General features: G+C 34.3%; 12 protein-coding genes and 1 long non-coding RNA gene across 29 annotated transcripts; 9 read left to right on the top strand and 4 right to left on the bottom strand.

Annotated features, from left to right (window-relative positions):
* Positions 1-8,136: 8,136 nt before the first annotated feature.
* Positions 8,137-15,294, top strand: CAX6 (vacuolar cation/proton exchanger 5-like). Of its 9 annotated transcripts, none has more exons than XM_031886488.1 (14): positions 8,137-8,501; positions 8,686-8,763; positions 9,076-9,121; positions 9,306-9,569; positions 9,662-9,729; positions 10,280-10,308; positions 10,526-10,722; positions 10,827-11,039; positions 11,917-12,045; positions 12,196-12,312; positions 12,384-12,437; positions 12,549-12,665; positions 13,323-13,419; positions 13,534-13,663. In XM_031886488.1, exons 1-14 carry the CDS (start codon positions 8,482-8,484, stop codon positions 13,587-13,589), a joined length of 1,485 nt encoding a protein of 494 aa, XP_031742348.1. In that variant the 5' UTR covers positions 8,137-8,481; the 3' UTR covers positions 13,590-13,663. The 9 variants fall into 9 exon arrangements, with proteins under 9 accessions (XP_031742348.1, XP_031742350.1, XP_031742354.1 ...); XM_031886493.1 differs by having other exon boundaries at positions 8,144-8,512; positions 13,534-13,660; XM_031886491.1 differs by having other exon boundaries at positions 8,144-8,510; positions 8,937-9,121; positions 13,534-13,660.
* Positions 15,295-25,557: 10,263 nt separating this feature from the next.
* LOC101216073 (flowering time control protein FPA) lies at positions 25,558-34,480 on the top strand. Of its 2 annotated transcripts, none has more exons than XM_004140018.3 (4): positions 25,558-25,865; positions 25,951-26,274; positions 30,996-32,131; positions 32,879-34,480. In XM_004140018.3, the coding sequence occupies exons 1-4, from the start codon at positions 25,863-25,865 to the stop codon at positions 34,110-34,112; spliced, it is 2,697 nt and encodes an 898-aa protein (XP_004140066.1). In that variant the 5' UTR covers positions 25,558-25,862; the 3' UTR covers positions 34,113-34,480. The 2 variants fall into 2 exon arrangements, with proteins under 2 accessions (XP_004140066.1, XP_031742603.1); XM_031886743.1 differs by having other exon boundaries at positions 25,577-25,742.
* A 701-nt stretch (positions 34,481-35,181) lies between these two features.
* LOC101215831 lies at positions 35,182-42,514 on the bottom strand. Its single transcript, XM_011658594.2, has 22 exons — positions 42,354-42,514; positions 41,697-42,245; positions 41,358-41,614; positions 41,181-41,261; positions 40,908-41,042; positions 40,664-40,788; positions 40,198-40,362; positions 39,704-39,809; positions 39,494-39,599; positions 39,312-39,422; positions 39,021-39,184; positions 38,802-38,919; positions 38,116-38,340; positions 37,842-38,032; positions 37,535-37,702; positions 37,351-37,456; positions 37,067-37,204; positions 36,738-36,896; positions 36,273-36,479; positions 35,861-36,055; positions 35,657-35,728; positions 35,182-35,543 (listed from the first exon to the last, which is right to left on the bottom strand). The coding sequence occupies exons 1-22, from the start codon at positions 42,399-42,401 to the stop codon at positions 35,385-35,387; spliced, it is 3,585 nt and encodes a 1,194-aa protein (XP_011656896.1). The 5' UTR covers positions 42,402-42,514; the 3' UTR covers positions 35,182-35,384.
* A 5,740-nt stretch (positions 42,515-48,254) lies between these two features.
* Positions 48,255-51,295, bottom strand: LOC101214959 (transmembrane 9 superfamily member 12). The gene is made up of 2 exons (XM_004139935.3): positions 51,153-51,295; positions 48,255-50,733 (listed from the first exon to the last, which is right to left on the bottom strand). The coding sequence occupies exon 2, from the start codon at positions 50,725-50,727 to the stop codon at positions 48,748-48,750; it is 1,980 nt and encodes a 659-aa protein (XP_004139983.1). The 5' UTR covers positions 50,728-50,733; positions 51,153-51,295; the 3' UTR covers positions 48,255-48,747.
* A 6,289-nt stretch (positions 51,296-57,584) lies between these two features.
* Positions 57,585-63,401, top strand: ANK (ankyrin repeat domain-containing protein 2). 2 transcript variants are annotated; one of them, XM_004139936.3, is made up of 9 exons: positions 57,585-57,763; positions 57,918-57,956; positions 58,792-58,979; positions 60,433-60,645; positions 60,750-60,898; positions 61,007-61,172; positions 62,110-62,202; positions 62,762-62,901; positions 62,996-63,401. In XM_004139936.3, exons 2-9 carry the CDS (start codon positions 57,926-57,928, stop codon positions 63,093-63,095), a joined length of 1,080 nt encoding a protein of 359 aa, XP_004139984.1. In that variant the 5' UTR covers positions 57,585-57,763; positions 57,918-57,925; the 3' UTR covers positions 63,096-63,401.
* Positions 63,402-64,905: 1,504 nt separating this feature from the next.
* On the top strand, positions 64,906-67,958 carry LOC101215671 (UDP-rhamnose/UDP-galactose transporter 3). 2 transcript variants are annotated; one of them, XM_031887174.1, is made up of 7 exons: positions 64,906-65,159; positions 65,337-65,444; positions 65,576-65,812; positions 66,579-66,763; positions 66,841-67,041; positions 67,149-67,310; positions 67,430-67,789. In XM_031887174.1, the coding sequence occupies exons 3-7, from the start codon at positions 65,587-65,589 to the stop codon at positions 67,787-67,789; spliced, it is 1,134 nt and encodes a 377-aa protein (XP_031743034.1). In that variant the 5' UTR covers positions 64,906-65,159; positions 65,337-65,444; positions 65,576-65,586. The 2 variants fall into 2 exon arrangements, with proteins under 2 accessions (XP_031743034.1, XP_004139986.1); XM_004139938.3 differs by having other exon boundaries at positions 65,156-65,444; positions 67,430-67,958.
* A 14,716-nt stretch (positions 67,959-82,674) lies between these two features.
* Positions 82,675-87,639, bottom strand: LOC101214717 (histone deacetylase 19). The gene is made up of 8 exons (XM_011658595.2): positions 87,510-87,639; positions 86,588-87,198; positions 85,782-86,222; positions 84,954-85,184; positions 83,806-83,876; positions 83,660-83,717; positions 83,471-83,533; positions 82,675-83,212 (listed from the first exon to the last, which is right to left on the bottom strand). Exons 2-8 carry the CDS (start codon positions 87,113-87,115, stop codon positions 83,126-83,128), a joined length of 1,479 nt encoding a protein of 492 aa, XP_011656897.1. The 5' UTR covers positions 87,116-87,198; positions 87,510-87,639; the 3' UTR covers positions 82,675-83,125.
* A 9,554-nt stretch (positions 87,640-97,193) lies between these two features.
* LOC101215440 (tetraketide alpha-pyrone reductase 1) lies at positions 97,194-101,654 on the top strand. Its single transcript, XM_004139937.3, has 6 exons — positions 97,194-97,523; positions 97,613-97,779; positions 99,803-99,991; positions 100,411-100,573; positions 100,659-100,851; positions 101,386-101,654. The coding sequence occupies exons 1-6, from the start codon at positions 97,391-97,393 to the stop codon at positions 101,525-101,527; spliced, it is 987 nt and encodes a 328-aa protein (XP_004139985.1). The 5' UTR covers positions 97,194-97,390; the 3' UTR covers positions 101,528-101,654.
* Positions 101,655-104,861: 3,207 nt separating this feature from the next.
* On the top strand, positions 104,862-107,654 carry LOC116404363. The gene is made up of 3 exons (XR_004217203.1): positions 104,862-105,795; positions 106,662-106,769; positions 106,988-107,654. It is a non-coding gene; the product is annotated as an uncharacterized LOC116404363 (long non-coding RNA).
* Positions 107,655-109,023: 1,369 nt separating this feature from the next.
* Positions 109,024-114,300, top strand: LOC101215595 (chloride channel protein CLC-e). 4 transcript variants are annotated; one of them, XR_004217670.1, is made up of 7 exons: positions 109,024-110,418; positions 110,579-111,011; positions 111,579-111,779; positions 111,903-112,369; positions 112,793-113,353; positions 113,583-113,769; positions 113,904-114,300. XR_004217670.1 is itself a non-coding variant. In XM_031887928.1 (7 exons), the coding sequence occupies exons 1-7, from the start codon at positions 109,903-109,905 to the stop codon at positions 113,935-113,937; spliced, it is 2,409 nt and encodes an 802-aa protein (XP_031743788.1). In that variant the 5' UTR covers positions 109,037-109,902; the 3' UTR covers positions 113,938-114,300. The 4 variants fall into 4 exon arrangements, 3 of the variants coding, with proteins under 3 accessions (XP_031743788.1, XP_031743789.1, XP_011656899.1); XM_031887928.1 differs by having other exon boundaries at positions 109,037-110,418; positions 113,573-113,769; XM_031887929.1 differs by having other exon boundaries at positions 110,185-110,326; positions 113,573-113,769.
* Positions 114,301-119,823: 5,523 nt separating this feature from the next.
* LOC101215355 (phototropin-2) lies at positions 119,824-133,072 on the top strand. Of its 3 annotated transcripts, none has more exons than XM_011658599.2 (23): positions 119,832-120,124; positions 120,333-120,921; positions 121,780-121,962; positions 122,366-122,457; positions 122,529-122,787; positions 122,983-123,196; positions 123,725-123,795; positions 124,117-124,223; positions 124,451-124,500; positions 124,600-124,704; positions 124,839-124,898; positions 126,123-126,212; positions 126,658-126,734; positions 127,312-127,396; positions 127,767-127,847; positions 128,144-128,247; positions 128,698-128,747; positions 129,748-129,854; positions 130,354-130,476; positions 130,803-130,854; positions 131,317-131,429; positions 132,229-132,369; positions 132,550-133,072. In XM_011658599.2, exons 2-23 carry the CDS (start codon positions 120,434-120,436, stop codon positions 132,661-132,663), a joined length of 2,766 nt encoding a protein of 921 aa, XP_011656901.1. In that variant the 5' UTR covers positions 119,832-120,124; positions 120,333-120,433; the 3' UTR covers positions 132,664-133,072. The 3 variants fall into 3 exon arrangements, 2 of the variants coding, with proteins under 2 accessions (XP_011656901.1, XP_004140063.1); XM_004140015.3 differs by having other exon boundaries at positions 120,398-120,921; XR_969732.2 differs by lacking the exon at positions 132,550-133,072 and having other exon boundaries at positions 119,824-120,124; positions 120,398-120,921; positions 130,354-130,481; positions 132,229-132,375.
* A 3,509-nt stretch (positions 133,073-136,581) lies between these two features.
* LOC101215111 (transcription termination factor MTERF6, chloroplastic/mitochondrial) lies at positions 136,582-142,624 on the top strand. Its single transcript, XM_031888311.1, is given in 6 exon segments — positions 136,582-137,018; positions 137,279-137,367; positions 138,984-139,027; positions 139,029-139,758; positions 139,761-141,922; positions 142,340-142,624. Coding segments are annotated over 5 exon segments (1,542 nt in total). The 3' UTR covers positions 140,003-141,922; positions 142,340-142,624.
* On the bottom strand, positions 140,520-141,744 carry LOC101214474 (hypothetical protein). Its single transcript, XM_004139933.3, has 2 exons — positions 140,969-141,744; positions 140,520-140,780 (listed from the first exon to the last, which is right to left on the bottom strand). The coding sequence occupies exons 1-2, from the start codon at positions 141,682-141,684 to the stop codon at positions 140,777-140,779; spliced, it is 720 nt and encodes a 239-aa protein (XP_004139981.1). The 5' UTR covers positions 141,685-141,744; the 3' UTR covers positions 140,520-140,776.
* Positions 142,625-143,115: the final 491 nt, after the last annotated feature.

A 143,115-nucleotide genomic window follows, 5' to 3' on the forward strand; every position in this document is an offset into this window, starting at 1 on the left:
ATTGTACTCAATGAGGATTTAATAACTACGCAAGGATTAGAGACATAGTGAGCATCTCGCATTCAGTGACCATGACTCACCATAGTAGAGAAGTTTGCAATATGAATTTAACTTACATATATTAATCTCACGAACCCATGCATTAAATCTATAAATGGAACACACTGAATCCCTAAAACTAAATGTAAAATTCATTACCAGTGGTGTGGGGCATGACAGTTTATGTCAAAATGAACGATTGTTTTGAAAAGCCTAATAATAATCATAATAATGCTTTAAACAGTCTTGTTCACCATGGTAAACAATTGTATTACTCACGTTAAACGATCATGTTAGTTATGGTAAGTGATCGTGTTGGTTGTGGTTAGTGATCATGTAGTTCAACTTAAATGATCGTGAAAAACTTCAAGATTAAAACTCAGTTTGGTGGATGGTTGGGTAATTGGTGTTAGTGGACTTGAAATTAATGGACATTGGTTATAAAAATCATGCTATGTTTGGGATAAATCTTTCCTTTTTTTTTCTCATACACGAATTTCCTTAATTTAGGAAATATAAAAAATAAAGAATCAATAAAATATTTGCACTAATTAATTGTGCATTGACACGTGGCCGGACTTAATTGGAGGATAAGTAATTCATCAAAACAAATTTGTAACCGAAAGAAAATTTGTGGAACTTTAATGCAAGCCAGACTTGCTTTGATGAGTCACTTCTAAGTTGGCATAATTTGCTAATTCGTGTGTCTTGTCATCACTGTAATATTCTATAACAAAAGCTTGGTTTGAAGACAATTTTATATCTGGCAACGATCCGAAAGTATTTATAATAATTCTATTTTTAGCAAAAATAAAATTTAATTTTTTATTCAAAGTTTAAAATTTAATTGAAATTCGAAACTAAATTTAAGCTGTAATTTTGTTTGGAAAACTATAATATTAATTTGAAGTTTAAAAAAATAACACATCACAAAGCTTTAATTTGAAAGTCATTTATCTAAAAGTTTTGAGAATATTTACAAAATTCTAATTTTAGCAAAATTAAAAGCAAATTCAAATCGTGAAATTTATTAAGGATTCAAATTCAAACATGTTGAGATGTTATCAAAATTTTCAAAATGAAAATTAAATAGATTATATTTAGCAGTTCTAAAAGTAAATCTATATAACTCCAAAGTAAAAGTTTCATTAAATGTTTTAAAGGAAATCTTCAACGAACATTCATTTAGATTTTAGAGAGGAAAGGAAAAAAAAATCGAAACCATTTAATAAAAATTTGTTGTATAAAAAATTATAATACATATTGAGTACCTCCCATGATTAAAATAAATAAAATCAGATATAAGGTGGAACTAAAACAAAAATTGAAAAAAAAATGATAAGTTTTTTTAAGAAATTATAAAATCTACGTTATTGGAAAGCCAACAAAATTAGGTGAAATTAATAATGAAAGATAAAAGAAATAATAATGATAATAATAACAACATCAATGACCAAGTTCGAGTATATAGCTCAAACGGTCTGTAGTGTATGCATAAGGTTGGGCACCTTATTTTGGGGACACTATTGATTCGACCCACTTTGTAGTTAGTACTAATGATGTGACATTGAATCGTTCATGTAAAGACATTGAAGTGGAGGCATCCTATGTAAAGAGTTTACATAAGATTGAAACTATGAAATAGTCACTTTTAAGTTATAACACCATTGACTTTATAAAACTGACTATTTTGATTATTGGTGATTTAGGTAACTTAATTTTAACTCTGAGCTAATTATGAACTTTTGTTCACACGAAATTTTTATTTTTAGATCTGCATAGGTGAGAACAGCTCAACAGCGCTGTCCAAATAAGTCTTTCCTTTCAAGGGTAAGACTGGGTGAATGACTAAGAACATAAGGTGCAAGACAAAATTAATTCACTCCTACCTGTTTTAGGGTTAATAGATAGGTTGTATCCTTAAAGATTAAATTCAAGTCTTGAACAAGGGACCCACCCTCTCATTGGTCTGAAAGGGATTCGGTTTATAGGTTGAATCTTAAACCAATTATTCAATGGTGGATTAGTGAGACTTAAGGAGCAAGATGTAATCTTGGGGGTAAAATTGTATTTTGACCCAGCCAAGATTACGAACAACCTGTGAAGGATTAATACTAATCATGGTTATATCAGATGGACACAAATATATACCTATAGAGAGAAAAATGCAACTATAAGACTTTAGTGGAATGACTCATTAGTTAACGAATGTTGATTAGCTCGGTATAAAAGGGTTTAACCAGACACCTAGTCCATTAAGTTCTAGTAATGGTTAGTGGAATGTTAGGTGTTGATATTTGGTCAAATAATTACACACAATTTTGCATGTAATTAGATTATTTAAAGCATTTTTTTCAAATATTGAAAGTTTTTTTTGCAAATTTGGTTTTTTTTTTTTTTTTTTTACAAAAATTTATACCAATTTCATTTTTCTCTTTGAAGTCTTAACCTAATTTCCACCTCCAAATTCCATCTCTCTCTCAATTTTCTTCATCTTATGGTTCCCACAACCTGGTTCTAGGTTTGGAAACTAGCGGGTAAACTTTAGTGGTGGTCCCAGCTTCGAGTTTGTGAGGAGATTACGAGGATCATAAAATCTTCAAATGTATGTATTCTTTTACTCTAATTCAGTTTAATTAGAGTAGTTTTTAATTATGTTAATCTCTAAATTGTTTAGATGCATCTAGGGTAAAATTTGATTCGTTATTCCACTGCACATGTCTCGTTTTCCATCGATAATAATAAAGATAAAATGTAACAAAATCCAAAATCATTTACGGCCTGTGTAACAATTTATTAAAGTTGATCAAACCACCATTGTTTTTTCATAAATTCTATATTTTCCTTTGTGTGAGCAATTAAAATATATGACCATTTAAATTAAAAGCTTTTCGCCCATGTGTGTGGTCGATTAATTGTGGGGTATTTTTGTTAATTCACGTTCTGTATTTGAGGGTCTTTTCCTTTTTCAAAATTGTTCTATAAGTTGTAAATATTTTTTAATTTTTCTATTTTTTATATAAAAAACCTTTTATTATTGTTGTAACTATTTTTACTAATGTTGTTGTATTTATTACTGCTTTTATATTTGTTATTATTATGATAATTTACATGTTTTTATATTTGTTATTATTATGATAATTTACATAAATGTAACAAAACTCAAAAATATTTATGTAATTAAAGCTCATGAAGTCACCATTTGTTGTTTTTAATATTTTTCAAATTCCAGATTTGTCATTTGTTGTTTTTAATATTTTGGGACCATTCTGTTCACTTCATTTCACTTGTTTTTCTTTTTTCTTCTTCTTTACAATTTATTTTTCTCCTCTTTATATTATTAATTTCTTCATGTTATTACTTCTTCTTCTTCAAATTCTTACCTCTTCTTGTTTGTGATTTCTTCATTTTCTTTTCAAGAATTTCTTCTTTTTTCTTCATCTCTCATCTTCTCTTTTCTTCTTGGTACAAGATCTAAATGATACTAATATCTAAACGATCAGTTATCTATCCTAGATAGACAGAGATAAACCACTATCACTACAAACATTGTAGTACACGCAACAAACATCTAAATCATTTTGTCATTCACAAAAAATACTTAGCATCGACTTTCTTCTTCTCGGCTTCCGACTTCCTCTTTACATTTGACGGTTGGAGGAACCGTCCTTTTAACATTCAGAACTTTCTCCTCTTACTTCCATGAGAAAATATAGCAGTTTTCTCTCTTTAGGAAAAACTTATCTTTTCTTTTGGCTTTTCAGCCCTATTTATAGAGACATTTCACATCCAAATGTTACTTTTGTGCTTTACACATGTGGTCTTAGCATGCACCATATTAAACTACCAATCCAAACTTGACATGTTGCTAGTTCGTTAGTGACAATTTGACTTCTTCCTTGAGAGCACACCTTATCTCACTGGGAAGCCAAACTCTTAATTGTTTGACTGTGTCTATTCTCTTCCTAAAGAAGCTACAGTCGTTTCTTTTCCTACAGCAAGTTGTCATGTCACTCGACAAGACGTTTACTTCCTCGCTTCAATCTCTAAGGTACCGATACGTCTCTCGGTATCCTAGTTGTTGTATCTTTTCGTTTAGACTTAGTAGTTACACGTTCATATGGTGCAATTCTAATATAGGTAATACATCACGATTTATCCAATAAGTCATGGGTCATGATCATAGCATGCAAGAAGCTCACTATGTACTCTTTATCGCGTAATACCAAAGTCCTTGTCGAGTACAATTTTTTCTATTGCTTGCCCAAGTGCAAGCGAAACGGTAGGTTTACCTGGATGATCCAGGGTCGAACATAGAGAATTGACTTAAGACATTAGTTCTATGAATTATTTATCATTTAGGCGGTATAAAATAAATAATTAAATGAAGCATAAAAGAATCAGAACCAAGATTAAAACTACTTATGTACGCCTAGAGAATCTGTAAAGGGGAATAAATGGATGCGAGATGGAATTGCAGACTAACTTGTATGCGAGAAAAAAGTCAATGAAGTTGTACGCATTATTAGGCACAAATAAATATGAAAGTTATCTTGCAAAGTAGAGTTTGTTTCCAAAGTACTCCTCTTTGTGCATGTTAGCCTTATCTTTGCTACTTGCCCTCTTGAGTAATTGACGATATACATTGGCCAAGCAATAAACATAGCTCAACTAATGCGACAAGAATTATAAGTTAAACTTCTTATCAACAACTTATCACAAACCTAACTACTAATAACACATTGACGAGAGAGAAGTCAAGAAATGATGGATTAAAAAGGTATAAACATGTAATATATATAAAGAATGTAGGCCTTAGGCCATTGTACAATATGAACAACATATATTACAAAGAAGTATAAAAATGGAGAAAAAAATAATAAAAAGTATTACAAGTTAGGGGACAACGGGAGTGTGGATTCTTCCCTACTTAGGAGCCAAGCTCTCACTTTTACAATTGATCGAAGAAAAAGAAATCGTCTAGAGACGGCAAAAAAACTATTCCTTTCTGCTACTCTCTAGGGATTGACCTATTTAAGCCTTTGGCACATACAGACGTTCAGTTGGCCCATCGAGGCTTCTCTCTCTTGGTGAGAATGAGGTATTTTTTATAGGCAACTTTTGGTAGAAAATTTTTGTTCTTCTAAAATTGTTAGCGCCGACTTCGACCCTATAAAGTCACATCACTTCAACTACCATTTTGTTTTCTAGTGTTTGTTAAATTTTGGAAAGTAAGAAAAGTAGATAAGAATTGAAAATTATGTGGATATCAGTTCTCATACCGAATGAAATTGTATAAGAAAACTTAAAATAATTGATTAGAAGAAAATGTTAGTTTTTTTTAATTAAATCTAGGTGGTCGATCTCAACAAAATAAACTTAAGAAAATCTAGTTTAAGGAACAGTGAAAAAATGTGTTCGTTGAAAAGTGAAACTTAAAAACGATTATTTATGACAATTTTTTAAAATTTATAACACAAGATAGTATATCTTAGTAATATGATGCATTTTCTAAAAAACAAAGAAAAATGAATAATAATAAACAAGAAAAATTTTCAAAAATAGAAAAATGAACAAAATATTTATCCTTCGTAGAAAAATCAATTGCAATGATTTATGTCTTTTAGCGATTTTTTTTCTTTCTATAGAGCGTAAATAGTTTGTCAATATTTCTATTAGAAAATTGTATCAAATGACAAAAAAAAAAAAAGAAAAAAAAAAGAAGAAGCTCATAGTACCTCCTTTTTTTTGCATATTGCAAACATATGACAAGTATTTGAATATATTAGAGAATTATGAGAGAGCTATCAAATGACTAATTCACTTCTAAATTTGTTATTTTTGTAATTTAGAAAATGTAGTCACATGAGCTTTATTATCATACTTTTTTTTTTTGCTATTTTTGTAAACGTCTCATTTCTATTTTTGAGAAAATCCTAATAAATAATAAAAATAGAAATTTTCATAAATATAACAAAACACCCAAATATTGATGGTGTGTAACAAAATAAAAAAACCCATGAAACCGACTAATTTTTTAAATATTCCAAGTTTGTCATTCCTTTCCATCTTTTTCTTCTGCAATTTTTATTTTCTTTCCATCGTTTTTTTCTCCTTCTTCTTCTATAAATTATTTTCAAATTACTATTTGGTTCAAGATCGTATACCAAATATAAGAGATTTGTTTTTTCAAACGTTGTTCAAAATCGTGTGCTAAATATAAAATATTGTAAAAAAAAAACGTCTAAATATTGGGTAACCAAATCTAAACGAACGTGTGTCCCAAAAATAGTGAAATCTAAATCATCGTATAGAAAGAATCTTAAAAAAAAACCATTTAGTTTTAGGTAGTCAAATCTAAACGATCGTCTACCAAATCTAAACAAAACAATCTTGAAAAAAGATCGTTTTGATTTGGATAACCAAATTTAAACTATCAAATCTAAATGGCCGTGTATACCAAAACTAAACGATCATACACCAAACATGGTTTCAATTTGAATAGCCAAATTTAAACTATTAAATCTAAACGATAGTTTGTCAAATATATCACACGCGTGTCAATTAATTTTTGGTATTTTTGTATTGTAGGCATGTGAATTTTTTTGTTGCTGAAATTATTCTTCCGTGCAAATATTTTGTCACTTTTTTATATTTTTAAAAAGCCCTCTAATAAGAATGCTCATTCTCTTAAAAGGTTCAATCATTGGAATCAGAATATAGATGCTGAATAAGAAATTTTGAGACCAATCACAAATTGTCACATCATTTATTAAGTTAATGAGGAAAAGTACAAATAATTAAATTGACATGTGCCCCAAATTAAAGAATTGAAAAACATAAATTGATCATTCTAATAATGTCACATGTTTTCATCTTAATCATTGGATTAAGTTAATCATTTTGGTTCAATTAAATATTATTTACTTGGATTAATACAATTAAGCCCAAAAATAAGTTTAATTGAGCTCAAATACTAAATATAGCCTAGATCCATGTTGTTGAGCCTATGGATCTTGTCCATAGACCAACTAGGCTCAAGCCCATAAAGTCCACCAGTGAACTCTATAAATAGAGGAGTTCTCCACACATTTGAAGAGGTTGGAAATTTTTTACTTTAGAAGGTTCAGAGAGATAAATAGTCGACCATTCTCGAAAATTAAAACTCATTTGAAGATACAAACTTTCTTAAACTCATTTGAAGATACAAACTTTCTTCCAAGGCTTCAACTTCAAGAACATCACGTGTTCCGCTTCTCCAAATCAAGCATAGACGTTCAACAAAGCTCTGCTTCTCCAAATCAAGCGTAAACATCCAGTTGAGAGAGAATCAAATGATCAAATTCTAGAGATTGAACGCATCACATCAAATCAACAAAAATACAACATCAACTCAAATTCAAATCCACGAATTAAATTTCTCCGAAAATCTCGTGTGAACAATAGGATATAAAAATTATTTTAAAGAAAAAATCATATTTTTATATAATAAATCTATAAATTTTAATTAATCAAAGTAATCGATTAAAAATAATTGACATATACTCCAAATCCAAATCAGTGGGGAAAGTTATTGCTTAGATTTGCAACCAATGTAGTAAAAGTTTAATAATTACGAGTGTGTATGATATATGTTGTGTAGTAATTAATTTAAATCTATGGAAATGGTAACTCCAAACTAGGACTACCTTTATATATGCTGTCCTCAAAACGAGAAAACAGTGCCTTAAAAGTGGAAAATTTTCTCTTAAATTTTATGGTAAAATATATACCAAAAAGAAAAGAAAAAAAAATCTCAATCTGATTGAAGTTATTGTGGAAAATATGTTTTCTTTTAACATAAAAAATAAAAAATGTGATGGTAGATGTTGTGTAAGTATAAAAAAGCATAATTGAATTTTACAGTTGAACTGTGAAGTCAATTTAGGAGTTGTAAATAATGATACATATAGTTTATTAAATTAAGAGGAATAACTAAAACTTAACCTAAGGTTGTAGCTTATTTTTTCTGCTATCTAACCTAAAATCTAATACTAAGAAATGATGGAAGAACGTGGGTTCCATTCAAAGGGAGATTTGTGTGTATGATCTGTGAAAGAGAATTTCAAATTTCAAAGTGTAATGTAAAATGGGAAAGTCAGTTGTTCCGGTGGGAGTGGGGCTGTTGCCTGTTATTGCTGCTCAACCAAAGTCTTCTGCGATTGAAACGGACGAAAGCCAACAGAAAGTGACAACTTTTCTGACTCTTTAACCTTAGATATTTATTCATCTCTAAAATTAAAATAATAAATAAAAAAACCCCATTTCCCAATTACCAAAATTTCCAAAACCATCTGTTTTTCTCTTTCATTTTCTTTGCTTTAATGGCGTTTCTATGTCAAATTTTAGAAACCCATTTTTCTCTTCCCACGAAATAGGAATAAAAATAGCGACAATGGTGGGATGCGTTGCGATGTGGCCGTGTAAGGAACGTGTGTGTTTTTCAACCTTCATTATTTCTTTTATTTTTTTTATTTTTTTTTCTATCAATCATCAATTCATAACCAACATATTCAACTTTCCTCCACCGTCCCTCTTTCGATTATGAAACCAGAATATCTCGAGCATTGACCCAATCTTCTCTCTCTTTCTTTTACATTTTGCAAGAAATTTTGCCTTGTTTTCTTCAATTTATTCAACTCTTTCAAGATTGAGGAACCATTGTTTCAACCCATCTCTCCAAAGGTCTGTTCTGTTTCTCTTTTTGGGATTGTGTGTTTTTTTTTTTCCTTTCGAGATTTGTTAAGATTTCAATGCCATTGATGTTTCTGTTGAGAAAATGTATGTGGGTCACCATGATTTTGCAATTCCTTTTGCTTAAGAAATACCCTTCTGAATTTGAGTTCATGGCTGAGCAGATATGAATTGACAGTGATTTGAAAAAAAAAAAAAAAAACAACTTACTGTGGGAAGAAATTTGTTGCGCTGTATTCTCATGTCTGGTGATGGAAATTTGGCTGCCGTTGTGCCCTAACGTTATTTCATGGATGGATTTAGGAGTAACGACAACAAACAAGGCGTTGAAAGGCATTCCCGCACCGAGGTCTTTGTTCCTTTTCCCTTGGTTTTTCCTATTTGTTTGTCTACTTCTAATGGAAAATCATCCTTCAGCCTTCTTGTTTAGGCCCTTAAATGTTGTTTTCAAGGGGTGCTTTTTTAATGATTTCTTTTCTTTTCTACTTTTTTGGTTTTAATTATTAAATGAAGATGTTGGTTTGGTGTAACAGATGGGGTCGTTAGGCGAGAAAACTATACTGGAATTTGAAGATGAGAGCCTTGTTAGTCCAGTATCATTAACTAGAAAGAACTTTTCGATTGAGGGATCTATCCATAGTTCTTCATTGGGTGGTGGTTCGCAGAAACTTAGTTGCAGTAACATGAAGAACAGGGTATTTGGCAGCATTAAGATTGTCGTCTTCTCGGCTAAAATAAACCTTCTGATGCCTTTTGGCCCTCTAGCAATAATAGTCAGCACCTTGTCTGGTCACCATGTGAGTTTATCTTTCCACACATTTGTATCAATTCAACTGGGGTTGTTTTCTTATACCATTTTGGATCCATTGCTTATATATGTGCATTTCAGGGTTGGGTCTTCCTCTTAAGCTTGTTGGGGATCATACCTCTTGCTGAGCGTTTGGGCTATGCAACTGAGTAATGTTTCTTCAATTTTAGATACTTGTTCTAGTTATGAATTTTTAGAATTCTTTGCTTTTGAATTTGGATGGTATGGTTTGGACTTTGGAATCAATAGTTTTTTGGACTCTCGAATCTGATTTCATGTCCTAAATAGAGCGTAATACTATTTGAGAATCCTCTTAGTTGTTGGCACTTTTTTAAATACTCAAAACATGGCTGGTTTATAAGTTGTAGGTCATATCTTTCTTTCCACCTCATTCTTTTTTAAAGAGCCTCTATGCTTTACAAACACTTGGTTGGGTACGATTTGCTAACCAATGGTGCATCCGTGCAACCAACTGTCTATTAGATTTAACTAGTCAGTGATCCAACAACTGGTTTGGTATATCGAAGTTTTATAATGATCAACTATGTAACAATTAATCCCCCCAATTCTTTACCAAGTAAAATTAGAATGATCTTTTCATTTTTGGGTTATTGGATATTCAAATAACATGAACCTGTATCACTTTTTCCTTTTAAGTTGTAGATGTCTTATATAACATTTGGTCTCTCTTTGATGCAGACAACTGGCATGCTATACTGGAGCCACAGGTAATACAATTTGAAGTTGGATTTTAATTTATGTATGGAGTAGGAATCATCTTTTTATAGCTCCTTACTTTGAGACATATTGGCTAAGAAGAATGCTGTTGTGCTGGCTTCATTGGCAAAGTCTTTTTGTAATTACCCTGGAGAGAAGTTTCCTCTTGTAATGTTTTATTTCTACTTCTCCAATATAACATGAGTACTTCCATTTTTAATCTTGCAGTTGGAGGTCTTCTGAATGCTACTTTTGGAAATGCCACAGAATTGATAATATCAATATATGCATTGCGAAGAGGAATGATACGTGTTGTTCAACAGTCATTATTAGGTTCAATTTTGTCTAATATGTTATTAGTACTTGGATGTGCATTCTTTGCTGGTGGAATTGTGGTTTCTAAGAGAGAGCAGGTCTTTAGTAAGGTTTGTTTTTACAAAGATAGGAGTCTTCTTGGATACTGATTACTTGTTATTCTGTGCTTGATTTCTCAAGTATGCTTATCAGTATGATGTTTTCTTATTTTTAGGCAGCTGCTACCGTGAATTCTGGATTGCTGTTAATGGCGGTAATGGGCCTTCTATTTCCTGCTGTCCTTCGTTCCACACACACAGAGTTGCACTCTGGAAAGTCAGAGCTGGCTCTTTCAAGATTTAGTAGCGGCATTATGTTGGTGGCATATGCTGCCTATCTTGTTTTTCAGTTGAAAAGTGATAAGAACTTATATCTCCCGGTTGATGAGGTTGATAGTTCTGCCTTCATACTTGTTCTCAACACCATAAAGTATCTTACATTCTATTTAATAGTCTTTTTATGCAAACGCCATTACATAATTGTTATAACACCTGAACTCTTAATGACATAATCTGTGTTGAAAGTCTGTAAATAAGGTTTAATAGCCATTTGTTCGTAGCATTTTACTGAAGGTTTATTTTGCCACATGCTTTGTTTTGTGGGATATAGATGGCCTTAACGATGTGAATTTTGCTAGATATTATAGTTTTCTGTTTCATATAGGATTTGAGAATCCTTTTAATTAACATACTTATTTTGGAAATTTTTTCTTGAAACTTCCTTACCCTCTCAGTTCCTAGTCTGTTGGAGTTCTTCCATTAATGGGTTGCCATGGTACAGTTATATCTTGTGTTCTCCTCTTTCGTTTCTCTTGCTTCCTAAGTACCCAAGATAGAGTTAGTCAATCAGGGATGATGCAAAGATAAACCTTGAATTAATTTTCTTCTCATGTTGGCTGTTCTATTTCTCCTTGTCTACAACATGGGAGGAGGTTGCCAAAGTCTTTCTTCTGCTGTTTATACAAGATGTTTCTATCTTTGCTTGTTGACATGCCCTATGCACGTGGAGAGTATTGATGCTGAGAAACTTAAAACAAAGTTTTGTAGACATTTTTCAGAAACAACTTTTACCATGAATGAACTTTTTATATAAGCAACTTTTGTTTCTGGAAATGTTACTGTGGCTGAATATTTACTACTCAATATATTGTTTATTGTTGGATGTATAATATAATCCATCCATACATGATTTATTTCAACTGTTTTTTACCATTTTTTTAAGAAACTATTTTTAGTGGTTTGATAAGAATAATTGCCATAAAATAGGTGGATAATGAAGGGAGTTCTGATGATGAAGAAGCTCCTGAGATTTCTATGTGGGAATCAATTGTTTGGCTGTCTATATTGACCATATGGATCTCCGTCCTCTCCGAATACTTGGTTAATGCAATCGAGGTATTGTTGACTTGTTAATACATCCTATTACGAATCTTCTTTTTACTCTGGGTTGTGGCTTATTTCTTTTTTTCCTTCACTGTGGAAGATAGTATTCATATTAATGCAACAGTCTGTAAAATTATATGGTATATCTAATGACAATTTCAGGGGGCGTCGGTTGCAATGAACATACCTGTAGCATTCATCAGTGTTATTCTGTTACCTATTGTTGGGAATGCTGCAGAGCATGCAGGTGCCATCATGTTTGCCATGAAAGATAAGCTTGTAAGTGCTTGCCTTTTTATGTGTCTAACAAAAGTGACTTGTGAGGTCCTCTCTAACCATGTGTTGTATAGGACATTTCTTTGGGTGTCGCGATAGGATCATCGACACAGATATCTATGTTTGGGGTGAGTTCCACACAAGATATTGATTATAGTTTCCTCAATAAATTATGGTATATTGGTATGTTTGGGTTGTGGTCCATAGCCTATTGCTCATTAACTTTTATATTACTGCAGATTCCCTTTTGTGTGGTCATTGGTTGGATCATGGGATGTCCTATGGACTTGAATTTTCAACTTTTTGAAACCGCCACGCTTTTCATCACGGTCATCGTCGTGGCCTTCATGTTGCAGGTTAACTACTTAGCCTTCTCTTATTTTGTTTAAGGTGTTTATATAGTTTATTTTAAGACGAAACAATTTCACCAATCCAATGAAACATCTAAGGATGTCCATAGTTACAAAAGGGCCCATATTATAGGGACTACAAATGATGTTTCTAATTTGCAGTGAGGAAGAAAACATCATCTTTTTAAAGCAGGTATATCTTTACAAAAAAACAAAAACAAAAAGAAAGAAAACAAAACATTAAGGAAGACAGAATTGTTGATGTCGTCAGTAGACTTGGTTTTTTTGTGATAGATTCTTGCATTTCTTTTATCCCATATCTTCCACAAAAATGCATTATTAATGCAAACCGACAGTCGCTTTTCAGTGTCTTTGAATGTCAGATCGATGAATATCAAACGAAGCCAACTCTGAGTGTCTTTAGGGAGAATCACAGACCAATAGTTAGGATCCTTGGAATAGTTTTGATTTTGCAGCCATCATTTAAACCCAAATTCAAATGGTCAACAGCCCCCTTCCCTTTTCCATTTTGCACACGAACCCCTGCGTAGGCTACACTTATCCTTCTTGAGTTGAAAGATCACCAATGATATCTGTAGTACTCTTGAACTAATTATGATTTTGAAACATTTTTTTAACGGAACTTTAACATTGAACCTGCAGGATGGAACTTCAAATTACCTCAAAGGACTAATGCTTATTCTCTGCTACCTGATAGTAGCTGCAAGTTTCTTTGTACATATTGATCCAGCATCAGTTGGTAAGTTTTCACTCCTCTGGCATGTCGTGTCCTATACTTTTAAAATATGTTGTGCTGTTGTATCCGTGTCGCGTTGTGTCTCTATCTTGTATTTGTATTTGTGCTTCTTAGCAGTTCTCTTGCTACAAATGGGAAACTGGAAACAGAATGGAAGTCATTCGATCAACTAGAGAACTGACAGTCTAACCATGAAAATCAAAACTTTTATGTAGGAGACAAGACCCGAAAACCTGGTGTATGAAAGGCAAGGGATGACTCAAGGTAGTGAATCTGCCTGCACTAGTACTCTCCAAAAGATGGGATCGACCAAAGCTCGAGGTTCACTCCATTGCTGTATAGTTCTGAATTCATTTCAGAAATCATTTTTCCATGTTTCGTGACAACCAATGGCAATAGATGTTTCCTTGATTCTTCTAGTCATTGGGGCTGATCTTGTTTTATCATTGAAAGCTTTGGCAAATACTCAGAATTTAGCAACTAGGAATGCTAGATATATATATATAAAAAAAAAAAAGTATTACCGTATTGATTTATTATTCATAGGGTAATTTGTTGTTTTACCTTTTTGTTTCCTTTAATTTGAATATTCATGGGTTCCATTCAGTTGAAAGTAGTGGAAGGTATGATAAAACGAGAGTTAGAATGTGACAGAATATTTTGAAGTTGATGATGTTAATGTTACAATTATTTTGTTTTTGATAGGGAGGCAAATGTTCATTCCATAGGGGGAAAATGGCATATGGTGGTAGCTAGTCAATTCTTTTGTATTTCATAATCATTGTGAAGTTACTTTGGTTTTGGTGTGGTTGTGGGTAGATGTGGTTCTAATTCAGGTAATTAATTATTGATTAAGAAGGATGTTTCATCGACTTGTTTCCTTTGCTATATGGGATGGGAGGATGTAGGATTTACTTGATTAGAAAAGTATTTTTATGATGCATTTGAAATGAAATAGGTCTGGAGAATTCTCATTAAAATTAGTTCCAACTAAGAACAAAAATAAATGCGAGGTACGACTTGTATCATGGGGTCCAAGAAATTAAGCACTCGAACTCTTTCCTCTGGATGAACACCTCCCTCAGTTCTCATTATCAATGCATTATTCCATATTTATGCTCTGATTTTCTTCTATTAAAAAACTTTTGATAAATAATGTCAATTGGTTTTACTAATTTTGAAAAGTTATTTATTATGATTTCATAAATATTTTTTTTTAATTTTTTATTAAAAAAAACATAAACAATTATACTATTTAACTATCTGATCAGTAACATTGCAATATAAATAACTCCTCTAGATATATCTCACTTGAGCTGTTGTCATAAAGCTCGTAGATTGAAAATATAATTCATTGATCGTTATTAATAAAGTGTTATTATTGTAATTTTAAAAAATGTTATTGATTATATTATTAGTTGTTTTAATAACCAAAATCCAATAAATTAATATTCTAAGTTGTTTGATGAGAATTGAATATTATGTAGAGACATACAATGATCATTGTTCGAGATCAGCTTAAAGGGTCCATAGTAAACATAAGGTTGGGTACCTTATCCTGGTAACACTATGAATACAACTCACTTTGTATTTGATGCAAATGCAATGATCTAACGTGTTGGTGTAAGTGATATGCGAGTGAGGGTATCCTATGCAATGATTTTGCATAAGACCGGACCACGAAATAGTAACCATTAGATGTAACTCCATTAACTAGTTTGGTTTTCTATTAAATTATGATGACCTAGGTAACTTAGTCATAATTCTGTGTGTATTATGAACTTCTGTTTGTCAGAAATTGTCCTTTGATTTGTACGAGTGAGAGTGATCAGATCGTCGACTCAAAATGCTTATCATTTTGGGGACAAGACCGAGTGAGCAGCTAGGAACAAAATTACACAAGATGAAATTCACTCTTTCCCGACTTTAAGGTAAGTAGATAAATGTTCCCTTAAATGGTGTCTACGGGACTTGAACAAAGGGTCTACCCTCTCTAAGGCACAAGAGAGATTTTTGTTTATTGGTTGGATCATAAACATGTTGTTCATTAGAGGAGCACTTGTAATTATGGACTAGAGGTAACCTAGAAGTAAGAAGATAATTTGACCCAACTGGTGTTACAAACACTCGTGAACGACTAACTTACTGTTATTGGTCTATATCGGTGGACATAGAAATATATCTACAATGAGAATAGTTCAGATGTGAGTCTTTAGTGAAGTGTACACACAATTAATGAATATTAATTAATGTGGTTAATGAGTTTAGCCAATTAATCTCATATCATTGTACCTTCTAATCTATAGGTTCATTAGGCCTCCTTCCTAGCTCGTAAAGGGTAATAAGATTTATTTATATTGGTTGTAATTTGAAATGTTTAAATTTACTTTGAGAATTAGTATAATTTACGGTGATACATTATAATATAAAGTTTAATCAAACTTTATTATATAAATTTAATTTTGGATATGATTCAAAATTAACTTATGAGAGATAAAATGTTTGAATGAGTTCAAATATTAATTTAATGTGAATTGAATTCATATTAAAATTATTGGTTATGAGAGAAATTTATATTTGATTATGATGCAAATTTAATTTAAGTTAAATATAAGATATTTAATTTAACTATTAATTAATTGGAGAATTAATTAATAGTTTAGTTTTAGGGGAATTTTAAAAAATAGTAGATTTTACAAAATATTTACGACCTATAGCAAATTCTATCACTGATAGTAATTGATATGCTATAATGATAGAAAAAAATATCAATCCAAAATTTTGCTATGCCTTGTAAATATTTTAATTTATTTTGCTATTTTTAAAAATGCCCCTTAGTTTTATTTAATTACATTTGATTTAATTAAATTAATAAGATATTGGAGAGATATTTATTAAATAAGATTTAAATGAAATATTAATTAAATATGATTTAATTAATTAGTTGATTTGAAATTTCTATTAATTTAATATTTTAAAATTAATAGAATCTCATAACTCTCCTCTACTCCCTTTCCTACCCATGAAGGAAATAGAGTTATAAATATACACAAGAAAAACAACTTTTCTTGAATCAATCAATTGAACTAATGATTTTGCTTTTATACAAAATAGTTTCTCTATAAATCATTTCTCATTCCAATTGGTTTCCACAAACCAATCTCATCCTAGAGGATAGAAAGGTCTGCGACAGATGGTGTCCCCAATTTGGTGGATTATAGATTCAGAGACGTTGACAAGAGTAAGTTTTTTGTATCTTTTAATTTAAAAGTATGCTTAGTTTTTTATTTAGAACTTTGATTCTAAATATTGACAATGTACTAGTATTTTGGGATTCTCAAATTAAATTGAAGAATGGTTCTGTAAAAACTTCCGCTACCAAGGGCTTTTATCCCTTCATGAGCATGCTTTAGACATATGGAACCTGAAAGGTGACCATATGTGATGCATAGTAACTTTGAGAGAGATATGCCTTCATTGTAAGCATGATTGGGTGAGTTGTATCACATCAAGGCCACCGTATTACTTCATTGCGTGATAATGCATACACATTCATTCCTACAGTTTTTTTATACACGTCAGTTGGTATTTACCATTCCACTTTTTCATTCCATTTTTATAGACTCTCGATGTTCTGTTTTGTAGTTTAGCGTATTCTTACATTTTTTATTCTTTAATTCTTTTATATTGCTTAAATGATAAGTAATCCTTAGAACTAATGTCTGGAATCAATTTTTTGTATTCGACTCTAGATCGCCTAGGTAAACCTACTGTTTTGCTTGCACATGGTCAAGCAGTAGGAAAACTTGTGCTCTACAAGGACTTGGTAGTTGTACAATAAAGAGGTACATAGTGAGTATCTCCTATACAGTGATCATGACCTATGACTTGTCACATATAAGTAATTATAGAACAAACAACTAAGTTTTCCAACATCATAAACGAAATAACAACTACCTCACACAAAACACATACAACCAAAGTTCTTATCAACCTCGAGATCATCTTTTGAAAGATTGAAGATTTGGAAGATTAAACTTTCCTTGAATTCCAAAAGATTGAACCTCAAATAAACTTGCAACCACAACTTTTTGAAGATCGAAGATCAAAAAGTTCTAAGCCTTAATTTGTATTTGAGAGAAAACATCAAAAGAGTAAATATTAGAGATTGTATCCATAGCACCATATAAATTAATATACAAAGTTCAATTCCACGAATTACATTTCTTGATAAATCTCTTGTGAACAGTCTTATTAATCAATTGTTGATTTGTGCTATGAGTGAGCAATGATATTGTGCTTCCTTGATGTGTTCGTGTGGTTGTGTTTGTAATGTGGCTTAATCTATCACACTATGTTGGACAAAATCCCAAGAAACTCACATGACATTGGCGAGAGCGAATCCCAGGTTTAAGCAAGGGGTGAATTCTTAGGTTGGGGTGAGTTGTGATGAAATTCTGAGGTAGAGTCTGGTGAAAGTCCCAAGAAAACTCACATGATGCTGGTTGAGAGTAACTCCCAAATTTTAACGGAGGGAAGAATCCCAATTCTTTGAGCCAAGTTTGTTGTGAGATGATTCCAACGTATGGAGTTGTAGCGCTTGCTATGGAAACCTTGAAAAGTATGATGATGAGACTCTGGTGGAATGTAACTCTCAAGTCTAAGAATGTGAATGTGATGAAACATTATTGGTATTCTAGGTAACTTGCTTGACACTAGCGAGAGCGAATCCCAGGTCTAAGCGAGGGAAGATTTCCAGGCCTCAAATATGCTTGTTGCGATATAACTTTAGTGTATGGCGTTGTAGTGCACGTCGTGTGGTTGTTGAACTATTGTGGTTGCGTGTTGTATGTTAACTGTTCATTACGATGAACCTATTATGTTATAGCTTGATGTTTATTGATTTGTGGATCTTACGTGATTTTTCAAAAGGTTTTCTTGAAACTCGTCATTCACTAAGTTTGTTTGACTTATGCTTTAAGTGTTTTCCCTTTCCAGGTTGTCAGGTGTTCATACCATGTGAATTAGGTTGGTTCTGGGAGGTGTAGCCAAGTTAAGGAGATAAGATAAAGTATTTTTGTAGTCTTACATGACATACTAGCGATGACATTTCATCATGCGTTCAAGGAGTCGATTGGTAAGGTTGCCGCTCCTTAACACCCAAACCTCAACTATGTAGAAAAGAGAGACGTAGGAATTCTGAGAATTTGAGATAGCGAAAGGAAGCCTTGAAGATTGTCTTCTATCCCGAGCCGGTCGGGTGAATGAGGCAAGGAAGAGAAATAGAAGCTTCACACCTTTAAACAATATCCTTGAAGGAGTATTGAAGTGGCAAAGGAGGAAAAGGGACAACAGTTAAAGTGGATATTGAATATCAGTGTGGAGAGAGTTCTGCTAAGTCTTATCCACTACAGCATAAAAAGTTGCAACTTGGTGGAAAGAAGGACGTGAAAAGACTAGAATTGGTTTATTTTATGTAATACAAGTGTAATTTGTAATTCATACTTCTGACAGCATTAAGTTAATAAAGTGAAAGAACTTAAGTTATTCCACTGTGATAATTGTTCTTGAGTTGTTTTCGCTGTAAAGGAGGTGGAGGTCTCTAAGGCTCAAGTGGAAGAGCTTCGAGTAAATATGAGAGAGAGTTATTCCGCTTACTCGGAGTTTGACACGTTATCTCATAAGAGGTAGGTGTTGAATGTCCTAGGCAGCATACCCTCCATTTTGTTGCATGGTGTGACATCTGGGGTGGGGCGTAATACAAGTTCATGAAGTCCACCAAATAACTCTATATAGAGAAGTTCTCCTTATTTGTGGGGGTTCATAAATTTTTACTCCAGAGAGCCTAGAGAGAATTCTCCCAACAATAAGAAGACTAGTAATCCCCGACGATTGAACCGCTTTTTGAAGCTTAAGATCTTTGAACATACAAAACAAATATTCTTCCAAGACTTAAACTTCAAGAACATACTTCAAGAGAGAATCAGAGGATCAAGTACTAGAGATAAAACATATCATATTAAATCAACACAAACACAAGTTTAACTCCATAAAACATGTTTCTTGACAAATCTTGTGCCAATTGACCTAAACTCGGCGTGACCAGACTTAAATGTCCTAGTAATCGAGTTATTTGAAGAGGAAAACACGACTGAGATAGATAGCCCACACAACTTGAAAAAGCAGTTGATTGTTTATGACTCACTCATCAAAGAAAAACAACATGCCTTTAATGAAGCAAGCGAGACAAGTTCAACGAGAAGAGCCCCTCCTAAATATGAAGCTCATGCCGATAAAGAAGGGGATTTTTGGGATTTCATCAAAACCAAATCATGGAGCCCATGGATGAGAATTTTCAAGGAGTACTTAAGCATCAAAGCTTGATCTACGAGGATCATCATGACATGCTACTCAAGATCCTCAAGCTCTTCAAATTGTTGGACTCAATGCCACAATATCCCAACTTTCCTCCATGGTTACATAACTATCTTTCACAATGTCCAATCTCACCAATCGGGAAATTGCATACTCTGAGCAATCATGACAGATGGTGAAAAGGTATGATAGGCTGTTTTCAGCTCAAATGAAATACACTTATGCAATTTTCGTACAGCGTGTCTCGCATCCAGTCGTCTTACCTGGCTTGGTAGCACCTTTTTCATCCATTCATCTAGCTCCTGAGAGACCTAAATCCCGCCAGGAAGATTAAATTTAGGGGTGTTATCTCGTATTTTAAAAGGTTTGCTTCGAATTTCTTTCGTTCTTTTGTATCTCGCATTGGACTGGTTGTGTATGTGAACTTATTAGTTTTAATTTGTATAGTGCAATCGCAGTACGTCATATCTTTCTGTATTGCGTGCTTAATTCTATGTGATAGGTCATGGGTCATGATCATAGCATGCAGAATGCTCACTATGTACCTCTTCATCGTGTAATAGTTAAGTTCTCGTTGAGTACAAGTTTTTCTACTGCTTGTCCAATTGCAAGCAAAACAATAGGTTTACTTGGGTGATCCAGGTTCGAATACAAGAAATTGTTTCAAGACATTAGTTCTAGGGACTACTTGTCGGCTAGGCGTTATGACGATCGAGTTAAAAGAATATATATAAAAAGAACTAAAACTACTTACTTACACCTAGAGACTCATGCACATGAGAATAAATTATGGCAAGATGGAAGAATGAACAAACTAACTCGAGTAAGGAAGGTGACGAAGGAAGGTCTCATGTTATCAGCCGAATAAGCTATATGACCATCTTGAAGTGATATAACTCACCAAGCTATCTTATGATTAAGGCGTGCTCCTCTCGAAGTCAATAAATGCTACACTTGGTCTCCTTTCGAGATCCAAATGATTAAGACAAGCTAAGTGGTTTATATCTAGAAATACTTATTTATTCTACTTAGATTGCTTTATGTTTAAGGACAACAACCTCTTGGTGTCTATAGTCTACACTTGTTCGCCTTTCGGGATACAAATGATGGAAGTTCTCTGACAAGGTTGAGAAAACTCTTCTTTATATGTGTTAGTCACATCCTCGCTGCTCACCATCTCGGGTAGTTGGCGAAATACATTGGCTAAGTGTAGTGTAGCTCAGCTAACATACTAAGCGGTATAAATAAATATTACTTATCGCAAACAAATCATAAACTTAAACTATAAATAACACAAAGACAGATGAATAGTAGAGACATGAATAGATTGAAGTGTATAAAGATACATTGTATTAAAGAATGAAGGCCTTTGGCCATTATACAGTATAACTTAATACAATGTAGAGAGGAAGAAAGTGAAATACAAGTTAGGGGGAATGGGGGATGAACTCTTCTCCTTTCAAAGTATAAGCTTTCGCATTACAATCTGGTCGGAGAAGTTGAATGAGTATTGTACACACACTGGTGAGGCTAATCCTTGCACTAACTCTCTAGGTTTTGGTCTATTAAGACCTTCACTGGCCGATGTAGGTCCCTTTTCTCTTGGTGGAGGTGAAGTACTTTTATAGGCAACTTTAGACGGTAAACTTTTATTCCTCTGAGTTTGTCAGCGCCAACTTCGGCCCTATGAGGTCACATCACTCCAACTACTATTGTTGTCCTCTAGTGAGTCTTCCTACAGTTGAAGATGTTCCTCGCCTGAATATGTTAATCGTCTGGTGAGTTTCCATCGTGTAGCCCTTGCACGAGATGTTTCTTGCAATTCACTAGTTTCTTTCTTTGTTCATTATCCTGCGTTTAGACATGACAACCGTGTAAAACAGGCATGATACTTATGTAAGATGTATTTCTAAATACTTATGTATTTACAACATAAGTTACGCATTCTGATCATCTTCTTATGCGTTTTGACCTCATTATTCTAATAAAAGAGGTTATAATAACGAGTATTTCTACATGTTATCATGCATATCCATGTCGTTAATCAAGTTTTTTATACATCCACGTTTCTCTTCTCTAACACGTAATACTTTTCTTAACACTTGTTTTATTTTTGTTTTCTTCGTGTGTTTTCTTTTGTTTCTCGCAAGGATAACCTTCACAATGAACCTTATGTTGACTTTAATTTAACTTGTACTTAACATGACACTTTTCTTGACAAAATGAACTTAGTACGTATTTATGATAATCTCTAGGCGAGCAAGTTTTACCTCAAATCTCCTTTGTAAGATTTTTTTAGGCTAAATCTTATCGTTCTTTTTAGTAATGAGAACATTGCCACGTTCTAAATTTGGGAGTATGCGAGGTTCGAGCTAAAGCTTTTGAAACTTTTGAAATAAGTCAAAAATGTGAAAATTTTAAAAAAAATCTCCCATTCTTTTATTCAATTGAAATAACAACTCCAATGTTGCCTCCTCTTACCAAAAATAAGTATATATATATATATTATATATATATATATATATATATATACATAAGAGTGAGTAATAAGTGGTGATAAGAGATATAGTTGAGGAGAGGAATGGACTGATGGAGTACCTATGATTTCTCACTCAACGCCAAGTACTAAGCCAATAAATAAAAAGGTTTTATTCACCAAAAAGGATTCAGAACTCTTCGAAAATTTTACCCATTTCTAAAAATTGAAAATAAGATTTTTCTAGGGAATGAACAAGGATATTTTGAGTATTAATAGTCGTATTCAAAATCTAGAAATATTTTCAAGTTAAAAGTAGGAGAGGAAATAATGAAATTATGAGATGCGAGATGAAAAAAAAAGTGTTCTAAGAGGTTTGGTGGTGTGTACAAAAGAAATCATTCTTAGAAGCTTAAGTTGGATGCTTGAGAACAAGCATTATTTTAAATTTGATGATGTGATAACTTGTAGAAATACAAGTTATTATATCATTCTATATAAAATAATGAAGTCTTATTGCATAAGTTTAGAAGAAAATAGAGGAAAAAAGTATATAATTTGACTAACTTGAATATCGCATCTTACAGAAGAACCTCATCCTTGTTTTATCGCGCTTCTAGTGTTTTACTGCAGGAATTAAGCAAAAAGTAGAGCTAGACGATAAGAAGGTCATGTAAGAAGACACGTACAACCACCACAACAACAAGCAATTGCGCTAGGCGAAATGATGCCTTAGCAGATAAATTAGGGTGGCATGCACGTATAGAAAAAAAGGACGAAATGATGTATGGGTAACACTAATACATCTGTACAAGTGAGCATTAATGGAGCATGGTTGTCTTGTCACATCAGTCCTTGCATATAAATAAAGGTCTCTGCTTCAAAGCTAGATGTGTAAATTTTGGTGAGAGAGCAAGTTCATATCGTCCATCCTTTCTCCCGCCTCCCTCGAGTTTGAGGTAAAAGCTTAGAACAAAAAGAAAGAGAAAGCTCCCCTATTTTCCCATTCTTCCCTCTCAAGAACATGCAAAAAGCATAGCCAAGGAACGTGAGACATCACACTCTAATACTTGAGGCATTTCTTTGTATCCCACTTTCTCTTTATATTTATTGCTACATAAAATGTACTCTATGGTTGAGAGGCCTAAAGTTTTATCTAGCACTGCATTTCTTCTTCCGCATTCTTCCATTTCTTCTTCCGCATTCTTCCATTTCTCTTCTATTATCCTTACCTACGATGTTTGGTTAGATTTTAAGCAATAATATGTGCCTTTAATATCAAAGAATTAAGGGTGTATGTTGTATAAATATTGTTTAGTTAAATACGAATATCAAAGCATTGTATATTCAAAAGAAGAAGTACTGGTGTTGATTGCTTGCACCTGACAACTGAAGGCACATAGTTAACTAAACAAGCGGTAGGAAAGTGATCACAATTCTATCTCATTGTCGTATTCATCCTTTGCATTCGTTACAGAGCTGTTAACGTTTGTGGAAGCTGATTAGATGCAAATCATAGTTTAACTTCAAGTATTTGGGTCCCGAGAGGTGAGCAATTATGACGAAGGCATCGAGACGTTGCTTGTCTTAATTTTGAAGTTAAGAAATGCTTTGTGTCGTCTTGAGTTATTAAACCGCTACTCATTTCAATAAGTTAACTAAACTTTTCTTCATCCCAAGTCTGAAATGCAGTTCATTTTCCACCATGCTCACCTTGCAGCACCAAAGGCACCAAAGTGTAAATAGTTAGGATTACTTAGCTGTGTATATTCCTTTACTGTATAGAGTATATCGTACAAGGTTAGCTATTTGCTAAGTTCATCCGGAATATTAATTCCCTATACGACCTTAGTCTTACCAGAAACCTATCGTTTTGCTTACACTTGGGCAAACAATATGAAAACTTGTTTTACATGCACATCCTTGGAAGTTTTAACATATGAATAGAAATGTACCTTTTATCGCATAACCCTATTCATTCTCTTGATAGTCATTCAAATAGAGCTTAATATGCTATATCTACGAGTTAAAGCTTTAACATATGAATAGAAATGTACCTTTTATCGCATAACCCTATTCATTCTCTTGATAGTCATTCAAATAGAGCTTAATATGCTATATCTACGAGTTAAAGCATATGCACACAAACATAAACAACGAAAACACGAGCCAATAATCAATGTTATAACCTAAAAGTGACTATTTCATGGCTTCAGTCTTATGTAATCTCTTTACATAAGATGCTCTCAGTTCCATGTCTCTACATAGACGATTCATGATCACATCGTTTGTACTAACTACAAAGCGGGTCGCATTCATAGTGACTTCAGAACAAGGCGTCCAACCTTATTCATACACTAGACCATTTGGGCTATATACTCAAACTTTATCCACATCTATGTCTCTGCATAAAGTTCAAGTCTACACTAGATAGCCTCGAGGTTTTAGTTTATTGGATTCAAGATTATAGTATTCTATTTTCACTAACAACTACTTTATTGAATATAATATAATTTAACTACAAACTACAAGTTTTATGACATAAATTCCAACAAGTTGTTGTGCACATAAATAAAATGTATGCTTAATAAGAATACGGATGATCAAAATTAAATAGTATTCCCACTTGTTCCCATAATTAGATCTTCCAATGTCGAGTTATATTTTCCCTCTATCTTTACTTTTCGTATTTTGGTTTTCACACTTTATCCCTATGTGACACACAAATCCCTATTCCCATAGCTATAACTAGAAAATTAATTTGACGAAATAGTATTGACGGTTTCATGTAGATCAACTTGTCACTATTACTAGTTGTACAATTTGGTATTATAAATTGTGTTTGATTGGTTCTTTTGGAAATAAAATGTCACCCAAAAGGAAGACTTATCAATTTACCAAAACAATTATTAAATTCAAAGAAAATAAAAATCTCCATAAATTAAGCCCTTCCAAATTATAGAGTAGTTAGTTCCCAATGTTTAGTGTTTTGAAAATACAAAAAAAAAAAGGTATTTCTTTTTAAGGGAAATTGTAAAAAATATAGCATTTATAAAATATTTACAATTTTTAGAAAAATCAAGTATAATTTTCCTTTTTTCTTTTTACTTTAGTAGATTTTGGATGTAAATAATTTGTCAAAAATCTATCTTAATAACCATAAAAAAGAGAGCAAAGAGTGAGATTAAATTAACAAAATTAACGAATAAGGAAAGAAAACATTTCATAGGCCATTTAGAATCCGTTAACGTGTGGCTGAGCTGGCACGAGGGTTGGACGATAAATTTTCGTTTTCCAATCGACCGAAAAAAAGAAGAAAGGATTTTAATTAATTAAAAGAATTTGAAAATTCTGAAGCCTAAGACGGGGAAGATGTGATTTTGGTGGAGCAAAGGGTTGATGAAGAAACTCAGTCTACAACAGTTTTTGAAGCTGCTTTTTTCTCTCTTAATCCAATGGAGATTCACTTCCACTAGTGTGTTCCTTCGTATTACTACTTTCAAGTTTCAAAAACTTCTTCCTTGAATTTTCCGGAGTAGCTTTCGGCTTATTATTATTATTATTATTATTATTTTCTTTTCCTTCTTTGCTTGAAATGGTGAGTTCTTTTCGCTTCATTGTATTTTGAACTTCATTTCCATGCTGGGTTCGTCCCTCTGATTCGATTTCTTGTTTTTGATTAGTCGGGTCGGGTTGATGGAGGAAGGGATCGTTATCGAAAAGATTATACGTCGAGGTTTGACGAGAAGCCACAGTCTGGCCATAGCAATAGCAGCAATCCTCCCTCGAGACATCTTTGGGTTGGAAATTTGGCTCATGTTGTAGTTGAGCGTGATCTTAGCCGCTACTTTTCACAGTTTGGAGAGCTTGACAGTATTGCTTTCCAGCCCAGTAGGAGCTATGCTTTCGTCAATTTCAAAAGGGATGAAGATGCAATGGCTGCCATGAGAGAGCTTCAAGGTTTTTCTCTTGGAGGGAATCCCATTAAAATTGAGTTTACCAAGGCGGTTAGTCTTGCCCCAACTTATATAATCTATCTGTTACTTCAAATTCTTTTTTATGTTTCCTTATTGTATATCTTTGATAAATATATAACTATTTGTTGGAAAACTTCAGTATGAGAAATTATGACATGACACCACTTCAACTTGTGTACCTCGTTACTAATCCAAATGCTCTCTCTCATAATTCCATTCAAGACAGTGCTGACCTCCACTCAATTTCTTGGCTCTAACTCTAAGCCACCCCCAAACTCACTGAACTACGTGACTTTGATCACTTCTCCAGAGTATCATTGTAACAAAATTCTAATTTTGTATATAGTCTCAATGTGTTCTTAATCTCAACTGGCATTACCTAAAATGTTAAAGCTTTAACTGCTCGGTGTCATAAGTAATACCTTCCACATCGTTTGCCTTGACAATTTCTCTTGAGTTGATTACATACAAGATCTATGGATCTCAGTTGACCCATAAGGATGATGACGACAAAGCAAGTGGCATTACATTCTTCAATCAAAACGACTAAACACTCACAAACTCACAAACATGCTTAACTCAACACCCCCAGGCAACAAAAGAAATGGCTAGGCCAAGGAATAGCTTCATTTATGTAAAAGATAGAAACTTATATTTTGTGATTTCAATAACATGGACTGTGACAGCTTACAAACGTGCAAGAATCAAGAAGCAGTTTGAGTTATATTTGCTACAAAAGATAGCCATACATTGTAGTTGAGCAGTCCTTTGATCTTGCACATTCTTTTAGTCATTGATTCTTTGATCAAATCATCCCCTCTTATCACACTCTTAAGAGTTTAGACATGCTTCACAGGTGCAAATTTAAATAACAAATTCAACGCCTTCTCAATCTAGAACAATAAAGCATTGTAACTTACATGCTATTTCCTAATATTGACAGCAAGCGATACACTGAAGAAATCTCAAGAATATAATGATATTGTAATTTAAGGAAGCTTTTCACAGTTTCAGCAACAAGTCTTTCAGAATCCAATGTAAACAGTTATTACTTGTTATAAATTAGTGTCTAAGGAAAAAATGTATACTTTTTATGTTCTCTCACATCAAATCAGCACAAGCATCTCTTTGACCAACTGTTTAGAAATAACCTAATCCGATTTCTAAGGTTGTAGTGCAGTGTTCCATAGTGTATTGTTGAAGTGTGTACCTTTGCCTCGTGCATGGCCTATTAAATGGTAGAAATGTGTGCCATCTGGAAGATTGGAGTTTGTTCCTGAAGATTTTTTTCTGAAAAAGGTTCAGATATTCCTAGTTTGTAGCACTAAAGGTCATCGTGATATACCAACCATTTTTTTAGAAAAGGATACGAGTCTCATTATTATTAATATTGAATATAGAGAGACAAAGCTCAATGTACATAAGGGTTATACAAGGAGCAAAAAGGGGAGGGGAGGATCCATGATATACCAACCATTAGACAAGCAGATATCAAAATTTCTAATTAAACTTTAAGAGTATCAGGTTCAAACCCCATTATTATGAAAGCCCCTACGTTTTTTTTGCCTACAAATGACTGAATTTATTAGTATCATACAGAGAGAAGATGTCCATGGATAAAAGGAAGATCTGGGCCAATTTACAAGTGTCACATAGTCCCCAAATTTCCTGCACTATACGTATTTTATCTAATGAAAAGGGAAATACTGGGAAAATATAAATATCTAAATTCATGAACAAAATTATCAATTGCATTGAACTTCTTTACACAGCCTTTACCTTAAAGGGGACATCTTTAGCTTTGAATATCCCTTCCATCATCATATAAGAGTATATTGGGAAGCCAAAATAGTTTTGACATCTAAGCTAATCACCATTATGCATACAGTTGTTCTGAACAGAACCACACATCAAGAGTTTGTCCTAGAACTACTGAATTCAACATCATATAAGCAGAATCCAGCACATTAATATATTATCATTCATTATACTGCTCTTTTGTTTTGAACATAACCACACATAAAGAGTTTGTCATAGAACTACTGAATTCAACATCATGTAAGCAGAATCCAGCACATTAGTATATTATTATTCATTATACTGCTATATTGTTTTTCTTCTAATGCATCTTTAGGTTTTAGTGTAGCAAATAACAATATGTAAACGTGTTTTAGCATGGGAAGAATGATGGTGTTACTGTAGAAAATTTGAGATTATTGTAAAACCTTACTTTTTCTGCTGGTGGATAACGTCCATAATTTGCAGCTTCTCATCATCGAATGAAAGTCCTAGACTGAATCAGATGTTTGCAATTTGACATGACCATTCAATGTAACATAACACCTCAAAAGCTCACAAGACATAGTTCAATTGAATTTTTTGTGCCGTGTTTTTTTATCTGAAGTAATCAAATATCTACTAATATATGGATACTTCCACATTCAAAGAACACTCAAAGTCTAACAAGAAACAGAGGGTGTCTTTTCAATTTTTTTGATCATATTTCTCTTTCCATGTTGATACTTTTCAAAGAGTGTTGAGAATTCTGAGGAAATTCTCAGAAACATGTTGAAAACCTGGGTACATCACTTATTTTCACAGTTCATCTTATCTTGAAACACAACGAAATTCTGATATAGGAGAGATGCATTTTATATGTTGCTTAAACCTTCCAATGAAGCAGAAGTGTGTATATTGTGCTTAACACAGTACCTAAGTTGTATGAGTTCAGAAGAGGATTGTTTGGCAGCATACCTGAGCTGTATTAGATCAATTCTACATATGAGAATAAATGAAAGAATACAAGAAATATGTGACTTCTCTTGATCAGAAGCACTTCTTTTTAATTAAAAACTTCAAAACATGTTACTGTGATCTGTAGTAAAAAAAACATGGTAAACTCTTGTATATATAGAAAAAATGTATAACGGAATGCGAAGAAAACTTTCTAGTTAAGTCCTAAACAATGCATATTTACTGCCTTTTAGTTTGTAGCATTTAGGTGCAATGTAAACACTTCATGGAGGCTGGATTCATAGTGCTGAGCTAAGCATGACCTTCAATGAAGTATGGAGTGAGACAAAAAGGATATATATAATGTCCTCATCTTATTCTAACTATAAAAACACAGCAGTCTTATTGCTCAATTGATCATAAAACTAAAAAAACTCAAGAATGGTAAATGGCCAATGTCATACAATAGATTCCTCAGTACATACCTAACCAAAAGTCCTATAGATTATTGTAGGAGGCTTTCATTTTGTGAAAGGAACGGTTCTCTTGTGACTGATTTAGGAAAGTGCATCACATATAATATTGGTTCTTGCAACATCTGGTGTGCACATGTGGTGTACTTGATTGAGCGTGAGATCTACATAAAAATTTGTCATAGACCACCTATCATCCTGCAGTGCAGTAGAAGAGGGAAGAAAAGTGTGGCATGTGTGAAAGGAGAAAATATGGAAATTGAAATTAATTAGAGTTAGTTAGTAAGCCTGGAAATATAAATAGCTTTCTGTTTAGGAGGGAAAGGCAGTTAGTTTGTTTTTCAAAATTCTGTTTAATCCTTGAGAGATAAGATAGCAAGAGAGAAGAGTGCCCTAGTTGATGAACTGATCCTTTCAATTCATTCATCTACGGATTTATATATTGTATTGTATGATTTCTTACCTTTAATAATATCAAGAGCAACTTCATTCTTGATCTTCAATTTTGGACTCCACCAGATTGATGGCACATATGTACATTTTCTTCCATTTAACAGATGTTTCGAACATGCTCTGACTTCATTCATACAAATGAGTTTTTTTTTTTTTCTTTCTTTCTCTTTGGGGTGTGTGTGGGGGGTGGGGGGCAAAAATCTGATCAATTGAACATTGTGAATGACTGTTCAGGGTGCACTGGTCAAAAGGCCTCGTTCCAGAAGCCCATCTGGGTCTGAATTGCAGTATTAAATCATTAGATTGGATGGAGGTCTTTGTGCAACCCTATGTTGCTATGACCTTTAGGTTGTTTTTGTTAACCTTTCGTATGGTGTCTAGTAGACAACCTTCTGTGTGGGGCTCCCCTCTTGATATAGGGACTTCTCTCATGGCCTTTAGGGTGTTTTTTGGGGTTGACTTAATATTGGGTTCTATGTCTCACAAAACAATAGTAGTTAAATAAGAGTTATGTTCATAGACCTTGGTGAATATGAGCTGAAAAAGGTTTGGCTTTGTGTAGCGATGGCTAACCTTTCGGAAAATTTGCTTCTCTAGGAATGATTTACACATCAAGAGTTCTTCATAGAACTACTTGATTTCAACATTATGTAATCAATGATGGGTTTTACATTTTTGGTTTCTTTTTCTTCCTCTTAATCCAGCACATTAATGTATTATCTATTATACAGCTCTATTGTTTTTCTTCCAACGCATCTTAGGTTCTAGTGTAACAAATAACAATATGTAAATGCATTTTAGCATGGAAGAATGGTGAGACTACTGTAGAAAGTTTGCGATTATTGTGGAAGCTTTTTCTGCTTGTGAATGACGTCCATAATTTGCAGCTTCTCATCATCGAATCAAAGTCTTAGAAAGTTGCATGCACTAAATCACATTTTGCAATGTGGCATGACCATTCAGTACGCTTTTTTGTGCTGTGGATTTTGTCTACAGTAATCAACATTAAAAGACTACTCAATATCTAACAAGAAAGAGACTGAATATTCAAATTTTTACCATATTTCTCTTTAATAAGAATTTTGCTCGCAGGATAAGCCGTCTGCATCTTCACGTGATGAAGACTATTCTCAACATCGAGAGGAAAAATATTATGGAGCAAGGGGTTCTTTCTCACAAGGACGACATGTTAGTCCTGATCAGTTTTATCCTGAAAAGTCCAAAATGAGTGATAAAAATACAGAGCCCAGTGAAGTGTTATGGATAGGGTTTCCAGCATTGTTAAAAGTGGATGAAATGATATTAAGGAAAGCCTTTTCACCGTTTGGGGAAATTGATAAGATTACAACATTCCCTGGGCGGACATATGCTTTCGTTCGTTTTCGAGGTGTGACATCAGCTTGGAGGGCTAAAGAGACTCTACAGGGAAAGCTATTTGGAAATCCCCGAGTACATATTTGTTTTGCAAAAAATGATTCTGGTTCATCAAACGGTGGAAGGAGCTCAATAAATGCACCTCTTTCTCCAAGATCTCCTCACCTTTTCTCAAACATGGATTCTGGAGATTTTGATTCCCGTGGTTTGAATAGGAAAAGTAATTTATGGACTAGTGGGAACAATGTGTTTGAAATGAAGAGGTCTGGAGAAATTTCATCAAAATTAGGTCCATCCCTAGATAGGTATGAACATGGTAGTCCAACAAAAGAAAGAGGTCCTCCTTTAAATAACTTTCCTCAGAGATTTCCTCAACCTAGTCCATTTTATGACGATCCATGGGACTTGCCAGAGGATATGAACTTGTATCATGGGTCCAAGAAATTGAAGACTGGACCCTTTCCCCAAGATAAAGAGCTCCCTGAGTACCCATTATCTGATTTGGAACAAGATAAACGTATTATTCCAAAGTTATATCCTGACTTTCCCCCATCAGAAACCTTTGATAAAAAGATGAAGTCTGGGCTACCTCTAGGGTATAAACAGACTCCAGATCGGCCTATAACAATGCCCGTATCTTATGGAGAAAAGAGTGAACATTGGAGGGAACCATATGATAATTTTCAGGATCCTGATTTTCTGCCACCCAATGATGTTGCAAGGAAACGGTTCTCTCCTGATTCAGAACAGTCATCTGTAAAAGAGTGGAAATGGGAAGGAACAATTGCAAAGGGTGGAACACCTGTTTGTCGTGCTCGCTGTTTTCCTGTGGGAAAGGTTCTGGATTTACTGTTGTAAGTATTTGATATTCCTTTCTTTGTTTTTTACACAAAATCATGTTTAATTATAATGCTAATTTTATTTGCTCTCGTTTAGCTTCGAGCATTAACAAGGGTTAAATGCACCCCTCTCTTCTTCCAGTAACTCGAGCACCTCTTTCCTTTATTTTATCCCAACTATTATAATTCCATCTTAGTTTTTGCTTTTCATCGGCTTGTATTATTTTTCATGTGGCTTATATTTAAGAGTGACATATTCACCGTCTATTTGTTTATGATATTATTGTTAGAGACAGGTTTTTTAGTTTCTTTTGACTAAAAAAACAAAAAGTTATTATTTGAGTCGGGAGATGAAGCATGTAGAAAACTGCAAATTTTTGTTGTTCTGGCAATGATTTGTGAAGTTTTCATTAACTGATTTAATTACGAATTAAGATGAGAAAATTTGTACTTTCACGGTAGCTGTAGTTTTGAAGATGAAACGTGTTAAGCAATCCTTTGTCCTGATTTTTGTTTTGTTTTTCTGTGTTTGAACTCATTAATTAGCACTCTAAAGAGCAAAACATTAAGATGATTTTGCCCAAAACTTCCTACAGTTTTATGCGATCAGATTTGCTTCTATTGTAATTGAGTTTCATGGAATTCAAAGGGCTGTCCATAAATCGTGTGCAAATGGTTCAAAAAGAAAATTTAATCTCGCCTGGGAAAAATGTCCTATTAACTAATATAGATCACTTGTGAAATTGGTCTTGTATTTTGCAGGCCAGAGTTCTTGGATTGTACTGCAAGAACTGGTCTAGACATGCTTTCGAAGCATTACTATGAAGCAGCTAGTGCTTGGGTTGTTTTCTTTGTACCTCAAAGTGATTCTGACATCGTGTTCTACAACGAATTCATGCACTATCTTGGTGAAAAGCAAAGAGCAGCCGTTTCGAAGTTGGATGATAGAACTACCTTGTTTCTTGTACCACCATCGGAGTTCTCAGAAAAAGTGCTCAAAGTACCGGGTAAATTGAGCATTTCAGGAGTAGTTTTGAGGTTAGAGCGTCCCGGTGCCATTGCAAGACCTCCCCCTTATCAAAATGAAACAAAAGATGCAAACTTGTTACCTTTACATAGTGAAACATTATATACAAAATTACCTACGCCTCCAGCCAGGTTTGGCCCTGTATCACCTTTATCAGATTTCAGTAAATCAGGGATCAATAGTACACCCTTGCCGAGGAATGTTGCTACTTCAGCTTCACCTGTGTTATTTCATGGTTCGGCCCAATCTGCTGGAAGTTTGTCTGACCAATATGTTGACAACAGGCATGAGTATCCAATTCAACAACAACAAAATGCCATGGGACCAAACGCGACTTCTCACCATCTACAGAATTCAATGTTGGATATTCGAAATATTCACCCACAACCTTCCAACAATTCAATGGATCCTGCAATTCAAGAACGTCATTTAGTCGATCTGAGGGAAATTCGGGAAACAGGTTCCAGTAATTATGCTTTATCAACTCAACAAGAAATGAAGCCAGCGGCATCTTTAGCTACGACTCTTTCCTCCCTACCGCCCGACCAACTGGCACAATTAGCATCTTCTCTACTTGGGCAGCAAAGGCAGCCGGCAAATATGTCGATTGCAACTATGACTGAAGAATTGAGGCAGCGAAACTCAGTCAATGAATCTGTTGTGCCATTGTCAAGGTACCCAAATGTACATTTCCAGAATAATCTGATGAACTCTGAGCCTCAGACATCCCAAATTGTTCAAGTTCCACAGATACAACATGTACAACAGCACCAGATGTTGAACGCGACTGGTGGACAGCTTATGGCACAAAGAGAGGTTCAGTCTGAGGCTCTAGGCAATAATCACCAACAAGTTCAAAACTCTGATGTGCGTGGCGAAGCAGAAGCGGATCCACAGAAACGCCTTCAAGCTACGCTGCAGCTGGCAGCAGCTCTTCTTCAACAAATTCAACAAGGAAAAGGAAATTGACCAATCTTGCTTAATCACGTGAAACAAGCTAATGTGGAGTTTCAAAACAATGGGATAGTCATCCTACAGATGATGTGAAGGAATTAACCGATTCTAAAAGGGAACTAACGCATCATTAGCCACTTGTCAACGGTAATATTTGTCATCCTAAATAACAAGTCTTGTTTTCTTATGTTCATTTTCTTTTAACTTGTTTATAAGATATGTTGATTAGTCGGTAGTTAGTTAGTAGCCAACAGCTGCTGCTCTGATGCTATTAGAAACAGGAGGCATTTATGATGGTATTGCTATTTTGTTTTTTTATCCCCATCTTGAAATTTTGTTGGTCTTTGTTTTTTTTCCTTATTTACCATCACTTGAAAGTTCCACTTGGTCGGCTCAACCATTTTTCGCACATCGGGTGATGTTTTTTAATTCTGTGCATGTGATGATGATGGGTTTGGCTTAGAACATATGATATTGAAGTTCATTTCTCGATTCTGCTGGAGTGTCCGAGAATGCCACATCTAATTGATGAGAGAAATGGAAGTTTGAGAATGAATAGAATAATAATAGTCAAAATGCAATAAATTGACTTGGGATTGTTAATGAGGTTCCCCTTTTTCATATGAATCAAACACCGACTAAAGCATTCCAATAGAAAATTATGTATTTGTTACAAGTTAAATGATGACGAGGATATTTAATCATTCACCATATAGTCAATTTCTGGCAGGATATAGTAAATTGTTAACATATAATATGAAGCAATGAGAATTATTATAATTATGTGTAAAAAAACAGGGGCGGTCTATTTTATATTCCATTCATTTAAATGAGACATGCTTTTAATCTGTAAACAAAATAACCTCGAAGCCAAATTACAAAAAGAAAAAAGAGCTGAATCTGATATTGTTCTTAAAAACTACAAAAATTCTCATTAGCTTAGTCTATAGAGAAGTTAAATCTAATTGAATCTCAAAGATCCTCTCTCAAGCCAAATACACCTCGATAATGATGATTACAAGCAACAAATTAAAGCATCATGTAAGAGGGTAGAGGTTAATCCAGATAGCATTGAACTCTCAGCTGAAGGCAAATCAAGAAGCTGCTTTTATTGATCTTATTATAAAGAATAATAGAATAGTAATCTTTGTATTACAGTACAACAATATAATCTATGAAAATAGATTGAATAAATACGGTAACAAATTCCTAAATAGTAAATAAAACTATACACCTGCGCTACACGGTATATTCATGTGAATTGGAGAAGGCAGAGAGTTGAAACTATCAAAGATATAAATAAGTGGCAGTGTCGGTAGCATTTGTGGAGTCCCTACAGAGAATTGAACGAGCTTCAACAACTGAACGAGGAGGATCAATATCTTTTTCTTGCACTGCATTTCCTAATAATCGCTGCATTTGAGAAGCAAATGTATCATCCAATATCTACACACACAAAAAAGATACTCATTGTGAGCTCAAGCTGATGTGAATTATTTTCTTGTTGTTAGTGAGCACAAAGAAAGAGTTCAGTAGAAGAAGCGTGGAATTTTGCATACCCCAAGAGCGTAATATGACCCATTGTACCATACTCTGTTTTCTTTCCTGCCTTCCAGAAATTTCAAGACAATCTGTTCCAAAATAGTATGGTTGCAATAACTTAGAATATCCTTAAATGGGTTGTAGAAATTCCAATGTAAGTGCATAAAGATACTTAGAAATACTTTAAAAAGTCATTCCAAACAGTAATCTCTAGAGTTTACCTGTCCCATCCTGTCCCAGAGCCCTCGACACATTGCAACAAATATAGGACCTGTGAAAACCTCGTGCAAGTTTGACATGGAATCAACAAGTTGAGAACTTAGCATTTGCATTCTTTCACGAACTTCATGCTCCCCTTCTTCTTCCCTTGTTTCCTCCAAAATCCTTTTCAGCCGTGTGTTTCGGTTAGCTTGCATCTGATGATGAATTTAAGATTATAAGGTGTGTAGAAATTGTAAGTGATGATTATATGTTATGGAAATTTTTTTATTGACTACATTGATTGATCCTTTGATATAAAACACAGATGCTACGGAAGAATAACTTATGACTGAGCTTACATTGCATATGATTTCAGTCTTACTATAAACACATTCTATGTCATGGGGGAATTATAAAGTGATGTGAGCTTACATTGCATATGAGCTTCCCTACAGTTGCCTGTAAGTAGTTTTTGTACTTCGTCCTCAACAGAACCGTGGTTGCATTCATTTGCTCTCCAAACAGTGACTTCTTGTCTCCCACAACAGGCATATAGGAAGCCCACGACTTCAAGATACCTTCAACTCTAATATGTAGGACATCTAGAATTCTCTTGATGGTATTCAGGAACATTCCCAACTGTTCAGGAAACGGTAACAAAAATGTGAAAATCTCATGATATATATGTGTGTGAATAAAAGTTCAAACTACAAGTAGTATTATCTGAAGGGTGTTTTTGCTATCTAACTCAAGCTGTTGTTTCGAATTAGTCCAAGTAGTGAGAAGTGATTGAAAATATACACTTCCTCAATTCTTCTCTAGTAAGAACAACAGTTTTACCCATATCCTCGTATTACTAGAGGTAGGTACCGAAGCTAAGGAAAAGAGGAAACCTACTTGATTAGGAACGGAGTATGTTGCCATTGATTGTCTTCTTGTTAGCTTCTGGACGTGCATATTCAGCCTCTTTGGAATGGTATCTTTCAGAGGTGTCAAGATATCATTGTATTGTTTTTCAAGTGCTTTTAATATTGCTCTCTCGACATCGGCAACAGCCTATACAGAACCAGCAAGGCCAGTCAATGCGAGTGAATATATACCGAAAAACTACAGGGAATTGAGAATCTTATAAGTTTGGGCATCGACTGACGCCTATAAACAAAACAAGTCATTATGCAAAACAGAATGTAGTCTGATATGATGGTGGCCTCTGATTTCAGTCTTACATTTTCTAAAATCAATGAATACTGAGGCCATCGATTGATCACTACTTCATACTGAACTAGGGAGTCTCTTATTTTCTCATACATCTCCTCTGGAAAGGGCGAGGTGGAATGATGTGTTGACACACCAGACCATGGGACCTGTCAGTTGATCAAATCAAGAAAATTTGCTTAGAGGCTGAATGGTAACTTTCTTGGTAGAAAGGATGAATGAGCTACTAAAACATTGAGAAAACGATATAGACTTGCAATTTTGCTTCCTAATAAGATACTGAGATAGAGCATACCTTTTCTGCTTTACATAGATCCAGCAAACTTAGTTGCATATCCTGTACCCACACCATTATATAGCTGTGGAATAGATTTCTAGAGTCTACCCCACCCTGCACAGGACTGAAGGATTCCCAATGTCAGGATAAAAAATGAAAAATGAAATTTCAAGCACAATCTTCCAATTTTTCTAACACAAACCTGATATTCCATGATTCAAGGCTTCTTTCAAAATCAGCAGTAGCTACCAAAAGTTCATTTATATAAGGCAGTGGACCAGATGGAGGCCATGCAGAGAGGAATCCTCTAAGCCTGTTGCACAGCTCGGTACTGTAAATAGCGGCAGTGATGTTTGACAGGTCAATCGAACTGTGACAAAATGGTAAAATATGTCAGGGCATATTGTAGGCACAGCATATTGTAGTAATATGCCAACTTCGTCCCAACTTTGTAAAATCTTATCAATTTCATTATCTTCTTGACTTCTCTAGCGTGTACTGTAATATACCTTGGTAGTATATGCTGATTATGAATTTTGATATCAGCCTGAATTTCATCACCAACATTTTTACATAGTTGTTTCATCTTCAAATATGCCGTGGATATGGTAATTGGATCCATGAGAAGACCTTCAGAGTTTCCCGAGACAAATTCATCCGTCTCCACCATGTACTTTCGACACCGTTTTTTTGCCCCTCTCTGCAATCATCATGGGAAATTTTATTTCTTATCCAAAGCCTCAAGAAAGTATAGTTCTATGTGAGTTCAAAAACGGATGGTACCTGAAAATAGCTCCTCAGCATATTCTGGGCATCTCGAGACAGTATATCATGTAGCTGCGTGTAGATTTTCACTGCTGGAGTTAGAGCAGGTGATGCAGAGTCTTTTATTGGACCAAGTAAATCTGCCAACCCCGTGGGTGAGCTTTCATCTAATGACTTGTAGTTCTCAAAAGCATTTGCCAACAGACTCTCAATTTGAGTTTCACAATCCAGTAGTATACTTCTCTGGCAAAAAGAGTGTACTAATAAGAACCAAAGATTCATCATTGGAGCGACGGATAGTTAGGCCATTCCCCAAAAGAGAAAGAACTAATTGGAGTCTCTATAAAGAATAAAGAAACATGCCCTTTTGGAGGCAAAAAAATGTAAAATGTATAGCAGGTTTGCCAGTCTATGCTGAGTAGGGTGAAAATCTACTCTCAAGCTACATCTTTACCATTTTTATGAGCTTCTTAATTGCACTTTTCAAGTTGCACACTTTTAAATCAACTATATTCTCCTGGGTAATCATCACTTGCAGGATGTATAAATCCAAATTTCCAATCACAACGTAAACAAATCCGTACAAGGTCACTATACAAACCCAGACTTACTTTCCTATGAATGTGGATAAATAACCCTCATTTTCAAGAGATGCTTACTACCGTGATGTCTCTTATATGGGTGGTATATATGGATAAACATACCTCTTGTCGAGTCAAACTTTTCTCGCCTTTGGCCTTCATTATGGGTTCAAGTAATTCATTTACGAGCTCTAAGCAATCTTTAGTTGGAGTAGCCACATTCATGATGTGAAAAAGATATCTGCGCACAAGAAAGAACTAATTGATAGATTTCCAAGAATATGAGTTATTGATCTTCTTAAATTGCTACTCTGCATATTCATAATGGCATCCGTTTAATACCTGATCCTTGTGTATGAGTCAGAAACTCCATAGTAGTCTGCAAATTCACTCAACAACCACTTCCAAAGTCCATCAATCCTAAGATTTGTGGAACAAAAGTGTTGTGCTCGCATAGCAGCCTCTAGCACTAAATCATAGGCAAGAGTTTCTACTACTGGTCCACTCTGTATCATAAAGGATCAGTCAGACCCAGCCATCCCCATCCACCATTTTGAACAAAATATATACATGTCTAGTAATCTGCTTTCGAGTAAAAGCTCGACTTCGTTACTGGTGAGGGGAAAAAATTACCTTCATATGGTTGGTCTCGTCACTTGTCATTGTATGAACAATAGAAAGCTGAATTTTTCCAACACATTCTTGGTCATCATGGTATATGGGCCACCACCGAATCCTATCATTCTGCACGTAATGGGTGAAGTCAGTTCATTTTGTACTGATTGATCAAATGCAGAAAGCATAATGTTACTTACGGTGTTATCGATCAAGGAGGAAACTGAAATCGAAGTTCGACCATGAGTAGCTTTTTTAACATCCTGAATTTCTAGCAAAAGAGTATCTCCTGGAGCATCTGGGAAACTGAAGTCACAAATGTATCATATGAATAGAATATTAGAATCTTGTGATCTCTTGCTTACGAGTTAAGCTGTTAAACTAATTATGAGTAAAATAACAGGACTTACAAGACATGGTAGTCTCCACTGCCTGGGTGCAAGCAAACAGCAGAATCAGACTCCGGATCGGAGCCTTCCGTAGCACTCTTCAATTGAAATAAGCACGATAATTGTTCTGAGAAACATTAAAATAGTAAATCACCTTTTCACCGTTGAACTGGAAATTATTAAATCCTTGGTAATTATCTGGCTTTTAGATTTGGAAAATTTTGTAAACATTCCCACTTCCAAATGTCATCTACTTGCAACCAATATTTTTCATAAACCAAACAAAGTTTTCAAAACTAAAAAATTGTTTTAAGATTTTTTTTCTTTTTGAAATTTGGCTAAGAACTCAACTCTATTGAAAACCATGGTAAAAAACTTACAAATCACTGAAAACCATGGTAAAAAACTTACAAATCACTTAAAAGAACATACAAAAGGAACTTATCATTTTTCAACATGGTGAGAGATTAAGATGATAGAAAACAAAGGATGTAAATTCGGAACTAACTGCAAACCTTCTGAAGTAATTGTGAACGAAGCCTCTTTTAGAGAATTTATGCCATTTTTCACCAAAGTCGAAATATTTCGAATATACTCTGCTCCTACTTGCATATAGATTGAGCCTCTTTGCGAATACGTATTCATCAGTTTTCTCTTTGGTATCAATCTAAGCTTTTTCACTGTCATTATCAAAAGGAAAAAAAAATCATGGTCAATCAATATACTAACAAATTATTAAATAGGGGATTGTTTCGATTTCTAAGCCTAGGGAGGATAGAACCAGCAGAGAATTGGTTATTCACTAAACTGGAATATGGAAAGCATAGTCCTCACAAAAAAGCAGGAAGTTCATTTTAATAGATTGTTAGAGAACACAACTTAACCAAGTAAACCTCTAGGAGTTTTCTTTTCTTTTGATAGAGAACTGAACTACATAACTGCTTAAAATATGGTGGACTCTTCTGAGAAATCTATCTGTACCTTCCACTCTTATCTTTCCGACAACTTTCTTCGGGTTCAGAGTTACTACTTGTTCTGAATGCTCAGTGTTCCTCCCCCTTTCAGTTGGTTGTGCAAGCCGAGGTTGCAATAAAAACTTGTGTAATCTGCATAGTTGTCAATTCATAGAAAAAAAACCCATAAGAAGAGGTCCACAATAAGCAGTACCATAAAGTTACAAAATGAGCAGTGTTTAATCAGAATGGATAAGAAAGATGATTCTTACCCAAAAGCATTTCGAAGAATCAGGCACCCATTGCGTAAAAATTCAGGTGAATCAGTGCAGCCTCTTTCCCATGCTTGTAGACACAACCGAATACAAGCATCATATGCCAGTAGCGTTTGCCAGGCATGTTGACCACTGCAATTATGAAGCTCAAAATGGGCAAGAATTTTAAAGATCAGTAATAACCAAAAGTACCTTAAAGCAAAATAATAAAAACAAACTAATGAATAACTATCTGAATCTAGAACCAAGAGGAGTAGAATTCATTAAGACCTTGTGCTGTAACAGGATGATGGATCTGGATAGTTTGCTTGAAGATTAGAGATATAAGAATCTTTAGCTACAGTTGAAGTTCTGTTCACCCACAGAATATAACCAAGAAGATTAAAAAAAGAAAAACAAAGCTAAAAGCTCCATCAGATAAAAGTAGTCCACTACAAACCACTAAACCTTTCAAAATGTTGGGTGGTTCCTGGAGAATAAGCTTTCCAATCTGTCAAAACTTCTTTACAACCATCAAGACCCTCAGGCGCTTGCAATGGGCATGCATTAGCAGTTTGATCAATTTCACTTGAACCTTCTGAATCTCGTCTAGTCTGACTTTCACACTCTGTGCTTGTGTCTTCCACACCTCCAACATCAGCGATTGGAGGTGCACTGGGGGTTCCTGCCAAATCTTCAAATAAACTTGCATGAACTTGAGGACCCTGCAACAATCAACTCACTTCAGCTGAGAAATTTTGCAACAAACAAAGAGAATTAGAAAGGGTTTTGAAGGTCTTGTCTTACACGAGCGCTGTGAAAGTGGACTTGATTCTGCTTCTGACTGCCATAATTAGGAGTAGAAAATTTATGGGGGAAATTCCTTAATCCCAATTTCCCATCATGACATCTTCTTAAATTAACAGGCACTTCAATCCTGAGATTTTCCTTCAAATGCCCTCTATTGATAGAACACATACTTCGGGTTCCAGGTGCTTTAATCCCACCGGAATATACACTAGATTGGTAGCTAAATGCATCGTCATCAAAATCCTGAAACCCTAGGCCATCGTCATCAGAGTAACCTCCATCTTCCTCAAATGGAACCGAAGCAATACTTTCATTAATGTCGTAATCTCCATCGTCGTCGTCATCTTCATAGTTGTGGGAGGGAGAAGCCAAAGTATGAAGAGGAAGCAATCCAGAATGGAATTTCAATGGAGGCAAAGCGTGAGAAGACATGAATCCACTTGTATTATATGCCAAAGGTGATTTAGGAAAAAGATGGGGGGGGCTGGTTTTTTCCGCAAGAGGAGATCGAAGTCGAGTCTCATCTTGGAGTGTTGTATCCCTACCCTGTGGGAAGATAAGAAATGGTTTGGGAAGTGAATCAAATAGAAAGAAATAGAAAAAAAAAAACGAAAGAAAAGAAAAAATAAGGAGTTGGAGAAGAATGAAGAGTACCTTTTTGATCCAGTTAATAGCAGTTTCATCGAGGCCATCTGTGAACATGTTGGTCAGCTGGAACAGAGAGTGAAAGAAGATGAAAGAGCTTAAGGAAGAAAGGTTAAGGAGATTCAAAGAAAATGATGATGATGAAGAAAATGATGATGAAGAAGAAGGAGCGTGACAGCGCATTAGTGCAGTGGGTCTTCGTTTCTTAACGGCTAGTTTCTGGATTTTCTTTTTGAAATAATAATAATAATTTTACGAAAAACGAAAAAGAAACATTTTCTCTATATTTATATTATTTATATTATTTTGTAAACTAAACCATACTTATATAAATTTTGAAAAATTATCTAAATAATGCTGCTTACAAAGCTATTTATTAAAATAATCCTGTTTTCAAATTATTTATATTAATATAGCTATTTTGTTCTCTTTTTTAACGGTGAACTAATTTGTTTTTAATATTACAATTGAAGGCTAGCCCATTATACGTATCTTTTAATTTAAACTTCCATTTTATTTTCTTTTTTTATTTTAAACTTCCATTATATCTTTACAATACGTTTGTTATATATTTTTTAATTTGATATTTATTATTATGTTTTTCTACCTTCCTCCCATCACCTTTTCAATTTGAAGTTTCATTCTTTTTTTTTTTCAATCCAAATTCATATATATTTTTTAATTTAATACGCAATTTTACTCTCACAGAAAAAAAGACATACAATAATTTTTTTGAAATATCATTTGAAAGCTTATAAAAAATGTAGTTTTTAGTATTTCCAAATGGAAGAATTTTACCTTTTCTTTTAATTTTTCAATTGTAACCATCAATCATCGATCAAAATTTCATTATTTTAGTGTACATCTTGCCTTGCTGACGAAGTCTTCTCACAACTCCCTTCTGCTTCAACCCACTAGTCCCCTTTTCTCCAGCCACTAAAGCTCTTAACTACTCTACTGACTGGAACTCGACCCTTTGGTCACTCTACATCTTTGTCCTCAACTGTGGGCAATCTCTCTTAAAGTGGCTTGCCTACTTACAGTGATAGCACACATCGGCCCCAACCAGACACAAACCTCGATGAAATCTACCACAATCTCAACATCCTAGCCATCTACTTGCACTGGCTGCAGACTCTTGTCCCGCTTGAGACCCTATCATCGACCTAATCGGCTGACTAGAAGTCCTCTAACTCTATCTTTGAGAGGCACTCCTTGCACTACGTTGTCTTGAGGACGGACCACCAAGACGGCTCTTAAAGTCTCGCTTACCTAATACACCGGGTGTGTATCTCCTCTAATTTCCAGTCCTAAAGCCACTAACTGGCCCCTTTACTAGGCTCCAACACTAGCTTTGGTCCTTCTATACTCTACTTTACTTGCAAAACAATTTCTACCAATTGGAAGATGTTGGTCCATTTTGCTATAGCTATAATTAGGGTACGAATCTCCTGCCGCAAACCTCTTTCAAACCTCTTGCATCTATCACTCTCAAATGCTACTATAGCCTTAGTATACGGGGAGAGCTCAGTATACTTCCTCTCATACTCAGTCATTGATAGTGTTCTTGCTCTAAACTCATAAGCGACTCATCTCTTTTTGCTTCACAATGTGTACTCATGTAGTACTTGTCCTCAAATATGCCTAGAAAGGTCTGCTAAACAAGTGACCTGGCGTCACTACATCTGACTAGGGTGGAATTCCATCATCCCTCTGCTTCCTTCTATGGCAGGAAAGAGTCTAACTTGGCCCTCCTCGCTTTAGGACACTTCATCATATCAAAATATTTCTCTAGCATACTTAACCATGCCTCGGCATCTGCTAGATCTATAGAACCCTCGAAAACTGGGGCACCTAGAGCCTTAAGCTACTCTATGTCAAACTTCTTCTCTGGGTCACTAGGCACTAAACCTACTAATTGAAACAACTGAACAGAAAAATCTAGCAAACTAGTCTCCTTCTAGCTCAGCTTGAGCCCTAGGGATACTAGTCTCTCCCTCAAACTACCATTGAGTAAGGTCTTGTGTTATTCCCCGCTCCTACCTACATTGTCTGCTAGTACGAGGAGGCATAACTCCTATAACACATCAAACTATCAGACATGTTATCGATGCGTCTAACTCAATGCATGATGTTTTGATTTTGAGACTTTAACTTTATCTTAACTTATTTTCTTACTATTGGCTCATTCCCTAGACTTCCTTAGGTTTAACTTAACTCTCTTAGGTTTTACCTAAAACTCATACTAGAACTCTACTCTTCTAGTTCTACTTTAACTTAACTCTCTTAGTTAGTTACCCATGAATTAACTCAAGTTTTACTTACTACTCACAAATTTTTCTTGGAGTTAACTACTCTAAACTACACTCTTTTTAGTCCCCTTTGGTGCATAATGTTCTAATACCAAGTTGTCACACCCATCCCGAAACACCTCCCCACTAGGCGCGAGATGTGGCATGAAGTCGACTGACATCATTCTTCTTCTAACAATGCATGTCAACCCAGCTTAACCTATGACTCTTATCTAAAACCCTCATGACTTTAAACATAAAATGTGAAAGAAAATGTCTATACTTGAAAACCATAAATTAATATCTCTGCAAAACATCCTCAAGTTTACTCAACCAACTGACAGCTTGTTCAACAGTTTTATATAGACAAAAGGAAGTTCAGAATCCTAACCAAAAAACACTATTACAAAACTCAACAAATTCAAACTATTATACTAGTCTATTACACACAACGAAAACTAAGTCCTCTCTTAGCTTAATTACAATTTAGGGTGCATGTATGTTAATGAGGCATACAAAATCGATTCAACTTCTAGCATAGTAGGTGGATGCTTTAACAAGCGTCAGAACAACGATCTCTACCTATAAGGGAATTAAACATTGAAAGGATGAGCTATAAAGCCCCATGAGTGACAAGTCTTAAAACAAAGCATGACAATGAAAACTTTGAGCAAAATAACATACACAAACTTAGCAAAGCAACATTCTTTTACAAACTTAGCTTTTAACTTTTTCTTTCTTTCTTTCTTTCTTGCTATACCGTGAACTCTTTGTATCTACGGAACAAAACTTTACACATGTGAGACGAAAATCTAGGCACCAATAGCACCCTATCTAGCTATAGCTATCATGAGATGAAAAAATCTAGGCATTTGGAGAGGCCCTCATCTCTTACCTAGTCTATGTGATTGAAACTTTAGGCATCTACTAGATACCCTCATCACAGGACCTCTGTGCATAGGACAATCTCCCACGTAGGGTTCCTATCAAATCAAGACATCTCGATATAAACTTAAACATATTCAGAAATCTCATCCTAAAACTTTAATTTACTTAAGTTAGCATCCTTATGAAAAACTCTTGCATTAAACAAGTCGCAAATCTAGCTTTGCTTTAAATAATCTCTTTGCTCAAATATTTATAGAAACTTAGCATTCAAACATATTTTCATAAATCTCATGTTTTAAGAAAACATTTCTCAGATTGAGTGCTTTAGAACTTTTAAGTCAATCATGCTTTCTTATAATTCTTTTCTAAACTTGAAACTCATGCTTTGTAAATAATTTTCTAAATCTAGCATATTCAAATGCTTAAACTCAAAGCATGCTTTAAAACATAAATTCTTAAATCAAGTTTAGAAATTTATTTTAAAACTATTTTAGTCACTCACAATTTTCGGCTAGATTTTTAGCTTATAGATTTGTTCTATTTCCTCTTACCCTGAAAAATAAGAAGAAAACTCAAGTAAGTTTTGGGTTCCAACTAAAGGAAACTTCTTCAACTTCTTACCTTTTTCCTTTTCCCTTTTTCCTTTTTCACTTAAGAGAACTCTTTTCTTACTAACATTGATCTCTTTGGACTCTTGGATGGTCTTAGCTCGCTCAAGACAATTTCTATAAGCTTTGACCTAGCTCAAAACGAGCTCCTATAAAGATATAGAGTTCAACTCAACATCCAAATCTAGCAAACTTGCTCTAGAATTTCTTAAACCAAAGAAAAAAATGAGGCCTTTACTTACTTGGATTTAAACCACATGCTCTAACACTTCTTCTTTAGCTCAATCTTGTCGAACACAACAACTTTGCAAGTAGCTTCTTGACAGGAAACTCAAAATTGAGGCTTGACCAAACAACACCGTCTCCTTTGGCTTCAACACTTTCAAGAAATCTCAACTTCTCTCTACTTGGCTCTTGACGTGAAATGGTGAGAAATGGGAGGAATGAGAGTCTTTTGTCTTTAAAAACACCCCTTGCATCCAAAAAACGCTAACCTTGTGAAATAGAATTTTTTGAACGATCTATCTGTCACACGCTTTTAAGTGATCTTGGTCGAGATCAACCGAGAACACTTAATATTCCTTTTCCTACATCCAGTCTCGGTCGAGCACAGTCTCAGGATGACTCAAGAGCTTTGAAAACTTTCTTCTCTATTTCCAATCTCGGTCAAACTCAAGCTTGAGATGGCTTGAGATTTGCTCTCTGCCTTTTCTGTCCTTCAATCTCAATCTACCACATCCCCAAGATGCACCGAGATTTGTATTCTTCCTTTTCTACTTTTTCTCTTGGTCAAGCAAGGCTTAAGTTTTTCACTTTTGTCTTTATTTTGCCTTCTCTTGGTCGAACAGGATCAAGTCCTAACACCTTGCCCCAAGATTTCTTTACTTTCGGTCGAGATTTTCGACAAACTCTTAGCTTATCTTCTCAACTTTCTTGCAAGCAAATGGGACAGAAGATATGGATATTACAGTCTAGGTATGTCATTGTTAAAGCAAGCATTCAAATCAAGGTTCATGTCTTATGACTAGCCGTTAAAAAGTCTCAAAATTCAAATTTAATTTCGACATCTTATATGATATTGTATCTTATATCAAATTTAACAAATTTATATTTTATAAAACTTTATTTTAGAAAATAAAAAATAATTTACTCTACATAGTTTAACCGATGAAAACAATAAAACATAAATATATTGAAATGTCAAATTCATGTGCAATGCACTTGTTATTGAAACTAGTATAACAAAGTACAAAACAAACCAATTAACTTGTTTATTTTTCTAATACAAATTAGGGGTGAGGTGAGAATATGAATCAAAAACTAGTTTTTTTTCAAGTACATAAAGTTCAACACTTTATTTTACTGTTTTTAATTTTATATATTTTATATATCATCTGATTTGATGACATATAAATTATATTTAATTTGGTATATCAATGATAAAATATATAGTATATGTTCATATTTCGGTATATGGATATAGAGACTATATTTTACGAGAGAAGAATATCATCATGAATATCGTTGATATATTAGATAATGAAATGTATCATTCAAAATACATATTTAGAAGTATAAGATTAGTATTTCAATTCTAGGTAAGAACTTGTTTAAAAAGCATTTCTTGTTAGCTTGGAAAGAACTCGTTCAAAAAGCATGAACTCGTTCAAAAAGCATTTCTTATGGATACAAAATATTATATTGGTGTATAGCCCTTGTGCGAAATTCAATTCATTTAAATTTAACAACGGTGTATCATCAGTATATTACGTAATTCATTTCAAGTACATCATTTTAAATATATATCAACTCAGTATGAATAATATATCAATTACATTAATCCAAAACTAAATTTAAAGTTTTGACATTGGTTTATCAAAATACTATATCCACAACCTGAAGAACAAAATAAAACAAACTCTTTAAAAGTGTTTTCTTTTTCAAAAATAAAATACTTCGAAGTTGATGTTGATGGTAAAGTGAAATCTTTCAAAAGTCAAATTGAAAACAATTTAACCTAAAATTAAACCATAACTTTGACGTACACAAGGAGTCAAATACTTGTCTTCGGTGTATTTCTAAAAGTAATAATAATGTTGACAGAAAAGGCAAAAACAAAAATGTGGAAAAGAAATGAATAACATGGAAAATATCAATAGAGAAAGCACAATTGGTCTTTCTTTTAAAGAAATACAATGAAATGGTATACAAAAATGGAAGGGCAAAAAAAAAAAAAAACAATAGTGACTACTGTCAAGTTTCAACTAGCAATTTGATTGGGTAGAAGCGCTGAATCAAAACTTGATCAATGACATTAAGAAACCAAGACAAATCTTTCTTTTTCTTTTTTTCATGGGATTTTGTATTGGTGGGACGGAGGTGGTGGAGATTTGCATTCTAAACATAGGTTGGGGATTCATGTAACTAGCAATAACTATCCCATCATCTCTCACTTCACTCCATATATAATGTAACAGCTCCAAAGACTATTTGCCTAAGAAACTTGCTAAGCTCAAAAGAAAGAAAAGAAGTATCAGACAATTCACTAACAACCAAAATGTTACCGAAAATCATCCGCTCCCCGAGCACGCAATGGTGGTGTGTTGTTGGCTGTTTCTAATCTATCTTTACTGATGAAAATAGGTAGTGAACAAAGTAGAAAGACATTAAGAAGCCGATGGTGCCTGTTGATAACATAATAGCCGTTGCCATGATCAATGAATAACCGAGATAAAGAATAGCTGAGATCGGGCCGCTCAAACTCTGCAGCTCAAAGACCAAGTAGTGGATGGAATAAAGGAAGACATAAAGAGCAACGGAACCAGAAGCAAAGAAAGCCTTCCACCACCATCGCCAATCTTCCACACAGAGATGCATGTAGGTAAGGACGACTGATACTTCAGCACACACAATAACCAATAAAGACAGAACTATCAGTAGGAAACCAAAAACATAATAAAATCTTCCAAGCCAGATGCTAGAAAGGATAAAGAAGAGTTCGATGAAAAGGGTTCCAAAGGGAAGGGTCCCAGCTCCAAGAATGAGAAGCCAAGATGGATACTTTCGAGCAGGGATTTCCCTAGGAATCTGGTTAGTTCTAACTGGAAACTGAATTTCCTCTGCTCGTGTGCCAAAGAATCCTCCAAGCAGGGTGAGTGGCACAGATATGCAAAACCAGAGAGCCAAGAGTTCAAAATATAGTGAGATGGGAATGGCACCAGTACTCTTGCTACTCCAAAGTATGAAGTTCAGTATGGTAAGAATGACAAAGACAATCCCAGGAAAGAAGCAAGCAACCGACCAGGAAACCGACCTCCACCCTTCTGACGTTCCTTTAATGGTTCTCCATGCTCGTACACCAACATAACCTGCAATAATCCCAAGGAAAAGATAAAGAATAATCATCCCTGTCAATAGCATTCCTCTTGAAGCTGGTGACATGAAGCCAAATGCTGTACAAACAACAGTAACAACTGCCATCCCCAAAATTTGAACCCCATCACCAACCATCACACAGAGCAGCTTCGAACAATCGGGTTCCCTGAACACATCCCCAACCACAAGTTTCCATCCTGAGAGCTCCTCGTTCATCTGCGCTTGAGATTCTTTGTCCAACTCCTCATACCTTGTCAAATCTCTTCTCACAGTCCTTAAGAATATGACAAAAACTATGCCTGCTAGGAAGAAGATTACCATTAGAGAATTCAAAATGGAGAACCAGTGTACTTTGGAACCCTCCATTCTCAAATATGCATCCCATCTTGATGGCCACCGTATATCACTTTTGATAAACTGCACTTCATAAGTGAATGACACTTGCTCTTTCTCCCTGATGATCTGGGACTTATCAAGTTCTTTCGGACAGTCTACACCTGTGATATTTTCAAGCATCTGATACTTTTTCATCACTTCAGGATCATGTTTAATACTACAAGGTTGCACCTGAAATCCAACAATCTCAAAACCAGAAGACTTCTTCCGTTCAGTTTGCGTAATCACACCCATACCTTCTTCCCCAGTGCCAATTATTTCCACGCCACTCCCTTCATACTCATGAACCAAGACTGTGAACTTTAGATGATTGATAATATAATCATCCTCACTATTTGATGGTGTATACCCAACCGGAAACCCAGTCCACTGGATTTTAACTCCATTTTGTTCAGTAAATCTCATGGCAGGTAAATTATCAAGTATCATGTTTACCTGATAGAGATCACGGGTTCTGTGTTTCAAAAGTTTCACTTGATCCTCATTCAAAGGCTCGGTAGTACAGAGGTAGACTGTTTCATTTACATTCATACGAAAACGATAAGGAGAGTTGTCGATCTGATCACCCATAAGCAACTCCCCTAGATTCTCTGCACTTTTCTTGACACCACCCGGTGGTTTGCAATAGGGGAGACTGTAATAGTTGAAGGGAAGCTCGGTTTCAATGGAAGTTAAGGAATTAACCTTTGCAAATATAGGATCCTCAGAGGAGTAAACATTCATGTAGCTTCCGGGAAGATAGAAGGCATCGCAATGATAGGCAAGAACAAGAAATACAAGTAAAACCCGACAGATTGAGGGCTTCCTCGAACTGGAGGAGGCCATTGGAAACTGAAAGAAATGCGGCAATCTCATTACCAATCCAACAAAACTTAAAAGATCCATTCACTAGCAAAAGCAAGAGCAATTTAAATCATAAAACAACAAGAAAAGAGCAACGAGATCTACAGAAAGAAAATGTACGAGATTCAAGGCAAATTAATTATTGAACCGCATTAGATCTGAAATATTTAGCGGATATATGGAAGAAAGGAATGAGATTCAAGGAAAATATTTGTCAAATAAGGAAGGAAAACAATGTTAAGAAGACGCTGGGAAATGACAAATTCCGATGAAATTCAAATTGCACAAACAGTGATGAAATGAAAAATGGAATCAATTGCAGAGAAAGAAAGTGCCTTAGAACCAAAAATTGAAAACATATAGCAAGAAAATAGGCAAAAAAGATGAGATCTAGGTCGAGAACCTACCACCGACGCGGTGCGAGATACTCACGAAGCGCAACGGACGATACAGAGTGAGTATTTTGTTGGGTGTTCTTGATTTTTCGTTGCACTGGGAATTAATATTCCTTTGCTCAAAATCTTTAATATATATAATATTCTTTTACTTGAGAAAATAAATAAATAGTTAACGTTTTCTATCCTTCCAACAAAAATTGTAATTTAGGTTTTTCAGTAAAATAGTATACCATAGTGCAAGATTAACTTAAATTTTTAAAAAATGTACTAAATTCACTAATATTTTACGTAAATATAAGATTTAGATGACTAATTTACTCATTTTTATTATGAATAGTATATTAAAATAATAAAAAAATGAAAAATGACAGTGAACCATGATTAATATTTGTTTTAATATTTATTTTTATTAGATATTTTATGTAAATATTGTAAGTGATTAATTATATTATAGTAATATTATAATAAAAAAAATTCCTAATTATTTTTATTTTCGTGATTTTGTTTAAAATATATTATCTCGATCTCTCTCACTTTTCAATCTCTCTCTGTCTATTCTTTCTTTCGTTTTGCATCGTTTTTATATATTCCACCTAATTATAGTATATATTGAATAATACGGTATATATTTTATGAATGAAAATTTCTTATATCAATTTGTTTATAGAAGGTAGACCGACAAGGAAAGAAATTAGGAACGTGGGTTACGGTTTAGAAAATTTTTAAAAAAAGAGGTAAAAGTTTCCATCTTCGAAGACATTGAATATTGATTTCATTTTCTTCACAAAAGATGTCGAATAATAGAAGATTGGAGGAAATATAAGTGGTGAAGAAGAATAACATCGACGGCCGACTGCTACAGTGATCTTTCAAAAAAAAATTGACAATATGCTACCAAACGGAAGAAAAATAAATTTTTTTAAGGAAAAAATATGTGCTACGAAACAGAAGAAGAAAGAATATACGAAACAAAAAATGAAAGGAAAAAAGATTAACTGTACATTCTGTAGCAAATCAAAAGGGAAGAAGAAAGCAATTTTTTGAAATACAAATCGAAAAAGAAAGTCGACACCGAAATGGATGATCGTGAGAAAAAAACTTTTGGGTTGGGCATGAATTGAAAATAATTATTTTATAGTATAATAAAAAAATATTATTACCATGTAAGATAATGATTTATATCATATTTAAATTATTGCAATAGTATAATAAAAAATATTATTACCATGTAAGATATGATTTATATCATATTTAATTATTGCAAATGTAATAATATTCATTAAACAAAATACAAAAAATATATATATATATATTTATATTAACAATTAAGAAAGTATCATTTACCTAAAAAATTGAGTATAATATAAATAAGGAAATAATTTAATTTTAATTTTAAAAATTATATATAATTAACAATTATGATAAAGTTATAATTGTTCTAAAAATATACGAAAACCTAATCAAAGAAATAAATTATAATTTAGGACACATTTGTAAAATTTCCTAATAGATTTAGGTCTTTTGTCTAAATATTTCAAAATAATATTCTAATTAAATATGATAATGGGTGTGATGTCTATAAATAGAACATTAGATATTAGTTTTCTTACTGCCTCATGCAAGTAATTCACTCTTTCTCGTTAAGAAAATTAATTATGTTAAGTGAGATCAAGTGAGAGAAACACAATCTCTTAGAAGATCATTCATGGATCAAGGTTCGTGTTTCTCTGGCTAAGTTTAATTTGTGAAAATCATGTAGTTCAAAGATTTTGATATTTATTGTTTTATATAATGTTATGGTTTTATCGTGTATTCATAGAAATAAAACTTACATACGGTATCAGAGCCTTGACTGAGAACTTATGATTTTTCATTGATGTGTAAGATATAAATTATGTTTTTGCTTAAAAATAATTTTGTTTGACTTTTCTTAATAGATGAACAACTCTCTTAAATGAGAAAAGATTAACCAAATAATAATAGTAAATAAATAAATGAATCAAAAGATATTTAAGAAATCACCAAAAACTCGAGTTTGATCAAGTTTTCTTTGGTTGATTTTCCTGATGTAATTGTTTTTGTTTATTAATTTATTATTGCTTTTGATATTGAAGAATGCACGTAGATTTCCAACTTTTCCGACAGAATCCGGATCTAAATTTCGTGGTTAGTACTGTATATATTCAAAATATATGAAACATGAGATATATTTTAGATGTTCAATTAAATAGGCAAGCAAACGAAAATATAGTTTTAAATGTGATACATTCTAGGGTTTATTAAGTTTCAAAGTAACCAAAGTTCTTGCATTGTGATACATTTTAGGGCGTAATGAAAACATACTCAGTGTTTATTTAACTTACATTGTGATTTACATATGTAACAAAAACTTACTATGTTGATTTAAAATGTATTATTGATTTACATAAGTTAAATAGTAGTTAATTTTGTAAATTTTTTATTTAAATGCAGTGTCAAAAATGGTTAGAATAAGTGAAAGATGTCTAGAACCCAGAAGTAGGAAGATTAGATAAACAAACATGATCCAATAATTATTGATGATGCAGAGATATATTTAATATTAACTATTATAAGATGTTACTGTATTGATGTTTCATATGTATATTATTTGTTCCATAGGTATATACATAATCATAACCAAATAAAGAGGAACCGAAAAAAACAATACAAGTAATTTATGTATAACATAAACGTTTTAAATATATAACATAATATATTTTATATACCATTATAAGATTGATATGAATAATCAGGCAAAAGAAATAGAAATTTTTGCTTACAAACCAACTGTGTGGAGGAGCGTGAAGAGAGGAAATCAACTATAAAAAATAATGATATCACATTTCACAATAAAATTTGGATTCGCAGAGCTAAAGAAAAAAAAAATTAGAGCTCAATAGTCAACCATTCGAATGACCAAATTTCAAATTGTTATTACAAGGACTTCAGAAATTTGAAGTTCAATAGGATAGATTTATTGTTGAAGGTTATGTGCTGATTGCTAGACAATTCTACTTTGTCACCGTTAAAAATATGAATAAATTATATTACATAAGTTTTTTAAACTAAATTTTATAAACTTTTAGAAAAGAGAGTTGACAATTAAATAAAAATACAAATCAAGAGAAGTGACAAACACAAAGTTTTTCTCTGATACAAGTACATATAGATATTCTTAAACACATGACAATTGATGTGATTTTTTTAACAATGATTTCATAAATCACTACCAAATAGCTATTATTTAAGGATGTATTTTTCTATTAGTGCGTCTTATTCTATTGTTGTTTGTGTGGACCTTCGAATATGTTTTTCACTTTCATTGATACGTCTATAGATTTACATATTAGACCAAACCTAGAAACCTCTCGATTTGATCAGTTTAGTCTTTAGTAGATAGATCGATTATTCACTCAACAGTTAATGAAGATGTTCTAAAGTGTAATTTTTACATATCAACTTGAAACATTGATGAAATGTAAAAGAATTTCGAGAGATATAATTTTAAAACAAACACATCTAGAAAACCTTACAACAACTAAATAAATATATATTGAAAAGAGAGAGAAAAAGAAAAGGTCTACCTTGAAACTACAGGATTAGAATCATGCCATCAAACAAATATATTTTCTTTGTTGAATGCTATCCAATTTGTTTGCAAACTTGGAACGTACACAAATGAATTTTTATAGCAATCCAAAACTCAACTAATGAAAAATAAGAAAATTATCGTTTACAATTGAGTATAATATAAATAAGAAAGTAAATTTAATTTAATTTAAAAAATTATATACAATTAATAATTATGATTAGGTAATAGTTGTCCTAAAAATATACAAAAGAAAAAAAAAATCTAATAATTTAAGAGGTTTGTGAATTTTGGTGGTAGATTTAAGTTAATTTTTTTATCTAAATCTTTTTAGATTTTAAACACTCAAATAAATTCAAATTATAATTTTTAATTAGCTCAAATTTCTCATTCAATAATATCTTTTGTATGGTTATATTTAGTTTGGTTTGACTACCTTTCAACTTATCTCTACAATTTTACCTTTTCTTACCGTGAGCTTCTGAAATTCACAACATCGTATATTACATTTTTTATCTCAAACATTTCATTAAAAATTTATGAAAAAAGCTAACAATAAATTAGCTCTAGTTTTAAATTTAAGCTTCATTTTAATTCGCTAAATAGACGTAGTCATAACAAATCAAATAAAATATATCTAATTAAGAGTTGTTTTTAAATATTACAAAATTAATAAAAATATTTATAATAATCTATAGTTGCTTGTATGGGAACTGCACATTATTGTCCTAGAAAAGAAAAGAGAAAATAATAAAAGGAAATCCGTGAATAAAGTTGGCCATTCATTGGGCAGATGTGGATTGCATTGCCCCACTCAAACTTTGTGGACACACCCATTCCATTTTAATTCTAAATAAATAATATTTGTGGTAAATTTAAATTTGACGCTAAAACTAAATAAATAAATGAAGAGTGGCTCTAAATAAAAATATTAAATATTTACTAAATATAAAAAAAAGAAGAAGAAAAAATTTAATGATGTTTCAATTTATACGACTCAGTACCATATAAATAGAAAATCAGAAGATATTGTTGACCAATTTCCACTAATTTTACATTTTTAGAATGAAGAATATCTCAAAATCTATTCACAATTTTTGTTAACTAATATTTTAAAAAAGAAATTCAAGTTTTGAAAAGTGTAAAAAATTAGCTTTCAAATAACTGATATGTATGTTTAGAATTTTTTGACTAAAAGTATTTGTTTAAGAGAGGAGAAAAGCATAATAAAAGAAAGAAACAAAGGTAAACCTTGAAGCCTTTTATCTTTTTTTTTTTACCTAAATTTATAGAACAAACACAAGTGTTTAAAATGTTTCTTTTTTCTTTCAAAAATATAATATAAGTTTTGAAAATTTTAAGCTTCAATTCATATCCATTTTATTTTTCTTTTTTGTTTTCTATAATAAACAATGATTTACATTATTATTCCATGGTTAAATTTATAGTCACATTTACAAAAAAAAAAAAAAAAAACAATATTTGGAAAGCTACATTTTTTTTGTTTTTAAAATTTAGGCCTAGATTTTTAAAAAAACTATTGGTAGAATTTAAACGAGAATGAAGAAAGTTGGAGGTAGAATGAGTGTTTTAAAATAAAAACAAAAATAAGATAATTACCAAATGAGAGCTTACTAACAAAAAGTTTCCAAAAGTTGGTTTAGTTAAAAAGATAGTTAATTTACATATATACAACAAAACCAAGGAGTATTTACGGATCTTGTAACAAAAAAACCATAAAACCACAATTAATTATTTTATGGATGGTTGCTTGGCTTTTTTTTATTGTGTAAATATTTTTGCGTTTTGTTTTACTTTTCAAAGAATTCGAGAAAATATTTCACATAGCTTCTAGTTTTAGATGGTAAATAAAACAAACGTGAAACTCATATATGTAACCGTGCATATAATTAAAATTATAAAAATATTTAGGTTAAGTTTGATATTTTTAAAATTTAGATATTTTCTTGTAACTATTTTTCTCAATTGATTTTCATATTTTTTAAATTAAATATTTAAATATTTAGTTTTTCTCGATGATTTTCATATTTTTTAAATTAAATATTTAAATATTTAGTCAAATTCTAGAAACAAAAAAAAGTTTAAAAAACTACCTCGACTTTATTTTTTAAAAATTGTATTAACAATTATATTAGAACAACCGATAGACTTTGCATCTACTTGGCTTTTATTTTTAAAGTTAAATAATTTTATTAGGATAAATAAATGGTTAATAAAAAAATTATTTTAAGAGTTTTAAAATTATTTATAGGTAAGTTACTGACATTTTTTTATTCTAATTATATGTACCAATCACCTCAAAATTTGTGTATAAAATAAGATAAAAATAAAAGTTTAAATTTGATCTATGAATTTTTTTGAAAAGATTATTCTAACATAGAATTAGATCAATGTAAATACGTTTAAGCTTAGAGTTTCAGGGATTGAGCTTCTTACTTGAAATACTTCTAACAATATTTTTATGTCCTCGAAATCTCTTTTATAGAAATGTGAGATGGGTTAAACTTATGAGTTATGATTTTTACTAATAAATATGTTGTTATCATTGTGTATTAATTGATTTTGAGAAAATCCAATCTAACAATGTCAAACTTAGAACATACCATTTGAGAGCCATCTTTGAGAACTTCACTCAAAATAATGGATATTATTTTTATCAGTTTACATTTATAACGATTTCTTATTTAAATGAAATTATATTCATAAAATAATAATAGTGATGATTATTAGGAATAGAAAAAAGAAAAAAAGAAAAAAAAGAAAGAAAAGTATTGAGAAGCGATTGGGATAGGTGATAGACGAAATAAGTGAAAGTGATTTATTATCTTCATATCTACAATCTTCTGACCTCCCTCTACTTTTCTTTGGATTGAGTTTCTTCTCCAGCCATCCGGCTTTTGCTTTTGCTTTTGCTTCTGCTTCTGCTTCTGCTTCAACTTCAATCTCCAAATCTCCATCGCAGGCCGTTTTTGAAGTTTCCTCTTCAAAGGTTCTTTGATTGCTTCTCAACCCTTCTTTCTTTTTCCTCTTTCTTTTCATTCTTTCCTTCTGTTCAATTTCTAGTATTCAATTCCCAAATCATAGTTTTTCTGATTCTTCTGCTTTAACCCTTCTCACATTTTCTTTCTCTTAATTGACTTCAGTTATTCCCATGGCTTCCACGACCAAGGATGTTGCTGCTGGTAAATTCCTAATTTCATTTCTAGTCATTCCAATCCATCATATATATTCATATTCTGTATCCTAAATTTCAGGTGTTGGGGGTAATTTCTGGGTTTTTCTTTAAACATTTATAAAGGGGTTTTTTTTTTTTTTTTTTTTTTTTTCTGTACAAGTTCCTGTTTAGATTTAGGCTTTAATTTTGAGCGGCTGGAAATGCATATCAATGGAGAGCATTTGATGGTTATAGGAATTGTGTTTCTTGGTTAATTTAGCCTCTCAATTGGATAATAACTTTGATGAAGTTAATTTTTTTAGTGGAACTAGTGTACTATGGTTTAAGCTAGTTGTAATGCTGCTTGTTCTACAGCGGTAACGGTTCGTTTGATATGCACAATGCAACTTGGGTTTGACTCCTTGTAGGATCTCATCTCTTTAAGCGAGCAAAAACGGAAATATATGCTCGACCGTCCACCCATTTTGACTCTTGATAAGATTTTTCCCGGCAGGATAAGGAGATGAACCTAGTTTCAAAAGAATACTGGGGTATTGGTTAGTGCAAAGAAAGAAGCAAACAAACCAGAGTGTTGGGGAGTTTTTCTATTGATGTGACGGAGTATATACTTCTGTAAAGAAGAATTTGGGATAGAGGAAGCTAACCATGAATTTTTTGTACTATTTCAAAAAGAAAATTTTGGTGTGTAAATCTTCTTGGCTCTCCTTCCACCTACATTCATCTTCACAATATCAATAAACACATTAAATTTTTCCATCTCTTCATTGTTTTAAAAAGTTATAGTTTCTTCTGAACTCTTCTCTCTTTTAGTTTCTTTCTGACAATCTGTTATCCATTTGCAGATGAGAAGACAGCTTTGTCAGAGACCCAAAGCGCCAAAAGTGAAACATCGAAGAGTGAAGCATCCAAAAGTGAAACATCCTCTGCAGAGCAGCAGCCAGATAAACCAAAACCTACCCCTGCTGCACCTCATGAAGGAGAATTTCCTCCAAATCCTTTTGATTTCTCAGCAATGACTGGTTTGCTTAATGTAAGCCAACTTCTTTCATGTCTAAGATATATTTAATTTTTGAATGACTGACATCTATTCAGTCTTATAATTTATTACAATTTCATGTACTTGGGTCTACAATTACTTTGTTATTAGTTCGTGGATTTTATTTTCTTTATCAAATATGAGTTAGAAATGACGTTCGAGGTGACGAGGAAGCAGTTTCTAGAATTTAATCTGCATGCAGACATGAATAAGGTGGATGCCTAAGATATCTACAAAAGTTTATTTAGTCCACGATCAAGCTGAAAGAATATAAGATAATGGTAGATTGGGTAAACTCTTTCATTTTAATTTCTTCTAAGTTTTGGATGGGGAAATTAATTTCCTCCAGGTGTGCACTGAATAAGGTGAATGCCTAAGACATCTAGGATAGTTACAAAAAGCTTTGTCGATTGGGATATAAAAGAAGATAAGCTGTAGTGTTGAAATATAGGAGAACCTTTACACCATGACATAAGTAAAAAAAAATACAGCATCCAAAAAACTATCAAAGTAATGACCTTATCAAATTGATTATAGAGCAAATATTGGTTACTATGCTATCTCGTAATCCATTGTTATAGTGGTTGAATTTGGTTTTCTTATTGTTAGTGTTAATTTTGGGAATACTCTAGTTGAAAAGGTTATTAGATCTATTCTATGTTTAAAAATATGTAAGCTGACCAATGTAAAAAGGGAGACATAGCCTCTATATCTAACTAAGAGGTCATGGGTTCAATCCATGGTAGCCACCTACCTAGGAATTAATTTCCTACAAGTTTCCTTTGACACCCAAATGTTGTAGGGTCCGGCGGGTTGTCTCGTGAGATTAGTCGAGCTGTGTGTAAGCTGGTCCGGACACTCACTGATATAAAAAAAAAGATAAATGTAAGCTGGCTATCTTTAAACTATGTAAAGGTTAAAATATTATATGGAATTCCTCACGTCATCCTATTTTGAAGGGGAGGCGTAATAGTCAAAGGACTTGCATTTAACCAAGTTGTTGATTGATTTCAAATTCTTGCCCAAATGATTTGTGTAAGGAAATTATATTTATGTCATGAGTTACCCAACTATCAGAATTCAATGTTTTGGGAACCTAATGGTTTCACATAGGAAGATTTGGTCTTTTAATACTATAAGATTTTAGCTTCATTGATATTGGATTTACATCTCAGTTGCATGTGCAATCCATGATGCCAAAAGATGTTTTTGGATTTTGATAATGGGATACAATTTTTTTTTTGGAAAGACAAACAATTTCATTGATAAATGAAATGATACTTGAATACAATTTTTAGTGACTGAAAACTTTTGAAACGTGTTAGAGGAAGTTGTGGATATCGAGGACCGTTTGTTTACCAGAGAAAAAGAAGACTGAACTTATATTGCATATTTTATTTTCATGCTTCGAAATGTAAAAGCAAAAGAACCTTTGTTTTCCTTGCAGGATCCCAGCATTCAAGAATTAGCTTCTCAAATAGCAAAAGATCCTGCATTTAATCAGATGGCGTCGCAACTTCAGAAGACTTTTCAAGGTGCTTCTGCACAGCAGAGTACTCCTCAGTTTGATACACAACAATATTACTCTACCATGCAGCAGGTCATGCAGAATCCTCAATTCATGACAATGGCCGAGCGCCTTGGCAATGCTTTAATGCAGGTATTTGTTGTTTATTGAATTGATATGCTTTCACATTGTTCTGCATCCCCTGTTTTTGAGAGCATGTAGCCAGAATGATATGATTTTATTTTACAATTTTCCAGGATCCATCCATGTCTAGCATGTTGGAAACTTTTGCAAATCCATCAAATAAAGAGCAGCTTGAGGAACGTATGGCACAAATCAAGGAAGATCCCAGTTTGAAGCCAATTTTAGATGAAATAGAGACTGGTGGTCCAGCTGCCATGATGAGGTTATGGTTTTTATGATTATTATTTCTAGTCCTGCATCAATTTTTGGAACAAATTTGTCTACTAGGTTACATAACCTTCTGTTAAAGAGAGAAAGTTTGCTTTCTTAGGTATTGGAATGACAGAGATGTCTTGAAAAAATTAGGGGAAGCAATGGGTTTTGCAGTTTATGGAGACGCTGCCAATGCCGAAAGTTCTGCTGCAGATGATTCAGAAGAAGTGGGGAATGATGATGAATCTGTAGTTCACCAAACTGCCAGTGTTGGTGATGCTGAGGTACATGATTATTCATCACAATTTTTTTGTTGTCAAGGTCCATTTCATTATGTTCATGTGAAAGAACCATTTCAGTCCAATCATCGGATGAAAACTCATTTATAGCGGTTGTATACTTGGAATTGTCTTAATTAGTGTAACATTTACATATTTTCCAATGTTTGCTTTTTATTCTACGTTGTTTGGTTGCCACTTTTCTCCGCTGTTTTTATGTTGTTTAAATCTTAGTTTAATTATTGGAGTAAATTTTGGTTTACTTTATGCATGATTCAGAGAATTAGTATCTTCTAATTGCAATGGTAGGGTAGTTTCGTGAGGATTGTTAAGCTAGACCAACAGACGAACAATGCATTCTTGTTTCTTTACCTGTAGTAACAGTGTTGTTAATCTATTTAGATTATAAGTAAATGTAGCCCATGGAGAGCTATTTCTTACTATCATAATTAGATATAAGGTGATATCTGTAGGTTGCTGATTGTCCTTCCCATGTGACAATATTGTGGCTTATCATTTTTATCTTCAATATGGTTAAAAAAAATTAGAAACTCTGTTGCGGACTATTCTCTTTTTTGTTTTTGTTAATAGAATTGCATTAAAATGACCTGTTGGTTTATGTACAAATTTTTCTTTATAGTATAAAACCAATTGGTTCACGGTCACTCTCTAGTCTTTTTTCTGTTCACAATCATAAAGTAAAAAATATATTTTTATCATTATCAATTTGCCTCATTGAAATGAACTTTTTTATTTCATTTATCAATAGAATTGTTTCTCTTCCCAAAATATTCATTTTTTTATTTATCCCACCCCCTTGTTCAGAGAAGTAATTAAATAACTTGGAGTTTGTTTCGTGGTGGAGACTATTAGAGTGGAGCAGGGTGATATCCAAGCGATAAGAAATAGTGTGCCTAATCCAGGTCTTATTTGTGTTTTTTAGGGCTTAAAAAATGCACTAGCAGCTGGCGCGAACAAGGATGAAGAAGATTCAGAGGGAAGGACCGCATTGCATTTTGCATGCGGGTATGGCGAGGTATGATTGCTTCTTGTGAGATCCTTCTTTCAAACTTCTTATTTTCTTGTCTCAAATTCTTGGCATCTTTGTGTACTTGGGATGTTGAGTACATTTGCCATTTTATTTATGACAAATTGATGATGAGAACTAAGAAGTTTGATGGCTACCAATCTAGGATTTAATATCCTATGAGTTTTTTTTTTTGTACTTAAATATTGTAGGGTTATGCGAGTTGGTCCAAACACCCATGGATTAAAAGAAAACCCTGATAAAATCTGTTTTCTTAGACAATGCTATGATTCATGGTTGCTAACTTTACACTGATTAAGATGCAAACATACAGCTGGGCTGTTTGCTAAATTGGTTGTACTTGGTATTCCAGTTGGCTAAAAAATATATATTTTTTATTTTGTTCTTGGTATTAGCCTGATTCTACTTCTGGCATGGGTAAATTCATAGTTCATCTGCTATCAATTTGCCTTGTTTCTGTTTTCGACAATCTGGAAATCTTTGTTTTACTTTTAAACTGAGATATGACTAATCTCCAACATCCCTACCCCTCCTAACAAAAAAACAGACTAAGTGCGCTCAGATCCTTCTCGAAGCTGGAGTGAAGGTGGATGCACTGGATAAGAATAAGAACACTGCACTTCATTATGCAGCTGGTTATGGCAGAAAGGAGTGTGTTGCACTATTACTTGAGAATGGCGCGGCAGTGTAAACAAACAGCCTTTAGATTGACATTACTCCATTCAGTTCTCTTTTTTTTTTTTTTTCTCTATTTCACTGTTTTATCCTCTTCTGCTTGCAGCACTCTCCAAAACTTGGATGGAAAGACTCCCATAGATGTTGCCAAGCTAAACAACCAACACGAGGTGCTAAAATTGCTCGAGAAGGATGTTTTCCTGTAAACGTTGATGACACAGGAAATATTTTGTCACAATTCGCGCACACCACCGGTGTTCCAGTGTTGTTGTGATTATCTGCGTTCGAAAAAGTTACTCAACTTAATTTAAGTAATGCGATTTTCATTAGAATGCTATATAGTCAGACGAAATCCTTTCCTTATTATGAGGTTGTGCTGTGTGAGCCTTTTGTTATTTGCATTGTGCCTGAGATTATGTACTGTCTTGCTACTTGGCAAAAGAGTGTCCTGTGTTCAATTCTTTCTCTTGTTTTAAATAATATTCAAATTCAAATTTGCAAAACTTTTAACTTACTTGGAGAAAAGATTGAAAAAGTTATTAATCTTCTGAAGCAATTTGTTCCCTGTCTCTTCATAACAGTTAAAAGTTTTTAGCATTTTTTCAAAGAGAAAAGTGGGGTTCAAAATTCAAATGTTCTTCAAGCATGTGCTGTTAAATGTTCCATTTTGCAGCTCAGATCTGAAATCAGGTGGAGAAAGCCAGGCAAAAAAAGAAATTTTAAGCTACCTTATAAAATCCTTTTGTTCCTCAATTTAGTCTCTATTATAAAAAAAATCTCTTCAAAACAAGTGTCTAAAGTTTAACTTTTTTATTATGTAACCACTCATTCTTTCTGGTTTGTAAAATATAATACAATTCCTAATCAATTTATTGTCTTAAGGCATTTAATTAAAAATTAACAATTCTTTAATACACATTCATACAGATTCGTTACAAATTATAAAATAGCCTCTGGTTAAAGAGGTTACCTTTCCAAATTTGAAATCCAAAGTTAAATAAATCGCATTATCAAATAAAGTTTAAAAGCTAAATTGTTAAATTGTTATTGGTCAAAGTAAGTATAGCGATAACTACTTCATTTTTAGTTTTAGATTATTTTAAGTTTAATTGTCTTCTTTACAATATACGGATGTGAAAGATTAAACTTCATATTTTAAGATCAATATTACATTTTCATTATTAGTTGAACAATTCTCACTTTAACACCATTAATAATCGTGTTTGGAATTAGGGTAGGCATAGACTTCTTTTAAAAAGACGAATAGTCAATTGCACAATCAATAGTAGAGGTACCTTCAATATTGAAGATTCTTCTAAATGGTTTAAAAGTCAATTCTAAAGGGAGGTTTACCTTTCTGTCATTGTAAATATAGCTTCAACCAAAAAGTGTTAAAAGCACAGCACATGCCAAGTGACAAAGTAAAATTTAGAAACACAAATAACAACCCAACCCCAAGTTTAAAATATTACATGTCTATTATTTATATTATATTTTTATTAGTGATATTTTGCCATTTACTTTTTATATTTTATGGATTTTTGTATAATTGAATAGAAATATTGATTCATCATTCGTATCGGTATCCAACTTACGGAATGAAAATTTAATACTATAATCACAACTTACCTAACTATGAGAATCTTTTTATCATATATTTACACAACCATACATGTGTACATACTTTTCTTTTTGTTAGGAAGACTTTTTTAGTTAAGTTTTAAATGAAGAATGTACTTTTAACTTTTCTTTTTTCCTCCTCTCTCGAAGTTTGCTTTATTAATGCATGCAGCCACCGTAGTTGTATTTATGAGTAGCTATAGAAACTAGCAAGCTAAGACTTTTTGGGACAAAGAATAAAGGAGTAATTTCCTTGGGAACTAATTAGAAGGCTCGAATTTAATCTCTAATTATTGTAAAATCAATGGTAGAACAAAAATGGGATCATCACACATCAAAATGGTTTGGAAAGAGAAAGAAAGTTGGGTTGAAAACTATGAAAAAGGAATTAATTTAGTATTATAAGATGAACAGTGATGAACCGTAACATGAACTTGGAATTAATATCCATTACAAAAGTATTCCATTCCATCCTTTCAAAAATGGCGTGAAGTAAAGAGTTGTGGAAACTGTAAATACGTGGGGCTACAATATAAAAAGTTGATAAAAGATAAGATTGAGATTTTGTAATCAAGATCCACAAACTGTTTAGATTACACAAAAGAGTGTAGTTTACAAATTGAAAAGAAAAATCCAAAATTTTGATAAAGGTGAGAAACACAGAAGTGTAAAGGTTGGAAAGCAAAACAACTTGTCTCATTCTTCACTCCACCTTTAGAAAGAAAAATAAAAGAGATTATTTTATTTCTTGAAACTCGAAAAACTTTCATGGGGATTTGTGGTGGGATCGTTAAGTTTATTAACGTGCTGGTTGCTCCAAAATGCAGCAAAATCCAATTGAAATGAAGAAGAAATAAGCTGAGGCTGTAGAGGAAGGGAAGGGCCTTCCTTCCATTGAGCGTAGACTTTTGATGTTTGCAGCAACAATTTCGGAGGTAAAAAGATTCAAAGTACTTTGAGCATTTAAAAACATTGTAACTTGACCCACAACACTGATTAAGTTCTCATTTTTCTCCCGTTTTTATTCTCATTTCATCTTTTTCATTTTTTATTTTTGGTTTTCCAGCTTCGTTTCTCATGAATTTGGGAGCAGTATCTTTGAACAAAGACAAATCCCCTAAAAAAAACAAGTTTTTTGATCTTGATTTGAAGAAGAAGAAGAAGCCAAAGTCGATGGAGGATAGAAAATCATCATCTTCTGTATCAGATGTTGGAGCTTGGAGTATGAACATTTTCAGCTCTGTGGGCATTATTATGGCTAATAAGCAACTCATGTCTCAAACTGGCTTTGCATTTTCCTTTGGTTTGTATCTCTTCTTTCTTCTTTTGTTTCAAATTTCATTACCAGAAGCCTTGCAAGCAATTTGTTGCATTTAAGGCATGCTCTGTAGTGATTGTGAGTCTGAAAATCACTCCCACACATCAAATTTGATTGTTTAGAATTAACTTGTTTTACACTTTTAAACTCAACTTTTGTAATCTTAGAAACTGATTTTCAACGTCACAAAAGTGATTTTATTTTATAATAATTTGAACTTAGGTCTTTTTTCTACAACTATTTGGTCTTTGATTTTTTTTAAAATCATTACCCATAAGTTTCTATGTCTTGTGATTGCATTTCTAATACTGTTTAAAAAACGAAGCCAAGTTTTGAAAATAAAAGAAATGGTTTTCAGAGACGTATTTTTATTTTAGAATTTGACTATAAACTATAAACATAGCCTTAATTGAGAAGACAAATCAGAAATTTCTAAAGCACAAGAGTTGAAAACGAAATCATTATTAAACATAGCCTTAATCTGGTCATCACACTCTTCAGATAAGCATAGCATTACTGGTTTGTTTCTCTTTTGATGAACATATTACAACACCAAAAAGATGGAAAAGGAGTGAGCTTTTAATTAGATCATAGAAAATGAACCTGAAAATTTTAACTTTTTGGTAGCCAATAGCGACTGAACGAAACGGATTTAATAGAACCTGTCAATAACTTACGAATGATCCACATGCATATATTTCATTTCATCAATTAGTTGCTTTGATCCAAGGCTTTCCCTCCTGTGTTTCAGCTACAACTTTAACTGGATTTCACTTTTCTGTCACTGCATTAATTGGTTGGATTTCAAATGCCGCTGGCTATTCTGAATCCAAGTCGGTTCCCTTTTGGGAGCTTCTTTGGTTCTCCATTATCGCCAACACGTCGATAGCAGCCATGAACTTCAGCCTCATGTTAAACTCTGTTGGATTTTATCAGGTTCAATTCTTGCCTCTCTTACTCTTAGTTCTCACTCATCATCATCGACCATAACCGAACTTTTTCGCTGCTTGTAGATATCAAAGCTAAGCATGATTCCAGTGGTTTGTGTACTGGAGTGGATTCTTCATGGAAAACAATACTCAAGGGAAGTGAAGATGGCTGTTGCCGTGGTCGTTGTTGGTGTTGGAGTCTGTACTGTAACTGATGTCAAAGTTAATGCCAAAGGCTTTCTTTGTGCCTTGGTAGCAATCCTATGCACATCACTGCAACAAATTGTAAGCATTTCTCTTTTCTCTCTATAAATTCACATCAAACTCAGCAATTAAATTTTAAGAGCCAATTATGAAACATCAAGCTGGACACTTTTGCTTTGATTAAACAGTCAATAGGGTCATTACAGAAGAAGTACTCAATAGGATCCTTTGAATTGCTAAGCAAAACAGCTCCAATACAAGCACTTTCCCTTCTAACAGTTGGTCCATTCGTTGACTATTGCCTTACTAGCAAATCTCTACTCAAATACAACTACACTCTTGGTGCATTTGTAAGTTGTAATTCCAATCTCACTCTTCCCCATCTCGTATTTATTTTGCTTTTGCTTTCAAAGTTCAACCAAGGACTAAAAAGAATCCAACCCATATCTATCCTTAATGAATGTTGCAGTGTTTCATATTACTCTCATGCTCCCTAGCTGTGTTCTGCAACATCAGTCAATATCTATGCATCGGGCGATTCTCGGCCGTATCGTTCCAGGTTTTAGGTCATATGAAGACAGTATGCGTGCTGATGTTGGGTTGGCTGCTGTTTGATTCAGAGATGACACTGAAAAACATATCAGGGATGGTACTTGCAATTGTTGGGATGGTGGTTTATAGCTGGGCAGTTGAAAATGAGAAAAAAGGCAATGCAAAGGCCACTCCTCAGATAAAAAGCCAACTTTCAGATGAGGAGTTGATGTTGATGAAAGAGGGTATGGATGACAGTAGTTTGAGAGATGAAGAGCTTGGTCAAGTCTCAAAATGATAAAAATCACTCTCTTTTCTTTCTTTTTTTTTTTTGCTCTTCCATTTTTTACCCACCAATGTGGATTTTAAAGTCTTCTAAATGGCTATTCTAAGAGGTTGACTTGATTTATAAACATTGAGATTGTTACAGTTTATTTGAATAAAAGTATTTGAAATTGTTTTGCTAATGTATGGTGGTTAAGAGGTAGTGATACATAAACATATAAAGAGGAACATATGAGAAAATAGCTATCTACTTTTGTTACAAAACCATTTTAAAGAAATGTAAAGAGTTTAAAGATTATTCTATATTTGAAATTAGGTTAAAATGTATATAACCTTTTGATTGTCATATCATCACTTTTATTTTTCATATTTGATTGATTGCTTTGTGATTAAATTTTCTTTACACGTCTAATTATTGTTTGATAACTATGGTTATTTAATTGCTATCCTATATTTATTTGTTATCTTATAGTTATTTGATTGATACTCGATATAAATCATATATTTATTTGTTTTCATAACTTCAATTTTCTTTTGCCAACAATGAGGGCCAAATCACTATTCTCACGGTTTTACTTGAAAAATTGGGATATTAAATTACTAAACTTCCGTGTTTACTTACTAGAAAATAAAAAGAGGATTCATCATGCCTAATTTTTAGTATAATATATCGAGTCATTTGATTTTTATCTAATTATCCTATGTAAACCTTTTATTTTTGTTATATGATATTTGATTGTCATCAAATTACTTTAAGTTTATTTTCAGATAATTTATAGTTTATTTAAAAAAAAAGCAGAAAATAAGACATCAATCACGTTGCAAAGACAAACATTCATTTATTATTGATTATACTGATTATTATCTTAGCGTTATATGATTAATATGTGATATTGGTTGTGTTATTAGATTGTTATCTTATACTAATATGTCGTTTGATTGTTATTTTACATTAATTGTTATCTAATTGTCAAAGATATTGATTGTTTTTAGTTGGTTGTCTAATTACTGTTTATTATTTGACTGTTATTACTATACAATACTAATTGCCAATAATATTAATTGTTATCTAATTGTTGCTTAGTTACTATTTGATATTAATTGTTAGTTAGACTAGTTACTATTTGGTACTAATTGCTAGTGATACTGTTCCCAAACCGTTCTGCGACAAAAACACTGAAGTAGTAGGAATATGATGCGAGTTAGTTACAACCTTTAAATTTTCTTATCGCAAAATCTTATTCTCAACTTCTTTTAAACTATTAACACTTAAAACGTAACGGTGGTCAATGTAATGCCAAGCCAAAAAAAAAAAAAAAAAAATACAAACCAGAACGTATACTTTATTAATAATAGGCATTTCATACATTATTACAATACTTTGACCAAATAACCAATGCTTAACCATTTTCAAAACACCTTGAATCACCACCCGCAAATCCTTCAACCTTCTTCTCTACTTAGCCTAAACGCATGATTTTGAAAGATAGATTTTTAAAACGTAAGTCTAAAAGACTTAGTGAGGTTTTATGAAAACCTTTCGCAATACATTTTCATAATCATTTCGCAAAAACAATATCAAATCATTTAAACATAATCGACAAATCATTTCATTTCGCATAAACCTTTCTTTATGCTTAACAAATCATTTCATTTTTTCAAGGATCCCAAATCGTTCTCTACGATTGGTCTCATTACCTCGCGTTTAGACTACTGTATCAACAATATCCGAGAACATATAGATTCATCCTTGTTGCTTAGATCGCTAAACTTTATACGCTCATTTTAACACATAAGCCAACTTCTTATCACCATGTAGCCCGTACACCTCATTGTGACCTTGACTCTTTATGTGCACGTAAAAATTAGCATCATCTAAAAAAACATAGTATTGAAATCATAATCATCAAATCAAGCTTTAACATTATAAATCATGCTTGAAAACATAACTTTTCATAGAAATCTCTTTGAAACATTCTCAACTGAATTCTTCTTTCAAATCAATCAAGAGAAATCATAATAAGATTTTCAAATAGAGGAACTCATCTTCTTTCATAGGTTTCATAAGATTTTGTTTAACATATGTGTGTGTTTGTATAAATATTAAATTTCTTTGGAATATTAAGAAAGTTTATAGGCTATTTACAATGAATTATTTTCAAGATTCATTCGTTGAGAGGAAGATGACATGGATACATCATGGAAGAAAAATATGGTGAAGTGATATTATGATAAGCTTTTCAAAGAATATCCTATGTATAATCTGATGCCATAATTTTTTGGGCTTAGCCATTACGTGTTTTTAAATTTGATTAGATCAAACTTTAAATCTCGATTTTGGCTTGATTTCTATTTGTTAATGTGGTTGAACTTTTAAAAGTTTGATTTTAGTCATTAAACCTTTTTTTTTTCCATTTTCTTAATTTTGGTTCGTTAATATTTAAAACATCAACATTAGTCTTCAAGTTTTTGGTCAAAAGATCGTATTTAGCCTCTCTAGCCTCTCTTATGGATTTTGGTTTACTTATTCCATGAACTTTCTTTTTTAGGTGGATGGTACAAGCTACAACTAATCCCTCATTCTACGGTCCCTATTTTGAAGATCGAACATATTCAACACAATATTTCCTATCATATTTCCATCCATAATCTTGTTGGTCAAATCAAGTCCAAAATTTTGTTGTGGCTTAATGAAATAGATGGGCGCTTCCATGATATGGTTTTGCTTGTATGTTCTATTAGTTTAGCATTGCCAAACTTGTGTTGTTGATACATATTTACCTTTGTATTATTAAGTAATTGTGGAAGTTATTAATATTTATTGTGCTATGAAGTATTTATTTATAGATTTAACTAAAGTTAAGTACTTAAACTAAAATTTATTAAAAGTTAATTAATTCAAAAATTATTTTGAGAAAAAAGTTATATCTTTGATAGCCATAAGTTAAAGCTATAGAAAGATTTATATAGCTAAAAACGGAATGTAATTAAAAGGTTATTATAATTATTATAATAATTGGAAAGGATTAAATGACATTAGTATAGCTTAATATAAAGTTGTAAATACTATATTATAGTTTAATATTGTAGCTGTAAATACTATATTATAGTATTGAAAAAATGCTATTATATGTTATAGATAGCACATTGTTTAAGGTATATAAACTTATTATAAATCTAATGAAAAATGATATCAAATGTTTTTATAGCAACGCATATAAGCTATATGTCACGTCCCGCGAAACGACCCCACTTTTTGCGCCAAAAAGTGCTATAAGACTCCCAAAAGAATGCCAAAGGGAAGCCAAGCACACTCGAGCAACAACCCGATCCGGCCATGTGACAGCCCACATGTGCCCACGACACATGCCCATGACATTGGCATATGCCCACAGAAGGCAGCCTACGAGCCCCGCATGCATGTCGTGACACGTGCCCACGACAGCCCCATGTGCGTGTACGGACGCACACCTCATGGACGCGGACACCAGACAAGGCGTCAGGCACCAACGCCACCCAGACGACCCATGTGCACCGACAGCTGCACATGGCACGGCGGCCAACCCACCAGGCGCGCACACAGGCGCCCACGCCCATCAGACGGCCGCCCATGCCAGACATGGCATGGCGCGCGCGGCCCCATGCGCGCGCGCCCCAGCATGCGCACGACCATACGCGCGCGTCCCTGCATCCGCACGCCCCACGCCCCGAAGCGCCGAGAAGCTTCCAGAAGAATCGGGAAGGCGCGCGACACTTCGCGAGGCGCGCGCCCAGCGCCCGCGAAGAAGGACACCCGCGCGCGCGCGCAGAAGGCTCTGGAAGGCGCGCGCGCGCGCCAGACACCCCCAGATGCTTCCAGAAGGCCCCAGACACGCCCCTGTGCGTGCTGCTCCGCCCATGCTCGGTCTAGACAGCCCCAGAAGCTTCTAGAACGCCCGAGACAGTACCAGAATGTGCCAGAATGGTCTGGACACGCCCGAGAAGGCCCTGGAACATGCTGGAACGTGCTGGACAAAGCTAGAACGTGCTAGAAGGCTACAATGACGGTCTGGAAGTGTCATGAAAGGTCTAGTCCTCTCTAGAATGTTCTAGGCTTCCTTGTAATGTACTAAACCCTCTTGTATCATCTAGAATATTCCTTGGCCGACCTTATGAGGCCCTAGGTCGGTTTGGCAAGGTTATAAATACTTGTAAGGGCCCTCATTTGTAAAGGGGAGGAAGGAAACCAATAAGAGAAAGGGTTCTCTTAAGCTCTCTCAACTTCTCACTCACTCTCTTGCCAACCCATTGTAATTTCTAAGTGCCTTAGGTGCACTAATCATCTTCCGCTGCATTTTATTGAGGTTATTCATAGTGCTTGGTGCACTAACCTCTTGTTAAGGCTTACTTGGCTAACGGGGACGACATAGTCAAGCCAAGTGCCGCACGGTTGGTTAGCTTCAGATCCTAACCACGTGACATTTGGTATCAGAGCAGTTCGATTCTGCGGCACCAACGGATTTGGTATCAGAGCAGTTCGATTCTGCGGCACCAACGGATTTGGTATCAGAGCAGTTCGATTCTGCGGCACCAACGGATTTGGTATCAAAGCAGTTCGATTCTGCGGCACCAACGGATTTGGTATCAGAGCAGTTCGATTCTGCGACACCAACGGAGTTGGTATTGAAGTCGTTCGACTACGTGGCTTCAACGGGAACTTTTGGCAAGAGTGTCATGCTCCCAAAAGGAGGAGGACATCCAGAGCCCGAAGTCTGGAATCGGGAATCAAGAGCCCTAAAGTCTTGAATCTCCTTAGGATGTATCGGAGCAATGGTGTGAGGACCTAGGTACACCTAAGCGATGTGATGAGGTTGTCAAGATGAGAAGAGACGATCGGAGTTGGATTGCGAAAGGCAAGGTCAACCGTGGATGGTGAGCTCCACGCAAAAATGGTGCCAATGACAAAGACTCCTCGATGATGATGGCGCAACAACAAAGGACCGGAATGCGCACCGCCTTGCGCATAACCTTGGATCAGCATGCGCGCCGTCTCGCGCATACTCACGGGAAGCACTCCGGAACGTGCTAACTCTTCGGCGTCGCAACGAGGGCGTTGCGAAGTTTGAGTGGGGGAGGGTGTCACGTGTGAAATTTTGACCCCAAGAATCACCCCCAAAATTGCGCCAATTCGTGCCACGACTCCTTCAGCAAGGCCCAGGAGCAGCCCAACGTGGTCCTAAGACAGCCCAAGGGCGACCACGACATATGCCTACGGCATTGGCAGGCACCTCTCGAGGACAACTCACAAGCCCCGCACGCGTGCCACGACGAGTGCCCATGACAGCCCGAGTGTCAGCCCACGACACAGCCCCATGGCACGCCCAGATGCCCGTTAACACGGCCATAGGCGCCCGGCACCAGCGCCCACCATCGGACCCATGCGCACGGGCACATGCGCATGGCAAGGCGGCAAGACAAGAAACTGCGCGCGCAGTGTCACAATCGTAGCGTTTCAACCTCGAGACGGACGATTGTGCGGCACTTGTTCTAACTCACGAACAAGTCAGCCGATCAAAATCCAAGAGTTGTGGGTAACGTCGATGTATGTCGTAACCTTCCTTCGCGTTTTAGGGAAATTTTATTTATAAAACGCGGGAAAGAAAGAAATACATTGAAATAGACGTTACAATAAGCATTAAAGACTGTCAGTTGCAAGGAAAAAGGGTAGCTTGCAAAGAGTACAACTAATGCTTGGGCGGGGATTCAACTGGTATGCCTCCCCTATAGTACATTTTGAACATTTTCTTCTCTGGCAGGCTTGCATATGGAAAATGCCGAAACGTCACACCCAAGCTTTATGACCTAGAATGGAAAGCAAACACCTAAACTAGTTATGCAAAGTAAAGATGGGATAAACTGGGGGTAATCGGAGCATATAACCAAAGGTAAACACACTTTGGAAAAATATGTCCGTGACACGCAGCACGCGCGAACCCCAGTCGGCCGCCCATGCTCGTCCAGGCATGGCGCGCATGACCCCGCGCGCGCGCAGCCCACGCCCGCGACAGGCGCGCGCGGCCCCAGCGCGCGCGCCCGTGTCCGCCCAACGTCCAGACGGCCCCAGAACCTCCGAGAAGCTTCCAGAAGAATCGGGAAGGCTCGCGACACTTCGCGAGGCGCGCACGGTGCGCCCCAACGCGCGCGCGCGCGGAAGGCTCCGGAAGGCCCGCGCGCGCGCCCGACGCCCCCAGATGCTTCCAGAAGGCTCCAGACACGCCCATGTGCGTGCTGCCCCGCCCATGCTCGGTCTAGACAGCCCCAGAAGCCTCTAGAACGTCCGAGACAGTGCCAGAATGCGCTGGAATGCGCGGGAAGCTCCCGAGAAGGCCCCGGAACGTGCTGGATGATGCTGGAACGTGCTGGAACACTCTAGAAGGCTATTATGACGGACAGCGAGTGTCATGAAAGGTCTAGTCTTCTCTAGAATGTTCTAGGCTTCCTTGTTATGTACCAAATGAACTTGTAATCTCTAGAATCTCCCTTGGCCGACCTTCTAAGGTCCAAGGTTGGTGAGGATGGTCTATAAATACTTGGGGAGGGCGTCATTTGTATCAAGCCTTGCAACCTTGTATCTTGGCATGTCTTAGCCAAGCAAGGTCACCTTGCCACCCAAAGTCTCCTTGCCCATGGTATCCCCATGACAAGGAGACAGCATATTTGTACCCAAATATGTATTCATCTATTCTTGGAATGTAATGTATCATTCCCAAGACGTGTCCATCCAAACTCCCTCATCCTTCCAACCTCTCTCGTGTCTTGCAACCAACCTAAGTACTTCCGCTGCAACCCGTTGGCGTAGTGCTTGGCGCACTACCCCTTCCGGGAAAGGCTTACTTGGCTACGTGGGCAACGTAGTTAGCCAAGTGCCGCACGTATGGTTAGCTTCAGATTCTAACCACGTGACATTTGGTATCAGAGCAGTTCGATTCTGCGGCACCAATGGAGGTGGTATCAGAGCGTGTTCGTTCGAAGGGACATACTCTTAATCGTTGGTATCAAGTACACGATACCGAGGGACCGGGATTCAAGACCCCTAGTTCTTGAAACGTTGTCGAGGTGTATCGGAGCAACGGTGTGAGGACCTAGGTACGCCTTATCGCTTTACCCTATTTATTGACTCGAATGGCATCCAGGGAAGGATACGAGTCACCGATTGAGCAAGTCGTTGAAGGGCCAACGACACGTGGACGTGCTGCACAACGTTCCCCATCCCGACAGAACAAGGCAACAACGTCGATAACTCGGGATGTTGTCGAAGAACGATTTGCGACCTTGGAGGGAAAACTGGAGGAAGTGCAGGAAAAATTAGGCGAGACGAGCGAGTTGATGGAGGAGCTACTTGTGGATCATGCCGAAGTCTCAAAAATCACTAAGGCTGTGATTGAAGACCTTAGAGACTCTCACGGCAAGGACATCCACGACCTCATTCTGGAGGTAACCAACATGCGCAAGTTCATGGAAGAGGAGCTCCATGCATTGCGTAAGGACGTCGACGAGGTACGTGCCGAATGTCTATCTAGACATAATGCTAATGGTACGGCATCCACTAGCACATCACACGTCATGGCCAGCACGCATCACATAAAAGTGCCAAAGCCCGAGATGTATAACGGCACGAGAAATGCCACGATTGTGGAGAACTTCCTATTCGGCCTTGAGCAATATTATGAGGCCCTAGGAATCGTCGACGATGGTGCCAAAATTGCGAACGCCCCAAATTTCCTACGTGAAGCGGCACAACTTTGGTGGCGTAGAAAGCATGCGGAACGGGAGAAGGACCGAAGCATCTTGCGAACGTGGGAGCAATTCAAAGGTGAGCTTCGAAAACACTTTGTCCCACATAATGCAGAGATGGAGGCCCGTGGTAAACTCAGACGGTTAAGACAAACCGGAAGTATTCCCGAGTACGTGAAGGAATTCACAACCCTCATGTTGGAAATTGATGACATGTCCGACAAAGACGCACTCTTTCATTTTCGAGATGGTCTCAAAGATTGGGCAAGACTGGAACTCGACCGACGGAATGTGCAGAATCTCGATGATGCCATTGCCACCGTAGAGACACTCACGGATTACCGACCCAAAGAAAAGAGAACCAACGAAAGTGGAGGAGAAGTGTCGGAGACAAGAAAGGAACATGTCCACAAGGCGAGGGATAGCCACAGGGATAGTGGAAGGCACGGGAAAGCCACGGAAGCGAAGAAAGGTACATCTTTCAAAACTCCTAGCCCTTGTTTTCTCTGCAACGGTCCACATTGGGCAAGAGATTGTCCACAAAAGAAAGTGTTGAGTGCATTAATGGCAAAACTCCACAAGAGAGAAGAGGAGGAAGTACCCATACCGGAGGAGGCACACTTGGGAGGAATACAATATCTCGGTGCCATGAAAGTAGTCCCTTCCTCTAAAGAACCCATAGGAAAAGGTTTATTATACGTGGACGCCACACTCAACAATCAAGCTGCCTTAGCACTGCTGGATACAGGTGCAACCAGCAACATCATTGATCTAGAAGAAGCCAAACGGCTAGGCCTCAAGATCACGAGAAGGGACGACGTTGAACTAAAGATAATCAACGCCGAACCAACTCGCAACTACGGATGGGCTTGGAACGTCAAGGTGAAGATAGGAGAGTGGAAAGGTAAAATAGACTTCCTCCTAGCACCTCTTGATGATTGTAAAGTTGTCCTAGGGTTGGACTTTATGAAACAAGCCCATGCCTATGTTGATGCCACAAGGGAGACCCTAGTTTTTCCCAACAAGAAGAGGGAGGTGCCCCTCAAATGCATAGGAATGACAGGGAAGGTCATGATAGGAGCTATGCAGACAAGAAGACACCGAAAAGGGAAAGGGTCGAATGGCAGTGTCGCAACGAGGGCGTTGCGAAGGTTGAGTGGGGGAGGATGTCACGTCCCGCGAAACGACCCCACTTTTTGCTCCAAAAAGTGCTATAAGACTCCAAAAGAATGCCAAAGGGAAGCCAAGCACACTCGAGCAACAACCCGATCCGGCCATGTGACAGCCCACATGTGCCCACGACACATGGCCATGACATTGGCATGTGCCCACAGAAGGCAGCCCACGAGCCCCGCATGCATGTCGTGACACGTGCCCACGACAGCCCCATGTGCGTGTACGGACGCACACCTCATGGGCGCGGACACCAGACAAGGCGTCAGGCACCAACGCCACCCAGACGACCCATGTGCACCGACAGCTGCACATGGCACGGCGGCCAACCCACCAGGCGCGCACACAGGCGCCCACGCCCATCAGACGGCCGCCCATGCCAGACATGGCATGGCGCGCGCGGCCCCATGCACGCGCGCCCCAGCATGCGCACGACCATACGCGCGCGTCCCTGCATCCGCACGCCCCACGCCCCGAAGCGCCGAGAAGCTTCCAGAAGAATCGAGAAGGCGCGCGACACTTCGCGAGGCGCGCGCGCCAGCGCCCGCGAAGAAGGACACCCGCGCGCGCGCGCAGAAGGCTCTGGAAGGCCCGCGCGCGCGCCAGACACCCCCAGATGCTTCCAGAAGGCCCCAGACACGCCCCTGTGCGTGCTGCTCCGCCCATGCTCGGTCTAGACAGCCCCAGAAGCTTCTAGAACGCCCGAGACAGTACCAGAATGTGCCAGAATGGTCTGGACACGCCCGAGAAGGCCCTGGAACATGCTGGAACGTGCTGGACAAAGCTAGAACGTGCTAGAAGGCTACAATGACGGTCTGGAAGTGTCATGAAAGGTCTAGTCCTCTCTAGAATGTTCTAGGCTTCCTTGTAATGTACTAAACCCTCTTGTATCATCTAGAATATTCCTTGGCCGACCTTATGAGGCCCTAGGTCGGTTTGGAAAGGTTATAAATACTTGTAAGGGCCCTCATTTACAGAAGAGGAAGAAAACCAATAAGAGAAAGGGTTCTCTTAAGCTCTCTCAACTTCTCACTCACTCTCTTGCCAACCCATTGTGATTTCTAAGTGCCTTAGGTGCACTAATCATCTTCCGCTGCAATATTATTGAGGTTATTCATAGTGCTTGGTGCACTAACCTCTTGTTAAGGCTTACTTGGCTAACGGGGACGACATAGTCAAGCCAAGTGCCGCACGGTTGGTTAGCTTCAGATCCTAACCACGTGACATATATCTTCCTTATAGTTTCAGAAAAACACTAAAAACTCCAAGACTTTTAATAACATGGGCTGTTAGGACTTTTGAAAAAAGCTATAAAAAAAATCTATTATAGCCTTTTTCATTAGCTATCGTATATGTTATTTCTTATAGTGATTATAAATATAATACATTAACCGTTATTAATAAAGTGTTGTTATTATAATAAATGTTATCGATTATTTTATTAGTTTTGTCTTAATAACCCAAATTCAATAAACTAACATCCTAAGCTATTTGATGAGTTTTGAACAGTATATAGAGATATACAAGGATCAATGTTCGAGATCAATTTAAAGGGTCTATAGTATAGAGATAAAACTGGGTATCTTATTCTGGTAACACTATGGATATGACTCGCTTTGTATTTGATACAAACACAATGATCCAACGCATTCGCGTAGGTGTCATGCGAGCGATGGTATCCTATGCAATGAGTTTGCATTAAGACCGGACCACAAATTAGTAACCGCTAGATGTAACTCCGTTGACTAGTTAGATTTCTATTTCATTAGGATGACCTATGTAACTTAGTTTTAATCCTAAGTGTATTATGAATTCCTGTTCGCGAGGTGTTGTCCTTTGATTTGTATGGGTGAGAGTGGTCAGATTGCAGACTCAATATGAATATAACTTTGGAGACAAGATCGAGTGGGAAGCTGGGAACATAATCACATAGGGTGAAATTCACTCATTTTCGACTTTAGTGTAAGTAAATGAGTGTTCCCTTAAATGGTGTCTCTAGGACTTGAACAAACGATCTTACCATCTCTATGACATGAGAGAGGTTTCTATTTATTGTTTGGACCATATATAATTTGTTCATTAGAGGAGCACTAGTATTTAAAGACTAGAGGTAATCTAGGGGTAAATTGGTAATTTGACCTAGGTGGTGTTACGAACACTCGTGAAGAACTAACTTACTATTATTCGTCTATAACTGTAGACACAAAAATACATCTAAAGTGAGAAGAGTTCAACTATGAGTCTTTAGTAGAGTGTACAACAGTTAATGAATATTGATTACTATGGTTAATGAGTTTAGCCAATTAATATCTCATATTGTTGTAGCTTCTGATCTGTAGGTTCATTAGGCCTTATTCCTGGCTCGTAAAGGGTAATGAGATTTATTTATACTAATTGTAATTTGAAATGTTCAAATTTACTTTAAAAATTAGTATAATGTATGGTAATACATTATAATATAAAATTTATATATTTTAATCAAACTTCACGATATAAATTTAATTTTGGATATGATTCAAAATTAATTTATGAAATATTTGAACATTCAAATATTAATTCAATGTGAATTAGATTCATATTAAATTTATTGGATAAGAGATAAATTTATATTTAAATATGATTCAAATTTAACTTATCTTAAATATAAGATATTTAATTTAGTTATTAATTAACTGAAGAAGTAATTAATAGTTTAGTTTAATTTGATTTAATTAAATTAATTTAAAACTATAAGATATTGAGAGATATTCATTAAATATGATTTAATTAGAGACATTTTTAAAAATAGTAAAATAAATTAAAATATTTACAAATTATAGCAAAATTTTGAATTCTATCATTGATAGTCTTCTATCACTATAGCATATCAATGGCTATCGATGATAGAATTTGCTATAGATTGTAAATATTTTGTAAAATCTACTATTTAAAAAAGAAAATCATTTAATTAATTATTAAGTGATTACTTAATTAGTCGATTTGAATTTTCTATTACTTTAATATTTTTTAAATTAATAGAATCTCATTATTCTCTTATACTCCCTCGATGAAATGAAGTTATAAATATGTAGAAGAAAAACAGTTTTTCTTAATCAATTAAGCCAATGCTTTTGCTTTATGCCGAAATAGTTTATCTCTAAACTTTTTCCTATACCAATTGGTTTCCACAAACCAATCTCATCCCATAGAATAGGAAAGTCTTCAACGAGTGATGTTTCAATTTGAAGTTTTTATTTTAAGATTCAGAGCAGTCAAACTAGGTAAGTTTTTCTTTCTCTAATCTATAATTAGAAAACAATGTTTAGCCTTTAAGTTATACTAAGAAAATTAGTTTTTGTATTATTTTGCCAATGTATTGGTATTTTGGGATTCCCAAATTAAATGAATGAATGATTTTGTAAAATCTTTTGCTGCTTTGAGCTTTTATCCCTTCATCTACCTCATAAGAACCTAATGTAACAACTTTGACTCTTTGTACAATTGTAACAGCAATAGAATACAAAAACTAGCTTCGGCATGGCCCATTCAAGCCTCACCCTTCCTCAAACTCACTCCATGATCAAACTACCCCGTAACAACCCAACCCCTCAATTTTGACTCTTTCTACAAGTGTAAAACAATAGAATAACTGACACATTATTGGTGGTGTCAAGAAAGATGTTGGAAGTTCCCACATAATTACCAATGCATGGTGGTGTGTGTAAGAAAATACTCCATCATCTCCAAACGCTCCAGTTATTGCATCGGAAAATATCATATCTTCTTACGGAATACCTGTGGAAAAGATCAGGTTTGCTATTGAACCCAAAAAAGGAGCAAGTAGCGGTTTGACTCTAATCTGTGAAAATAATCAAAAGAAGATTTTCAATCAAAATCCAAGAGGTGCTTAAAAAAGTGGGTGTTGGTCGAGTTTGATCGAACCACTATAAAATTACGGTATCTTCTTCTCTAACTCTTTTCTCTAATTATTTTTGCATTTAATTCTAGTTACATATTCTTGTTAGTTAATTGATTTTGATTGCATATTCTATTTCATTTTTTTTTATCAATCTTGTTATTTAACATATTTTAGCCAAAGTTTCTTTATTTAATTTAAAAATTATCTAATTAATTTAATTTAAGCTTATTTATTAAAAAGTTTAATTAAACTCTATTCACCCCTCTAGGGTTGCCGATCCAACAATAATCGTGTGAAGTTGTCGAATTGCCCCTCAAACTCGTTCGTATGTTTGAACTTCACGAAGGTCACTTAGTACTCGATGCACATTACTCGACACACGATTCCTCGTTTCACCTTTTACAAAAAACAATTAATATTATGTATTCATTTAGCTGACTCACAAGTTACTTTACTCATTGCATGATGTCTTGATGAACAATACTCATCCTTGATAGTTACCTTGTTTTAACATTTGTATACTTAAATAAAGTGTTCATTTTCTTTCTTTACTTCACAACTTTATCTCTCCCCTTCTTTAAACGATTTTTCACCCCTTCTCTCTTGTCTTCACATATTCATCATCTTTCTCACAATTCTATTATCTCTTCGATTATACGTGCAAAAGGTAACACTTGCTCATTTTCCAGCTTATTTTAAAACATATTGCAATTTGCATGTAACAAGTATCTCGATACTTGGCCTTATTTGAAACATATACATTTCATTTTTGTTTATTCTATTGTCGAGTTTGGAATAGTTTGTCCTCTTCATTTTGATTTTGGAATTCCTTTCAATTTTGGTCCAAAAAACTAGGGTTTAAGGTTTATGAAAGTAATTTCAATAATGTCGAGTGTAACCATTCATACTGAGTGTCGATCATCGAACATTGAATCTCATATAACTTGTAGTTTGTGTCAAGTAATGTATTGGTATCACGTAGAGTTTATCGTGTAATAAGTAGAGTGCAACGAGACATCGATCCACAAGAATCGAGTGGCCTTGGCGAAATGCTGATAAGTTTGAGAGGCAAATTAGTTACTTTGCATGTGGCAGATGTAAGCAAAAGACTAATTTTCATTCACTTTCCAAAAGTAGGTCAATTTTCATTCACACATGTGATATGTAATGACATTATTGATAATGTTGTTTTTACTTAATCTTTGGCTAATGTTGTTCTTGTTGATAAGCCTTCTGATTTTGGAGTGTTTAAAACGTTATATTATTAATTGTTGTTGATTTTGGCTGCTTTTGTAAGTCAAACCAAAAGGGAAGAATAAATGTGTTCATGGCTATCGGGTTGCTCATGCTTGTTTGGATTAACCGTTAAATACTTAAAATTCATTCATGTAAAAATTGATTTCATGCGTTATCTCAAACCACATTATTAACATTTTTTTAAAAACAATTGTCTTTTTTAATTTAATCACTTGAAATAAATAATAATTGAAGAGAAAATAACATACAATGATTTAACATAAACCCTTGATATCTTGTTATTGAGTTGATAAAATAAACTTAAGATCAAAGTATATTTAACCTTATATCATCTAACAATATGATTTGTTTTTTTTGTGGTTTTTTTCTTTACTTATTATTTTTTTAATTTTATGTTGATCTCATCGTGTAGTATAGTCCTCAGTTCTAAGTTCACAAAAATTAAAATACAATAATAAGAGGCATAGTTATTAATTATTTAAGATTAAAAGGTAGCACACTCTATAAAAAATTCTTATTTATTATTTGGTTTCTTGAAGTTCGAAAATTATATTTCAACGTTGAGATCTAATTTAACAATTAATAAAAATAACATAAGATCAGTATTTCTACCATCACCTCAAAAAATTGGTAATATAACTATTCCACATACAATGTAAGATTGTAAAAGAGGGCATGCATTTGAATGAAAAAATTCAGTTAAGAAAGGAAAGGTCTCACGAACGAAAGATTTTAAACATTCAACAAATCAAGCCCTATTTGTTAAAAGCTTTCAAGAACAATCAAAATATTTGAAATTTATGAAGAATTTGAGAGATTATATGATAATTCAAACCTATAACCTCTTGATCAATAGCACTTGTCAACTAAGTTAAATTTAAACGATGACAAATTAATCAATTAGCTCAAGTCACATAACCTACAGATTCCAGAAATCTCTACTCTCTTTCGTGGTGATTTACATGAAAACCTCGGTACAAATAACATGTCAAGGTTGCCAATACCACCATAACATTTAACAAATCATTCATACCTGGTCTAAATAATAAGATAATCCATCTCAAGTCCAGATTTTTATACACGAATACTTGCAGCACGATGGGACTTTTACGACTCGGCTCATTCTTACACCAGGAGCACCAAGTCTGAAAAATCTGTCCAACAAAGAATGTCAAAAGTCACCTCTATTTACTTGGAGTCAGTTGTTCGTGTGTTTGATCCCCTCCTTCTTGACACATTCTCAAAAGACTAAGGGAAGATTTGGTCATTCTGCTTGCTGGTCTCCTCGAGTTTTACGCCCGACTCTTCGATTTTGAGAGAACCTATATCTAAAGCCTGAAAGTGCAAAATAAACATATAAACATGTGAGTACTAAAGATGCCATGTCCTCTTTCTATTCTTTACTTCAGGAATTTTGAATAAAATTATGGAAAGGTACAAGAGAAGAAAACTCCTTTTAATGTCAAGGGGTCTGCAGAGAGCAACTCAAGAGGAGAAACTTTCTAGACATATCATTTCAAGGAGAAGTGATAGTTTCCTATTTCAAAACCTTTAAAGAGAGTATTTCATGGGTTCCACTTAGAGATTTTTCACCTTTGCGCTTGTAGTCTCGGCTGCTGCTTTTTCTGAACCTCTAGCACTCTCCGGATTAACTTCCTAAAAAATTTAAAGAGCCCATAAAGAATCAAAAGGCATGCTGGAAAAAAGTCATGAATGGTAGCTTGAATTGGTTAATGCGGGCATGAACAAAAATAGGACAATCTGTATTCACTTAGAACATACCGAATCTTTGATTTCAGATTCAACTGTCTCTCTTTTAACTCTGCTTTGGATGGGTTTTCTGTCCAAAAAGCAAGTGGAAAGCAAAAGTTAAGATGCTGAGGATTGAAGAGATAAAATAAATAGAAACCAAGTACCAAATAAAATACCTCTCTTCATCAACTTCCATATCCGAGTCTGGATCCCATCTCTCATCCCTATCCTCTTGATCTTCTTCTGCCTGGAGGATTACGAATGACATGATAGATGAAGTAGATTGCGAAATTAAATGTGTTTCCAATTTCTTAAGAAACAAAAAAGAAAAAGATGGAAAAAGGAACAACATTTGCATCTCAAGTATAAAATTTTATCAAACTAAATCCATCTTTTGTATTTTACATCTTTCGACAAATTATTGTCACGGTGGCTAGAAGACAAGCAAAACCGGACACATTGGATCTATTTGCCCAGGTGACTATCAAACCAACACCTCTAGGTTAAATTCAAAAATTCAAATTCCAAAGGCTTTTTGAAGTATAACTAAACCTTGGACTAGTAGTTATTACTAGGGATGTATCAAATATAGCAAAATGAACCAAAATATTTACAAATATAGCAAAATTTTACTTTTTGTCTACGATAGACCGCAATGTACTTCTATCTAACTCTATTTTTTAAAAATGGAAATGGACCTCTTAGTTAATAAAATGAAATGAGATTAATGCTCCAAATACAAGAGAACTATACAAAGTGCAAAAAGCAAATAAGCCTAAGGATCACGAGCGGAGAAGTACCAAGGCATCTCAACTGTGTTGACACCTCCTTAGGGCCCTCATCATATCCAAACAAATTAACCGAAATATAAAAATCCAAGGCTAAAACTAAGCCCAAGACAGACAATTACAGCATAAACCAAAGCTGGACAAAGACTACAATTTGGGTCTATCGTAACCCAAATAGTAATCTATCACGGTCTATAGTGAACTATCACAGATAGACTATGACATTTTCCTATTTTTGTAAATATTTTCAGAAGTTTCGTCATTTAAACAATATCCCAAATTATTGACTAGTAAAAGGAAATGTGAGTTATAATCTGTATCAAAAAGAAATTTTCAAAGTTGTTGAAGCTTGCAAAATATGAGGTCAAGTCAAGGAATAATTTCATGTTAAAAGGGGACGATCCAAAATCATATCTACAGTGCAGTGCAACTAATAAGAACTCTTCTAACTGCGTCTAACTGTGTACTTTACAGCATAGCAAAATGGAAAATTAATAAACAAAACTAATGAAACAAATTATATCATGTTAACCTACCTCTGGGAGTTCAGTATCAGGAGGTCTTTCTTGAAACTGAACACTGGGGGCATGCTGAAGCCTAGAAAGGTATTCAAGCAGCTTTCCTTGTATTTCTTCTAACATTTGGTGTGTATTTTTGTTCTCCATATTACTGGGAGCAACATGCAGAGTGTAATCAGGGCCAAAATACTCATAATATTCATGTTGTGGCATTTTATCATCAACCTCCATCCCTAATGCAACTCCTGTCTGCATTAGATGAGACAGTTTATTGCCAAACAGCAGGTCAGAAAAATGATATAGATATGAGAAAGAACCTTAGAATAACGATCTAGCATCAAGGACAATGCAACTTCGTAGAAAATCTAATTGCCCCACCATGAAAATTGTAAAATGCACTACTGTTATGAAGTCACAGAGTTTATCAGTTCTATCCACATGAATTTTTTGTTGTAATTTGGAACACAGAAATGGGATGGATTGAAAGGAATGTCTGATGTCTTGCCGGTCAGAAACTTCAATATATATGCTCACAAAAGAAGTCAACCACAATGTTTCTGAAATATAGATTTGTTTAAATTGAGTTCACTGGTGTGTGGTGTCATATAAACTGAAAAAAACCTATAAATTTTAAAGACTTGAAACACATTAGTCAAGTAAGATGCTTCCATTCCGATGCCCTTCCTATTCAATATAACACAAGCAAAATCTTAAAGTATATCATTCGCCTCACTAATCAAGAACTATTAAGATCAAGTGGTTTACTTTCCAAAACTTTGTAACAAGAGAAACAAGAAACCAACACTTGCTCATACAAAAATTATTGTTTGAAAGCAAAATGTATACCTCGTAGCACCAGCAGCGAGCAACATTACGGATAGTATAGCCACCCCCACCAAGCAGTAATAGAGGCACGTTGAATGATCTCATATATCTAACACACTCTGCATGACCTTTTATTGACAGGTTAAAGCATCCTAGCCTATCGCCAGAAAGAGAGTCAGCACCACACTGGAGAACAACAGCACCAGGTTTAAAAACTTCCATAACTTTTCCCATTATAGGTTTGAACAAGAAATGATAGCTTTCATCATCAATTCCGTCATCCAAAGGAACATTAAGGGAGTAGTACTTTCCTTTCCCATAACCAATGTCTCTTATATCTCCTGTACCAGGAAAATAATCTCCAAATTTGTGGAACGATACAGTCATGACCCTGTCGGTTGTATAAAAAGCCTCTTCAACACCATCTCCATGGTGGATATCAATGTCAACATATAAAACACGCTGCACATAAAGAAGTTACAAAATTACAAGATCAACATGAAGAACAATAAAATCACAAATTGTCAAGATCACATCCCATTTCCAGTACGAGTGTATTTAAACCAAAACCATGCTACATGATGCGACGATGATTAAAGGTTTCATAAACAATATTTATAAATCTTGTTTCTTTACCCTTAATCAGTGGTACACAACGTTAATATGATATGATATCACAGGACAAATACATACTTCCGGTAAGACCTTAGGGTTATACCAAGGAAAAATTTAACATCAGTTAACAGTTAAGTAAACCTCAGGATGGATTAGAAAGAACAATCTAACAACTAATAGTTAATGGTTAATAGTTCAGTAGCTACACGAACCTCATAATGTTTAAGGAGTTCCAGTATCGCCAAAACAATATCATTGACATAACAAAACCCAGAAGCTTCGCATTTCTTCGCATGGTGTAGCCCACCAGACCAATTAACAGCAATATCACAAACCTTATGGTTTAACTTAACGGCACCACCAACAGATCCACCAGCATAAGTCTGACAAAAAGAATAGAGGCCGTCAAAGACAGGACAGTCCTCACCGACATTGAAGCGCTTAAGCTGTCTCAGCTGGTCTTGCTGCGTTTCAGGGGTAATGCTTTTAAGAAACGCCACATAATCATCAGCATGAAATCTGCAAAGGACTTTGTCTCTGGCAGGAAGAGGCTTGAAGACCTGCATATGCTGGAGTAAGCCATAATGAGCAAGAAGGGCATGTGTCATTCTGATGCGATGCGGCTTCATTGGGTGACCCTGCCCATAATAGTAATTCCCAACCTCAGGGTCGTAGAAATAGCAGACCTTCCTCTTCACACCGTCAGGCCCAGATGGTAATGAATTCCCCCCTGTCTCCATAACCTCCAAAAGGTGCAAGACTTCGAGGGCAAAAGCACAGCCAAGATGGTAACCTAACTTGAGTTGGGTGACCAAAATTCTTACTACAAATGTCAGAAACCACAGGGATTCAATCAGATTTTACATCTGAACCAAATTCGGAGAGAAAACAACAAAAAGGAAACGAAGAGAACAAATTATAGTGTCTAAGTTAACGTCAACATCCAGATTCAGGCAAAAGCAATGGTTGTTGAAACAGGGTTTTCGTAATAAAAGTGAAGGAAGCAAAACTTTGATGGGTGCGAGAAATGTAATATGGTAAAGAAAGGTTCGGGAAATTGACAATTTCTGTGAAGAAGGAGTAAACACAAGACAATAATAAGAACAGAAAGCTGAAAGTGGGAAGAGAACAAACCTCGAGAATTGTTGAAGAAGCGGCCACAATACCCTCCTCACTATGCTCAACAACGAGAAGATCCAACTCCCAAACTTCTTCGGGGGAGTGAAAAATGGAGAATACGGTCCCATATTTGACTAAATAACCCTCAATTTTCTAAAATTCTCAGAAATAACCTACTCAAAGTTTTCACTTTTCAAAACTAGTAGGTTTTTTCTTTTAAAAAAAAAAACTTAGTTAAACTAGTGTTTGGGTGATTGTCCAAAATACCCTTTCAAAGTTTTGACTCTACCAAAATAACACACTTTTAATTTTAGATGTTAGGAATTCAAATAATGCAATAAAGTGAAATTACAAAATTACCCATGTTTGTAAAAAACCATTTATCTTATGAAAATCACTCTATGTCCTCACTTTGCCCAAGTTCTCCCTCATCTTCTTTTCAAATTAGATATTCTCCATTGTTATTTGCATCCTTCTTGTATTTAGTTAGATGCTTTAGTTTACATTAAGCTTTGTTTTTGTAGAGGTGTTCCACTCTTTCTTGTATTTAGTTAGATGCTTTAGTTTTAATATGGAATATTAGGGGCTTTTGAAGTTATAGGAGATACATGAGATGTATGGTCTATAAAGTTGGGTTGGTTTTTTCAACTTTCTATTTTCTTCATGTATCATGGAATGATTTTTTAGATGTTTATTCATTTCACTCGTGAAACTAGATTGATTGTAATCGAGATTGGTGGAAGGTGTGTCGAGATTTGGTTGACTGGTGAGTTTTTAGCTCCATTGTGTATAACATCTTGGGGTATATGTGGACAAGAGATTGCCCCAAGATTTTGTACAGAATGGTGTTGAAAACTGTGGGCTTTATGGTTTTGAATTGTAAAAATATTGAGTTGTGGTGTTGGCTAATTGGTTGGATTGACATGTATTGAAGGTACTATTTGAAGCGAGTAAATCATTGAATTTTCAATAGATTTGGGTTGGGTTCGTCTCTTCATTGACGAGGTAAGTGTCAAATTTACATTTGGGAGAATTAGATAGATGAAGTTATTTGGTTTGACTGTATGGTTCTTACTGAACTGAGATAGGTTTGTTGATATGTAGATTTAGTTATGATGACTGAACTGTGAAGACTGTGAATTGGTTAAATTGTAGGTTGTTGACTGTTACATAATGTATGGGTAATGTATTGTAGGTTGAATTGACTGAATTGGATTAAATTGACTGAATTGAGGTAGGTAACGTTTATGTATAAGTATACTGTTTGAGTAACTGTTATGTTAATATTTGATTATGTACTGGTTTAAGTAAATGAATTTCATGCGTGTGGAACTGAAAGAAGGATATAATGGTAGCTTGGATTGTAAATTTACATGCATGTTTAAAATGTTATGACTGAGGGGAATTACTAGCTTTATCTATAAGGTAGTGTGTTTTGCAGGTGTCCCACGGGATCACCACCTGGTATGTGCATCCTTAGAGCACTAGAATGATAAGTGCATCATTCGGGAGCACTAGAATGATTATGTACATCCTATGGGATCATGAAACTGTAATGATGCAGGGTACCATCCAATAGAAAGTTAATAATTTTACCCCTAGTGGGACCAGTAGTGGGTCTCTTACTGGGTATGTTTATACTCACCCTTTTATGTTTAACTTTTTAGGCAAATGTAACACAATAGGTAGACCGACGAGGGACAAGAAGGAGATGTGATTGCCATAGGGGGATTTTCTTCAAATAGCTTTCGCTTACAGTTTCTATTTATTATTTTTGTTTTACTTCAGTATTTATGACTGAAATGAGTTTCATATTTAGAACGACGGGTTAATTCTTGATTTTATAAATGATACCTTTGAACCTTTAATTTTGTTTAAAATAGAACCCGAATATGGTTTTCTTTGATTTCTCATTGTTTCAACTGGTGTCTACTATTTTGTGTCAAACAAAGTGTTTTGTGTTAAAGTAATGACTTGAGCTTAGATAGAAAAGTTGGATCGTTACAGATGGTGTTCTCTTGGTGATTCACATGATCAAGACATCCCGACGATGTATAGCCAAGGACTGGATATGCCACCAGATGAGATGTTAGGAACACGTCAATCAAGTGAAGGAAGAAATTGTTCAAGTGGAAGTAAGAGAAAACATGGTGGCCAACATTATGAAGCGGTAGATGTGATCAGTAATGAAATGGAAGTTAGAAATGATCAATTAAAGGCAATTGCAAATTGGTCGAAAGAAAAGCGTGCAACAGAGGTCGAATTGCATGTTGAAGTAGTGAAACAACTACAAGATATATCTGAACTACGGACACGAGATAGGGTAAAGCTTATGCAAATCATATTCCATATGGTGGATGACATAGAGGGATTCTTGTCGTGTCCAACAAAACTTAAATTGGAGTATTGCAGGGTTCTCTTGGAAGATAATGTTTGACTAGTTGTTGATTTTATGACGTACTATTTTTATTTTATTAACTTGTTATCTTGGTTTATATTTTCCTAAGTTTAATTACAAATGTTATGGAATTTTATATATTTATATTTCACTAAGCACATATTTCAAAATTTAATTTTGTGTTGTTTTCTTATCTTTTAAAATTCATTCATGATTTGTAGGGATGTATCTCTAATATAATTTCAAATCATCACCTACAAATGAGGAAATTACTTTATGGAGATTATAGTTAAATTTATTAAACGAACAACATAATTAACAAGATTTAATAATATAACTTTAAAAAAATATGTGTATTGCAAAAAAGAATAGTGAAAAAAAAATCACATTTAATATAACTCAGACTATAATAACAATATGCATCTCAAACACATATTATAATAACACATGCTATAATAATCTGCACCCCAAACAAAGATTAGAATAACCTAGACTATAATAATTTACATTCCAAACATAGACTATAATAACCCACAAACTATAATAACCACAAATTATAATAACTTACTTCACGTCTCAAATGCCCCCTAAATAAACATATATGTACAAAAATGTAAAATAAACAATAATCTATAAGTAAAATAAAATATGAAACAAAATTACTAGAAAAAGAAGAAGCAAGTAAGAACAAATAATGAGTAAAAAATAAATAAATAAGATATTAAATAATGTACATAAACAAATAAATTTGTTATATGAGAGAAAGGAAAATGTAGAAATAAGATAACAAAGAAGTAATTACAAGAGAAGAAAAATGGAGAAATAAGAACAAGAAAAACAAACAAGAATGGAGGAGACATATAAAATTAAAGATAAACATATAAAGGACAAAGCTTAAGAATAAATTAATAAAGGAAAAAATAATGATGAGAAAAAAATAAACAACAAAATGTAAAACAAATATGTATGATATATATATCAAGAAACTCACAAGATGTTAATTTATTAAAAAAAATCAAAATTGACAAATAAAATATTGTTAAATTTTATTAAAAAGTTTATGCAAATGTGATATTTGAGCCAACATAAGTAAATAATCAATGAAATTAAAAAGAAATAACATGTAAACGCATGTTGTAATACACTTGTATACTGCATAAAAAAGTTTTTAAAGTGAGATTAATTCTAAAGGCTCTAAATGATAAAACTTCCCAAATTGGTCAAAAGTCGTACATGACAATGGCTAACTTGCCTGAGGATGTTTCGTGTGCCTACACGGGAACATAAGCTCCTCGAAGGTCAACACTACTTCATCTTCAATTCTAATCTTATGAGGTAGAGCCTAGGTAGGAGGCTTGTGATTGTGTATGCAACAATAAAATACACAATGACTACTCACAATAAATTTAAAATAAAATTAAAGAATAAAATAATTCAAGATAAAGTAGAAAATGGCCAAACTGTAGAGATAGAGCCTCATGTCCCCAGTGGAGTGGCTAAGCTTTCGCCATGTGCCCGAGACTACGCGAAGTGGCCGACGTCCTTAAAAGAGTTAGTTTTAAAACAGAAGTTGCCACCAATCTTTTTTACGGTGTGATTGGACACCGAAAATAAGAAGCTCATGAAGATTTGAAGAAGTCTTTAAATATCTGAGTTCTGTGTCTTGTTCAGGATGGACATTACTGCAAATTCTATTCGATAGAATTCTTTCGAAGAAAGTTTTGTTCGTGAAGGTAATTCGATTACCTTCTTTATTATGATAAATTGTTAAAGATCTACAAGTGGTCTTACTGTGTACCAGTTGATAAGAAATATAAAAGAAGACTGAAATAGTTGAATTGTGGTCAATGGATTCAAAGGAGCCTGAGTTTATCTTCAAATAGGTTCAAACACAAATTCAGGAGAGTATGTCTTTGATTAAGTTTTTGTTATAACTTAAGAGTGTTGTTACTTGCTCATTTGAATCTTAATAATATTTCTTTTTTAGAACAAAGCTCCCCAGATGTAGGTGGTATTCACCAAACTGGGTTAACAAAGTCTTATGTGTTATTTGCTCTTTCTGTTTCTTTACCTATTCGCCTAGTTAATTACTTTTGATATAACTAAGGGATATTATTGATCGTCTCATTTATTTCAAGATTCATAAATAAACTATATGTTAAAATTAATATGGATTCAATTCATATTAGAATTATAAGTCATATGAGAGATCTAAACCATTAGTTATGTTGTATATGATATAATATAAAGTTTATATTATATGAGATATAATATGGTTTAAATTTAAGGGTATTTTAAAAAATATCATAGTTATATGAGATATAATATTTACACCCTATAGAACAATTTTGAAAACAGAAAAAAGTCATAGACTCACAATGAAAAATACCAAAAATGTCCCGTGATTAATTGGCATCCAACGTGCCTTAATATATTTGGAAAACGCATAATATATTTGGGAAACGATCAATATTCTTTCCTACGTGATCCTTTAGATTTGATCGTACCCAAATTTAAACAATTTTTTAAAAAATATTTTTGTACACGATCGTTTAGTTTTGACAAACAATTATTTAGATTTGATACACGATCGTTTAGATTTGATTATTTAAAATTGGATAGTCAAATCTCAATGATTTTTTTCAAGATTCTTTGGTACACAATCGTTTAAATTTGGGTAGCCAAATCTCAACGGTTTTTTTTAAAAAAAATTTGGTACACGATCATTTAGATTTGGTACACTATCGTTTAGATTTGGGAAACAATTATTTAGATTTGGAAAATAATAGTTTAGATTTGGCTATTTTTATTACAGATCATTTACATTTGACAATCTGATATCCAATGATTTTTTTTTTTCACAATTTCTTATATTTGACATACGATCTTAAATAACCAAATAACAGTTTGAAAAATTTTTTTTAAAAAAATTAGAACTAGAGAAAAAGATAATGGAAAGAAAAGAAAAGAAAAACAACCAAATAATAGTTTGAAAAAAAATTAAAAAATTGTAGAAGGAGAGAAAAAGATGATGACAAGAAAAGAAAAATTGCAGAAGAAAGAATATGGAAAGGCAGGACAAACAAAAATATTTAAAAGAATGCAGAAGAAGAGAAAAGAACAATGAAAAGAAAAAAATGGAGAAGAAGAGAAAATGAGGATGAAGAGAAAAAAAAATAGCAGATGAGGAAAAAAGAAAACCATAGTAGATAAGAGAAGAAAAACGATGAGAAGGAACGGCAAACTTGAAACTTTTTTAAAAAATTGTCAGTTTCATGAGCTTTTCATTTTGTTACACAGGCCGTAAATATTTTGTTGGTTGGTTATATTTATGAAAATTTTCCTTAAATTGATATTTATATTTATTTTATTTTAATTAGTATATTTTTATTGAATAAAATAACTCCTAAGAAGCCGAGGTCTGCGGGTGTTTGCCCATTTTTGGGTCTTTTTAGAGCTTCCCATTTCTTGTCTTCGTTTTTAAGGTCATATCTCTTTAGGCCGAAACCGCGGTATCACTCCAAGAGGAGGTTCCCTTTTTTCGATAAGCTACATTAGCATTTTTTCCGACATGCTATCCTAACCTTTAGGCGGGTTTTCCTTTACCCCTTCGGGTTTCGTCTAGTTATTCTACATGAGGGAGAGGGAGTCCTCCCTCCCTCTATGCCTCTTAAAAATGGTTAAAATTATACATAATAGAGATTAACCTCTCTACACTCTATACTTATTTGATGATCTCTTTGTTTCAAAAAGGAAAAAAATCTCTCTAATTTTTTTTTCATCAAATCAACTCACAGAAGCCTACAAATTTATGTTGATTTTCACTTTGAGAATAACGAGGAAGATTTTGCAGTGTTGTTGGGAGATTGTACAAAGATTAGTTTCTTTTCCGTTTTACTCCTTAGAAGCATGTTTAAACTTTTTGTTTTTCAAATTGAATTCCTTTTGCACCGCGTTCATACACTTCTGCTATGGGAATTCCATTCCTTCATATTCGTGATTTAATTAACATGCACGATCTTTTTCTACCTTGAAGGTAAGAGAATTTTTTTTTAATGTTAATTTTGTTGCACCTAGCCCTAGTTTGCTTTCCAACCTTTTCAACCTTTGAGTGCCGGTTGGGAGTAGCGCATAGCGGTCGCTAGTGTGTTTGGTCTAGAGGCTTTTTAGTTTGTTTGCTTCTTTTGAAGCTTTAGTGCTTGATTTGACTTCTGATAGCTCCAAATCAACTTCAAATAGCTTGAAACTCTCTCATATGCATGATTTGGTCAATAAACTTACAAAATAGGGATTTAAACATATTATACTTAACAAGCAAATCAAATTAAGGACATAAATATAACTTTTTATGAGAGCCATGACCATTAATTTTTCAATAAGCTTCCTCTTCTTACAACTGACACATGATTTTTCATCACTTTGTACATAATTTGTACACTGCTTTTCGATAGTCGTCAAGTTACTATCACCCAACGGTTCTATGTCAAGCTTTGACTTTACTTTCAACGTCGAATCTACCTCTATAGTCATCTGATTTTGATCAGTCATCAACTCAACATGATCCACGTGATGAGAATTAACAGTTTCCCTCGATACCTCCATATATATCCTCCATATTAATATTGATATCAAAATTCAATGACATCTCTACAGTATATACATAATCATGATTAACATCTAAATATGATATGCCTACATGATCCTTGTTTAACAACCTATCTATATCGTCTCCCAAATCTAACAAACATATGTTATTATTCAATGGACTTAAAGATTGGACCTCATTCAAACTCACATTATATTTGGGGATAAATTCAAGCTCAGAAGTGAATGAAAGAACATTTTGGCTCACTTGAAGAGGAAATGAGGGTTCCTTCCGGGATTTATGGACTACTACTCTTAACACCCCAAATTAAGGGTAATTTTTAATTTAATTATTTTGAATTATTTATGGTTAAATTATTATGGGTGTTGATTTAGTTTGAATTGGATGGTTAAAAGAATGTAGATGGTGGAATTTGATTTTGGTAATTAAATGTACGTTGGTATGTATATTTAATTGAAAGAAATTTGGAGTTGGTGAAAAAGTATTATTAATTATATATATAGATATTTATTTATTTATTTATTGGGTCATTTGGATGAATAGAGTAATTTTAAGGGATATTTTTAACAATATAGTAAAACGGTAAAATATTTACATCGTATAGAACAATTTCAAAAACGAAAAAAATCCATAGGCCCACAGTTAGAAATATAAAAAAATGCCCCGTGATTAATTCACATCTAGCACGTAATATATTTGGGAAACGATCATTTAAATTTCGTTATTCTTTTCTATACGATCATTTAGATTTGAGGTCAAATCAAAATGATTTATTTCAAGATTTTTTGGTAATTTAGATTTGATCGTTTAAATTTGTTTAGTTAAATCTAAACGATTTTTTTAATAAGTTTTTGGTACGCGATCGTTTAGATTTGGGTAGCTAAATATCAATGATTTTTTTGTTCAATTTTTTTTTTTTGTATACGATCATTTTTATTTAGAAAAAGATCGTTTAGATTTGGTACATGATCGTTTAGCTTTGGTTGTTTAAATTTGACTACTAAAATCTAAACGATTTTTTAAAGATTTTTTGTACAACTAAAATCTAAACGATTTTTTAAAGATTTTTTGTACACAATCGTTTAGATTTGACTATTTATGTACACGATCATTTAGATTTGACTATTTTGGTATTTTTTAAGATTATTTGTACGTTTAGATTTGGCTATCCAATATCCTAATGATTTTTTTTTACGATCTTTTATATTTGGAACAATTAAATAACTGTTTGAAAAAAAATAGATATTTTATATTTGGTACACGATCTCAACCAAATAACAGTTTGAAAAAAAATAAAAGAAAAACTACAAAAGAAGAAGAGAAAAAGACAATGGAAAGAAAAAAATCACAGAAGGAGAAAAGAAAGACTATGAAAAGGAAAGGGCAAACATGAAATATTTAAAAAAATTGGCCAATTTTATGGGCCTTTTCATTTTGTTTCACGGACAGTAAATATTTTTTCGATTTGTTATATTTATAAAAATATCAAGTTTATTTTCATTTATATTTTCATAAATGCCCATTCATATCCTACAAATTTGTCACCTTTTGGTGCTTGGACGTTTGGTCCAAAAACTTGACGTATTGAAGGAGGTGACATTGATATTTTTTGTTGTTTTGAAGAGATGTATTCCTATTGAAGCTTTTTCAGTGGATTAGTCAAATGCATCTCATTCCAATAATGAAAAAAAAAAAAAAAAAACCTTTCACCTACATTGTTTGGAAATAACCCACTTTACCTATTTATTTTTTAAGGAATAATTTTCATAAATATAACAAAATAACAAAATATTTACAATCCGTTAAACAAAATTAAAAAAGCCATGATGTTTTCCTAAATTTCAGGTTTGTCCTTGAATAATGGAGACAATTTTCACGTCTTTTTCTTCTCTTCCTTGTGATTTATCCATCTCCTCTTTATATTATTAATTTCTTCATATTATTACTTGTTCTTCAGTATACAATATTATGATTATTTGTGTAAATATTTGCCAATTTCTTCCTTCTTCATTTCTCATCTTCTTTGTACAAGATTTAAATGATATTAGTACAAGATCTAAACGATAAGTTGTCTATCCCACATAACAGAGATAAACCACTATCACTAATAAATCATTTAGATTTGATACAAGATTCTTTAGACTGAGTATAAGATCGTTTAGATTTGATACATGATCGTTTAGACTAAGTAAAATGATACAAGATCGTTTAAACTAGATACAAGGATAAAATATCGTTTAGACTTGGTATAAGGGTACAATATCGTTTAAACTTGGTACAGGATCATTTAGACTTATTGAAAAATTATTTAGACTAGGTACAAGCTCGTCAAGACTAGGTACAAGATCGTTTAGACTTACTATAAGATCGTTTAGATATGCTAAGAGATCATTTAAACTAGATACAAAATTATTTTTTCACATGTGTGTGATTGAATAATTGCGATGTATTTTTGTTATTTCACTTGTGAACATGTGAGTTTTTTCTTTTTTAAAATTGTTCTATATGGTGTAAATATTTTTGCACATTGTTCTATTTTTTTTTTTTTTTGGAAAGAAACTTGTTTTTAAAACCCCTAATTTCCCAAATAACTCGTACAAGTTATTTATTTTTCATAATTTAACTACAAAAACTTATAATAAAAAAAAAGTTAAAATTGGGTTGTTAGAAAATGCATCGCCTACCTTCCATCCGCGTTAAGCTCACATGTATCAAATGGCCTACCTTCTCCTTCCCTTTCCCCACTATCTTTAAACGACCATTAATTCTAGCAAATTCTGAAGAAGAAACGATGAAGATGAACCCCTCCATTTTCAACTTCTATAAAAACCTCCGCCCCTATGCTTCATTCTACACCCAAGTCCGCCCCCATTTGTCTGAGAATCGAACGAAATGGAGCAGAACCTTGAAACCAATGGCAAAGGCAAAGTTTGCGTTACTGGAGCTTCTGGGTTTTTTGCTTCTTGGCTTGTTAAGCGATTGCTTATGTCTGGCTATCATGTCGTTGGTACTGTTAGGGATCCAGGTTTCTTTTTGTCTCTCTCTCTTGTGTTTGAATGTGCGAAAAATTTGGACATAGAAAAGTAGTTCACTGATTTATTGATTTTTGTGTAGGGAATGTGAAGAAGGTGGAGCATCTATGGAGATTGGAAGGAGCAAAGGAGAGGCTTCGACTCGTCAAGGCTGATTTGATGGAACCTGGGAGCTTTGATGATGCTGTTATGGGATGTCATGGCGTTTTCCACACTGCTTCCCCTGTCTTAGATGCTACTCATTCCAAGGTAAGAAATCTCCAATGCTTAAACTGGTAGGTTATGCATGGCTTATTGGAATAGTTCATATAGTATTTGTTTTTGTATTTGAATATATATTGTCTGCATAACTTTACTTTTGGTTAGTGGCGGATCAGATTTGAACTCAAGTTGAAACGGAAGTTGAAAAGCACAGTTACCACTAAGCTATCTACCAATATTAAATATTAATTAGTTTTCTTTATACATATTATATAAAGATGACAAAGTTGAGAGAACTTGAACTATAATTTATACTAAATACGCCCGTGGTTTTTGGTTCACTTGATAAGTTCTGTATCAATGACAAAGTTGTCATATATCTTATATCTCTTGGAAATTGTCGGACATAACCTCAAAAGATTTTCATCTTTTCATCAGTTGAATCTTAGCCAAGATGAAAGAAGACTGGGATGGTATATAAGTTTTCCCAAATCCCATGTATTATGTAATATCTAAACTTCTTCGAATTTAAAGTACTTTTAGGATTTTTAATAATTGATTTTAATATTTACGATGAATCAAATCTTCCTTAGCTGACAGACTCTTCAAACAAAAAGATTATAATATTTACAATGAATCAAATCTTTATGAGTTGGGCTGACCCAAAAGATTACCAAATACTATACATTTTGGGAAAGACAATGAATCAAATTCTACGAAACTAGGTGATTTGAGAAAAAGTACATACCATCTCTGTTTTCGTCCAGGCAGGAGATTCTACCGAGAAAACCCAAAACAACCTATAGCTTGGAGGGTAGTTAAATTTTTTATTTGAATCTCTTGGTCAATCTCGACTTGAAAGATTTGAGAAAAACTATTTCAACCTGTTTTTCCAAAAGGTTCTAATTGTGATAGATGAAAACATTTTATGGTATTTTTGACAACTGCCCTGTATCTTTCTTGTTGTTGGATGATATGAGAAAGTGTTTTTTTTTATTAACAATCCTCCTTTGATCCTCTCAAACAAAAGAACTTATTGAGCATCTCCTCAAATAGTCATTCATCTAGGTGCCTTTCAATTAATTAAAACTTGATTTTATCGAAGTTAACTTCTCTTTTTTATGATACGTCTCTTGTTCAACACATCTCAAATATGGATGAATGCATGGATTACGCTCTTCGAGCTCAAAATTGTTTGTTTGACAAATGAGGAATTCTCTAATGCATTACATTTGAGTCTAGTTCAACACTGATACCATGCTAAAATCAGTGCAATCAGTGAAATATTCAGAAATCATATGTAGGGGACGACACTATTAACAAAAAAAATTTGTAGTAAATAAGATTTGATCCAAGACCTTGAGATTTTAAAGGGGCACACAACTACTATATCAAAGACAAAATATATTAGTCATTATAACAAAGACAAAATAAATTGTAATAATAATGCATTATTTAATATATATTGTAATTTAACTCTTCAAAATTAATATTAAAACATGATATATTAGTCATTATACCAAAGACAGAATGTGAGGGGACACTTGGCCTTTGATAGATCGGCTCTTTCTTCTTTCTCGTAATTCCCGCCGAACTAGGAGTTTGAAGATAGAAGTCTAAGGCCAACTTCTCTAACTATTTACACCGATCTCAGTTCTTGCGGACAAGGCACTTCCTTATTCTTTTTTTTGAGAATATGTGCTATAATGAATGAATTCTAAGGAAAAGCTAGAGTACTAAAGAAGTTAGAGTAACTAAAGAAAATTAGCCCTATAGATTAGATTAACCCCAATGCAGTAGAGGGAGAGGCTGAAAGAAGGCGAATAGAAACTAGAATGAGTGCAATCTTCTACTATGATACCAAGTTTATTCCCTACCTAATTTGATACCGTGTCAAGTTACGACTAACTCAAAAAACCAGTTTAATCTTTTAAGACTCACATTTAAAGTTTAATCAGATTTTGAATTTTGTTTGCCATTTGAAGATCGTATACTACTTTCCATAGAAAATGGTAGTTGTGATTGAACAACTATATCATGTTTCTTCACCATATTCTTGGAATTCAAACAGGCAGAAATGCTGGAACCAGCCATTGAGGGAACTTTAAATGTGTTACATTCATGCAAGAAGAACCTATCTCTGAGGCGTGTGGTGCTCACTTCATCTTCCTCAACTGTTCGAGTAAGAGAAGATTTTGACCCCAAAATACCATTGGATGAGTCATCCTGGACCTCCGTTCAACTGTGCGAGAGACTTAAGGTACCTTCATATATAGTTCCGTTCGAATATAATTCATCCTTCCAATAAGATTTCTTTTATTAAACTACGTTTGATCATTAATAATTTTCTTGACTTCTTATCTATTTTGTGATTTTGAAGTTTAACCATGATATAAATAAAAAATTCTAATAAAAACCGAAAACAAAACAAATGTATAATAAGTAAGGTCGTAGGTTGTCTTGTGAGAGTAGTCAAATTGTGTACAAGTTGGTCTAGACACTTACGAAAATTGAAAAGAAAATCTCCTTATTTACTCCAACATATCCTGACTGCTATTAGCCATCATTTTGAATTTTATAGCCTATATGGATTGAAAGATGGCGTAAGTTGAGGACTGATTTCTTAATGCATTTCTCATTTTTTTACGAAAAAACCTTGTGTGCGACCTCAAACAAAAGCTGTGGTATGCTCTTGCAAAAACTCTAGCAGAAAAGGCAGCGTGGGAATTTTGCAACGAAAATGGAATGGATTTAGTAACTGTGCTGCCTTCAATGATCATCGGGCCTAGTTTGTCGCGGGATTTATGTTATACAGCATCCAGTGTGCTTGGCCTTCTTAGAGGTGTGTGAAACTTCAATGGCTTTCTATTTCACAGTTTTAGTTTTCAGAAAGCATATAAACTGAGTCGTTTTATGAAACAACGCAGGGGAGACTGAGCCTTTCCAATCACTTGGAAGGGTAGGATATATTCACATTGATGATGTTGCCCTCTCACACATCCTTGCTTTTGAGAATAAAGATGCTCAAGGCAGATACATTTGCTCCTCAATTGTGCTGGAAATCGATGACTTGGCATCACGATTATCGTCTCGCTATCCGTTGTTCCCTATTTCAAAAAGGTATACTCAAATCTTCTTAACCATCAAACTTTTCTTTTACATAAGAAATTGACTTTCATTATGATGGGAAGAAACAGAAGTTTCCATTTATATCTCAAGCTTAATTTTGAAAGACTTGGAACTTAAACAACAATATTTGAAAATTAAACTTTATAAACTCCACCTCACCCTATAATAGACATTCTTTTGATTTGTTTTGTTACTTTCTGAGACAATTTTCAAATTTTTTGATTTGTTATCAACCTTTTACCAATATAGAATTGAATAAAACTTATATAGATGGGAGTCCATACCAACTTATTTTTCAAAAACAAACAACCAAATGGTCATACAAAGGCCATAAAATTTAGTCTTTGTTTCATGAATTTAGATAATAATTCAAATATATGAAAAACCATTATAAAGAATGACAAGAGAACTAAAATAACTTTTCAAAAACCAAACGATTATTAAGCGGCCTGGGTCATTAGTTTTTGTAGTAAATGTGATGTTGAAAATAGTGTAAAGACTAAGGTTGAAGATCTCATTTTTCAGGTTTGAGGCATCAAACAGACCATATTATGATTACAACATGTCAAAGATTGAGAAATTGGGAATGAAGTTGAAGTGTGTGGAAGAGATGTTTGATGACTGCATTGCTTCTCTCTTAGAGCAAGGCCATCTTTCTTCACCTTAATTTATATAGATACCTTACCATACAGCTCTCTCTTACTTCAAAGTTCATATTTCAATCTCTCTATGTTTGAAGTAACTATATACACAATAAGGTTCATATATCATATCCACTATTTCCTATCCTCACATTTATCCTTCTCTCTTGAAATAATTAATTTATCAATGTCCATTCCAAGTTAGTCATATGCGAACAAATTGTTGGGTAGAAATTTTTAATCTTTCAAACATGTTTAGCTATGATTTTGAAATGGTCAATTGTGATAGTTTTTTTTTAATGTTAGCAATACTTTTTTTAACGTGTTTTTAATTCTAGTTAGTTAGATTCAAGATATAGGTACTTCCAAATGTGATAAAAGTGATTTTAATTATTTCAAAATTACTCAAAACGTAAACAAGAAAAAAATTATTTAGAGAATTAGATCGAATATTTGTTAATATTAATATCAAAGTAACTAAACATTGAATAAATTGAGCTAAACACATCAACACAACACAAGTCATATGTATAAAAAAATGTTTAAGATGAACACTGTGTTTGATAAAATTTTCCCAAGTGTTTTAATATACTTTGGTTTGTTATAGGTTAAAAGTAGGGGTTATAAAAAACAATCCATGGCCCAAAAATCCAACCAACTCAACTTGTACGATTTGGATTAGGTTATTAATTGATTTGTGTTGGATTGAGTTAAAAAAATTGATAATCTTATGAGTTGGACTGGTTCATCAAAACAACTTGAACCAACCCAAAACTTGTTATTAATTTTAAGAAAAATGTTTCTACTACTTATCATACTATTATATATACATATATTTATTAGACATTTTAAAAAATAATAAAATAAATTAAAATATTTACAAGCTATAGCAAAAATTTAGATTATATTAATGTTAGTCATTGATAGATTTCTATCACTGTCGCATATCAGTGACAGTGACTATTAGTGATAGAATTTTGCTATAGCAAAATTTTGCTATTGTTCGCACAAGATTTTTAGAGAAATTTAATTTATGGAGTTGAACTTGAGTTGTTGTATTTTTATTGATTTGATGTGATGTGGTCCAATCTCTAGAATTTGATTATATGATTCTCTCTCGATTGAATGCTTACGTTTGATTTGAGGAAGTCGAACATGTGATGTTCTTGAAGTTAGAGTTTTGGAAGAAAGCTTGCATCTTCAAATGAGCATCAATCTTCGAAGGCGATCAACTTTAGTAGTTAGGGAGTCTTCTAGTTGATCGCCTTCTAGCTCTTTGGAGAATTTTCTCTAGACCTCTAGAGTAAAATATTTCCAACCCTTACAAATAAGGAGAATTCTTCTATTTATATAGTTCTCTGGTGAACTTTATGGGTTTGAGCCTGGTTGGTCCATAGACCAGACTTATGGGTTCAACCACATAGATTTGTGTCATATTTAGTATTTGGGTTCAATTAAGCTTACTTTTGACACAATTGAACTTAACCCAAATAATATTTAATTGAACCAAAATAATTAACTTCATCCAACAATTATGATGAAAACATGTGACATTATCAGAATTAGCTAATTTATGTTTTTAGTTTTAATTTGGTACACATGTCAATTTTTTAATTAGTCTCAAATCCAATTATTTATATTTTTCATCATTAATTTAGTAAATGATGTGAAATTTGTGGTTGTAAATATTTTGCAACGTGTTCCTTGACTTAAGCGTCGCAGATGAACATAAGGACAAGACCTATCTAGCGGCATTTCTCTCTTGTTGCCATGTGTGTTTGTGTTCCCTGATAAGCAACTTTTCCTTCGTTCGAAAGTCTTTAAGGTTGCTAGCCCCATGGCAAAAAGTTGCACCCTTAGTCTTGTTATCCCTGTTTTAGCCAATATTTATAGCGGCCTATGCTAGGTTCATGATTCTACTTCATCACTTGGTCATTCCAACTTCGCTCGACCGCTCCATTTTGTTGAGGAGTGTGGGCGTATGAGTTTTGGTAAACAATCTCCTTAGAGGCTAGAAATTCACTAAGTTCATGGTTTTGAAATTCTTGGCCATTATCACTCCGAAGAATAGTCATTTTTTGATGGAATTAGATTTCAATGGTGTGATAGAAGTTTTGAACAATAGAGAAAACCTTCGATTTATTGGTGATAAGGTAGATCCAGGTAAGATGAGTATGATTATCAATGAAAGTTTCAAACCATCGCTTCCTAGATGAGGTGGTGACCTTGGAGGGACCCCAAACATCACTATGGATAAGGGTAAACGGTTGTGTGAGTTTATATGGTTGTAAGGGAAAAGAAACCCAATGTTGTTTTTTCCGAATGCACACATCACAAGATAACGAGGAAACATCGATTTTAGGAAAAAGATGGGAAAACAAATATTTCATATAAGTAAATTTCAGGTGACCCAACCGAAAATGCCATAACACAAATTCATGTTCAGAAGTGCTAAAATAGGAAGATAGTAAACCAGTCCTAGAGATACTACTACCAAATGATCATCAAGGATGTAAAGTCCCCTGTTATGTCGAGCAGTGCCAATCGTCCTCCCCGAGCTCAAGTCCTAAAAACAGAAAAATTCAGGTAAGAAAGTAGCTTTACAATGCAGCTCACGGATGATCTTACTGATAGATAACAAATTGTAAGAAAGCTTAGGCACGTGAAGAACATTCTAGAGAGAGAAACTGTCAAAGAGAACTATTTTTTCTTTGCCAAAAATCGAGGCTAAAGAACCATCTGCTATCTTGATTTTCTCATTACTAGCACAGGGTGTATAAGAGACAAAGTGTTCCAAAGAACCTGTCAAATGATCTGTGGCCTTCGAGTCCAAAATCCAGGGATTCTTCCCATCAATACTAATAAGACCGAGGGACTAAGGCATACCTGACTGAGCAATGGCGCCTAGGGTAGAAGGGTCGGTCTGGCTAGTAGTAGGGCCAGTTGACTAAGAGGTATTACCAATCTCTCTAACATCTGTATGCATTTCGATTTACCTCTTGGGGGTCGACCGTGGAGTTTCCAATACTAATCCCTGGTGTGTCATTGTTTCTTGTAGTGCTCACATACGAAGATTGCTTTTCCACTATTCTTCTCATTATCGTGGGTCAAGAATCAAGCACCAAGGGCAACAAAGTTATTATATAATTCCAAGGTACATTAGGGAGCGAAATTACCAGGTTTTTTTAATACATCGGTAGATCGATCGATTTAGAGGATGCATGTAACGCCCCAAACTTGAAGGTAAATTATTTTGAGAGAAAGAAGATGTGAAATGTATTAATATAATTAAATATATATATGTATTTAATTATATTTTATTAATATATTTATTTTACATTTTTATTTAAATAAAAGAAAAGAAAAAGAAAACTTTTTTTTCTTTTTCTTCTTCCTCCCGTGCGTCGCCGACTGTCCCTCTCTTCTCCTTCCGTTCGCAGCAACCGCCGCCGGCCGTCTCCATTCCTCTTCTCCTTCCGTTCGTGCGCAGCCGCAGCCCAGCCGCCGATCCTTTCTCCTCCGTTTTCTTCCCGCCGCAGCCCAGCCGCCCCATCCGTTCGCACAGCAACCGCCGCCGGCCATCTCCATCTTCTCTTCTCCTCTCCGTTCCGTCCAAACCCAGCCGGACGTCGCTGCAACCATCGGCCAGTTCGCGAGGCAGCCGTACGCGTCACCTTGCGGCCGCCGTACGCGTCACCTTGCGACCGCCGTCCAGATCTGTACCGCAAGACCTTCCGCCGCTGCAGCCGTTGCTCTTCCGCCGCTGCCCAGCCGTCTCAGCCGGTTCTGTCTCCGTCGAAGCCAAGGCCGCGCCGCGTGAACCAGTAACCGCCACGCTCCCCGCTCACAACTGCCGCTCCACCTGCTATCGACGTCGGCCGACTAGTTGCTGTAACCGTTCAGATTTGCTGTAACCGTTCAGAATTGCTGTAACCATTCAGATTCACGGTCTGTTCGCAACGGTCTCCATCCGTGAAGCCCAGCCGCCACGTCTCATTTGGCCGACCGCTGACCGACCCACACTTAGGATTTTGCCGCGAGTTCGACAGTCGTGCGTTGAGGTGTTGGGAGTAACATTAGGCTCCCTTACATTCACAACAAGATTGTGAATTGTTGAAGGTTCAGTTCGCCATTATATCAGGGAGTTGAAACCTACGTTGAGGAAAATAAGTGGGATATGTATCGTGAAAGTAATTGAATTTTGTGTTGTCATGCTTAGGATTGTTTCGAGGACGTTAGTGATTAAGGAGCGTTTCGAGGACGTTAGTGATTAAGGAGCTTCCCTAACTTTGAGGTAAGGGATTTTCTACTGGACTCACTTATGATTGTGAATTGTATGTCTGTATGATTATCTCTGACTGAGTAAAGATGATGAGATGATATATATATATACACGTATGGATGTAGATTCGGTGTTGAATGTATATTGTGGATTGACTGAAAATATATATATGCATATGAATTGAAGTAGACTTAATGTTGAATGCATATTGTGATTGTCATGGAATATATATATGTGTGTGTGGATGTGGACAGGACGAAAATTGTAGATTGTGCTTGTATGAGATGCAGATGCGATCTTGTGATTGTCGTTTAGATTGGGTGTACGTTACGCTAAAGTATGACTGTGTGCTGGTGATCTGAGGGGTGTATTGACTGTATAGTTTGATTGACTGACGTATTAGTATATTATTCACAGACATATGACTAAAGTGAGATAAGTTGAGAGAAAGAACTCTATGTTTTGAAGTAACTGAAAGATGGATTGAATGGAATGAGGGGATAAATTGTTAGATTGTATTGGGATGTTTACCTTGTAGGTGTCCCACGGGATCACCAATTTATTTTGCACCTTCGGGAGCATTTGACTGATATGTGTTTCTGCAGAACACTAGACTGATATGTACGTCCCTCGGGGCGTTAGACTGATATGTACGTCCCTCGGGGCGTTAGACTGATATGTACGTCCCTCGGGGCGTTAGACTGATATGTACGTCCCTCGGGGCGTTAGACTGAGATGTGTATCCTACGGGATCACAAGACTGCGACTGTACAGGGTGTCCCAATAGAACTTTAACAATTTATTTTCCCCTGACGAGACCAGTAGAGGGTTTCTTACTGAGTATTGTTATACTCACCCTTCTTATGTTTAATTTTCAGGCAAAGGAAATAAAGGTGGCAAACCGGCGAGGGGCAGGAAGGAAGCGTGATTGCCATAGGAAATGTGTCATTTTGCTTCCGCTTATGGTTTCTTTTGAAGCTTAAGATGTACTAAAAACTTAGTTTACAAACTTTTATTTGTAAATAGTGTTATTTTTAAGTTTTCTTGAATATTTGAAAATCAAGCCTGACATAAATTGTTTTTAAATTGACTTACGTTTCATTTTGTATCAACCAAAGTCTTTTGTTAAAAATTAATGACCTCGACTTACCTATAAAAGTTGGGTCGTTACAATGCACTGACTTCAAAAACAACTCTGATATAGGTTTGGTTAATCGCGGGACCACAAACATATGGTTGTCCAAAACTGGAGGGTGCCAATGACTTGCTCACTTCAATCCCCGATCTGTTATGGAGTTGGTCAGCCCCATTCCCACAGAAGAAAGGTTTCCGTAAAGGTTCGACAGACTGATTTGCATTGCTGTACAAATTTGACAGTTTTGTAGGTTGTTGTTTGGCGACAATAGGTGGCGCTTGCGGCTGTCGATGACCGAAAGGGTGAAACGGTTGGATAGGGGATGGCGCATAGAGGCAGATGAGATGGACAGCGAGATGAACAGACGGCTGTGCGTGGGCCCACGCGCCCAACAGAAGCGGCACATGTGGTGGTTTTTGGCCGAAATATTGGATGGATGGCGACGAGGGTTGGCCCACTGTGTAGATCAGCACCTTTTGAATCTGGTGGAGTAGTTTTTCTATAGTGGTGTCCACGATGGCGGTGGCGGTAATGTTTGTTTTGTTTAGGGTGTTTCCTAAATTTTTTTCTAGGGGTTCGTTGTTGTTTGCTATGATACCATATTGAAAATAATAAACACAAAACCAAGGTTTACGTGGAAACCCAAAAATCAGAAGAAAAACCACGATGTTTTAAGTTTTATTATTTTTCTGATAATAATAATGGTACAAATGAGGGAACTTAAATAGGGTGTAAAGAGCAAAGAAGAAAAGGAAAAGAAATATTTATGGTAAGTTTTCCATAAGTATTTTTTTCTATATACACAAATTCTAACAAATCTTAATACAACCCACAACAAGTTACAAATTATCAGCATTTGCTGACTCTAAGTGCGCATCATGTTTAGACGCTAGACATTCAACTACATGTTTTTGCATATTCTCAGAAGATTCTTTAATATCTTGGAAATCCAAGAAGCAATCCATTATTTCTCAATCTTCAGCTGAAGCTGAATATAGAGTATTGACATTAGCATCACGTGACTTAGTACCACTATCCTCTCTAATGCATGACTTGAAGTTGGCAGCTTCTGCTTCTGCTTTATTATTCCGTCACAACCAAACAATGGCTTACATTGCTTCAAATCCAACATTTCACGAGTAGATGAAACATATAAAACTAGAATGCCATTTTATTCGAGGAAAGATCAATAATGGTTTTTTTAAAGCTACTTTCCATCAGTTCACATCTACAACTGGTCGATATGTTTACTAAACCTCTTTCTTTTGCAATTTTATTCTCTTTGACCAAGATGGGTATTTTTAATATTTTCCCCCATCTCAAGGGGGAGTATTAGATATGTTATGGATAGTTTCACCCATTCATACTAGGCCACATGTCAATTTGTTAGTTATGCTATTTATCTCTTCTCCGGTTGATATTGTATAAATTCTCTTGAGGAAGCTTTTGAATAAACATAGATGAGAAATATTTTTATCAAACTTATGTAAAAGACATAATGAACATCTATTTAATAATATTAATTATGATAATATACACACATATATGAAAAAGAAAAAAAAATTATTAAAGAGTTTGTAATGAAAGGAGAATATGTTATTTATCAAAGATGATTTTCACCAAAGTTTGTATTTGTAAGTCGTTGTCGGAGGCAGAAGTTGGTTGCATAAAGGTGGTTGCAATTCATATTGTCGGAGTCTGGAATTCATATTGCGAGCGTGGTCATCAAATTGATTCTCGTTGGAGTTTGTTATCAGAGATTATTATTGAAGCAAAAAATTGGTCAGTTGAGTTGGTCAAGCAAAAATGGTTGTCGAACCCCAAAATCGGTCATTAGGGTCGTAAGTGTGAAAGTAATCGTCAAAGTTGGTTCTTAGAGTGTGGCAATGACAATCATCAATGATGGTTGATGGTTAAACCCACTAGAAACATTAGAAAGAATAGAGAGTTGAGTTGAATTGGTATAATATACTAACTGAACTCCACCAATATATAAAGTTTGTGGGCCAACAATGAGTTGTTATATTAGACCAACTCAACTCATCTTGTATTGGTGTACCAAACATCCCTTATGCAGTTATTTATGATGATATATGGAAAGATATTCGGAGAGATTGTACCATATACTTGGTATGGTAGAAATCTTGAAGATCTAGCTAAAGATTGGTTGGGAAATTAAGTTTATTTTAGAAGAGAAAGGTTAATCGGAGGAATATTGACCTGAAGTCTCCTTGTCCTTAGATACCTTATCATGAAATGGTATATTGTTAGTGAATGGGCAGTCGGTCACTCACAGCCACCATATCTCCTATTAAAAATGTCGACGCCTCGCACCCTATAATCGCCCAGTGGCACACAATAATCAATCACACCCTTTCGTTCCTCTTTCTGTTTCTTTGGGGGGTGTTATCCTTTGAAAGCAACTCCGTTATTTATTGCCCAATGGGGACTTTATCCTCAACTGTCATCCCTTCTGCACATCACCTGTTCGATCAAAGTCCTCATACAGCTTTCGGGTCTCTACTTTCACCCTGAAATCCCGAAACGGTTTCTGGGTATTCATATTTCGGTTGAAAGGTTCTGAATTGTACAAAATTCCCATTTTTTGAAACTTCTGCTTCTTCTTCTGTTTACTTCACCTACATCAAAGTACCTGTTTTACTCTACGTTTCATATTTTCCATGTACTTTTTTTTAGGCAATATTGTCCATATACTTGAATCATCCAGCTATGGCCTTTGCTTCCTGAATCTTTTTTCACCTCTAAATTTATTTGATTCATTGTCGTACTTCTTATCAATATTTTTAAAAATCCAAGCAGTTTTGAAAACTAATAAATGGAAAAGCAACTCCTCTTCAAAAGCCATGGAACTGTAGTTGGTGGCTCGCTCTGTCTCAAACTTATTCACCCAAGTTCGTCTGGATAGAGTTATATTTGATCTTCGTGGTACATTCACACATAGTTAGCCGAAGAACTATATGTGAATGATCATATCGATAATGGGAGCTTTCGATTCCATGGGATTAAAGCTTAACAATGCCCCTCATTACCCTTGTCTTTCCTCTCTCCCTTCTGCTTTTTTCTGCTCCAATTTCTCAACTCTAAACTTCTCTTCCTCAATTTCTGGTTTACATGATCTCAGTATTCCCATCTCTAATGGACTTGAAAATTGTGCAGTGGGTAATAGGAGTTATGACAGTTTATTGGGTCTTCATTTCTCTCTTCGCCCAAAACGAACTGCGTCATGTTTTAGGCCAATTTCTGCCCTGCCTGGAAGTGGAGAATCTGAATCTCCCATTTCTGTTAGCAGCAATGCCGGATTTAGTATAAAACAGAGTGAACAAGAAGAATATGATGATGATGATGCTGAAGAAGAAGAAGAAGAAGAAGAAGAAGAAGAAGAAGAAGGTATTCCCTTTGGAACTGGGAGTTCAACAATAATATCGTCGTGTTTCGTTGGTCTTCTTACGGGCATTGGTGTTGTGCTCTTCAATAACGCAGTACTTCGTATACCCCAACTTTCTTCTATTTCTCTGATTCTTTTTTAAACTTGGCAGTAGTAGCACATAATTAACAAGGAAATCTGAAAATATTCCTCTGCTGATTGTCTTAACAATTTCAGTATTTAGTAATTTTTTGTGGTTTTTTGAACGATTGAAGGTGCACGAGATACGTGATTTTTCCTGGGATGGAATTCCTAATAGAGGGGCATCTTGGTTAAGAGAAATGCCCATTGAAGATATATGGAAACGAGTTATCCTGGTTCCTGCATCTGGGGGATTTCTTGTTAGCTTCTTGAATCTGCTTAGAGATGCTACAGATGTAAAAGTGGACCAACCTCAAGGAGATGATCCTTCCACAAAATTTGGAGTCCCAATTTCCATTTCTAACAAGTTAAAGGCTGCATTGCAGCCTTTCCTAAAGGCCATTGCTGCTTCTGTAACCCTTGGTACTGGTAACTCTTTGGGGCCAGAAGGTCCTAGCGTCGACATTGGTACTTCTGTTGGCAAGGGTATTTCTACTGTGTTTGAGATGAATTCTAGAACAAAGCTTTCTCTGATAGCTGCTGGATCAGCAGCTGGAATCTCATCTGGTTGGTCTCTCTGTTATATGCTTGTTGTTTGTTGATTGATGATGGATATAAAGTATTTTCTGCAATATAGTATGCCTTCGCTACATTATAGGCTAAGAATGTGATAAACCACCCATATTATATTAGTACAGTAGGATAGGAAATAAGAAATAACACGTGTGAGTGAAGGGAAGGGTAGCAATATAAATAAGTTTGTAAAGGGCGGGAGATGGAGTTTTTAGTTTCTGAGTTTCAGAATCTATTCTGTTATTCCTTGAGAGAGAGGGAAACAGGAGATTGTTTTTCTGTTATTTCTTTCAATAATATCAGATTACTATTTCTATCCGCGGATTCCATCAGAATGTTATTAATCATAAAATTTAACAACTGGCCTGGTAGGCATTTCTTTCTATAACATGTTTAGTGCCAGTGGCTGTGATAGAACAATCAAACATTTGTTCTTTTTTACTCTGTGTTTCAAAGTAAATTTGTCCACATGTTGGTCTTCTTATGCTGTCTTATTTAGTAGACGATGGCAAGGACCTCTTTTCTATTTCCTCCATTGAAGCTATTTTTCTATTTTGTCAGGGTTTAATGCTGCAGTTGCCGGTTGTTTTTTTGCTATTGAATCAGTCTTGTGGCCATCTCCTGCTGATTCAACCTTTTCTCTCACAAACACCACTTCAATGGTTATTCTAAGTGCTGTTATAGCTTCTGTAGTTTCACAAGTTGGTCTGGGAGTGGAACCAGCATTCAAGGTCCCAGTTTATGATTTTCGCTCGCCAAGTGGTAGTAAACTAATATTTTCAGCTTGGAAGTTAATTTTGTCACAAAAAATGAATGATCAATCTTTCCATTTTAGAGTTTATAGTTGACAAGAAGGACTTTAAGAGCTATTTAACTCATTTTCAGAGCTTCCACTATATCTCTTGTTGGGTGTCCTCTGCGGCTTGGTTTCATTGAGCTTTTCTAAATGCACATCTTACCTGCTTGCAACCGTCGACAAATTTCACAAGGAATTTGGTGCACCGAGAGCTATGTTTCCGATTCTAGGTGGCTTCACTATTGGGCTGATAGCCTTGGCATATCCTGAAATTCTATATTGGGGTTTTGAGAATGTTGATCTTTTGTTGGAATCTCGGCCATTTGTGAAACCCCTTTCAGCTGAATTATTGGCTCAGCTTGTTGTCATCAAGATTTTGGCCACCTCTTTGTGCAGAGCATCTGGACTAGTGGGAGGGTATTATGCACCATCCCTGTTTATTGGCGCTGCAACTGGAATGGCATATGGGAAATTCATTGGCATTGCACTTTCTGAGCCCAACTCTGTACTTGACTTCTCCATTTTCGAAGTGGCGTCACCTCAAGCTTATGGATTGGTACTGTTCTATATCATTGTATTCCTTAAATCTACAGTTTTGTAGTAATTTTTGTGGGACAAGTACTACACATATACCTTGCATTGACTTGGTTCTTTTACTGAGGTTAGAAACTTACAGAAAACACGTCAACTAGACAAGAGCTCCTTTTACAGAGTAATATTGTGCCATTTTAGTTGTTTTCTAATTTTCTTCAGTAATAACCAAGAAATGGCGGCCTAGGTACTTGTGTTTGATATTTGAGATGTAACGTAACCCAACCAATGGCATTATTATTTTTTTGAGAGAACTAATTGCATTAATTTACTCGTTTGGTATATATCTACTTATATTCCTAGATTAAGAACTGTTTAGTTTGTGAGTGTTCGTCTGTATAGTCCTTCCACCAATGAGTATTTACAAAATAAAGTGGTTTAATTGCAGGTTGGAATGGCTGCTACTCTTGCTGGGGTTTGTCAGGTGCCTCTTACTGCTGTTTTGTTGCTTTTTGAGTTAACACAGGACTACCGAATTGTTCTTCCTTTACTCGGGGCCGTGGGAGTTTCATCGTGGATAACTTCTGGGCAGAAAAGGAAAAGAAGTTCCCAGCAAACAAAGAAGCTTTCACCAGGAAAAAGTCCTAGTACTCAGCAATCTACAGCATATGATAGTAATGCAAACAACCAATCTTCTAATTATGCAGAGGATGGACAGACAAATTACCCAAATGATCTCTGTGAAATTGAAAGTTCGCTTTGTGCATATGAATCTGATAGCGAAACTGTAGAGTTGGAAAGGAAAATCTCCGTGTCTGAAGCCATGACAACGAAATACATAACCATCTTGATGGGAACTTGCCTCGTAGAAGCAGTAAATCTAATGCTTGCAGAGAAGCAGTCCTGTGCATTGATCGTCGATGAAGGGAATATCTTGATTGGCATATTAGAGCTTGAAGACATCCAAAAGTTGAGCAAAAATGCTAAATCAAGAAATGAACAACTAAAGGTGATATACTATTTCATTTGACACCGACAGTCTATATCTTTAGCCATTTCAAGCCTAAGAATAACTGATCCCAAAGGGGTTCATCAAGTCCAAAACTATCAGAATGAATCCTTTGTCCCAATTTGAACCTCACTTACAGAATACAAGAGATATATTTTTATTTCTTTGACTAATCGATTCTGCAAACATCCAAACTTGATAACTTAATTTGTTGGACAGGATTTTGTAGTTTCTGAGATTTGCTCCCTGGATGAAAAAATGTGTCGAGTACCGTGGACGGCAACTCCGAGTATGGATATTCTTACTGCTAAAATGATTATGAAGAATCTTGGTGTGACCCAAGTTCCAGTGGTGAGAGATCAGATGGGCTACGTTGTGGGTGTTTTAGACTGGGAATGCATTGATCTCACTTGCAGGTATGTTCCAAATTCTAAAGGTTGGATAATACATCTCACACCAAATTAAAAGTAGAGTTGGTAGTGAAACTTAATTCACAAATTTGGAAGTTTCTTTATTAACGATATTCCACCATGTTTCTGTGTCGAAGCAGAATTCTTGCAACAAGAGAATCCCTGGGCCGATGATGATTTCTACTGCTAAAACTATGGAGTTTAGAGCAAACACAAGTGGAGAATGATACAGTACATAGAGAATACAAATTACAATACAACTTCTAGTTGAATCCTTCTTTATTTCTTTGGAAGCAAAGGCAAACCACACCACACTTAACACAGGTTTGTGAAATGGGTTAGGTGAGTTGAGGCTCTAGGTCCACTACTACTTTTGCAGCTCAGACAGTAGCTCAATCACACAATGTCATGTGCAACGTCATCGTTTCCTCCCTCTTTTACACATTTAGAAAAACTAGAAACTGTTAATGAATGTGCACCCTAAAAGTTATATATATTATTTAAATGCTAATATACACCATTTTTTTCCTTTTTAAATAAGTCAAGTAATTTGAATCTTCATTGAGAAAAAATATTACCATTTCTATATTTTGCAAACTTTTATATGTATTTAAAAAAAGAGATAACTCTGCAAAATAACATGCATAAAAAATAATTTGATTTTTTAGTAAAATTGGATAAGATAGATATTTTTTTTTAAATAATTTTTCAACCGATTTTATCTCTTGATAGACTGAATATTGTTTTTTAGTTCCAATGTATTTGTGAATCGTAAAACAATAGAATATAACATGAAATTATTATTACAGTGTATTTTCATATCATTTAATTTTATAATAATATTAAATAAATATTTATTTTATCCATTGATCTTATTTAACGAAACTATGCTAGATTTATGTCTTAAATTGATATCAGATTATCCTATTTATACATTCAAACCAAATTCTTAACAATTTATTTTTATTAATATATATAATAATACATATTTAATTCACACCAATAAATCATTAATAATGCTATTCCCTTCATGGTAGGTTTCGTTCAAATATTTCAAAATATGAATTTAAAATAATATATTTTACCTAAAATTATGCATTTTATATAATAACAAATTCATATAAATATTGTATCTTCTTTATTCTTAAGCATTATTTTGTGAAATAAATATTAATGTAGTTGCAGTGCAATCCTTTAATGGGAATAAGATGATAAAACTTTCATTAAACTAACTATGCACGCCTTAAATCCATTAGAGAATATGAAAATAATTTTTTAATGTAATTATCATTAAATGAGTTATATTGTACATAGATATTATTTACTATCATTTAAAAATTGATTTTAAATTTTGATTTAAAACCACAAAAACACTAAAAATATTAATCAAATGACAATATCCCAAAAAAGGTGTGAGAGTAATATGATTTTTATTTGAAATTATTTAATTGTACCAATATCCCAACATAGTTTTTTAATCCGACTTTTATTTTGGGTACAAAAGTATTCAAATGAATTTGTTTTCATTTTTGGAATTCTTTCACGGCAGTTGTCCACTTTATTGTTCGCATTTATCATATGTCTATTTTGGAATTCTTTTACCTTTATCGCCTACCGTTTCTTATAATGGCAATGCAACGTGTGAAGATTTTTTTTTTTATGGTAGATGGATAGAATCTTCTCGATATATTAACTACCGTGTGGTTGATGTATTTGTTCCATGCTCAACTTCATTTCAAGAATTCTTACAGTGCATTCAAGATAAAAAATTTACATCCTTACATATTTATGTGTGTCACATTACTCTTTATTGGGATGGATGCAATAGTTCGAACTTTATTCGAATTGTTGAAGACAAAGATGTGTATTGGCTTATGTTGATTATGTCGAAACTCCCTGACAATGATTTTGTTTTGGTTGTTGATTCTGCACCTGCTGGGTTGGTTGAAAATACACCGTATTTCAATAATGAAGTAAATACATAGCAACCTATAAACAATGTATCATAGATTATTGATGTTGATTCATTTGATTCACCAAATGATGCAATATCTATTAAGGTCGGAGTAAAGTTCAGAACTAAGTCAATACTGAAGAAAGCGATTTATATGTTGGTTGTGAACAATAGTTTTGAATTTGTTACAGTTATGTCCAACTGCACACCATTTGATATGTGATGCAAAGATCTGTTGTGTTCATGGTATTTACGTGCTTGTGTGTTAAAAAATGTGATATTTGGATTGTTCATAAATTTACGGATACATACCAGTGTGTCGTGGACATTGTTAAAAATGATCACATGCAAGCAATATCCTGGATTGTTTCTGAGTGTACGAAGTCATTTTTTAAAATGAATGACAAGACTTCATGTCGCTCTTCTGATGTTATTAATTACATGAAGATTAATCACGGGGTAAATGTAAGTTATGATAAGCCCTGAAGAGGAAGTGAGATTGCATAGAATTCCATTAGGGGTACCCCAGAGGACTCGTGTGCAATGTTGGCGGCATTCACATATTAAAGTGCAATGAGTTGAGATATTTGTAAACAAAAGAGATGGACTCCTTTTATAGGCTTGGAGCCACCCAGATTCTTATAAAATAACCATTGCGGGATTCTCACATCCCACATCTTACAAAACCCTACAAATTTCACATTTGCAAGATGTTTGAAGAATCCACATCATTCGTTGTCTTTACCGACAATCATAATTCTAAACTTAGAGAATTATAAATAATAACTCCACCATAAAGAGTAAGCCACTTGGAATGCCACTAAAAGCCGAATAAAGCAGGTATATTGCTTATGTAAAGTATATTTCTAAATATTTATATATTTACAACATGAGTAATTTGTTTTGATACACTCCCTATGCATTTTGGTTCCATTATAATAACTTGTATTTTTACAAGTTATCAAGATCCAATCCAATAACTAAATGAAGAATTCTTTCATTCCGAGACATTGTATACACGAGATCAAATGAATTAAAGGTAGAATTTTTTAATTCTGTGGCATCTCAATGCAACTAAGGCCCAAGATCATGTATTATGATCTACACGATTGTTTAAATTTGAAAGCCATCATTTAAAAAAAACAATACAACCCAACAACCTAACTCAATCCATATTTTAAGGGTTGGGTTGGTAATACAATTCGAATTATTTGAGTTGCCAATGATGGAATACGAGACATGCGCAACAGAATTAAGAACCAATTCTACTCTAATTACAACCAAACGATTTAGTGATTAACATGCATCAACTATGTTAATTAAACAAAATAAGGGTTAATAAAAAACGTACCTTTGAAGCTTATCAAAATCCTCAAGATCTCCTCACAAACTCGAATCGAAGACCACCACAAGTGTTGACCTGCTATTCTCTAAACTTAGAATCGAGTTGTGGGACCCGTTAAGTGAAGGAAATAAGAAAGATATATGGAAACTTGAGGTGGAAATTTAGGGTTGATATTTTGGAAGAGAGAAACTTTTTTCTTTAAATAATTTTTTAAGTCAAACTTATACAAAATGGTAAAAGTTTTATCCAAAACGGAAAAGGTTCTTATTTATAACTTAATTACATGAAAAAATGCACGTAATTAGTTCATAACATCTTAACAACTAACATTCCACAAAGTATTAGTGGAACTTACTAGACTAGGTGTCTACCTTCCACTAAATTTCATAATAAACCATAATTAGGAGTAGGATTTATAGTTTGTTTAGTTTCATTTGAAATTACATGTATCCCTAAAAAGATAGGAAGATATAATAAGATTATACAAATTGAAGGATACATAAGGTAGATAATTTAAGTTCCCACATCATAGTAAGTATGAATTCAATTTAGAGTGGTACCTCTCAAAGTCTTCCACATCTCGTATTTGTAAAAGTTAATAAAAACAAAATAGAAAAGTTGGTTTATGTGAGCCACACTACCACTGAGCCCACCTTCAGTTTATGAAATATTTTCATTTCAACGTCTGCCCACACCTACCATGTGTTGGATATGTACATTCATAAATCAACATATAATGACTTGTTACTAGTTACATGTAGCCCTATCACATTATGCCATCTGTGTCATCGGTTTTTATTAACATTATAAATAATGTGTATTGTCCTTGAAAGGAAGATGGGTTAATTAGAATAGAGAAAGTGGAAACAATTTAAATGTTAGTGAATGGAAAAATGAATGAGATGAGATGAGATGAGATGAGATGAAAGGTGTATGTGATGAGAGAGCTTATTTATTTGAGTGAATGGAAAAAGGAGTAAGAGTGAGAGGCAGTGCACCACATGTGAAACAAGTGGGCGGAGGTCTCCCACTCTTTCTAATATAAATTAATAACCACACATCCTTTCCTTTCTATTTCTCTCTTCGGGTTTTATCCTCTCAAACCAACTCCACCCATTGCTTCCCTCTTCGAGCCATATATGCTTTACAAATACAATGACAAACTTTTTTTTTTCTTAAATAGAGTAAAATTGACAAGCAACAACGTGTTAAACATTTCTACAAAAACAACTATGAGATAACATCAAAATTTTTAATTCTCAATATAAATAAATATAACAAACCTATCAAATATTTTTGATTTGGATAACAAAATAAAAAAGTCCATGAAGTTGGCTATTTTTAAAAATATTTCAGGTTTGTTCTTCAATTTCATTGTTTTTCTTTCCATGTGATGGAAGCCTATAAATACATTTAAGAAGAAACAACAAAGGGGAGAGGAATAGAGAATAGTGCAAACACGATACCCATATATATATCCTCTTAGACATACAAATTACCTTCCTTTTCCAAGTCCAAAACTTTGTCAACCAGAGATTGCTTCTACAAACCAAGAAATTGGAAGTTGTAGTCATCCTTCTCTATTGTTGTTTACATTTGCACACATTGTTCATACGGTTTGTATTAGATACTGGAGATTATAACAAGTCCTATCATCAATACAAGCGTACCATTCTTTTATCCATCTATGTCTTTTAATAACTATGAATTAACTATGATTCAACAAAACCATGGTTGGTTAACTAATAAATTCTCCCTACATTTCTCACTGAAATTATTCTCCACATGCATTCTCTAATCGGGATTCCTAAGAATTAGAACTCACACTTGTAATTATTTAAGAAATCCAATATTATGTGGTGTGTATTGTTTAAGGTTCATTCAGAAATTTAAGATGGTGATGTGGATCATAATCCCACCATTGGGGATTGATAGAGAAAATCGTGAAGGTTGAAATCTACAAGGATAAGTTCTAATTCTCTCAATTTCCAACCACGTTAGCAACATGCTTAAGTTTAGAATCTAATGTGAATGTTTATCCTCTGTTAAAGTATATTTTAGATACTGTTTTTGTTAAAGAAAAAAATGTTTTACACATTGCAGGAAGATCACACGTTCTTCATAAAAATTGGATTCCCTTCACATCATTAGTTGGCCTAGTACTCAATATGGCCCAAATTTATATAAAAACAATGTTGAGCTTAAGAATACTTAGTTGCAAGCTTCCCATGTTTAAACCACAAAAATTACATATATTTTTAATCATCTTTTTAAAAAAGTAAAAAATAGACACGTGTGAACTTTTAATGCACAAGACTGAACCTAAGTTTTTTTTTTTCCAAATAATTGGGGTTTGTATTTCAAATATATATTTGTATATTTATTACATGTGTGTTTCGATAGAGGCCCTAAACTTGTTTCACAAATAAAAAAAAAATCAATATTTAATTGACTAAAGATATTTTTGAAATAATTCGTTTTGTTTTATCATATAATCAACAATCAGGAAGATGTCCAAGCAACGGAAAAGCTAATAAGCAAAGCTGTTAGAATTATTGTAATGAAGAAACTGGGAGGTTCAATTTTTCAAAGATTAGTACGTGGAGAAACTTGTTTCATGCGGTCCTGGAGCCTCTTTGGCCTCATATATCTTCAGTCCAAATCTTTCCCTTTATTTTACTTTATTTCATTTTGTTTTTCTCTCGTGGCGAAATCTGATAAAGAGACAAGACTATGGATAAACCGAGCCAAATCAACGGCCATCCTCAGATTTGCTCCATTTTACATGGGGTATGCAATACGGTTGGGTGGGAGGCATATTTATTGGCCATTTGGGACTTTATCCTCAACTGCCATCCCCTACTGCACACCACCTGTTCGATCAACGCAGCTTTTCTCTCTCAAAATTTCACTCTGACAGCTTTTGAAACAGTTTCTGGGTTTACATAATTCAGTTGAAAGCCTCTCTGTTGTACAAAATTCCTATTTCTGGGAGCTTCTGCTTCTGCTTCGGCTTCGGCTTTACTTTGTATTTCCCTTTTCAGTATAATTGAATCATGCAGGTATTGCCCTTTGGCTTCCTAATTGTCTGCAACTCTCTTCTGCATTTTCTGTATATATATATATATATATATATATATATTTTGCATGCTTGGTTTGTTGGGAAGATGAATTCTTCTTTCTGTTTTCATTTCTTAGTCTCTTTTGCATTTGGCTTTCCTAAGCCTTTCCATTGTCAAGTTCTGTTTTTGACCTCTAATATTGTGTCAGATTTCTCAGCCTTTTTGAGTATCTTGGTGACGTCCCAGTAGTATTAATTTGACATTACTTGGTAGGCTGTTCTGTTCACAAACTAAAAAGAGACGTTGGTAATGGAGGAGAAGCAAGGTATGAGCACTACCAAGCCTACCGACAAATGGATGGCATTTGACAGCGAATCGAACACAACAAACACTCCTGGAAATGAATCAAAAGAAGACAAAAAAAGCTTGCAATCTTCTTCCAGAGTATCAAAAGAAGCAAACATAGCAGAAAGGGCAGCGGAGTGGGGACTGGTGGTGGAGACAAACGTGGAAGAAGGCAGTTTCAAGGCCATTGTGGGGAGAGCATCTGGGGAAGGAGGGGGCAGCAAAAGATCATCAGAGAAAATCAGTGGTTCAGGAAGAACTTCAAGCTTTAGCAATGAAACCTCTGGAGTTTTTCCAAGAGTATCACAAGAGTTGAAGGATGCTTTAGCTTCTTTGGAACAGACATTTGTGGTCTCTGATGCCACAAAACCAGACTGCCCCATCGTGTATGCGAGCAGTGGCTTCTTTGGCATGACTGGTTATGCTTCAGAGGAGGTCATTGGAAGGAACTGGTAAGATGAATTCGCTTAAAAGAAGAGAATAAAATAAAAGAAAGGATCTTTTTGGAGTAAAAGCTGTCTGATATTTAAAGGCAAACCAAGAGACATAGAATTCTGGGTCAAACAGTAGAAGGCAAAAAAGATACCCAATAAAGATGTTCATTTATAATTATTTACTTATTTTCGGAAAACGTTAACCCATGTTGCCTGCTCTCTTAACAGCAAAATGCAGAGAGTGGTAGTATCACTTGGTATTTCTTTTTAAAACCTTTTTTTCTAATTAATACAAAAAAACAAAATTTTGCTTTTTTATTAAGTGGGTGATAAATTTCTTATTATCTGGGAATTATTCAAAGTCAACATGAGTTTCATGTGTAGTTCCCATTGAATTGATAATAAACTTTTATAAACAAGAACAGAAAAAGAAAAAAAAAAAAAAAAAGAATAATAAACAGATGCTCAAAAGTAGGCCTCCTGATAAGAAGTTTAAAATTTTGACAAGCTAGTCATGGAATCATTCGAAAGAAGCACAGAAATAGCTTTAGATTTTCCAAACAAACACTAAAAAGTTCAATTGCAGACGTAATGTGGAATACCCAGATGCATCTTGCTTGAATTTTCTACGTTGCTATTCCTAGTTTTTTTATGGAGCATGAGCTGGGTGTGGGTACTGGTCGAATAACCAGTTTTCCAAATATTGGGTGTAATGCTAAATGCATTGCATATTCAAGATGTCTGGAAGCCTGGATTTCAAATGGGGCACAGTAAAATGAAAGTTATCTGGAAGCGAAGCTCTAAATTTCATACTTGGGTGCTGACGGACTGTTGGTGTTTTCTTATTCTTCTTCTGTTTTCTGTATTGGATGGCAGCCGTTTTCTTCAGGGATCAGAGACAGACCAGAAAGAAGTCGACAAAATTCGATATGCAGTGAAAAACGGCAAAAGCTACTGCGGAAGGCTTTTGAACTACAAGAAGAATGGCACTCCTTTCTGGAATCTTCTGACAGTCACGCCTATCAAGGATGACAATGGCAACACTATCAAATTTATTGGGTTTGATTTCTTCTTTGTCTTTTGACTCTTGATGATTCATGCTATAAAATGATCGGGATTTTCTTGGTTTCCTTGGGTTCTCCCTCAGTTTTTAATGGTGCTGTGTAAAGTTTAAATTAACTGACTTGCTGTTTCTTCTACGTAAGAAAAGAGTAGTCTAAACTTGTTTTTGAAAGCTTTCTTGGTTACTGCACCTGTGCCGTCATGCCATGAAGTATTTTGTTTCAAACTGTTACGGGTCATGCTTATGCTTTTGCTGTGCCTGAATTTGCATAATCATAATAATAAAACTTGGACCTTCTAAAATGCAATGGGAATAAAGAGTCATGCATGCCCACAAGATTCTGAGTGCAGTAAAGTGTGATGAACTAAGAAATTGAAGAATGGTATTTTTCTTTGGCAGAATGCAGGTAGAAGTAAGCAAGTACACAGAAGGCATAAATGATAAAGCGTTACGACCGAACGGGTTGCCAAAGTCATTAATCCGCTATGATGGTAACTGATCCTTCAAATTTCTATGGAATGTGATGCTACCTTCACCTTAATTTTCACTCTTGATGTTTCAGCTCGCCAGAAGGAAAAGGCAATGGTTTCCATCACAGAGGTTGTTCAGACTGTGAAGAATCCTCGATCTCATGGTCGAGCTATGAGTCATGACACTACCAGAAAAAAAGAAGATTTTGAAAAGTTCAATCTTGACTATGTTCTTCCAAAACCAGTTGAAGCTGCAACTAATACACCGGGTAGACATACTCCTCTACATGACCTCAAAGATGATGGGTTAGGCAAAAAACCTAGGCTATCGAGTCGAGTTTCTTTAATGGGGTGAGTTATTCATACAGGATTGATGATTGTTTCACTGTGTTGATGCCCTTAGCAGTTGAAGATTTAATTTCTTTGGAACCTTCAATTGGTTCTTTACTTCATAACTTCACAGACTAACTGGTTGGCCAATATCCCTTGTAAATATCGCTTTGTAGTACTTGATTTCAGGATATTCTTTGTTATGCTTTATTACAGTTTCAAAGGGAAATCTCTAAGCAGTGCAAGGAAGCTTGAAGTAACAGACTTCGAACCAGAAATTTTGATGACCGACGAAATAGAACGGTCTGATAGTTGGGATCGTGCTGAAAGAGAAAAGGATATTCGCCAAGGAATTGATTTAGCTACCACGTTGGAGCGAATTGAGAAAAATTTTGTTATTACTGATCCAAGACTTCCTGATAATCCAATTGTAAGGCCACTCTCTCTTACTGTACGAGAGGTTATAATATAACTGGATTTGATAGCGTTGATTGAAGATGAATTTGTTAATCATAGATGTGGAAGAATATTTAGTTAATCATGGAAAAGCAAAAATTTGTTCATAATGTATATCTAGTATTTTGTTATTTCTTTTGGGGCAATTAACACGTGTTGGTTCCTTTTAAACAAACCAAATATGTTATGAATCTTACTGAAGAAAATTATTCAGTCATGAAAATTACTCAATGGTTCTTGTAAAATTTTCCCTCTAACTTAGAAATCATATCTCAACAAATATGTATTTGATATGAACTGCTGCTAACATAGTGCATCTCTGACTAACTGAATCATGCCTCATTATCTTTCTTAATCAATGTACTAGGAAGTTTGCATAATCTCTGGTCATGTTTAAACTGCTTAGTGTAATATAGCTTGCAAATATGGAATCTTAGGTTTCTGGTTAGTGCAGTAGATGAAAAGCAATGCTCCTTAAAAATAACTCTACTCTTGTATGCAGATATTTGCGTCAGACAGCTTTCTTGAATTGACGGAATATACACGTGAAGAAATTTTGGGACGAAACTGTCGGTAGGGACATCATCACATATTTGATTCGTTATTTATTTATTTATTTTATTCTTATTTGGTTTTGGAATAAAAAGTATTTTAGTGTTTATTTTCTACTTCAAATCAAGAGTCAGAAAGTTATCATTCTGTACCTTGCTCGACATGAGTGAAATAAACTTCATAATTTTCAAGATAAATGTGCTGAAGTATAGAATCAGCAGTGAACAATTTACTACATTATATCTAGTTAATTCGTTCTTACTGTAATATTTTGTCAAATGAACTTTATCCGAAAAGTTTTATTTCACAATATATGTAGTACATTTCTCATTTATCCCACAGGTTCCTTCAAGGACCTGAAACAGACCAAGAAACTGTCTCAAAGATAAGGGATGCCATTAGGGAACAAAGAGAAATAACTGTTCAGTTGATCAACTATACCAAGACTGGTAAGCAGATTCTGTGATGTTACGATGATGAATCAACTGTAATGAGTTTTTCTTGTCAATGTTACTGCCGTTTTTGAAGTAAGTTTGAATGCTCATAAATTGATGTACATTTTTTTGAAAGTTCGAGTTGATGTTGTGCGTTTAGAAGTAGATTTGAACTTTGAAACCTTTTGCATTACACCATTTAGCAGCAGTTTGTAAAATGTACCTGATTTTATGAATTACAGGTAAAAAGTTCTGGAACTTGTTCCACTTGCAACCAATGCGTGATGAAACGGTAACTATTAGAACCTTCTTCTGGATCATCATTTGATAGTGAATTTCAAATTGTCATATTGCAAATTCTATCCCAATTAACATTTTATAATATGTATAGGGAGAGCTTCAGTATTTCATTGGTGTTCAACTAGATGGAAGTGGGCACGTGGAACCTTTGCAAAACCGTCTTTCCGAGACAGCAGAGCTGCAAAGTGCCAAGCTGGTATAGGTCCTTTTTTTACCCTTTTTTTTGTTAAAAATTTTTAAATATTGAGTAAGGTATTTCTTTTGCTCTATGTTTGAGTATCAGCATCTGATAATTTTTTTATCATTTGTTTATCTTATTCCTATTATTAGGTTAAAGCCACTGCAGAAAATGTCGATGAGGCTGTCCGTGAACTTCCCGATGCCAACTTGGTAAGGTATTTCTTTTGCTCTATGTTTGAATTTGACAGAACTAACTAATGTATACGTATCTATGTATGTATGTACGTATGTGTGTATGTGTGTATGGAAAATTGTCAAAAATAGCAAAATCGACAAAATATTTAGAAAAATCGATGTACTATTGCAAGACTTTGACCATAAACTGACCAAAATCGACAGTTTATTTATTTTTTCTTTCCTCGAATCCTATTTTTCTCTTATTTTCTCATTTATACTGAAAAAATGTGATCATCTTTTTTATTTTTTAAAATAAATGTACTAAAAAAAATTAAATTGGTTGGAGATAATAACTTTGAATTTAATTTTAGTTTATAAACAAGAAATTATTTATTTACCATTCACTAAAATGTGTATATTATTAAAATAATATAAATAAAACATGGCAAAATGGACAAACCTAAACCTTCAAATTATTAATTTTTATTGTGATTGGCTTCATTTTATTGCCTACTTTATACTTTATTTATATCATTTGGTTACTAAGCTTCAATTTAAACAAACCTAGTAGTTTTCAAATTTTGAATGAATTATTTAATAGTTAAATATATATATATATATATATATATATATATATATATATATATATTGATTTGGATAATGTAAATCATCTACTCCATATCAAACTTTAATTTACATAAAATTTTATTCTTTTCATTTTTTAAATCCTTCATTTAAAAACCTTAATTTAAACTATTTTTATTATTTTGTACTAATTATTTAATAACAACACATTTTGTTCTAAATTTTTATTTGGAAAGGGTTGATTACCTACCTAATTTCATAGATTATTATTATTATTATTTTTTGACGATCTTATATGTTAATTTAAATGAAACTACTGCTTTATTTTTTAGTCGAATTAATTTTTTATAAACTAAAAAATATATGTTTTTATTAGGATCTATTTGATTACCCACTTTTAATTTAAACCAAAATATCATTTATTTTTCTATCTTGTTAATCATTTTAATAACGGTCTAGTAGCTAAAACATTACTATTATTATTATTATTATTATTATGATTTGAGTAGATATACCTACTGAATTTCAAGTATTAATTTGAACTAAAATATTATTATTTTTATTTAGTAATTTGTTAATAATTAAAAATTAATATTTATATTAATTCTTATTTTGCTAAACAAGGTATGAGTATGAAAATCTAATTTAATTATCCAACTGCTCTTGTTTCAGAGACCAGAAGATTTGTGGGCAATTCATTCTCAACCAGTCTTCCCAAGGCCTCACAAGAAGCATAGTTCTTCTTGGACTGCTATACAGAAGGTTATGCATAATTGTATTCTTTTATAATCTCTGCAAAGTTGTTGATATTTTGCCACTGCTCATTTCTTTTCTTGTTATGATCACTCAACTTTCTCAACATAAATTTGCTTCTCATGTTGCTTCCAAAGTTCTTCTCGACTTCACACTTTTGTGTTATAAGATTCTAAATCCTGTAAATAGCACTGAATCAACTCCTAGTTTCCTGATTCTTCCTAATTCTTGCCTTGGAGGAATTTTAAATTCGTCCATACATTTTATAACTAGCTTAGCAGTGTCCCTCTCTCATTATGGAGGGACTTATAGTCCACAAAAGTAGATGAGGCAATTGTGGTATCTTTAACCCATGACATTGTTTCCAGAAATATTTTCATTGGTTTTGCTTCTTGCTAAGGTTTCCTTCTCGACAATTTTATTTATTTATTTCATTAAACTTTTTTTTTTGTAGATCATAGGACGTGGTGAAAAAATTGGACTCAAACATTTTAAGCCAATTAAACCACTGGGTTGTGGAGACACTGGCAGGTAATTAGTGTAATAGTCTATTAGTACAGGCATTGTACATGATTATTTCATTTTTACTTATATAATACGTTCTAATGAAATTAATCAAATACAAATAGCTAAAATTATCTTAATCTGTTTATGCTTTACACTTATTGTAAGTTTTTTTTTAATTATTCCTGATTGCACTTTTTACTGCAATTATGTAACAATTATCACTTCTATTGTTATTATTACTATTCTGCTACCATGAAACCAATGTTCGGCAAATGAAATTGATAAGCAATAAAAAAGTTTGAAGTTAACATATTTTCTTTTAGATACCTCCTTTACGAGAATGGAGGAAGAAAATATATCTAAAGAACCACACAATATCAGCCTTTGAGAAGTAAGGCCATCATATTTATTCAGTCTATCTGAGGCTAGGACACTGCTATTTGGACTTTTCTGTTTAGCTGACAGTGTCACCTGCCATTTTTTTTATACTTTTAGAAATTATACCATCTGGTTCCTTTCGGGAATTTTGTAATTTCTGGTTTCATCAAGCCTTGTTAATTTTGCACCTCCTCTGATAACTTATGCAGCATATTTGCTGCAGTGTTCATCTGGTGGAACTTCTAGGTACAAGTGAACTTTATGCCTTGAAAGCAATGGAGAAATCAGCACTTTTGAATCGAAACAAGGTCTTATAAGAAAGCCATGGTTTGATTACTATAATACCCCCATATTTCTGCTTCATAAATTTGTTTGCAATCATAGAGTGGATTGAAAGAAATCGGTTTTTGTTAGCTTATACTTTCTTCAACGCTCTTCACAAGCTTGGTATTGTTCACGATTGCATCACGAAAACTTCATGAGTCTCAAATCACTGAGACTTATAAGATTAAGAGAGACTTTGCTCATAAACCTATCTGAAAATTGAACAGATGATTGCAGATGCTTCAGTATAATATCAGAGGGTTTTGAATGAACGCACCTACTAGTTATTTAGCATCATTTTATCACCTTGCCTCAACTTTGAAGAGTAATTTGTGATCAATTTTTTCTCTGTAGGTTCACAGAGCATGCATTGAAAGGCAAATCATTGCGCTTCTGGATCATCCTTTTCTTCCCACACTGTACACTTCATTTGAGGTTCAAACATGCCTTATTTCATATCTGTTTTCCATATTAATTCTATATGCACATTTTAGAACTAGTCTTGGTCCTTTTTACAAATGTGGAATACTTATGAATTTTGACAAGAATTCTAACTGGGAATGTACAACCATGCATGCCTTGACAATTGCAAAAAGGATTTGGTTCAAAGTCACACAGCTTATTATAATGTTAAGAGCTGTTTCCATAAGGAGATATTCTGGCATGTCATGTGCTATCTGACACTCTTGAGACAGATTTCATGGATGACTTTATTTGTGTTCTTTTTTCAGACCCCTACACACGTTTGTTTGATAACAGACTTCTGCTCTGGTGGGGAATTATTCGCATTGCTTGATAAGCAACCGATGAAAATGTTTAAAGAAGATTCTGCAAGGTACCTTTTCTATCAACACAAAAAATTTGTAACATGTTTCACCTAATAAGTTAGGAATTGGATCTATTACTTCAACTTTAAAATTTTTGGAAGTCTGCGTGATATTAAGCTCATGATATGTGACAAAAGGAACTTCGAATATCCATTATGGTTTTAACCTTATTGCTTGAAGGAGCTCTTGTGCTGTAAAATAAGGAAAAAGAGAAAATGAAGCTTTGAATTAATAGAGCACCATTTTCATTCTTTCTTCCAATAGGATAAATGAGTCTGTGAATGTGATGGAGAAGAAATTGATGAGGCCCAAACTTTAACAATGCTATATATAACGATGAATTAGTTTGTTTTTTTATCATGGATAAATATATTTTCTTAGCTCAGTCTAGCAATATGTTTCTTTCATTCAAGACATGTTGACACTGTCATCTTGTTATGGCCCATTCTCATCTTCAGGTTCTATGCGGCAGAGGTTGTCATTGGCTTGGAATATCTTCACTGTCTAGGTAACATTGTTGTTTCAGTTCATTTGATTTCATCTGACATACATACCATATTTCTTCCTATTCTTTCAAAGCTTCGAGTGGAGTTGTCTGAGAATAACATCAACTTACAGTAGATTGCTATTCAATAACATTTTGACTTCATTTATAAAGATGACACAGATTTAAAGATTCATTATTTCCCTCATCAACCCTGAATCGTTTTTCTTTTGGGTTGGTAAGGAAACATTTTGTTGGTGATATATAATTAAATTTGCCTTCAACCACCAGCTTAAGTTTTTGGATGAATTGGTGGTTTAATATGAAATCAGAGCAGGTGGTACAGGAAGGTTCTGTGTTCAAGCCCCTACATTGTCCTTTCCTCTCCAATTAAAATTGATTTCCACTTGTTGGGCCTTTCAAATATTTGAAGTCCACAAGTGAGGGGGAGTGTTGGTGATATATAATTAAATTTGCCTTCAACCACCAGCTTAAGCTTTTGGGTGAATTTGTGATTTAATACATTTCATTAAGATGGGAGAAGAATTAAAAGCGATGGAAAGACAGGATGCCTAACCAAGTTTAATCACTAATAAGGAGTGTAAGGAAAATGAAACCATCTTAGATTGATATGTATAATCACAAAAATCATGAGTAGGCCCCTGCTTCTCATAATTTTAAGCCAAGGGTCCTTGACTTCCTATGGTCCCTAAAGACACCCTACAAGGTCCTCATCTTTTCTTTCATTTTAAGTCTGCAGCTAAGTGAAATTGGACCTAAGATGATATTGCCGAATTTTGTTGCTAGCGCTTACTATTTTGGTAAGTTTAGAACTCCAAATAATTCTGGTAAACGGCTTGGGAATAATCTCCATGTTACTCATATGGGAATTAAAACATAGATTTACTGTAACTGGATACTAGTTAATCTCAATACTCATGATATGAAAAGTTTACTGTATGACAAGATAAAGTGTGCTGTTAATTCGATAAAAGCATTCAACTTCCTTTATGATTTTATGCAGGAATCATTTACCGGGATCTGAAGCCTGAAAATATTCTTCTCCAGAAAGATGGCCATGTTACGCTTGCTGACTTCGATTTATCACTTGTGACATCCTGCAAGCCGCAGGTGCATCCCAATTTCCTTATACAACCATCTTAAGACCACTTCTTTTTTAATCATATCCAAGGTTTTCATTCTTTAAGTTATAAAATGGTGTTAATTGTATGAAACAACCCTTAAGCCATGAATCATTCCATTCATGACAATAGCCACATCAAACTACTCTGGGGCATGCCATATTCTTAGTTTGGAGGCAGTGGAACTTTAGAAGGGTGGATGCATAAAATAGGCCAATTAAGTAGTTGCGCTTTTTCAAAAGAAACTCTACTAGACATCTTAGTAAATGTAAGTGTAATACAAGTGGAGTGTAGTCCACTGACATTGAGGTGAGACAAAAAATCTAATTATGAGGATTCTAGTCCATGAGCTGCTCTAAAATTCTAAACGCCTCCCCTCCTGAACAGTTACCTGGTGTTTTACTATGTGATATTGGTGTTTTACTATGCTAGTCATGTGGTCTACACTCGAGTAAACTTCCATTCTAATTGTTTTCATTGAATTTTAGATTGTGAAGTATCCATTGCTACAAGGTAGAAGGAGATCTCGAAGTCAACCACCACCAGTATTTGTTGCAGAGCCAATCACACAATCAAATTCTTTTGTTGGAACTGAAGAGTATATTGCTCCTGTATGGTGAATCCCCACTATCTGTTCAGTTACTTTATTATTAATTTTATTGGATTAATTTGTAAAATAAGGCATATTTTGCATGATGCGAAACGCTAATAAACAGTAGTATTTCAAACTCTAAAGACTGGCCGTAGGTCTAGATAATTTGGTCTTGCCATTTTATGATTTGAATTTAGATTTTCCTCAAATTTGAGAGAACATTGTGGAAAGAGACATACGTTCTTGGATATCTTTTGCAACAGAGCATGATAGTAGTTATTAGATTACATCTTCAACTACATCGAACTAGTTCTTCTCAAGTCTTTATTGGTACATCAATTTCAGGAAATTATAACAGGGGAAGGCCACAGCAGCTCTATTGATTGGTGGGCTCTTGGTAAGACGATGTGAACTAATCGAGATTATTTGCCTATTCCTCTTTGCACTTTCCCTTTCTAATTTTCTCTATAAACAAAATTGTGAATATGGCACTATAACGAATCAATCATTTTGATCAAACTACTAATGCCACAATATTCCCATGTATTTATATATATGACAACTGAAAGTTGTAATTTGTAAACATCATGAGAAATTGATCATGTTGCATAAATACATTCCTGTTGATAAGCTTTGCAATTGATTTGGTTGAATTTTAGTTTTAGCTATTTGTAAACTTCCTTCATCAATAAAATAAAAAGATATTGTTAGTTCACTACCTGTTCCCATATTTATATCATCGAATTATTATCCTCCGCATCTATTTATGTTGGACAGACTTATCTTCTTATTTTACTATTAAAATTTTTGTGATGGTTTTCTGGTTCACGACTTGAACATGGTTGTGTTTGGGATCCAGGTATATTGTTGTATGAGATGCTTTATGGTCGCACACCTTTCAGGGGAAAGAACAGGCAGAAGACTTTTGGTAACATCTTGCACAAAGATCTCACCTTCCCAAGTAGCATTCAGGTAACTTAAAGTAATACATCTCTCTGAGGTATTACTTGATGTGCTGATTTTTTCATTTAATATCGTAGTAGTTGCATTATTTCAAGTTTATAAACGCCACAAGAAGGCATCAATCATTTCTTCAGTCATCGTCAGTATAATATTCTCTTATAATTTAATCAATAATATGAAGCTAGATATTGATAAAAAATCAGTATACATACGGTTGTAAGGATCATATTAAGCCTATTATTTAGTTTAGAAAAGAGTTCAGTTTTTATTCACATTCAGTGTTCACCCAGTAGATTTTACAGTCGTGTAGCCTAAATTTACATGAGAACCATTAAAGTCTACAACACTGTTCCTAGAGAAACCGTTTTTCAATTTTGTTTTGAGGAAAGTAGGCACGAAAGAATCATTTTAAACAAGCACGTAAAGTTACTTTGGATGAAGTTTATAGACGTGCTAAAGAAGAAACTTCGAACAGCAAGAATGCTAATATACATAGTAGTCTAATTGCCATTGCCTAAATGGTTAAACAATGTCTGGGGCTCAACGAACACATAATTATTGGTCTTGTTAGAATCAGCCGTGGGTGGCCATTTATCATCCACTGGCTACTAGGCGAGCGTCCTCAAGTATTATGTTTCTTTTACAAACATCTCAAGGGCATGTTCATTATGCTGGAATTATGGTGGTGTATGGGTTCTTATTAGATCAATTCACAACTATAAAAAGGCATTGCTGGAAATTGATGCCTGTTTAATGCCATTAAACTTAAGGTTTTTTAACTGCTGTTTTCCAATTCTATTTCTTTCAGGTAAGTCTTGCAGCAAGGCAGTTGATCAATGCATTGCTACAAAGAGACCCTGCCAGACGTTTAGGATCAAGTACAGGTGCAAATGAAATCAAACAGCACCCGTTTTTCCAATCAATTAACTGGCCACTGATCCGGTGTATGGTACGGATGCTATCTACTTTCAAAACTCATATTGTGCTTGAGAGGAGCAGCTATGACGCTTAAAAAACCTGTAGCTAACATGGCTGTTGATGATCTTTCAAAGAATGTAAAAATGTTCAACTCTTTATCAACCATTAATAGAGATGACCTTAACATCTGCTTGTTTCTTTTGGTATGAAGGTCCCGCCGCCATTAGAATCACCTCTTCAACTTACTGGAAAAGATGGAACAACCAAGGCTGTAAACTGGGAAGATGATGGTGTGCTTAGCTCAATGGATATGGATTATTTCTGAAGGTTCTCACCAGAGTAAACTCAGACACGCATTGACGTGGTTAGTTTTTACCTGTTAAAGTTGGTAACTGTCTTTATGCAGGACTGGTTAGGCCTGTATAAGTTCAAGTTTGTCACCAGTGCTCAATTTGGGTTAGTCCCAGTTCTTTACTGCCATACTTGACCACGCCAATAATTGCTATTTGTTAATATGAGGCTGCCTTCTTTGTGATTAAAGTTCGGTATAACCAGAATGGGATGACAGGTGATTTGTATTTCATGTGATCATAATCCTTCTTTCATTACAAGTATTTGTATGTAGTCTTGTAAGTGTTTGTATCTAGTCTTCGTTCCTAACTACTGTCTATACCATGAAAACGAATAATAAAATTTTCCACAATAAATTAGCGGTACTTTGTTTGTTTTATCAAAATACGATTTGATTCGAATAAGCAAGATTCATCAAGACAAAACCATTGCCATCTCAAATGATGGCAAAATCTTAGGAAACCTATTTTTAGATTATGTGGTTGTCTCTTGAACTTCTTCTTCATGTCTTCTTGTAGCATTTTGAAGAAAATGGAGAATCAAATGTTATTTCTTACAAGGTGGTTGTCCAAGATTTTAAAATTATGACCAGAGAAGTCTGAACATAGTCTATTTGGTGTCAAATGCTTATAGGAATCACAACTTTTTCTGGTCTTTTTTATGCCATTTGCTATTAGAAATCTCATGGTATTGTCATTACTTTATAATGTAGCTCTCAAATAATAATAATATAGAAAAAGAAGGAAACTATACTTCAATAATAAAGTTCCAAATCTTCTTTATGTTCTTTAAATTTCTACAACAATTTTGTTGTTATTCTTTTATGCTTTGAAACGTTTCTACATGGACTTTCATTAAAAAACTGTGTTGCTTTTGTTCTCTAAATTTTTAGAAACATTTTGTTCTTATTCTTTTATGATAATACAGAAAATTGATTAGTTAAAAAAGAAGTATAAATACATTATTATGAGGTGCAAATGTGAAAGTTATGAAGATAAAATAATCTAAATACTTATCCAAATCATTTATATAATATTTTATATAAGACAAACACTTTTTTGAAAACAAGTATTATACTAAGACAATTGAAGGGAGAAGGTGATCAGAATGAAAAGGAAATAATATATGGCTGACGATTAGTGTATCTATCTACCATCTCTCTATACTCAAATTTGTTATTTGTTTTTGTGTGGTGAAAACATGGGGTGATTGCAGCATTCATTTTATTTTCTTTATTTTTTTAATGAATTTATAAATGTTCCAATTACTTTTTTAAATTGCAAATTAGATTTATAAATTACGTTAATCTAGATGTTCATTGGACACATTTAATTATCTTGTCAACTCAACTTAAACTAATCTAATGAACAAATAAGAAATTGTAAATACTTGCATACAAGTCTAGAAAATAAATAAGCAAATATATATCTATATTATATATATATATATATATTGAAAAGGTACTTTGTTGTCTTATTATTATATACCAAAATTTAAAACCAAGTTCTCAAAAAATTGTTTAAAAAATATTGTCAACGTATTCATATACATTTTGATGGCAGCTGGCAATACGAATTTAACTAGAAAATGTTCATCTATTATAAGAAATTATTTTTTTTAAAAAAAAGTATAAGAAATGATAAATATTTGTAACTCAAAAAGAAAAAAAAAAAAAAAAAAGATTGACTTTTGTGTCAATCATTAAAAAAAGAAAAAGAAAAAGAGAATAGTGACCAAAAAATCGAGTTGGGAATTTGGAGGGAGATCACTTATTTTAGGTTTTGAGTAATTGATTTCATGCATTCACATTTTGAAACAAATTATATAATTAAGTGTTACTATTAATTACTCTAATAAATTTTATATATATAGCATTATTACAGTTATGTTAATTAGAAATGTAAAGTATATTATTGATTAGAAGTAATTAATGAAAGGACCGATGAGTTTGCGCAGTGTAGAAGATGAATATGATGAATTTGGAAATGAATTATGAGAAGAAAGAGAGTTTTGCATTTGAAGAAGGAAGGTTTTTTGTATATGCAGCTGATTATTGGATAGACATTTACACAGAAAAGAATGGAGATTGAAGAACTACAAATTTCCAAATCAAAAAAAAAAAAAATGTACAGATGATGATCATCAAATCACTGCAGGAAGTAATAGAGAGAGGAGGGATTGTCAGGGACGAGGAAGCTCCACTTGGTGTCCATCTTGCGGTTGTCTTCGAAGAAGAAGAAGCATCTACAGAGGGGACAAGTGAAGCGATTCCTGTCGATCCATTCCTGGATGCAATTGAAATGAAATAAATGCTCACAATTCGGTAACTTACACACCGAATCTCCTGATCTACCAAACTCTGTCAAACAGATGGAGCAAATCTCCTCTGAGGATCCTCCATCCTCATCGTATGACCTCACCACCAGAAGGTCAGTTCCATGTTCTGGGGAGGAGGGCAGGCCAAAAACAGTAGCCACCACGCCCAGAATGGCTTGATTGATACGAAAAAGCGGAATCCAGAGGAAAGTGTTGAAGAAAAGGATGGGGAATCGCATAGGGGAAAGGAGCCAAAACAAACCCAACATTTTAAGACACACACACAGAGGGAGAGAGAGAGAGAGTTTAGGTGGGAGGTGATTGATATGAAAAGGGAACTGGATTTGGATCCCCATTATATATAGATATAATAATTGGGATCAGTATAGATTGATATGGAGTGTTGAGTTCTTTGGGCCAAATTAAAGTGGTTGTCTTCACATTCATATATTGATACCCAACTTTGATTGACACAGTTATAAAAGAAATCACTCATATTAATTAACAACCAAAATAAAAGACCTTCATCCATCCTCTCATCCTTTCTACCCCTTTCCCATTCCATGTGGGTGGGAATTCTTTTGCATTACCTCTTTCCTTCCTCCCCCTCCACTATCTTTGATCAGGACGTTGGTGTATATTGTGAACTGAACTCTTGCTTATTTTGGTTTTATTATTATTATTGCATCTCCCTTTCAAAAATATAATTTAAAGTTGAACAAAACCACCCCCTCTACAAACATCATTTCTCTTTTTGTTAAACTTCACTGAGTCTCCTCTATTTGTCCTTTCAACAAACGATCTCCCTCCATTTTCTAAATTGCAAAAACTCTATCTATTATTATTTTATTTAATGTTTTTGTATTCCTCATTGTTGAATACTAAATTTTGATAAAATTTAGTGCTGTCATTTATGCAATCACAAATTGTCACACCATTTATTAAATCAATGATAAAAAATACAAATAATTAAATTTTGGACTACTTAAAAAAAATCTACATGTGTCTGAAATTAAAATTGAAAACATAAATTGGCTAATTCTAATTATGTCATTTGTTTTCATTGTAACCATTGGATCAAGTTAATTATTAAATATTATTTACTTGGCTAAGTTCAATTGAGCAAAAAAGTAAGCTTAATTTAGTTCAAATGCTAAACATGACTCAAATTCATGTGGTTGAGCGCATGAGTTTTATTCATGGATCAATCAGACTCAAGTTCATAAAGTCTACCAGAGAATTTTATGAATAGAGGAGTTCTCGTTTGTAAGGGGTTGAGAATTTTTTATTCCAATTCTCGTAAGAGCTGGAAGACTCCAACTTCAAGAATATCACATGCTCCGCTTCCTCAAATCAAGCATAAACATCAAATCTACACATCCAATCAAGAGAAAATCAGATGATCAAATTCTAGAGATCGAACCACATCGCATCAATTTAATATAAATACAACATCAACTCAAGTTCACCTTCATGAATCAAATTTCTTTGAAAATCTCGTGCGAACAAATTGGCACGTCCGGTGGGATCTCTACCTCTCATCTCTCTCTCGAAACTCAAATCAACAAACCAACTAATGACACTAAGGAAGGTTGCATCCAAATTTTCTATTGCAAGCAACGCCTATACAGAACCTGTCACCCGTAGTCGTTCTAAGGGGATCATCCAGGAGCAAGATCAAGGTTCTGTCATCGCACAGAGCATCCTTAAGCAACTGATGGAATCTCCTAAAGGTGAGATCATCATTAGAGAAAATCATTTGTTCGACCACTCTACTTCTGCTTCTAATCTATCAAAGCAAGAATCAGACCTTGTAGTGTCTTTCATGATGACCGATGTAACTATTGAGGCCGCCATGGCAAAGATGGAGAGAAAAATAAATTTCCTAATGAAAGCTGTCAAGGAGCGATATCATGAAATTTCTGCCTCAAGAGATCAAATGAAAGTTTGTGAAACTACTGAGTCGAGCAAAACTCTTGCTACCAAAGCTAATGATAAAGGAAAAGTTGTGTTGTAGGAAAACAAGACGGAACAATCCATCCTCGTCACCTCCCAGTCAGTCCAACAACTGTAAGATATGATCGCAAGCTCCATAAGAGCTCAATATGGAGGACTGCTACAAACTTCTTTTATGTAGACCAAACCATATACCAAAAGAATCAATGACCTATGAATGCCCGTTGGGTACCAACCTTCAAAATTCCAACAATTCAATGGAAAGGACAATCCAAAGCAACACATTGCTCACTTTTTTGGAACATGTGAAAACGCAGGATCAAGGGTAGACCAACTAGTCAGGCAGTTCATTCGAAGCTTGGAAGGGAATGCTTCCTAGTGGTATACCAATCATCTGGAGCCAGAAGTCATTGACAACTTAGAACTACTAGAAAAAGAGTTCCTAAACCACTTCTATAGCACCAGGCGCACTATAAGCATGATGGAGCTTACAAACACAAGATAATGAATGAACTAATTCATCTTCATCTTCGTCCATATGTCGAAGTTAAGGGGATTCATCTTCATATTCTCTCATGTGTTGCAGCCGAGAGGATTCATCTTCATCTTCATCTTCTCCCATGTGTCGCAGTCGAGAGGATCATCATTTTCATCTTTTCCTATGTGTTGTAGCCGATAGGTTGGTGTAGTCTTGCTTCTCCATCTTCAAGCTTGGTGTGATCCATCATCAAGTTCAAGTCAAAATAATGATAATGTCAAGTACACTTTGATGCAAAGTCGGTGTGCTCCATCTTCAAGTTTGATTCAATCAAGTTTGTCCAAGTGCTCCATCTCCAAGCTTTAACACCCTTACTTAAAAAAAGGGAATAAGTTATTATTAAAAATTTGGGTGGAGCAAAAATTAGAGAAATTCGTTCAATTTTGAGAGCAATCTTGTTTAGTTCTCAGTCGAAATGAGCAATGTGTTTAGGGTTTAGGATCTTGTGAGAATATCGAGTGTTTGGGCTTCCAAAGGTATTTTGATCATTTGAGACAACACACAATCTCAGTATCGTGTCCGATCGAGATGGAACGAGAAATTATACGCTAAACGAGGTTTTTAAGAATCTTGGACCATGGCTGCCTCGAGTTCAATTGGCAAGTACTCTTGATATTCTCGGTTGGAATTTCCCCAAGTTTAACACAATACTTGAGATTTTAGAATCTTGCTTTCAAGCTTTTGTTCCTTAGAAGCTTCAACAAGAACAACCTTAAAGAAACGAGGATTTAAACTAATCTACATTATATTAATGTTAGCTATTTAATGGAATGTCTATCAAACAAGTCAACAAACAACTACCTCAACAAAATTCTAAAAAATTTGCCATAAATTCAACTTAGAATCATCAAAACAAGGTGAGACTCATGGAGTTGTATGTTTGTACGTGTAGATACTTTTTGAATAAGAAGTTGTGGGATGCGCAAAATATAAAATCTTTGGATTAAAAGGGATGTTGAAAAGACGACGTATAATTAATGAGGTTGGTACAATTAAATTAAGTGATATTTATTCATTTGGGAGAAAACTCATATAGTTCTAGACCAAAATGAGTCGTTTGGGCTTCCAAAGGTATTTTGGTCATTTGATAAATCCCCTTAGTTACAATTATTTTAGAAAAAGAACAATCACGATTTGAACTCGGCCATGATGAACGTTGAAAAAGTTTTTAAAAATTTGTGAAGAATCTCCATGTCGAGGTTGGCCGAGATTGAAAGAGAAACAAAATTATAAGTTTTTGAAAAGTTATGAACTGAAAATGTGGTGTTTTTCAAAATTTCCTCTTCTTCTATGCTATAAGCTACTAATTAACACCAAAATGGTTACAGCTGTGGAATTTCGCTTTGTTCTTTTTTCTTTGATGGCATCACAGGCCATTATATTCTATGAAATCGTAGAATGAAGTCAAATTCAATCATTTCCTTCTGCAACTACGCCTTCTGCCACCGTTTTTGTATATCTACTAGGGTTAAAATGAATTTAAGGGCTGTGGTTCTTCTGGAGTAAAGGGTTCGAGGAAAAAAGCATCCTCGAAATGTTCACAAAAGTGCAAACAGCTTGAAGGCATGCCTTAAGAAATCGCCTCTCAAAACTGGGATTACTTGAAAAATATTGGAATTCATGAGAGACAGCTCCGTCATATGTTTTCCAAGTATCCCAAGATTCTTACTATTTGTCTTAATGGATAGCTTGTTCTCATGGTCGAGTGCCTTGCCACTCTGGGTAGTCACCCCCATGAATTTGCTTCGGCCGTTGCCCAATTTCCTTACATGCTTTTTCATAGCATGGAGGACAAGCTTTGCCCACGTTTGGCTTTTTTCCAAGCATTGGATATCCCTGAGAAGCTGCTTGGGAAGATGATTTTGCTCAATCCCAGGCTTATTAGATACAGCATTGTGCCGAAACTTACTGAGATTGTGGACTTTCATGCTAATTTCGGCCTTGATAAGCAAGGCTTAATTGACAAAGTTTTGGTAAAATATCCATTTCTTATGGGGTATAGTGTCGATAAAACGCTACGTCCCACATTAAAATTTTTTAAATCTATAGGTTTGAAGGATGTAGATCTTCAAGCAATTGCAGGTGGCTATCCTGAGGTTTTATGTAGGGATGCTAACAAAGTTTTGACACCCAATTTTGATTTCCTGAAGAACTGTGGATTTCGAGATGCGCAGATTGTAGCCCTGGTGGCCGGTTATCCTCCTATTTTGATTAAGAGTATCGAACATTCTATAGAACCACAGATTAATTTCTTGATAGAATTGAAGAAGTTGCTGGTTATCCGGACTTCTTTCGACATGGTTTGAAGAAGAGGCTAGAATTACGACACAAAATTTTGAAACAAAACAATACCAAGTGTAGTTTAAGTGAAATGTTGGATCGTAATCAGAAGAAGTTCTTAATGAAGTTTGGTATGTTAGATTGTCATTCTACAACACTCTTGATTTTTTCCCCTGCTCCTCCCTTATCCCGGATCATAATTAGCTTGTTTGCACTATATTAGTTTGATTATATAATGAGAAATTGTCCACTGTATGCTACCTCGGACAGTTAATTTCTTTCAAATTGAGCTGTATATAATTTTTTTTCTGCCCATACTTATTTTGCATTTTTTCTTTGTATTTACAACAATGGTTGCACTTCGGGATTTTTGTTGGCCTCATTTAACTTGGTGTGAGCAATAATATTTGAAGTTCTGTCTTTTGCTCAAATAGTTCAGTTTGAACTTGGGACTTATTATATTAGTTGCGTTGTTATCGTATTCATTTCAAGCATTTATGTAGTCTGTTGGTCAAGTTATTGTTTAGTATAAAATCTATCATGGTGGGTTCTGTGACATAAATAGTTAATGCATAGTTAACAAATGTGATAATTATCTCTTCTTTGTGGTGGATAGAGATTGTAGAAGAAAGGCAAAAGATCTCTCAGCTATCAATTCTGTCCATTCTTTACATATGCCTTTAAATTGTTGATTGTTCGAACTGTATTTACTCTAGTAAATATGTTTTTGGCTGCTGAGATATCCAAGTTCGTGGAGTTTATATGTTCCCTACGGACAAGACAAGTAGTTACATATGACCAAAATGAAGTTTAGTTTTCAGTATTCAAGATCACCATTCTCAATTATATTCTCCTTGGCAGAAATAGAATTGGAAAAATATGCTTGAAAGTAGTTCCTATTCTTCTGCACGGACCTGAGAATTGTGAACAGAATTTTGTTTACTTGATACTGCACTTTCCCTTTTCATAATGACGTTAGACATTTTCTAGAGTTCTTTTATCTGCATACACACATTACACACGACATTATTTACTCAGACTAATGCATGAACAAACATATTCACTCATAGAACAATTATTTTAACCTGAAGACCCCTAACCTACAAACATTATTAGTAATTTACAAATAAAATCAAGAATACATGATATTCAACATTAGCATGATTGTTTGTATTTTCCCTCATCTTACTTTGATATGATGCCACCAATTACAGCTGCTACTATAGCTGTAGGGTCCCCCAAAATGGCGGAGATAATGGCACGAGCTGCAGTACCAGCCATCTGACCATACTTCTTAACCGTTCCTCTTGCCCCAGGACGATTTTGCAGTGATCCCTTGAGGCTTGGGATAGAAGTATGCATTTGCCTAACCTTATTCTTATCCACATTGAAATATATGGCTTGCCAGCTTTCCACCAGCATCTCTTTCACACATGACAGATGAAGGTTATAAGTTTTGCACTGCGACCTGTACGACCAACCGAGTCCCTTCCCTCCACAGCTATGGCATGAGCTTGAGAGCTTGTTACACAGGTAAAGATTGTGTTTACCATCATCAAGGACTTGTGGGAGGTTTGCACAACAAGGATGGAGATCGAAGTCACAACTATTGCAGTGGTACACAAATCCATGAACATAAGTTCTACATGCATCACACACTCGCTTTCCTTTGCCAGGGGGATAATAGTATAATTTAAATTCACATTTTTCATAGAAAGGATGGGTGATTCTGGGGGCACCAACGGCACAAACCTTGTGCAAGTTGAATCCACATTGTTGGCACTTGTATTTGTAGCCAATACCAGCTTCCTTGCACCCATCACAGTTGTAGGGGATCTCAGTGTACTCGAGCCTCAGTTTGTGTCGTGGGTGCATCAGGTGAGTTATCTCTCTCTCTATCTTCATGTTTTATGTTTTGCTTTTGCTTTTTGTTGTTTTTCTTTTACTGTTGCATTTTTGTTTCATATATTCAACTTGTAAGGAGAGTTTGTATTTATAAGAAGGTGAATTGGTAGCTACAAATTCATTCTGATTGGCTTGTTTTGGAACACCTTGTAGGTAGATGCTTTGCTTAGCCTTTACGATCAGAGAATATCTTTTTTCAGTTGACATATGAAGTAATTTGTTGGGGGATCCAAAAAAGGTTTGTAAAAACTAAAGAGAATCATATACCATTGAAATACATTGTTGACACCTATCAAATGCATCTTAGTAGGGAAGATCACTATATTCAACACCATATATATATGATGCACAGTTTCAGTCCACTCTCCCATTTGGCTGAACAAATCTCAATTCTTGGGAATATGAAGTTATTCTCAATAAACGCTCCCTCTCTCTCTCTCCCTCTTTCCCTCTAGTCTAACTCAATTACATTTGGCGACCACATTAAGCAAGCCCTCCTTTACTTTCTTTCTTGTTTGAAAACATAAAAAACGAAAATCCACAAGAAAAAGAAAAAAAAATCGAATTATGACCTGAGGAACTTTGTATGTACGCATCAAGTAAGTGGAATGGGAAGAAAATTTCAGTTTTAGTTTAGTTTATCTCGCTGTTTCAGGGGAAAGGCTTATTGTTGATAATAGAGATGCTATGAAAAGGAAGGAACTATTGATGGTCTTTCCCTTACCATAGAAGGCAAATAAAGGCAGGAGTGTCCCACAGAATCTGAGCTACTAAATGAAAAGGAGGTAATGTCTTTTTTTTATTCTAGCCATTTATTGTCAAACCAAAAGAATTGAGCAAATAATGGATCCATCAGTTGGGGTTTTGGTGCCTTACGTAAACAAAACAAAAAGAATTAGAATATTCTTGATTAGACCATTGTCTATTGTTTTTTCTTGAAGATACATGTTCCTGGATTCTGGTGATGATCTATTGCTATTATTCATTTGCTTTGATATGTTTCTTGATATTGTTTTCAAATTAAGAATTACTTTTAATAAACCGTAGTTTGTATGCACTTGTGGATCCAAATTAAGGTTTGTAGTTAGTTATTGAATTATTTTTGTTTAGGAGAAAAAGGCAATGGTCTTTTGCATGGATTCTCCAACAATTCGTTCATTTATTAATAATTTAACAATTTTGAAAAAACTCAAAAGTTATAGTCACGTGATAATTTTTAATTATACGGAAGGTTGGTACAAAGATAAGGTCAGGTTAGAAGTATTTGTTAGAGAAAAACAAACAATTAATTATGAATTTGAGAATAATTATATATATATATATATATATTTTTGATTAGTATACTAAAATTTCATGTTTATGGATAAGACGGAATTGGGTGCCTATGGAAGAATACTTTACCTTAGCTATCAATTGAAAAGGAAAACATTA

The sequence above is a fragment of the Cucumis sativus genome, chromosome 6 (assembly GCF_000004075.3).
Source record: "Cucumis sativus cultivar 9930 chromosome 6, Cucumber_9930_V3, whole genome shotgun sequence".
In the NCBI taxonomy this organism is placed as follows: Eukaryota; Viridiplantae; Streptophyta; class Magnoliopsida; order Cucurbitales; family Cucurbitaceae; genus Cucumis; species Cucumis sativus.

Coding starts and splice junctions, on each gene's coding strand:
- CAX6 (XM_031886488.1), top strand. CDS start 8,482: ATGCGTTGCGATGTGGCCGT. Junction 8,764..9,075: donor TTCAACCCATCTCTCCAAAG/GTCTGTTCTGTT, acceptor GGATGGATTTAG/GAGTAACGACAACAAACAAG. Junction 12,046..12,195: donor ACTTGGTTAATGCAATCGAG/GTATTGTTGACT, acceptor TGACAATTTCAG/GGGGCGTCGGTTGCAATGAA.
- LOC101216073 (XM_004140018.3), top strand. Junction 26,275..30,995: donor AAATTGAGTTTACCAAGGCG/GTTAGTCTTGCC, acceptor TTTTGCTCGCAG/GATAAGCCGTCTGCATCTTC. Junction 32,132..32,878: donor AAGGTTCTGGATTTACTGTT/GTAAGTATTTGA, acceptor TGTATTTTGCAG/GCCAGAGTTCTTGGATTGTA.
- LOC101215831 (XM_011658594.2), bottom strand. CDS start 42,401: ATGTTCACAGATGGCCTCGATGAAACTGCTATTAACTGGATCAAAAAG. Junction 38,920..39,020: donor GACTCATACACAAGGATCAG/GTATTAAACGGA, acceptor TCTTGTGCGCAG/ATATCTTTTTCACATCATGA. Junction 37,703..37,841: donor AATCAGCATATACTACCAAG/GTATATTACAGT, acceptor ATTTTGTCACAG/TTCGATTGACCTGTCAAACA.
- LOC101214959 (XM_004139935.3), bottom strand. CDS start 50,727: ATGGCCTCCTCCAGTTCGAGGAAGCCCTCAATCTGTCGGGTTTTACTT.
- ANK (XM_004139936.3), top strand. CDS start 57,926: ATGGCTTCCACGACCAAGGATGTTGCTGCTG. Junction 60,899..61,006: donor GGTCCAGCTGCCATGATGAG/GTTATGGTTTTT, acceptor TTGCTTTCTTAG/GTATTGGAATGACAGAGATG. Junction 61,173..62,109: donor CCAGTGTTGGTGATGCTGAG/GTACATGATTAT, acceptor TGTGTTTTTTAG/GGCTTAAAAAATGCACTAGC.
- LOC101215671 (XM_031887174.1), top strand. CDS start 65,587: ATGAATTTGGGAGCAGTATCTTTGAACAAAGACAAATCCCCTAAAAAA. Junction 65,813..66,578: donor TGGCTTTGCATTTTCCTTTG/GTTTGTATCTCT, acceptor CCTGTGTTTCAG/CTACAACTTTAACTGGATTT. Junction 67,311..67,429: donor ACTACACTCTTGGTGCATTT/GTAAGTTGTAAT, acceptor TGAATGTTGCAG/TGTTTCATATTACTCTCATG.
- LOC101214717 (XM_011658595.2), bottom strand. CDS start 87,115: ATGGAGACAGGGGGGAATTCATTACCATCTGGGCCTGACGGTGTGAAG. Junction 83,877..84,953: donor CTGATACTGAACTCCCAGAG/GTAGGTTAACAT, acceptor GTAATCCTCCAG/GCAGAAGAAGATCAAGAGGA. Junction 83,534..83,659: donor AATCTGAAATCAAAGATTCG/GTATGTTCTAAG, acceptor TAAATTTTTTAG/GAAGTTAATCCGGAGAGTGC.
- LOC101215440 (XM_004139937.3), top strand. CDS start 97,391: ATGGAGCAGAACCTTGAAACCAATGGCAAAGGCAAAGTTTGCGTTACT. Junction 97,524..97,612: donor TGGTACTGTTAGGGATCCAG/GTTTCTTTTTGT, acceptor ATTTTTGTGTAG/GGAATGTGAAGAAGGTGGAG. Junction 100,574..100,658: donor TGTGCTTGGCCTTCTTAGAG/GTGTGTGAAACT, acceptor GAAACAACGCAG/GGGAGACTGAGCCTTTCCAA.
- LOC101215595 (XM_031887928.1), top strand. CDS start 109,903: ATGATCATATCGATAATGGGAGCTTTCGATTCCATGGGATTAAAGCTT. Junction 110,419..110,578: donor TTGTGCTCTTCAATAACGCA/GTACTTCGTATA, acceptor GAACGATTGAAG/GTGCACGAGATACGTGATTT. Junction 113,354..113,572: donor CAAGAAATGAACAACTAAAG/GTGATATACTAT, acceptor TTTGTTGGACAG/GATTTTGTAGTTTCTGAGAT.
- LOC101215355 (XM_011658599.2), top strand. CDS start 120,434: ATGGAGGAGAAGCAAGGTATGAGCACTACCAAGCCTACCGACAAATGG. Junction 123,197..123,724: donor GACTTCCTGATAATCCAATT/GTAAGGCCACTC, acceptor TCTTGTATGCAG/ATATTTGCGTCAGACAGCTT. Junction 127,397..127,766: donor CACTTTTGAATCGAAACAAG/GTCTTATAAGAA, acceptor TTTTCTCTGTAG/GTTCACAGAGCATGCATTGA.
- LOC101214474 (XM_004139933.3), bottom strand. CDS start 141,684: ATGAAGATAGAGAGAGAGATAACTCACCTGATGCACCCACGACACAAA.